Source organism: Protopterus annectens, chromosome 3.part1 (genome assembly GCF_019279795.1).
Source record: "Protopterus annectens isolate FY-2018-M chromosome 3.part1, PAN1.0, whole genome shotgun sequence".
Classification (NCBI taxonomy): domain Eukaryota; kingdom Metazoa; phylum Chordata; order Ceratodontiformes; family Protopteridae; genus Protopterus; species Protopterus annectens.
Window position 1 is genome coordinate 1,176,169,005 of NC_056732.1, and position 144,179 is coordinate 1,176,313,183.

Here is a 144,179-nt window from a genome sequence, read left to right on the forward strand (position 1 = left end):
GTTCCCGATGTAAGTGAAGAAGACTCTATATAGTTTACCAAATAGGTAATGGGACCTTATCCAGACAAAAGGTGGATATTACCTCTGAATAGTCCTTAGTCAGTACAACAATGCATTAGCAGCATGGCCGGTCTGCTATGCACCTATGCAGACATCTACAGTAACTGTAAAGGCTATGTTAACACCTACAAAGTTCAGCCATGGCCCTCAACACCTGTTCCATGCAGTCAGCCTGTAATCAGTACTGCCTCACTGGTTACCACTCAGGTTTTCCACAGGTGTCTGTGGCATGTCAAGATGGCAATGTTTTGCTCAGCCCTTCAACAGCTGCCCCATGTACGAGAGTATAACTCTGTGCACATTACCAACATGAGAGACCTAAACCTTGTCACCACAATAAACAGGACATGCTGATGGGATAGATTCCTGTCCCAGAGACTTCCTATATTCTGGAACAAGCTACCCATCTATGTCAAGCAAAATTCTTCATTAGCACTCTTCAAGGAAAATCTTGATGAGTGGATGGGAAATAGGAAATACACCCCGGGGATCACTTCTGTGTCTCTGCTGGACAGTGGCACAGGAAAATAACTTTCTTGGGTGGCTAAGCAATGGAAACTTGCTGGCTAGGCTTACATAGGCCCTTGGGTCAATAGCCTTGTACCTACTTATGAACCTATAAATAAATACAGAAACCATCAAAAGTGATCTTTACTATATTGCCATATATGTACACTAAATCACTTTTTCCTATTTCCTTACTATTAACAAAGCAAATACAGATGGGTGGATGTTGTCAGATACAAAGACGCACACGAACTGCAAAGCTCTTTCGCTGAGACATGTCTGGAGTTAATAATCAACATTACTGCTGGGTTAGCTTAGATTACATCACTCTTTGTCAGCTGCCTTCAGTTCCCAGGCTAACAGCAAGTAACATACATTTACACATCTCTGCATCAAAAGTACACATCTCTCATATGTTTGTGTAGAAGTGGAATTCATAACACAGTTGAACACTCTCACATTTTCAAAATAGTAATTATTTATGTTTCAATACAATACAAGAATCTGTAGCTGTAGATATTTATGTCTGCTTGCTGCAGTGAAACTAAAATAACACATTTGTAAAACAACTACAGCTTATTTTCTTGACATTTTGTAAGTTATCTCTGCATGTTAAAGAATTCCACCTTCTACTATTAATACATACATTTGCACAAGTAATACATTTCTGTTTTTCACAAGTACAGTACACTGTGGTTACATTCTTGAAGCTCAGTCATACCTCTCAACCTCTTAGAGCAAGTCATGTGGACAAAGGCACAAATAAAGGTGTGGCAAAGGACCAGAAGCAAGGGCGCCGGAACCATAGAGTGAGGGGGAGGGAGCACCCCTCCACTTTTACAAGACCATCTTGTCTTGTCTCCGTGGCAGCTTCTGAGCTTCAACAGTTAAAGTTTTAAAGCATGTGTTTACAGTAATACTTTCGCCAGGCTTGTGGACTAATTTTAATTGCGGCATTTAAATTGTACCTTATTTGCTTGAAAAACTCAATGGTGGTGGTGGCAGCGTCTTCCGTCTTCTTTAAGGACCCATGCATGCGTGCATCGGGTATTTAAACACAGTATGCACCAGATTTAAACTTCAAAGTTCCATTGAGGGAGCTAAGCACCTATGGTACAGATCTTAAGGAGAGTGTTTCAGCCCAACATACTTCCAGGTATGGAGAATTTTCTTACATATGTAGAAGTTTTATCACATATGCTGGGTTCGTGTTCATGTTTTGTTTCTGTTATGGGTCCGTCTTTTCTGATATGCTGCTGTTTTTTTGCAGTTCTTAAGAAGCACCCCTTTCACCTTAAAGTAAGTTATCAGATTAATTCCATTGTCTGCATTTTGCATTTTGCTGCATTACAGCGTTTTGTTACCTGGTGTGATCTGCTAGCTGATGATGCATTTATTAATGGTTTTGGAGTAGAACAGCAATTGTTCTAATGCGGTGTTACATTTTTATAATGGAAGAGATTCTTCATACTTTTAACACGTATCTCTTGTATGACTTGTTAGTATGTGATAAAGTCCTGACAGTGGTACATGCAGTATTTTTGAAACTGTACTGTTTAGAACTCTTCCTACTAGTACAAATAAACATGCATAATTCTGTGGCTGATCTTATTACCAAGTGCAGGCAAATATGGAAGTCAGTGTAAGCAGATTTACTATGTAAGCATTAGTCATTCAGTACTTCTGGCATCTGCCTAGTTTTTATTATTTCACAATGCCAGTTTTTTGCTAATGTTTGGAGCAGAAAAAGTGGTCTCTAAATGAGACATGTTCTGGCAGTTAATTTGTCATGGCACTAGGGGAGGATGGAGCTAATGTGCACATCAAAGCAAATATTCTATCATCTTCAACTGTTTAGATTTCTAACTTAGCTGATGTCTGTCACTCTGCTGCTTGCCCCAGAGCTGAATTTACTCCAAGCTACGAATCTGAAGAAACCGTACCTGCCAACTGTTTAACTGCTTAACAGAAAAAAGACTACAGTTCATACAAAACATGTTTCTTATCATTCTGCTTTTCTCCATGTTCACTCTATATACAAACTCTTAATAGCTGGCGTCCGCAAAATTCAATTCATCAAGTTATCAAAACAAAAATGCCTCAAACTAAACACAGTTAGCATTTTCAAAACTAAATGCTATGTGATGTGTGTGTGTGTGTGTGTGTGTGTGTGTGTGTGTGTGTGTGTGTGTGTGTGTGTGTGTGTGTGTGTGTGTGTGTGTGTGTGTGTGTGTGTGTGTGTGTGTGTGTGTGTGTGTGTGTGTGTGTGTGTGTGTGTGTGTGTGTGTGTGTGTGTGTCTGTGGGTTCTACTTCCACAGTATGCAGTTGGATCACTGATACTGTACTGTGTTGTACTTTAAAAGGAGTGGATGCTGCAGTCCTGTGTATGTCCTCCTTTGGATGAGTTACCTAGTAACTATGAACCTGTTATCAGTTTGCCATTCATTCCCTTTAATGTGGAATTATTTAGATGACTTTACTTCTGCAGAGATTTTGCATATTTACTGATATTGGTGGATTGTAATGACAGAGGTCTGAGTGGCCTTTTATTGTTGAAATTTTCTGCAGTGGGTAGTTTTGTTATTATTGGTTCAAATATTTTGTTTTGTTGCTTACTAGAAGACTGTCCAGACCCATGCAACAACTGGAATACCCACAGAATTACCTTACTACAAGGATAAAAGTTCATAGGCTCAGAGGTAGGTACTAGGCTATCGGCCCAAGGGCCTACATAAACCTAGCCAACTAGGTTCCCTGGCTTACGCCATCCAAGAAAGTTATTTTCCTGTGCCAGTGTCAAGCAGAGACACAGAAGTGATCCCCGGGGTGTATTTCCTATTTCCCATCCACTTATCAAGATTTTTCTTGAAGAGTGCTAATGAAGAACTTTGCTTGACATAGATGGGTAGCCTGTTCCAGATTATGGGAAGTCTTTGGGACAGGAATCTATACCTCCAGCATGTCCTTTTATTGTTGTGACAAGGTTTAGGTCCCTAGAGCATGTAGCTTGGAGGGATTGGGATTTCTTTAGGTGCAGCATGTCCAACAGCTCTGGATTTGACATAGCTTTATATGTTAGGCAGAGATCACCTCAGAGTAGGCGATATGCTATGGAGTAAAACTAGAGTTTTTTGAGACGGTCAGTGTAGGGCATTTGTTTGAGGCCAGTAATCCTCTTTGTGAGGTACTTTTGTGGCCTTTCCAGCTACTGCAGATGTCTTGTGAGGTACATTCCAAAAGGGGCATTGTACTCTATAATGGGTCTAATGAGTGTCGAGTAGAGGGGAACAATTACCTCTTTTTTCCCTGGATGAAAACCCTTTTATGATGAGGTGTGCCACGTAGAAGGACTTCCTGACTACTGTGGCGATGTGACTATCAAAGGAGAGACTACTGTCCACCTGGTTCCCAAAGTCTCTTATCACACATTCAGTGTTAAGTAGATTGCTGCCTATGTGGTAGTTCATGGGTACAGAGTTTTTACCAAAGGGAATGATACTGCTCTTTTTAGCATTGAGCTTGATGCCATGGCTCTGACACCAGGCATCTGTCTCAGCGAGGCCCTTCTGTAGGATGTCCACATCATTTGGGGACTTGACTATGGCTCCTAGTTTGCAGTCATCTGCGAACTTCATTAGCCAGAGGCCTTCTGTGTTAGCCTGTACTTCAGAGAAGTAGATACCAAACAGGAGAGGTCCCAGGACTGAACCCTGTGGTACTCCACTTGTCACTGCTTTAAGGTCAGATTTGGAGTCTGCAACTTTTACAGTGTGGGTTCTGTCAGTGAGCCATTTGGCAACCCATCTTGTGACGTAGGGAATTATACCTAGTTTAGTGAGTTTAGTTATAATTCCAGAATGGGGGAATGGTGTCAAAAGCCTTGGCGAGGTCCTAAAGAATATGTCTTGCATAGACCACCTCAAAGATTTATCACTATACTCAGTATCCTACAGAGTGCTTAGAGGTGGCATGTCTGGCATACAAGGCATCCTCTGATCTAATACAGATGGACCTACTGAACATCAGCAAGTCAAATGGCAACAGAAATACTCAGTCCAGGTATCTAAACTGAATGTTGTGGAGAGATGGATATATATCACAGAGGCTACCAATGTTCCAGAACAGACTATCTATACAAGTAAAACAAAGCTCATCCATGTCCATATTCAAATGCAACTTGGATCTTAGGATGGGCAATAGAAAACTTACTCCTGGATTGCCCCTCATGCCACTAATGGATACAGAGAGGTCCTAAATGTGCATCCCTTACATAGGTCTCTTTAAATTATCTATGGTATGATCACAGTTATTCTCACTAGAGCTAATGTACAATTATCATCCATGGGATAGGTAAGACCAATCAGGAAATGTTAATTCAAGCACCAAAAGGGAAATTAGCTAAGCTTAAAATGTCCTCCAAGTGAACCTAATGTTGTGGTAGTAAATAACTTTAAAAAATTGCCCTTTTTAGATCACTAAGTGCCCCTCTCACCCTCCACCTCCCAGCCTTCAACAGCTTCCGGCACCTCTGTCCAGAAGTAGTGACACTTTTAAATATTGCTCTTGCAAACTTAGACATCTGATAGAATAACAGGTTTTGTATTCGCATGACTTTCCTGAAGGATATGACCTCTGACTTTCAAGTGTGTGCTATTATTTTATGACTTCAGTCTTTAAATATTTGCCAATGATTTGCCAGGAAAAAGACAAATGTCTGAGAAACTGACTAAAGATATGAGGCAAACATGTGTACATTCTGCAAAAATCTGGACAGTTGATAGGTATGAGCTCAGTACATAACATACTGTTCAACACACACTTCTGCACCAGTAGTTTTATATCCAGATAACATATATTCTTTTAGATTTGTAAGACAAGCATATGAGTCACAGTCATTTTCACCAGTGACATATGATTATTTAGAAAATACCAGTTAGCTGGGCTGCCAGTATCACTACTATTTAAATTCCTATTTCCCACGACTGCAGCCCCCATCTTCATGCCATTACATGCTTAATTGTATGACATACCTGGTATAGTGTTGTAGTCCTTTGTCAGAAGAAATCACAATATGGTAGTTTAGTAAAAAATTGCAGTCTGTCTTCATGAAGAAGGTATCAGACCTGTTTACCATAGGTAGCAGCTTGCCTTTTGTAGGTAATGCTCATGAACAGGTGATGGCCTATGCACCAATCTGTTGCCCCCATTTGCTAATTGTATCCAGAACAGCTGGGTTGCCTTTCCCTTAGCCAACGGCATGGCAATACAGTGCTATAATTAAGGCCTTCATGTGGGGCTTGGCCCTCTTCCTGGCTTGTGTGGAGGACATTATCGAGGTGTGAGAGCTTCAGCTTCACAGAGGGTCAGTGGACATGCTGTCCACTGTTTGGATGGATGTGTTATATCCACAGTTTTGCATGCTATGTCTGGCCATTGTTAACAGACATTCACATTCTGTAGCAGTGTGCTGTGTAAATGTGTGTTGGGGTGAGTGAGGAGAAAGGCAGATGTGAGTGTCATACATCCTTTTCTATCTGACTGTGCATGTTGCTACAGTTGATGCTGGTCTATCAGCTGGATATGTTTGTAGGGAGAGACTGTAACACATGTCCCTTAAAACATCAACATTCCACCACCCCCAAACCTTTATGTTTGGCTGTTGTGTGGATGCCCTGCTCCAGGTGTTTGTGAGCAAAGTCAGGTCTGTAGCAGGTAGCTGGACATACTGCTGCATATGCAGCAGGCCACAGCTGCTGCATTCTGGACAGGAGTCAGACTAAGGATTGTGAAGACATTGGAGGGAGAGCAAGCTGTTACTGTCAGTGAGGGTGCAGTGTCAGCTGTTGGGTCTCAGCATGGCCTGGTTGAGGGTACCCACAACAGTCTAGGTGAGGATGAGCCTGTGGTGCATATGTTACATAATAGTGCCATCTGGAGAGTGGTAGTCAACATTTACTACACATATTCAGAACTGGGAGATGTGTCCCATCCTGCTGGCCTTTAAAGTGCTACTGTGGGTGGCAGTGACTGTGGCAGGAGCAACCAGTTTTGCAGTACATTGCAGGGCTCAATTATTCCTATTTAGTATTGACATACCTGTAGTAATCATGCCACAGACTGGGCTGTGTGCCAGGACTGTGGGTGTCTAGATGTGAAAGATGCTAGAAATGTTACAGTTATAGCTAGCAAGCCATTAATCTGGCATGTGTATTTGTAAGACATATGTGCATGCATAAGCACATGACACAGGATTTGCATGGACATGTGTTCCGATGGGTATGACGTTGACACAGAGCTGTCTGTCATGGTTTTGTAACCCCAATCTGCACTGCCTTGCCAGAATGTGGGCACACAGGTTAGGCTTTATGTCAACCCTGCCATAAATAGGGGGCACAACTGTGGATATTCAGCAACATTTTGTGCAGTTGTCAGCTCTACCTGATATTGTAGCCCTCCCATACATCCAGCAGCATTTATTTGTCTGTGTACTGATTCTGTGTCTGCGTCAGAGGTCCAAGTAGAGTGTGATTTGAGCCACTATATATGTGAGTACTGTGCAGCTGGCAATTAGGATATGTTTGTAAAAGCTGTTGCTGTACTACAGAGGTCAGTTGGTGTACTGGTATGTTCCTCTGACTGTAGTTCAAAGGGTTCTGGGCCCAAACATTGGCAGTGAGGTCTTTTTTTCCCCTAAAGTCACATCCCTATAGTGCCTGATATCTTGGTAAAAGCATCAATAATTCCCTAAAGCTATTTGGTGTAGTGGTGTGTTGCTGTGATTCTAGGTCAGCATGTTTGACTTTTTTTCCTGTTACATGACTGTAATGCATGATATCTTTACAAAAGCATTACAAGCTCTTCAGAGCGGGTTTGGCTTGCTGATGCATTCCTCTGACTGTAGTGTCTAAGGTCCTGAGTTCAAGAATTGACTGTGATATGTTCAATGATTCTAAGGTGTAATATCTTTGAAAAAGCATTGCTAGCTTGCACAGTTGAATTGGGGTAGTGGTACATTGCTGTGGCTCAGGTCCTGAGCTCATGAGTTGTCTGTGATTTTTTTTTCCCTAATATTCAATGACTCTAATGCATGATATCGTTAAAAAAGCATTACTAATTCATACAGTTGAGTTTTCATAGTATTGCATTTCTCTAGCTGCAGTACACAGGGGCCTGGGTTCAAAACTTGGCAGTGATTACTTTTTTTTTTTTTCCAGTATTGTTAAATGACTGTAATGCATGATATATTTACAAAAGCATTAGTGATTGTCACAGCTCATTTAGTGCAGTGGTACATTGCTTTGACCGTAGTGTACGAACCTGGCAGGGATGGTTATTTTGTTGCTGGGCAGAACAGTGGCTGAATAAAACAGAGTGATTAAAGCAGTTTTAAGTGGGTTTGCATGGATATGTGTGAAGCTAAGTGGGGCCAAGTGATGCTTAAGTTCCCTTAGCTTTACTTAGCGGCCCTTACTCCTGCATAAACCCATGCTAATTCCAAAAAAAGAAAAGAAAAAAGAGGTGATAGGAAAGTGGTAAAAGGGGGGCAAGCAGGGGGAAAAACATTATGAAAGGCTGCTAGGGATGTGCAGGACAGGTGTAGGAAAGGTCTATAGATCTCCATTTCTTCTGCAGCAACAGCTGTGACTGATATGGACAATTTGGAATTTAGAGCCTCACACCCCACACCCCTTTTTGTTTTTTTTAAGGTGAAAGTGGGATGTTTAGGAAATGTTGTAGGTAGGTTTGGGGAGGTAAGTTGGGTAAGAAAGGTTGATTTTGCTGACAGACAACACAGAAGACATGGGTGATGTATGACACATGAGGGGGGTAAAAACCTTTGACAGGGAGGGTAGTTGGGAATATGAGGCCCACGTGCCCCCAGATGGAAACAGTCGGACTGAGGTCCCCATTCATGGACAGTCACCACTGCCCCATTCACAGTCCCGAAGGTGGCTGTGCTGGGTGCTGAATGACAGGGCCAGCCTGCCCCTTTAGGTGCACCAGTCTGCCCTAAGTCTGGCACAAACAGTCATCCAAATCATGCTGGATGTCCCTCCGCATCCTACCTCAGACCTGATGTCAGGTGACAGGGTCCTCTCCATGCCCATGCCCAAGGGGGGGGTGAGCTCCATCCCCGAGGTGGTTTCACCCGAGGGTGGTGCAGGACCAGTGGATGAGGTAGCCAGAGGTTGGGTCCCAGATGTGCTGGGGCTCAGTGCCATGGTCAGATGAGGTGGAACAGGCGAATCCACGGTTACCTATTACAACCGTGAAACCACAATTGCACGAATATGGGAACGTCGACACATATTGAGTGAACCGCAAAAACACCTAACGTCCTGAAGCATGAAATTTAAAATGTCGAATCGTCATAGTTGGCCCTTCTCCGGTATAGCTGCTTAAGGTAAGTGTGCAATAGTTATGGATCTTAGGGTTAGGGTGCGGGTTAAGGTAAGTACATACATGGTAATATATGTAAGCTTTAGTTTAGGGTTAGAAGTAGGGTTTTGTTAAATGTATGTATGTGGATTATTTATTTTGCTTGGGTAGGAAGTACGTAGCAGGCGGTGGGATTGGCCAAATATGCTGATTCAACATTTTGAATTTCACGGTCCAGGACATTCGGTGTTTTCGTGGTACGCTTAATATGTGTCGATGTTTCCGTGTTCGCATATGTGAGGTTTTGCGGTTTTGATATAGACCTGGATCCACTGGGATCTGCTTTCCCAATCATGCTATGGTGTTTGAGGTTTGACAAAATGTTTTGGTTAGTCATGAACAAAACATTTCAACATTAGTTATAACAGCATGCATGGGTGTTCCAATTAACCCAGAACAATAGAATTGAAAAAATTGCATGGCAAACTGAACACATGCACAAATGGAATAACAGTCAATATTGTAACAGCATGCCAGTTCCATTTATGGCAACAGCCCACCAGCAATGGAATTTGAACAAGGTATGTTAGCACGCAACCATTTAAATATATGAACAATAATAGAACACAAGTCCCAACATTAGGTTTTGAGAACAACATACCCATAGTATATGAATAATTGTTGATGCAGATAAGGGGTGGAGGGAGAGAAAAACAGTCCATTACCAACTGTATAGGCTTATATTTTTCACAACAGTACTGCTCAATACCATGCAGGTCTGCCATCACTTTACATCAACCTGAGGCCTATAGCTATTGTAGCACATACAGACCTGTTAATCTGTCAATCAGGAATGCTATGGGGCAAGCTGTGACAACTCTAGGTACATGAGCAGAGGGGAATCTTACATGTCATGGTTACATATATGACTAACAAGGTGTACCCTGCACTGATTGTAATGGTATACTTCTACTGGATTTTTATCTGTGTGCAAGGTTATTGGCAACATTGATCACTAGCTGTGACAGTGTGTCACTTGAGAGACATGTATTGGGATGAGTGCATAGTGTATGTAGCTATCCTGCTGTCATTTGTTGGCATGGGGCTGGGCACTGGAATATTTGCACACAGTTTATTACTATACTCTTCATACAGCTGATACAAACATTTCTTTACCTGGCAGCACTGTGGAGAAAATATCTGTTAACACTACCTGAATGTTTCTACAAATAGGATTACATGTGTGTAACTATAAACACATTAGTACCAGACCCTGGATTCAAACCATCACCTATGTGTGCAAAACTAAACAGCATATCTACTTCTTATCACACTGAGCTACTGGGTCACTGCTGTCTGCTGTTTGACTGATTTATGCCTAAAACTCACTTGATTACACACTCTGACCTTGTAATATACATGTAGTGTCACAGAAGACTGTAGTGACAGTTGAACATACATGCCTAGGATTAATGCATGATAGTGATAGATAGTGTACTGTGTATTAATAGTTTGCAGATAAACACATTTAAACCCTAGTGGATGTGATTATGCATGATCTGTACAGACCACAACAGGCTGCTGGGTTGCATACCTGACCCATACACATTTGCACATCATTATATATTTGCAGTCTCCACCTATTACGGTCTCATAATTGCCTGAAAGTAACTAGAGCCTCTGCAAGTATGGCAGCTGCAAGGACTCAAACAGAACCAATGTCAAAGGAAATAATGATAAGAGCAGCAGTTGTAGCATCAAGGTAATATTTAATCCGTTGGTAGTACAAACTACATATCAGACAGAAAAAGTGAGTGGACATAGAACAACAAACCGGTTTCGGCAAAAAATAAGAGTGCCTTCCTCAGTGTAAAGATCATGATATGTAGTACACTCCTTATATAATATAATGTTAATACAATCAATCAATCAGGAACATTAATTATAAATGCTCGTTAAGTCCAGGAGGGAATAATCCCCCAAGTTTAATAATCCATTTCTTCTCTTTTTTGTTCAAGATGTCATGCCAGCCCAATTTATTGGGTCTAGGAGCTCTGATTTTATCAATAATAATAAAATTAACAGAGGCACTTGGATGTAAAAGAGTATGTTTATACAGTGCATTGGTCATTTTGTCATTTCTGATTTCACTAAGATGTTCCCCCACCCTAAATGTTACAGGACATGAGGTTTGGCCGACATAAAATGCTGAACAATGGCATGTGGCCAAATATATATCCCAGTCAGATTGGCAATTAGCATAAAATGATAAATCAAAATCCTGACTGGTGTTCTGACTGGAGAATGATTTAGATCTGACAAACTTGGAACAATAAGAACAGTGACCGCAGGGGAAACAGCCTACTAATCTGTCCCCTAAGAGAGTTGTTTGTGACAATGGCATATCAGGCAGAGAATGCTTGTAGTGATTAAAAAATGAGGCTAAATGTTTGTCTTTCCTGAAAGTGAATGAACATCTGGTTGGTAAAATATCAGAAAGCATTTGGTCAGCCAACAACATATTCTAGTGGTGATTGACACTGAATTAATGAATCAGTACTTTTGCCATATGTAGTAATAAAACGAATGGCAGAACCATTATTATTGTGTTTGTCTTTATATTGGAGAAGTTCATCCCTGGCCAAGCCATCAACCGTGTGGGACACCCGGTGTACATAACCAGCCCCATAGCCCCTGTCCTTGAATCTCATAATCAGATCATGTTTATAAGTATTGTAAGTCTCTGTATCAGAGCAGATACTTTTACCTCAAATGAACTGAGATTTCGGGATATTTTGACAAACATGAGGAGGATGAAAGCTGGTGGCGTGGAGGAGGTAATTGTATTGGGGGAATTTACGGTGAACCTGAGTGGAAAGAGTATTGTCAATGTTTCTGCTTATATTGACATCCAAAAAATGATGTTATTTAGATCATAATTGACCATAAATTCAATACCTCATCTATTTTCGTTAAGATAATCCACAAACTCATGTAGATATTCAGCATCAGACCTCCACACCAACCAGCAATCATCCAAATACCTCCTCCAAATGTCAATTTCATCAAGGTAGAGATTATGTAACGGATCATAAATAATCTGCTCTTCCACATAAGCCATGAATAAATCAGCATAAATTGGTGCAAAAGAAGCACCCATGGCTGTGCTCTTACTCTGAAGAAAACATTCGCCTTGACAGAAAAAGACGTTTTTGGTAAGAACATGTTCACAAAGAATAATGAAAAAAGTGTTGAAACCAGGTTGATAAAGTTCGGATTTGTATAACCAATGTTCAAATGTATCTATATCAGCCCAATATGGTATATTGGTATATAATGCTTTTACATCTAATGTGCAAAGCAACCAACCTGGTTCCAACTGTGTGTCCGAAATTAATCTCAGGAACTGTGTGGTGTCCTGTATTCGAGCGTCTTGACAGAAAAAGACGTTTTTGGTAAGAACATGTTCACAAAGAATAATGAAAAAAGTGTTGAAACCAGGTTGATAAAGTTCGGATTTGTATAACCAATGTTCAAATGTATCTATATCAGCCCAATATGGTATATTGGTATATAATGCTTTTACATCTAATGTGCAAAGCAACCAACCTGGTTCCAACTGTGTGTCCGAAATTAATCACAGGAACTGTGTGGTGTCCTGTATTCGAGCACGTACCCATTTGAGAAGGGGCCTGAGGTATCTGGTTAGGAAAATGGAAAGTGGTTCCATTAACGAGTTTCTGCCTGATACATTGAGTCTACCTAGGGGATTGGTTGCATCTTTGTGTATTTTAGGCAAACAATATATATACTGATGTGACGGTTCATTCACAGTAAGATGTTATAAAGTAGTTTGTGAATTTATCTCCTCATTTTTAGTTGAAAGTAAAAATTCATCAATTTGTTTCTTAAAAAGTGGAGTAGGATCAATAGTCAAATGTGAATAATACCTGCCATCCAAAAGTTGTTTATTTGCCTCATTGTGGTATTGGGACCAATCTTGGACCACAACAGCACCTCATTTATCAGACATTAATATAACTAGCTGATGGTTATTGGCCAACCGTGAAATCACCTCAGTGTCTGCCCTGGATATGTTGTTTGATTTCACCCTGGTTTCCTTGGCATGAAAATGTAGATCTTTGAGTATAGATTTCTGAAATAGAGAGACAGTATGATGCACAGGTGGCATGAAAGCTGAGCTATGATATCTGAATTCCTGTTCAACATTAGTGGTTTCTTTATCCTGAAAAAATATTTTTAAATTAAAATTTCTACAAAATCTCAACACACTGTCCACAAAACTGTCCTCAGACACAAAGAAACCAGGGATGAATGAAATACCTTAATTGGGTATATTAATCTCAGCTTCAGTAAGGGTATAAGAAGAAATGTTACATACATTTATTGTTTCATGGTAATCATTCTCAACAATGTCTGCATGTCGTCTACCCTGTTGGTGTTTCCTCCCTCCCCTTCTACATTTGGTCCTAAAGGGGCACTAGTGTTAGTACATTTGTGAGCTGGTGAGCCTGTAGGACCAGAGATATCTGGTTCTTAACTGGAGGAAGAATCTTCCGCAGTAGTATCCGGACCAGAACTTGATGATTTTTTAAGGATGGAGTGTGGCCGTATTCTCTTGGCCATGTTTTTAGGTTACTGTACAAAACAAACTCTCTTTGTATTATCCCTACTGAAAGGGTCACCCCTTTCATAGTCAGAGATATCTCTGAGGAATTTATTCCTCTTCCTTTCCTTTAACTGTTCCTCAAGCTTCAATAAGTCAGTACTTAATGCTTTAAAGCAAGTCAAATATTCAGGTTTGCCCTCGAATCTAATAAGTTCTTCCCCTAATTTCGTTACATTGGTAATTTCAGAATCAATAGTCCATTCAAAATCTGCAGTTAAAATCTGAACAAATTCCATGGTGGCTTTATGTTGGGCATTGCCCATGCTTTGAGTACAATGTCATCAGGGTTGCTGACTAAGGGTTGTGTATGAATCCTAAGGCCTCTGGGGGTGATATTCTTAGCCATATAGGCCTTAAAAAGTTTGTAATGCCAAACATTGCTAAGCAATATCTGCATCCCTTGATTTAATTTAGAAAATAATATCCCACAGCTGTTCTCAAGGGGTAAAGAGGATGATCCTAAATCCCCTAGATTACCTGGACCGAGGCAAAATATGGCCAGGTAATCCCGGTCAGAGGCAAGGCCTCTTAAAAGTTGAGTGATTTCCATTTTCGCTGAAAGCAACAAGAATATAAAGGCACATAAGGTAAAAATAAAAAAATAGAAAATTAGAAATGTGTCCAATACTGAGATTTGACACCGAAATGGCCATCACAATGACCAGAACAAATTTGCAAAGTCTAGTAAATACTCAAGAATGAATGAATGACAATAAGGATGGACATCAAATCACAGTGGAAAAGACAATATCAGCCGGAAATCAAAATAGTACCACTTGCATGGATCAAGATGTCATGGTGCTATTTGTACAATGATCAATATTTGATTTAAAAGCAATTTGCAAGACAATGGGGTGAAAAAGGTTAGACAATAACAGCCTATAGTGGAACAGAACCCTTAGTCAGCAACCCTGATGACATTTTACTCAAAGCATGGGCCGATGCCCAACAATAATGATGGTTCTGTCATTCGTTTTATTACTACATATGGCAGAAATACTGCTTCATTAATTCATAGTGTCAGTTGCCACTGGAATATGTTGTTGGCTGACCAAATGCTTTCTGATATTTTACCAACCAAATGTTCTTTCACTTTCAAGAAAGGCAAAAATTTAGGCTCATGTTTTAATCACTACAAGCATTCGCTGCCCGATATGCCATTGTCACAAGCAACTATCTTAGGGGACAGATTAGTAGGCTGTTTCCCCTGCGGTCACTGTTCTTATTGTTCCAAGTTTGTCAAATCTAAATTATTCTCCAGTCAGAACACCAATCAGGTTTTTGATTTATCATTTTATGCTAATTGCCAATCTGACTGGGTTATATATTTGGCCACATACCACTGTTCGGCATTTTATGTCGGACAAACCTCATGTCCTGTAAAATTTAGGGTGGGGGAACATCTTAGTGAAATCAGAAATGGCAAAATGACCAATGCACTGTATAAACATACTCTTTTATATCCAAGTGCCTCTTTTAATTTTATTATTATTGATAAAATCAGAGCTCCTATACCCAACAAATTGGGCTGGCATGACATCTTGAACAAAAAAGAGAAGAAATGGATTATTAAACTTGGGGGATTATTCCCTCCTGGACTTGACGAGCATTTATAATTAATGTTACTGATTGACTGATTGTATTAACATTATATTAAATAAGGAGTGTACTACATCTCATGATCTTTACACTGAGGAAGGCACTCTTATTTTTTGCCGAAACTGGTTTGTTGTTGTGTGTCCACTCACTTTTTCTGTCTATATAGTTTGTACTACCAGTGGATTAAATATTACCTTGATGCTACAGCTGCTAGTCTTATCATTTCTCCTCATACTTGCCTGCATCAACATACCTACATTTAAAAAATACATGTAGCTGAAATGCAAAAGTTAACACAAGACAATGCTGCACGGAAAGCACTATAATACATTAAACATTACTACTCAAGGTTCAGATCTTAGTGCAGAACATATATCACTTTTCATTGTATCTTGTTTTACAGCTCCACATCTACAGTTTTCCATAAATGTTGTGTAGCGGACACACCACACCACACTGGATTCATGCTTTCATAGCCATATTTGCTGTGTAGCACCTGTACACTTGTATTTCTTCAACAACAGACCAGATTAAACACAACAGTTTTTTGGAATAAGCTTTATTGTGTGTAACATGACACAGCGGTTTATTATATTCTATCTTCTACATTCAGTTGTACTGCATATTCTGTAAATGAAGAATGTATGTCAGTTATTACTTTCACAGTAGCAAGCACAGTATAGCTTATTAACAGATTCATTCCTACATAGTATTACAGTAGCTTGTTTACTGCCTCCATCTGTATTACACAGTACCTGGCATTAGTTACTTATATGAATGTTGATCTAAAAACACATTTATTCAGTAGTCTCAGAACACACTATACCTGATGGCCATAAACAATTACACTTTCTTATATATTGGACTATATATATATATATATATATATATATATATATATATATATATATATATTGTAAGATGTATCTGTACTCACAACACTGTTAGTGCGGCCTCGCCAGTCATCCTCCATGGGCCTCCATGTTATGAACTCTCTTCTCTGCAGCTGTGATAAGAAAACACACCATTATGCATACCTGTCTTTCAGATATTCATGCTGTAATTTGATAATCTCCAGTTGCTATGCTTACAAACTTCTGTAGCATTCCAGTCCCAAGCATCTTAGATCCATTGGGCCAAGAGTCCTCCCTTCCTCCATTTCAGGCCATCATAATGATGATGGACCTGCTCACCACTGCGGGGCATGCCAGTGGCATTGGTGAGCTCAAATGCCAGATGGTCCCAGGTCCCATATTTTTATTCTGAGCCCTGGTACTGGCCCTGAAGCAGTCTGATGTCATGGTTCTTTACAAGGAGCCCAGCCATGACCCTGGACTCCAACATGCCCTAGCACGGCACCAGAAAGCATGCTCCTTCACCAGCACCTGACATAGCTCCTACAGGGATCAAACTCTACTTGCCATAGCTCCTACAGGGATAAACTCTAACAGGTTCTGCCTGTATTCCCATCTGTGTGGTTTAAGTAAGGCCATATTCCCACCCTTTGCCATCACTGGACCATTTTTACAAATGCTGAGCAAAGCTCAGTAGTGTGCAAACTAAATAAGCTGAAATGAGCCGTGCTTAAAGTGTCAAATGCTGAGCAGTGCTCAGCAGTGCACAAATCTTAGTTGAGCTGAATACCACTTAGAATGAGACTTCTTAGCAATGCTCAAACTCGTTAAGCAGAGCTAAGCATTGCTAAGTATTGCTCAGACAGGTCTTCTTTAAGCATTGCTTAGTTTGGCTTACCAGTGCTTAGCAAAACTGCGCTAAGGGCTAACAAAAGTTTTCATTTAAAAAAAAAGTCAGAATTGCATATTAATTACTCATTACTGATACATTATTTCGTAAGTGCTTATATTTTACTTTACATGACCTCCTCCTATGTGCTTTCATTACATTACCTTGAGGTGTGACTGTACCGTATGGGACACTTGTGTTTAAATGGGATTTTTCACCTCATATCTCCACTGACACAGAGATTTTGGACCACCTACACTATTCAGGTTAACAAATATTAATTACTATGATTAAATAAAATAAAAAAATATATAAAGTTGAATTGTCTGTCTTGGTATTTGAGCCATGCACCTACTGCACGCAAAGCTGTGACGCTAACCACTCAGCTAACTCAGCTGTGAAAATTTTAGTTATACATTTCTATATAGCTCTCCATTGCATTTAAGCACTGTTGAGCAAAGCGCTGCACTGCACAATCCCGCTCAGCTACATTTAAACATTACATAAAAAGAAATAAAAAAACCCTATTACTTTTAACTGAAACATCACATTTCAATTATGAAATAAGTGTCCAAGGACACGTTCTTTATTGTTTTACTGCCGTACAGCACCTTCACAATCCAGAAGGTGAGTTATAGCTACTGTAACACACCCCCTACATGACATTACTTAATTTTCAGACTGCAGCTAGAAAATAATGCCAGGCATTTAATTTTCAGTGACATACAGGAAATCCATGCTAATGCAAAACCTGTCATTCTATCAACTTTCTAAGTTTGTAAGAGCAATATTTAAAACTCTCCCTATTTTTGGCCTTTTGTCCCACTTTTAATAATGCCTTTGTCCAGACTTCTTGTTCTAAGAGGTTGAGAGATTTGTGTCCAAGGTCTCTTTTTTTATTGTACAATGCTGTACGCCACTTTCACAATGCAGGGGGTGTGTTACAGTATCTGTAATACACCCCCTGCATGACATTTTCTTGCCATTCATCTTTTAAGTGTCCGAGAACACTTTCTTTATTTTTATTTACTGTAAAGTGCCGTTCGGAACTTTCACAATGCAAGGGGTGTGTTACAGTACCTGTCAGACACCCCTTGCATTACATTCGCTTCCCATTCATCATTTTAGTGTCTGTGGACACTGTTTTCTATTGTAAAGTGCCGTATGACACTTTGACAGTGCAGGGGGTGAGTTACAGATCTGGGAGCACTACTGTAACATGCTCCCTGCACTGATTCAGTATCTGTGTACACGGCTTCGTCTCAGTAGCACACCTTTATTAATATGCAAGGCACTCTGCCAAGAGGGAGATGCGGACATGGATACCATTCACTCTGTGTAGGAATAATGGTATTTCTACATGGAGTTTATTAAATCCGGGGGAAGGTGTTTAATGATTTAATGCTTTATTGTTTTGTTTAATAAAAAGTTTTCTATTAAATTACTCTTGTGGCTTCTGGTTCTCGGCATTGCCTTTTATTTGTTGGTTACTAGTTTCAGCAGTTTCTGCTGGTGTTGGGCGCTATATTTCTTCCATTTTTTATGGTTATTTTTTTTCATTTTATAAGTGACCTTATCAAAGAGTGTCAAACTACTACAGCATATCAGAACACTTCTTAAACAGCCTTTGCATCTGTTTGTGCAGCATTATCTAAAGGCCATATAACATTTTTAACTTGGACATAGATTTTCAAAACAACTTTTTCCGTCTTTCTTTTGCATGCTTTTATTGCCTGTCTTGATCTTTTGTATCATCTGTTTTTTTCTGTTTCTGATTATGTATGCATTTATTTGTATTTATACTTGTTTGCTCACCTGTTCACGTTAAACATAGTCTGGATTTGCTATAAACAATTTTCATATAATTTAAAGCAGCAGTCATCTAATACATTATGGTTCTCAGTTATCTGCTCATCTTAAGACATCAAAACCAAGGAGTAAAAACTCCTGAAGTGAAGTCCAATGGAATATATACAAATGACCGCTTAAAAACATATTAATTTTTCATCTACATGGCTTCTGAATTATCATGAACTTTTTTTGTTACATTTTTAACTCTTTACTGGTGCACTCAGAACAATAAAGGCAAATCCCACTAGCTGTAGATATGCTGTAGTTTAAATTTTATTTTCTGAGATCATCTGTACAATATAAGTGGATTGCCTGGATGTGCTACACAAACAGAAAGTTTATGAATAAGCTTGACTTCTGTAAACAGTAAAGTGATTGCAAACTATCCCAAATAACATCCAAACCAAAGAGTAAGAAAAAAGGTCACAGAAAAACTAGTTAGTAGAAAACACAAGAAAGACCCAGCAAAGCTAGAGCCTTCACTTTTTATAACTTAAACTTACTGCAGAGGAGGCCCATGGGTTTTGTGCAAATGACACCTTAAGGACATACCAGTGTTTCATCTACATGCTTCTGAATGCTTATGACTATTTTATTTTTTAAGTCTTTTTTGGGTCATTTGGCCAATTTGCATATATCCCACAGGCCTCCCATGATAGCAGTTTAAGATATTGCACCAGGAAGACACTAGCTTTGCTGGGTCTCTCTTGTAACACTTGTCAAAACATAAGTGATCGACCCAACATGCTTAGAATTTATTTTTAGTGAACTGCATCTAAGGCACCTTGAACCTTGTCAGCTAGATGTGTTCATGTCAGCAAACACCGATAAGCCTTTTTAAATTACTTCCTTAACTCAAAATTACTTTATATACCTGGCTCATCACTCAGGAAGGATAAAGTCATGAGATTTAGCTGGAATGATTAGTGACCAAGACTTTGAAAGACCTTGTGGAGAACATTCAGAATGATTGCCAATGGTCAGGTCCAAAGACATAGCTAGGCTCGGGCAAAGGGTGCTGCCACCATAGGAGCAAGATGTTTGGTTACATGATCGTCAGATTGTCAGATGCTGATCAGTCAGTAGTGCAATACCAGCATTCATTTTTCATTTTTAGTCTGGAATGTATTTGCATTACTGCTTTTCTTTTGTTGCTGCTGCTGGGACTGTGTTATGATTTGCTATAGCTTTTAAAACTAGAAGGTTTTTTGTTTTTTTTGTGCTCTTCAACTTATAGGTGAGGGGAGCCAGACCAGGAAAGTTGCATGTCCTACTAATGATTACCTACTAAGCAAATTGTAGTAGGCACTGGGCAAGGATAGAAGATCACATAATGATAGGGACCTGCACTTTAGGTTTGGGGCTTGCTTAGACTAGTATCAAAAAGATTTGTAGGTATGGCATACACTGAATGCTGCCTGGATTACATCTTCTCATGTAAGGCTATCATCCATTGGGTATGAACGTGAGTTTAGGGAAGGGTGGTAGGGATTATGCAATGTAAAAAAACTGAAATGGAAACAATAGTGCAATATTCACAAGCTATTTGACTTTTTTAAAGGTTAATTATCCAACTAAGTATGAATAGCATGAGCTAACTGATTGCCTATATCACAGAAGGCCAGAGCTTTATGCAACATCAATTTATAAATTTTGAATGAAAACATCATCAAAGTAAGCAAAACAGTTTAACTTAACACCCAACATTTTTTCTTTATCTTTTAAAATTTAAATGACCAGCATTGAATACTTAGTATACCTTAACTTACTAGTTGTCTGTCCAGCTGACATACCTCTCAACCTGGTAGCTCAATGCATTTGGACAAAGCTAAAAATAATGGGAGGGACAAAAATGAAAAATCAAGGGCAGATTTTTAATTATTGCTCTTATCAACTTATATAGTTGCTGAAATAACAGATGTTGCATTAGCATGCATTTTCTGGAGTAAATAAAGTCTAAATGTAAATGTGTGTCATTATTTATGCCAGAAAACCAAATATATGGGGCAAAAATCTGGACATGTTGAAAAATCTTGAAGGTTGAGAGATTTGCCTGCTGCTGTCCAGTATGGATTATGCACAGAAACACCACCATAATACTCTAACAGAATGTCATAACACTTTTGTATTTAATATTTAAGGCTAGGATGATCAATCCTAGTGCACCCAGAAATCCCTCATTAGTTACAATGCAGGCCTTTCTTTCCATGTGGTTTGAGCTAAAACATCACTAGCTTCACTAAACAATGTTCAATTATACCAGTCTTCATTTAATGCACAGAGAACAGTATGTTAATCATGTATTTTATCTCTGAATACAAAACAGCTAAGTACAATATGTCTAGCATTACTTTAGTACTTACCTGCATCTTAGTCTACGTGGACCTTCTTCTGAACGTGTTTAGAATTAGAAAATACATTTTAGTTAATACTTTCTTATGTCAAAATACTTCTCAGCCAAAATGGATTTGATCTACCGCATCTGTATAAATGAATAAATAAAATGAAATAACAAAATAAAATAACTAGGGTTACTAGTTCAATAAAGCAAAGCTATACCAATGATTTTGAACCTAGGCCTGATTTCCTAAGTTGAAGGTCTTCCCTTCTTTGTTGCTTGTTTTAATTGGCCACATATAGTTGGAATGTTCTCAGAAGCAAAATATTTCTAAGAAGCATCCAACTTTTTCTGTAGAATGAGTCAGAATATTGTGTTGTACGTACTATTGAACTCACTGGGGCCAGTTATTTTTTTATCACTCACTAGTCCTCATACCTACTCTGAAACTGTTCTCTGACCCATCTGGTCATAATCTATTACCTCCACTTTACAGTTTTAGACTAGTTAATCCTGCCTGCCTGCCTGTCTCAGATGACATCATCACTCTCACCACTCCTTGCTTGCCTCCTATCTGTCTTTTAACTTTCAGTTATCCATCCAGTCTCTTCCTACAGTCCTGCCCCTGCTGTTGCTACATTACCTGCCTGCTGTTGGCAAACATAACAATAGAGATATGGTGTCATTAATTGCAGCTACCTAGTTTCAAAAGATACATCTATCTCTTTCTATAGCCATTAACATAAACATATATCATTCTGAAATCTCTTCACTCTCAAAAGCAACCAATGCTTCAGTTAACAGTAACTCTCACTAACCTAAACACATAGTAAATATCATTCAAGATTAGTAGCTCAAACATTAAACCTGCTGTCAAAATATTTTAAAAGTATGGCTGATATTTATTTCAAAAATGCTTTTCTGTAATACATGTTCATCAAAAACATAAGCACTTGCTTTATTGCTTTATTGCCACAACACTACAGCTAAAATAGGATTTCTGATGTAAAATGCTTGCAACTAGGATTTTGTCAGTGTGGTTTACTTTCATTTGTATAAATGCATGACTGCCTATGTAGTAAGTTATGGTTTAATGAAGATGTTTCATGTTTTAAAAAAAGCCAGGAATTGAATACGTTATGTAATGTTGCTTAGGTTATATGATATATAGCAATACGTGTGAAGTAAAATGTTTGTTATGCTAATTATAGTGTGATTATTTTTATATTAATGTAAATTTGCCTCTGTCACAAGTGATAATTCAATAAAGGTGTTTGAAAAAATGTTGGCCAAAATTATAATGACAAATTAAATGGGAATAAACAAACAGTCTAGCAAACTAATTTAGATATTATTTATCTAATGCATTTCTGGTTTTGTCTCATGTTTTCCAGAACTACTAAACACACATTAATCTCCTTAAAGTCAAGTTACCAACCAAATGGTTGCATCATAAATGTTTACTTAGAACTTTCTTAGTGTATATGTTAATATAACTGCAATATCATTATTATGCATTACCAGGGCATTCGAGATGCATGCGTTGAATGGGCGTGCCTTCGTTGAAGGTTGGGCGTCGGGCTGGCAACTCGACACCATAAAAACCAACTGCCAATCATTAGCGGACTGGAGTTCCGCTGTGGCGACCCCTATCTGGGAAAAGCCGAAAGACAAACAACCAGATTTATCCTGTTAAGACAATGTATTTGTCCCTTCTTCAGCTCAGGCAACAAAAAGGAATGTCTGTCATGCCAAGCTTAACCCACAATTACATATCACACTGCAAGGCTATAACGATATTGGATCAGTTATCAGTTTAGTCTAGTATGATGCAAATGCTTAATCATTTGTTTTCACATATTACTGTATGTGAATTGAACTATCACCTTTTATCTGTATTTAGTTGTTACTGGAAATGTATTATTGTACCTGGGTTTAATTTCATTAAACCAATCTACCCCACCAGTTATCTAGAAAGAAATAAGTAAATAAATAAACTAATCCAAGTGAGCCAAGGTAGAGAGAGAACAGCATGACAACCGTCATGAGAAGTATAAAGACTGTTTTGATTGTTTAGCTGATGAGTAGCCATCAAAAAAAAGGGATTCTGCATTTTCCTAATACTGATGTGAAGGAGTCTAGGAGAGAAAACTTGAACAGAATATTATTTAGATGTTTAAGTGAATGTTAAATGACAATTAAAATAATGCTCTGCAGAGAACTGCATCTCCAAAAGTATTAAATGCTCAGAAATGCAAAAATTAGAGTTAATGTACAGAAAAACAATTTACATCATATTTGTGCGCTTCCTTAATGGTGTTCCTTCCCAAGCTAAGCACAAAAACCTGAAAAAAACACAGCTGCTTTAAAAAGATGGATATGTCCTTTTCTTGCACAAAATGTTCCCTGACTTTGTGAACTCTCAGGAAACACATGTGTAGGAGGACATTTCATAAATAAGAGAATATGCTTGTCAGTAAACCATATGTTACTAACCTTTCATCCAAACATACTAATATTCAAGCAATGCATAATACAATAAAATGTCTCCCACTCACAAATATTATTATTCAGTAAGCTGACATTCAGCAGAGATGGTGGACTTTTATGAATACATAGCCTGGAAAGAAATATGCCTCTCAGCACATAGGGAGTAGCCATAGATATAGGTAATACAGTGTGTCAATCACCTTCTACTCTAATTATATATTTGCTCAGTGAATCTAGGCAGTACTCAGTGAAGCATTGCTGGGTACATAATGTTATAGAGGCAAAAGATAAAAGATCTCAGTCTATCAAAGTTAAGAGTGTGTCTTTAATATGCAGGCACACAAACGTACCCAGGCTGATCTTAATCTTTACCAAAAATATGCTTACTGCAATGCATGATGGAACATAATGTTCAGGTCTTCATGTGGAATGCTTTGAGAAACACCTCAATCATGGCCTACACTGACTTTTTGTAGAATTCTGTAGCTGGAGGTGTTGGTGAGATAGATTAGCGGAACATGTTGACCACTGCAGATTAATTTATCTACAGAAAAAATGTGACAACTTTTCTTCTACAAAGTCATGTTGAATATTTAATGCAGTTATAATGCTGTAATTATAAACAGTAAGTGAAAATAATATTGCAGACGTACATGTCAACATCTGTATATATGCTAACAATACTTTTCCCTGGAATTAATACTGTCAACATACCAGGTCAGACTCCATTAAAACCTGTGACAAACATGTGCTACCAAATTTAGCATGACTCTTGCTACTTAGTGCTTGAGTAAGTATATGTATGGCAGTTAGGCTTCAGAAGCTATTCCTTATATGACACATTGGGGTAATCCTCTGATGCATCATGCACTAATTTTGCAACAAGTGTAGTTTCACAGTACACTGTTATGACTCATTCCATAACACCTTCATGGGAGATTACTGCACCCCATTTTCTTTAGCACCATATATCATTCTAAGACATACAAAAGCAAAATGAATTCTAGAGGAAGGGAACTTTCTCAAAATATATTCATCAGCAATTATTAGGTATGCAGACTAGGAGACCAATGAGGATCCTAAAGCAGTTTCCTAGCTGTCATAGTGCCCTACTTGCTTCAATGACTTACTAAAAATCAAACGTTAAGCACAAAGAATGTGAGGGAATCAAACCTCAGACAACAGGAAGCAGCCTATTGTTAGTTCATAACCCTCAACCTCTGATAGACAAAAAACGCGGACTTTTCTGTTGACCATAGTTAGACTGGAACAAATACTTGTTTGTTCTAAAGTCAGATATCTTATCTATTAGACCGTCTGACAGTCTCCATCCATCTTCAACCCTTTTTCATATTTTGTACATGGTGTCAGTGTGTCACATCCACAGTAACAATCATCTCAAGGCCAAGGTTTACACCACCAGGTGGCTAGCCCTGCTATGGTAGTTCATTCATACTACTCACATGCTCTCACTTACAGCCAGTTTAGAGTGTCCAATCCACCTATTGCATGTCTTTGGAATGTGGGAAGAAACTGGAGCACCTGGAGGAAAACCACTTAACTGTAGGGAAGACATGCAGACTTCACACAGAAGGCATCTCAGTTGAGAATCAAACCAGAGAACCTCTTGTTGTGAGATGAAAATTCTAACAGCTGTACCACCACAGCCACCTTCTGACAATTTCCCCCATCAAAATTATTTATCATAAAGCAAATAATATTTGCATTGCCTGGTCATTATACTCACTAATCATACAATGCATGAGGCAATGACAAGGCAGAAGACATTAAAACAACTTTCTTACTGCTTTTTGTCCAATTTCAAGAACAAAAACAGACTACTCAATATTTCATTATTCAAACATACAAAAATTTAGAATCTAATTTATTCTTAGCTAATGGAGTTTGTAAACCCACATTTATTTATCTATTTACTTGGTTTGCTTTCTGGTAGGTTTGTCCTGATATGCATTTTTGCCATGGGTCAACAGGCAAATGCAAATGCAAAAAATGTTTAATGTTTTCAGAATAAAAAATGCTGTAACCATAGAGATAATGATGCAAAGCAAAACATGTTGCAATCACATTGAAATAACACAACATATATGTGGTAGTAACAGACTTATAGTGGTAACATATGACTACTGAAAAGGTCACATTTGAACAGCATCTAAACAGTATATATTTTTAATAAATTGCTAAGTTTGTTGTGACTGAACATGTTACACTTAAAATTTAACAGAGCATTAATAGTAGGCATTTGATCCTATATATCTATAAACACACAGAAGTATATATATATATATATATGGCCCCCCGGTAGTGGTGCTGCAGTACGTTGTCCCGTTCGATTCACACCTAGAGCGTCTTCTGTGTGGAGGCATGCATGAATGGGTGTGCCTTCGTTGAAGGTTGTGCATCAGGGCTTGTAACTCGGCCCGTAAAAATCCACTACCAAACATTAGCGGACCGGAGTTCTGCTGTGGCGACCCCTAACTGGGATAAGCAGAACGACACAACAATATATATATATATATATATATATATATATATATATATATATATATTTTATTTTATTTTATTTATTTTTATTTAACATTTGTTGACCGGGAATGTCCAACTAGGTTCCACAGATCCTGTTTTCAGCGGAGGCCCGGGGAGAAATGCTCCAGATGCATGTCTTTGGAATGTGGGAGGAAACCAGAGTACCCGGAGGAAACCCTCGCGAGCACAGGGAGAACATGCAAACTCCACACAGAAGGCACCCCAGCCGAGAATCGAACCAGAGAACCTCTTGCTGTGAGGCGACAACGTTAACCGTTGCACCACTGCGCCGCCGAATCTATATATATATATAGATTCATTTCATAACACTGAAAGCTCAAAACACTGAAACTTAAAACACTGAAACCAAAACACTGAAAAGAGCTTAAACAACATAAATCATAGCACTTTCCACCAAGCGTAAGCAGGGTGGCAAGCCCCCCTGCACCCCCCACACCCCCTGCCACTTATATATATCAACGCCAAGATTGTACTTTACTACACTAAGTGCAATCTTGGAGTTGATATATTTAAGTAGCAGGGGGTGTGGGGGGCACAGGTCCCCACATGGGGGAGCAGGGGAGCTTGCCCCCCTTATTTCACTTGATGGAAAGTGCTATGATTTATGTTGTTTAAATTCAGTAATGTATGATATGTGTTTTCAGTGTTTTGAGTTTCAGTGTTTTGAGTTTTCAGTGTTTTGGTCTTCTATATTATGAAGTTTTGAGTTTTCAGTGTTTTGAGTTTTCAGTGAAGTGAATCTATATATATATATATATATATATATATATATATATATATATATATATATATATATATATGGGTCCCCTTCAGAAGCTTGAGTTTTCAGAAACTCAAAATTCACATTGTTGCAATAATATGATTGAGTTTCAGAAAACACAAAGCTTTGAATGGAGATTGTAGTACAGTGAGGATTGAGGAATGTACCCTTTCCCTCACTGTAGTGCGATTGCTAAGTTGATTTATATATAATATGCAGGGATTGTGGGGGCTGAAAATGCTGCAGGTTGATACTCCAGTAATGTGAAATTTAACTGCTGTTTATTTGACAGGCAGATTTACTGCAGTGCTATGATATCTGGGGATTTTCACATAAGAAGCTTTGCAAAAACATAATGCAGAAATAAATGTCATTCATGTTTACATTATGCAACTTTACCTTAGATGTGTATATGTGTGGTGATACCAGCACTGGTAGCTACCAGGTAGTAGCCAATAAATGAGTCACCACTACTCATCATTTTTGGCAAACATAACTTTTCTTTTCACTAAATACTGCTAGATTAGTTACCATGTAACCTAACTTCAGAGTACACTTTTAGTTTTCATCCATAAATCTTCAACATCTCCTTCAGCAGTATCCCTCCAGCCCCTGAGTAGAATGACCAGCCAAAGTGCACAACCCTGTTGCTTCATGGCTTGACAGTCTGCTCCCATACCATCTGCTGCTATTCTGGTCACATTAGGTGTTCAAAAGCATGTATTATGCTTGCTAACTGTTCAGCCTGTATTAGGTATTGGACCTTCACAGTACCACATCAATCACAATACACAGTTAAGTCCATGACTTATTTTGAAATTCTAAAGAAAAAAATTGACAAGGCCTGCTAGAAAACACTCAAAATGATCCCAGTTTTGAGCACATAAGACAATACTTACTCCTCCTCCACTCAGAAATACCGCAAATCGATATAGCTCACCTTAAATTCACAAATAAAGTACATAAAAGGGTATAAGACCTATGAACTCTACTTCAACACAGAGAAATGTTTAGTCATATGTGATACTATAGTTACATTGATGCCACACTCAACAGACTGCAAAACAATAAGGTTACTGTCAGTTGTTTCTCCAGTGTCAGGATCTACAATGTCACAAGAGCCCAAATATCCCTTTAGTTAGACAAATATGAGTATGACCTCATGGTGACCCATATGGAATCAAGGTGCTACATCCAGAGGGACATGCAGAGAGACATGATGGAACTTATTAGGTCTGTGTTAGAGTCAGAAAGGCCACTGGAATTCAATAGTATCTTGTCTTCACTCAGGATGATGTCTAGATAGCAAAATAAGATAATTGGCTTTAATAACAGGCTAATTAGTTTGTGTCATTCTAAGAGCATTGAGTATGTATATGCCTGGGATGACTTGGCAGATAATACTTCCTGAGTCAGCGGATATGGCTTACACCTCTTATACTAGGGCTTCTGCATATTGGAAAAAGCTGCTACTGGCACCATAGTGCCTTTCTTTACAGATTCCCCCACTGGATATTCATAGTCCTCAAACTCAGAGTTTGGCAGCATCATAGTGGGAGTACTCAGTGCTAGGAGTCAATATAGAATCTGAGGCCATCCTACAATTTGAACCAATTCAAATTTGTGGAGTTGCTGAGATTTGGTTTCAGTGCAATGGCAGCACTCTGTCTGTACCAGGATTTAAGTCTGTCAGGTCTTCAGGCCTGTGGGCAACCATCAAGGAGTATCTACATTTGTCAGAAACGTCATCACCTCATGTCAAATTACCCCAACCCTAACCTGGAACTACTAGAGATCCAAATCACCCTTAAAAATCAAACTATTTCTTCATTGCTAGCTATGGATCCCCATCGATGATTGAGAAAGATCATGGGAATTATCTTAACACCATTCAGAGGTTAATTATCAAACAAAATACTTTCTTACTGTGGACTTGAGTTACCCAAGCATTGATAGTCACAGTTACACTTTTAAAATTGAGATGCCTAACATTTCCTAGACTTTGTTAATAACAATGCACTGGGGCAAACTGTAAAGCTACCCAGTTGAGTTCTTAATATATTTCACCTCATCCTTACTAGTCTAGCCCCACCTTAAACCACTCAGATCTGCTCATCCTTTAAATCTAACCACAAATTAGTAACTTTCTGAGTTAGCCCTAGTAGTGTCACACAACTACCAGACGAGACTAGCCTTCTTCCATGGCAAACTTACATTAGCTTGTTGAAGACCAACACACAATTCGCAAAAATCTCCCAGAAAAGCATTCAACTGAGAGGGCACCTGCAATGACCTCAGGCTTTCACTAATACATAAACAGTTACACTGATAAGTCAATACCCATTCACCCTAAATAAAATGGTGAATTTAGAAATAAACCTCTCTGACAGAATTCCCATACTAATAACCTCTATAACGAAAGAAGGAAAATAATGAAAGGCTGTAAGAAATCTCCATCACCCAATTTCAGATTTCAATGAGACATGCCACTAAGGATCTTAAAATCATTATTAGAAAATGTGAAGCATGAGTTTCAGGTTGATACAGATACCAAAGAAAACTACAAACCTTTCTTCAGTTAGGCAGGCAACTTGAGGAATAATGTCCAACAATGTACTGAGTTCATCCATAGTAGTATCACACTTAATGATTCCAAGGATATAGGCAAAAATATTATCAGCAAATTCAATGCAAACTTTACCCCATCTACCTGCATTATTGCTACTGGTGTACACAAAAATGTAGTTTCCATTGATGTCACATTGGTACAAGTTTTAGAAGTTTTGTAAAGTGCTAAGAATAATACTTCTATGGGACCAGACAACATGCCAAACTACACTCTAATCAGTGAAAAGTATTCATTGAAAAAGCCTCTTTTTAAACTATTAATGCAAATCATTATATTGTCTTCTGGATTATGAACTGACTGTCCAACAGATCCAAAAAGGCAACAATCAACTGAGTGACAACATTCTTTCTCTCCATTCCTCAACACAACCACAGGTGTTCCCCAAGGATCCATACTAGCACCCCTTCTCTTCATTATTTTTATCAACAACTTCCACACCACACTTAGTCAAGGTGCTGTCATCCAATGCACAGATGACTCAACCATCATCTGCTCTGCCAGATCCACATCTGAACTACAGCAACTCAACTAAAGTGCCCTCACTTCTACCTAAATATGGATGACCAAAAATCATCTAGCCCTAAACCCCAACAAAACTAAGCATGTGCTATTTACCCCTAAAACACTTCCCTAAACAAGGATAAATTCACTATTTATTCTCAAAATAACACTATCATTGAGCTTGTACCAAATACAAAAGTACTAGGTGACATCGTAGATGAAAACCTAACATTTGACCTGTGTATTCACAGCAATATCAAAAAAAAAAAAAAGATAAAAAATTGGACATCCTATATAGACACAAATACTTCCTCAACCATTCCGCAAAACTACCCCTAGCCTCTTCCATTCTGCTACCATCTCTTCTATATGGAGCCCCTCCTCTTACCAATATCCAGTAGTCTCTGAAATCCAAACTTGATTTGTGCTGCAATAAAATTGCTAAATTTGTAACCGATGCAAAATATTCATCTCACCATTGATTCTCATTGCACCTACTAAACTGGCTAGGACTCCCACATTATCTTACATACTTACAATTAACAATTGCACATAAATTCATATCCAAACCATCAAACTGCCCCGCCCTTACTTCTTTACTTACTCAGTACCATCCAAATAGACCTCTCTGATCTGAAAACCAACTGCTCCAGAATGTAGAAAAAACAAACCTTTCAGCCATTCAGATGTCTACTTCTACTCCTTTACTATTACAAAACTATGGAACACCTTCCCACCATCAATCAGGACTACCAGCAATGCAGCTCTCTTTAAGACATCCCTGAGAAAACACCTTTCCTGTCTGTGGTAGTGCACATGTGCCAAACTGCACTTCCCAAAACCTGACTCCCTCTTCTAATACTACACTACACCTTTATTAATTACTACTCTGGCACTCTTTCTATCTCAAATCACTTAGTTAACTACAGTGCTGGTACTATCTGCTATATTTGCACACCTATATTTAAACCTAAGACATCATAAGTGTTAATTTATTCATACTATATTTCTAGAACCTAAGCTACTCACAGGAGTAACTTAATTATCCTAATTTGTTATATCCTAACCTGTGATATTCTAATTGTGTAAACCACATTATCCTTGATATTGTAATCTAATATTGTACTCAGAATTTTACCTTGCTCATTCAATTGTCATTCAAATCCTATGGTACTCAACTGTGACTCTATGTACTGATCATATTGATCTATTGTATTGTATGTATTGTGGATATTTTATTGTGGAGCTTTTCTCCTTGGGTATCCACTGAAAATGGGCTCACTATGGTCCAGTGGACCATCCCATAAAAAATACAAATACATAAATAAATAAATAAATAAATAAGTATTCTACCTCTACCTATCCAGATGGTTTATGTCTGATGCCCAGACAATAGGTAATGTGACTGTCCTACACAAGAATGTCTTCTCTACAGGTCCATGTAATTATAATCTAATCAGCCTCACCAGACTTCTATGCAAAGTCATAGAATATCTTATTTCAGAACTTATTTCTGCAGATATACTAAACAACTGATCTAGATCCCATTCAGTCTGGTTTTGTGAAGGGTAGGTCCTGTATCCTGAATGTAGCAAACTACTTTGAAAAGGTTACAGAGACTCTGGAAAGTGGTGCCTGTGCACTCCTCTTATTTTCACCCAGCCAAAGGCATTCTTACAGCCCCCATGCTGCTATTATTGAAAAATGTAATAAGATTAATGTAAATCATTATATTGTCTTCTGGATTATGTTTTGACTATCCAACAGATCCAAAGCTGGGAAAGCTGTTGGTTCCCTCTCTGAATGTAAAATCCTTACTACTTGGGTGCCACTGGGATCATTGTCAGGCCATCTCCTGCCATTTGTTTTACAGACAGCAAAATAAATATCCCAGAAGTGTGAGTGACCAAGTTTGATAATGACTGTAAATGGGGCAGTGCCATGCACTCATCTATGATATTAAACTGCTCCAAATAAGTCTGGAATATGCACATCAATGGTGTAACCAAAAGAGCCTGATGCTTAAGGCAAAAGCTTCAGCACAGTATCAGTCAGAAATAAAAACTTGCTGCTCCTACATTATAAATTACAAGTGGTACTCCTCTTCAGACAGATATGGTCATAAGAGACTCGTGGGCTTAGTGGAAACTTTCTCTTATTTGATCATCATGCTCCCACCATTTGATCATCATGTTCCCACCATTGTTAGGAAACTCTTCTATCTGGTCCAAATAATTTCCAAGGAAGGATTTTCAAGATCTGAAGAAGTCATCTTACCACTGTATTTCTCTCTTATTAGACTAAGTATCGAATATAATGCCCTCTTTGTTATGTACAAATCCAAGCTTATCCCTCAACTGGAAAGGCTCCACTGACTTTAACCAAGAAAATGAAAGGCTTTAAATTCTTCTACTATGCCAATAGATTAGCACATTTCTTCTTATTCTCTGCAGCCTACTGGTTGCTCTGAGGTGACATTTACCTTACTTTTTCAGCCATGAGATACCCAATCCTTTTTGACCTCTTATTTCTTTGCAAAACCATTGTCTCTACTAGCTACCTTTCCAGAGACCAAACTCTACACCCACAGAAAAACAAGACTCAATGGATTCTTCCAATGAAAACTCAAAGTATTCCTAGCCTATGAAACAGGTTACCACTACACAAAAAGCAAACAACTAGTTAGTCTGCCTTTAAAGATAGTCTTGACAATTAGATAGATAGACAAAAATTTACACCAAGGTTATCGTGTCTACCCCTGCTTGATTTAGAGTTGAGTACTATTAAGTAATTGTAAAAGGTTGCAAAAAGTTGTGGCTTCTTAAAGGTGGATGTGGCTATGCATCTTATGGTTGCTGTGATCACCTGCCTAGTATTGTTCCTATGCTTCTATCAAGGTTTAAAAATTATGGAGCATCCACCTTCTGTAGAAGCATGCAGTGTAGTGCCATCTACTTGACATGTATTCGATATGTTCATTAATGTCTTGCTTCCACATGTTGCTGAACATATATTGTTTTGCAGGACTGCAGATGAAATCACCTCCACAACCATAGGTGGATTGTATAAAATTGCTCACTTTATTGAGGTACTGGATGCCATTGCTTGTCCTAGTGTAACAATAAGGAGTTTATCTGGTCCATAGTCACACAGATGTGTAAAAAAGAAGTGCAAACGTTCCTTGTGTTTCCAGATAGTATGCAATGCATAGGATATAATCAAAGACTAGACTGTGCAGCACCACAGCAGTTCACATGATCCCCACATGCAGCACATATCTCACCGGTATGAATGGTTTCCGCAATGTGAATTTCCTCAGAGACATTGGGTTGGTATGGGTTTTTTAAATGTATGCTGCTCTTATAGAAGTAAAATTTACTTAAACATAAGCAGTGCATGTAACCACTGCATGTCTAGAAATATCATCTGGTCTTGCAGGTGATGCTGGTTTCTCACAGTCCCTGGTTCGTGAGCCCTATGTGCCATACAGACATCACTGCAGACATAGCATACAACACCAGCTATGAAGACGGACTCGTCATTGACTATGCATTCAGTCTCCTGAAGGGACATTTTTCTTGCCTTCATATATCTGGAAGGGTAAAGGTGTGCATCCCTAAGACCACTAGCAAGCTTGTTGTGGTATGTGTCATGTTACACAATATGATAATACAGAAAAAGGAGAGATGCTAATTATTGGGGAACCAATTATAATTTTATATTACTGTATAATGTGCATCTATATCTCTAAAATGAAACTTTATATGCATTTTTATATGCTGCGAGTTATGAGCCAGGCTAAATAGTAGACATCCTTGAATCTGTAATGGAAATAGCTATAAATACTAAGGACTATGAAAGACTGCAGCTCAAGCTGATATGACCAAGGATAGTTTCTAGGACTGGGCTGAGTACAATGTGTTCGAAATGAACATTATGTTTCTATGCTGAGATATGAAAAGTAGGGAAGAGAAGACAGAGAAACATTACAATCTCATCTGCATGGCAACTGACAGAGCACCTGACAAGAACCTTTGGACATTCCTTTATGGAAATTTGCTGACATGGGCTAGCCATCTCATTACATATATTTTCTTTTAGATCATAAAGTTGGCTTTGTTTAGACTGTATTTTATAGGCCTTGTCTAGGGTTCTAGAAACAGTGCTTCATTGTGTCCTTTTTAAGCTAGTTAGAAGGAAAGTTATTGAAACTGCCTAACAAAATAAAAGTCTAGATTTGGGTTCACCAAAAAAAGTGTAAAAGATTCAGAAGTATTTATTTCAAGAGGCAGTCATCAGGTGCAATACATGTGTGCACTGACAAAGGAGCATTGTCTGTTCAACCACTATGAGTCATAACAATCATGATGCAATATTAGAATAAACATAACTGCAGTAGTATTTTCAGGCTATGTTGTTCAGTGAATGATCTTAATAACAATGTACCACAAGCAACACATAATTATAATAGAACAAGGGGGGGGTCTTGGTTCACTGTCATCATTATTTGCATCAGTAAAATGCGAGGATGCAGAAACATTACACTGCATTAATACCTGGATCAGGTAGACATGCCACTGGAGTTAAGGACAGCAGCCTTGTAATCTTGGTGATTGAGGGTGGCATGGACAACCTTCTCCAGTGACATGCTTGGGTTGCCAATACTATGCATTGATGTGTTGTCACTTTGTTGAGTTGCGGGCAACATTGAGACCTCCAGTGGCAGGGATGATGTTCTAATATGCGACCATATGAACTTTTGCTGCTTTAAGAGTCCTAAGGCTAGATCCAATAGTTGTCACCATCAACAGAGAGTGTATAACAGTTTGTGAAATCCTGTTGAACTGTTGTGTTCATGCATTCAGCACAGTACCTTGTCCATGTACACCCCGCCCATGCCCATTATGTACTTAGATCCTATCTTGTCCATGGACTGCATTGCCAGAGATGGTGTACGACATGACAGTGGCAATCCTTCTTATGGAGGTTTTAATGGAAGAGGTGTGTGCAACCATAGATTCCTGTTGATCATTTATTTACTTTTATCTATTCCACAGGTCTGAAAAGTCTGAAAAAGCTGATAGATTGCACACTAGTGTTGAGCAGCATCACTTGTCTCACCTCCACAGCAGATTAAATGGGAGGTTGTAAATGGACAACAAAACCTGCACATCTGCTAATTGATTTCAATTGCCGTTGACATGTCTGGGGCAATATCGGAGGTATAATAAAATTGGTAACCCATTTTCATGGCCTATAATGGGTATTCCCACATTTGGAGACCTGTGTGTGTTGGAAGCCACTGCTTAAGCAGACACAAGGGGGCTAATGTCTAGGGATCTTATCTAAGGAAGGTCTCTTACCTTCTGAGGGTGATTTGTTCTTAGCCTATACAGCAGCAGGTTCCTCTTTAGCTCTGACTTCCATCACACCTCAGTGGCTACATGACCTTGCATAAAAATGTGACACAGGCAGTGCTGTAGTGTACTTTGAGTGCAATTCATATTTGCCAGCATATTTGTCAAATATTCCTACTGTGCTGACATCAGCTTCATCATCCATCTGTTGCCCATCACCTCTGTACCTGAAGCAGTATAATAGATGCAATACAATACAATAGCAAACTGAATGAATATCTTGAGAATGGTAGACAAAATATGGATAGGTACAAGATGTGTTTTCTCACCTATACTTTCATGAGCAACAGGTTCCCTTTCTAGACAAGAGGTGCTTATGATTAGATATATGCAGATTGACAACTTGCTTGACCTACACTTAATAAAACAGTAAATGACAACCTGAGCTAGACATTCCTAACCTGCTGTGTCATCCATGACAATATCTGAGATAAGATAGGCCTCCATCAAGAATGAGCCATGGTCCGTCATCCCCACCAAGGAGATTAGGAGCATCTCAACCTCCTGAACCACCCATCTAAATGCCTAGAAGAAGGTGTGCCACCTCCCGTTCTTCTTCTTTTTGTTTTTTTTTGCTGAGATTTTCCACAAGTCCTGGCTTTGGTACAGTAAATTATATCAGTTATCTTCTGTCTGACTTGGGCTGGAGTCCTGTTGTGCCCACCCACAGGACTAATATTATAAAGAAGAGCTTGCCAGATATGATCCTTTATCTATTGATTTGTGCTACTGCTCCTTGCATGTGAGTCCTATCTAATAAGTTCACATATAAGCACATTATTCCCAGCCTAGCTGAGTGTTTGCATCCTCATCAGGAGGGTATTGGGCTCTGAATGGTGTCATAAGTCACAGATCCAGTAGAAACCATCTTCAGCCCCCCCCCCCCCCACAGGTGGCACAATTGTACCTGTGAATATAAAAAACATATACTACGTATATGTATGTGCTTTGGGCTTTATGGGTACAGCTACTCTGAGTGTAACTATTAATTCTACCAAGACCACACCTGTTACTTTGCACAGTGGGGAAGCCCACAAATGACAAATCCATTATTAAGCACAGCATTCTCTACATGCAACTGTATAGGTAAGCATAGACCTTTATATAACAGTGAATATTAATTTTTGCTTAATTATGAACTTTAGTTTGATAACAGGGTGTGTTAAATGGTTGCTATACCCTTTTCAGCCATGACACAGGCACCATGATGCAAAACACAAACAAAAAATTATGCACAGAATTAAGAATACACAGAGCTGTGCACACATAATACATTAATAGTGTAGAGGCAATACATGTGTATGTTATTTACTATTTTAAATGGAAGTGATAGCAGACATTCATCCAGTAGTCATTTATTAGAAGTATATAATTGCAAGAAATATGTGACAACCATGTAAACTACAAAGTCTACCCATTTTCACGGAAACCATTGTATTCATGTGCTAACCCTAACCCTACCTTTATCCCTGCCTCTAACCTTAATACTGTACAATTTGTTACTAAAACCCTTTTCTCTAACAGTACCACAAATAAAGACAAAAATAACACATAACACCCACAATGCCAATCAGATAGAACACTAAATATATCCCTTTACCGAACTCTAACCTTAACAGTTCACTACTCAAATGAATAGATAAATAGCTTACTTAATAAATCTAACCAGGAAAGATACTACACATCACAAAGCTAACCACCTTACGTCCACTCAACACATAACTTTAAATACCCAAAATAAATTCTTGACTCTTGTTGACAACATCACTGACAGATTGTCACCAAATAATCTAGTCCACAATGATAGCATCCTCACATTCTCTTCACCTCTTATTCAAAATGATTTTTTGACAGAATTCTCTACTTTTCCAAACATTAACCCTCACTTAAATAATAATATATAACTTAAAAATGAAACCACAGCAACAACCATGTTTTATTTCAAAGCCATTACCAAGAAATACATTTCCAAAATCTTTAATGACATCCCTTCATATGCTCCACCAGGATGTAATAACACCCATCCCAAGTTTACCTACCTTTGTAAAGATTACAGTCTCTTCCCATTTTAATATCCCTAGAACACATAGCTCATCAAAAGCATTTTGCCTCATTAATGAAAAATAGCCAAGACAGACATATTCCTAAAATCCTCATTTCCTCCACAGACAACTCATTTAGACCCATTTCAATCCTGCCAGCTTTGAGTAAAATACTAGAAAACTTGTTTATGACAACTAACTCCAAAAACAAATCCTTATCCTTGCACAGGCACAGATTCTGGTCTGAATGAAGCACAATGATCACAATCTACATAAACTGATGATATTCTTCAAATAGTAAAAAAGAAGCCACACATGGAACATTTGCAATGACCCGACCAAGGCAGTCTATTCACCCTGCTAAAAGAGTCCCTACAAACAACTGGAATTAACCGATAACTACTCAATGGTTTTCCAACTTCCTTTCCAACAGATCTTTTTTTTCATACAACTTGGATACACTATCTCTGCCACTGCCACTCCCAAAACAAAGGAGTCCCACATGGGTTGATACTATCCCCATCACATCATCATTATACTTTAACCCATTCCCATCCATCCTTCCTAACTTAACTGCTCTACTTTATGCAAATGATATGGTAGAGAACAGATCTCATGCCTCATAGAGTCAGAGGTAAGCATAAGGCTAACTGCCCCTGTGAGACATTTTAAGCCTAGCCAGTTTTCCCTTTGGTGCTTGAAATTAGATTGGCCTTAGCCATCCCACGGTCAATAATTATATATTACCCTAAGTGAAAATAACTGGAATCATATCATCCATAATTTGAGGGGACCTATGTGAGAGATGAAGCATTTAAGAACTGCCTCTATGCATTAGTAATACAGGGGTAGTCCTATGGTAAATTTTCTATTACTCATCCAGAGATCCAAGTTGAGCTTGAATATGGACAGGGATGAACTTTGTTTTACATGGATGGGGAGCCTGATCCAGAACAGTGGCATATTGTGTGAAATATTCTTGTCCAGCCAAACTGTTCTCTTGATGTCGCAATGTTACAGAAGAGGGTTAGATCTCTTAACTGAGTATTGTTAATGCCATTTGACTTGTTGATGAGCAGTAAGACCATTAGTACTGAGTCAGGGGTTGCCTTCAATGCCAAACACAGGTCAACTCTTAACAGTCTGAGTATAGTGACAGAGCATTGAGTCAGTGCATGTATGATATATTATTTAGGTCTTCTGTCTTTTTAAAGAGTTCTGTGGGCATTCTCTTTGCTGCATGTGTCTGGATAGATACACACCAGTAGGGTGAATGTACTCAGTGACTGGCTTAATTAGAGCTGAGTAAAAGGGGACAATGACATCTCTGGATCCAAGCACAATCCCTTTGTTTATAACTACACAATCAACAGTGCACACATGTTGGTCAAAAGTTAAGTCACTGTCCACATAATCCCCAAATCCTGAACAGCTGGATCGACTTTTAGGGATATAGTTTCAATGCAGTAGTTCCCAGGGGGTAGATGACTTTCAACATATATAATAATGCATTCTTTGGAATTTAATTTCAATCAATGATTTCTTCACCAGTTATGTGTTTGGGAAAAAAATAATTTACTCCAATTCCAATATCTGTGACCTTCTTCAGGATGCTCTCTTACATCTTAGTAACTGGATCAATGAAAACAGACTGCTTCTAAACCTGAAAGGAAACACAAAAATAAAATTGTATGGTTTAGAACACCTCAAAGACTTAAAAAGTCAAACTAATTGGGAAATCACTCTAGACAATAAATATCCAGTCAAACTATGCCAATCTAGAAATATGTATCTGTATAATTAGACTACTGTGGCAACTTTCAAAACCACATCTACATAAACAAAACCAACATAAACAAACTGGTGTTTTGGGTAGGGAAACATTCTTGCATTTCAGCACCATAACTACTTAAAAATATGCCTTCTCCTTAACTGCTTCCACCCCAGAAAAGAAATTATCTAAAGTCCTAACCATCTCAAACAGCACTTGTTTATAACCCTGTCCCCTATAAGGGAACACCACTGCAACACCCTCAAAAAAGCCAAATAGCTAGTCACTCTCCTCCCTGGATTCATGATTTTCAATCATATCAATATTTAGTACTTCCTTTTCTTCACCAGCAGACTGAAAGAGAAGCACCCATCATTCTGCTTCACACTGCCATATTCCCTACCCCAATCTTCTCACCCCACATATAAACTAAAACTCACACAACATGCTTTCTCCATCTTGGGCCACAAAATATGGTAATCACAGACACACTCCACAGGATTCAATAAAGTCCGTGTAGGCTCCATATAGAGCCTACATGGAATTTGTCAATGTACAAGGCCACAGTTCCCCCTTGGCAGCATGCCATACATATTAATTATGGTGCACACCTAAGGGAGGTCATAGCAACATGAATACTGAATCCCTGTAAGACTGATGGTGCAACCACATAACTTTTGGCCCATCAACCTTGGCCAAAAGGTGTACGAAACATTTTATTTCCTTAAATTGCATTATTATTATTTTTTTACATTTATGTACTTGTTTATGTGGTGTGGCACATTGCTTAGCTATGCTTAGCCTTGTGCACATATACAAAAGACATCCACTCGACATCTAAAAATAGAAACTGGATGCATTCAGTGTTAATAGCTTTTTTTCATGTGCTTGTTTGCAGAATGTGGCATGCTGCTTAGCTAGGTGTAGCGAGGCACACTTAAGCATTATACCTCTGCTAGACAGTTAAAAATTTAAACCAGATATATTGAATTGTTGTAGGTCTGCAGTGCTTAGCCACGTGCAGACCCATGCAATGAAGTGTAGCTACACTCACAGGCATCTCCTCAGTATATCTGAAGATATTGCAGTTCCCTTCACTGTCTCAGTGACCAGATAGGTTGAGTCATGCTCTACAGTGTAGTAGGTCCTAGGTTCGAGTCCTGGCCAGTAATGCTTTTTATATATAGTGCTGTGAAACTGAGTCAGGTGGCTGAAACATCGGTTGACTTTAAATTAAATAATTGTTACATTTGGAAAAGCTGCACGATACTAAGCAGTGCTTAAACATGGTCAATGATCGTTTCCAGTTTGCACGTTGCTAAGCTTTGCTTAAACATGGTTTGTGTGAGTTTGCGCGATACTAAGTGATGGGGTGCATTTTTGAAAGTTACAGTATGATGTGCAAGGGCGGGATTGCAGCTTATTTAAAGGCCAATAGGTGGGAATTTCACATCATTCCTTGGAGCTTGACCTTGACTGTGGGTATGACTGCTGGTATTGGTGAGGGAGTGCTCTTTAGGGCCCAAACGTTGGGTGTGCAGGAGTCCAGGGTTTTCATTGGACACCTTGTATGACATCACAAATGCTGGCTGTTACAGGGTGACTACCAGGGCTCAGAGTGTAAGTCTGAGGCCTGGGATACTTTAACCAGGGACCTAACCAGTGCAACTGGTATCCCCCGCACTGGTGAGCAGTATTGTCACCACTATGACAACCTGTATCATAGGAAGATGTGAACCTTGGACACCTGGATCCAAGAGGCTGGGGATGGGTATATCCCACAGGTATGTAAGTATGTTTTCCAGTAATTTATAAATATGCAAGCTGAATCTGTGCAAAACTGGTATGCATAATGGTTTCCTTCTCTTACCACAGCTGCAGAAGAGAGGGCTCACAATGTACAGTCCCATGCAAGGCATTTGGCCAGGATGAGGCAAGTGCATTGTATTTAAGAAAATCAATCAAGTAATAACTTAGTGCATAACTTAGCAATGCAATAAATTAAATACAGATATTGCAGTCTTAACAGACAGGTATAACATACTGGGACTGCATACATTTTTATTAAAGTGTCGGTGCAGATCTGAAATGGTAAAGCAAGTTAAAGCAAGTAAGCATGCAGTACTGTGTAGTATAACTTCTAAACATCAGTTAATGTCATGGTCTGCCCAGATTAAGAGTCACTGTTGTGGTCTGCTCATTGTCTGAAATATGCTGTAAATTGCAATCAATAAATGAACAGGTTAAATGGGTAAGGTAATGGAACTCCTACCCAGCTATGTGTGAGTGTAAATCAAAATTTGAAGCAACATAAATCAATAAAGTGTAAAAGGAGATGTTTGCAATGATAATTTAAGGTTTTCAAATAAAATGTTCAGTATTCCTGTAGTCACTGCTTACAGGGTTCTAATCTGACACCAGAGAACTGATAAATGTGAAGTAGTAAATAATGTTTCAACATATGTCATAAATAAATGCAGTACAGTACTCAGATTAAGGGTCAAGCCTGTGATTTGCTCATTTTGTATGACATATGCTGTAGGTTGCAGTCAATAAATAAATAGGGTAACGGTGTAAGGTAATGGAACTCCTGCAGCGATACATGTGTGTAAATGCATGATTTGACACAACATGAATCAATAAAAGTTTTAAAGGTGATGGTGGTCTGATAATTTATTTTTTTTAATAAAATATTCAGTATTCTTGTAGTCACTGCTTATGGGTTCTAATCCCACACCAGCTGACTGAGAAATGTCCAGCTGTCTAGTGTAATCAGTATACATGAACATACCTCTCAACTGCCATAATTTTTGCAGAATGTAATGAATATTGCCCCATATATTTGGTCCTTTGATTTGCAGACATGTGACATTACTTGAAATGCAATTTAATGACAAATCTGTTATCAGAACATCTTGCTACTATTGTATGAGCACACTATGTAAAAATCTCCCTTGTCATTGTACCTTTGTACCACCATTATGTGTGGCTTGGCCCATAATGTGTTGTGCTAAGAGCATGATAGCTATATACATGGAAAATCATATATACAACATACGAGTCAGTGTTCTCACAAGTGAAATCTAACATAGCTAGAAGTATGTAGTTGCAATCTGTGTAGTTATATTATCTGTGAATGTACTAATGTTCTTCTTTTTCTCTCACTCCACCTCTTTGCTTTTTTTATTTATTAATTATATTTATTATTATCATTTGATATTATCATATTAAATGTAATTACCTCTTATGTTGGCCTTATGTATACTTTAATATTGCTTTGCTGTTAATAAACTTTCATTTACATTATTTATTGTTGTGTTCCTCATTATATTATTTTCAGTATATATCCATTACTCGTTTTTATTTTCTCTTATGTTATTAATTACATTTCTTTTGGTTATATTTATTTTCCCTTATGTTTATATTTCATTTACTACAGTACAACAAAGTAGGTCAGTTCCTGGTGGTCCACCTACTTGGCTCCCCCAGCTGAGGGTCTGGAGCCCAGCACATCTGGGCTACAGCCTGGTGGTGCCACATCTGCTGCCCCTGAATTACCTTTCCTAAGGGTAGATCTGCCCCACAGACTGGGGATGGCCCACCCTCTGGGAGTGGAGATGGAAGGGGTGATTATATCACGCAAGTCCAACTAAGCATGATGCATATGAATGTGCGCCAAAGTGTTGGTGCCCACCTACGCTGGATGGAGATCATGCTGTCCAACATGATGGGACAATTTCACCCCAGGAGCCAGCATTAACCACTGCCTCCACAGGAGCAGTGAAGGCGCAGTGCTGACAGCCCAGTGGGTGAGGACTTGGCTCACACTGCAACAGTGTCTGATGTCCATAGGACTGGGATTCCACAACACCCTGCACAACCAAGGGGTTCACCCCCTCTTGTGTCATACACCAACCCTGCCTGATGACTTGTCTGTTTGCAAAACCTTTCTAACATTCCCAACTTACACATACCTATGTCTCTTCCCCAACATTCCACTCTCTCCTTAAAAAAAAAAAAAAAAAAAGGGCACCTGTCCCAAAAAAAAAAAAAAAATCTTTCCATACAAAGCTTTCCATTTTGCACACATGTCCAACGGACACACTTTATTTGGTCCAAATGGCTTGATAACACACACATATTGTCATTACCCCTGTCTCTGGTAGATAACTGGCCAAATTCATCTAAAAACATGTTAAAGTGCACAGCTGGTGCTGTTGAAGAAATAGATAGCTATGGTTCTTTCCTACACCGTTCCTGCACATACCTACCTGTGTTTCCCTATGTTTGTCCCCCTGCTTGCACCCCATATCACCACTGTCCTATCTCCCCAATTTTTCTTTTCTTTAAAGAATATTTGCCCGATGCTGTGCATAGCTAAGCAATGCTAAAGGGAGGAATATTAATAGATGTATTTGAAAACACAGTAATCATGTTCAAAAATTACACCCATACCACATTTTGAACAAAGTACCATTGTACCTGAAGGGCAGTGCATAAACCCACCAACCACACAGCCAGTTAATTAACGTGTTTTAAGCAAAATATAGCAATTGGCATTTTCTCATCATTAACCATGTTTAAGCAATGCTGAGAATTGTGCCACATCATGCAAACCTACTAAAAAATTAATGGAAAAATATGGGTATAACTGGGACTCTGGTAGAGAAATACATCACTATAAGTCATATATATAGCAATAGATGTAAGTGAGGTATGCAGCAGCAGGTAAGTGTTCAATTATATCTACAACATGTAAAAATACAACTGCTAAAAGATTAATGGAAAAATATGAGTCTAACTGGGACTATGGTAGAGAATTACATCACTGTAAAGCGTTACAGATAATAATACATGTTTGTGAGGTATGTAACAACAGGTAAGTTTGCATTTGTATTTACAACATGTACAAATACACCTCCTATAACAGTGACTCAGTAGCTCAATCTGTTAAATACTTGTAAAACATTATTTTTTGGTCCACATGGTCCTGGGTTCAAATACAGCTGTGTCTGGCATTTAAAATACATGTATGGGTACATCACCAGTATACATTCAGATATGTATGACTGTCTCAGCACCTATTTATCAATCCAAAGCAGTAGAACTTGAATGACTGTTTCTAAATAATGGAAGTCAAAGGCCTACAGATAGGATCACATTTAAACTATTCCTATTACAACAATAGAATATGGATAGAATGCCAGGTCATGCATTAGTATGAATTCCCAGAGGATTTTGAAGTGTGTAATTCAAATGAGGCCTAGTCATATCAGACTAACTCCCACAATGATAGAGAAAAATCATGCTAGAAGCAAGGGTTGGCAGCACACCAGCACACACATTCCAGATGACTACCATGGCATAAAACATGACTTGGCAGTTATCCATCTGGTTGACATAATGGTTAAAATACCCCCTGCCTTGTTCTAGGACACACCACGCATGCTGCCTTACACTCTCTTAATGATACCTTTTGTTAACATACTTACCTTAAACACATACCTTAATTTCCAGTGGGATGGGTTCCTTCAATCAGGCTCTGGCTGTACACCAAGGCTGCCACGGGTCCCACAGTTACTCTAAAGTGTTGTTGTCCTGCACATTTTGTAGCCTCTCTGACTATGCCTATTGTCTGCAGCAACAGCAACAGCAGTTTCAGCCTGTAGCACACACATCTATATGCAGAAAGTAGCTGTTACAAACACTTTCTGAGCTTAGCAGTATCTTTACCCCAGTAATTTCCACTCCAACTTATGAGAAAGTGGATGCAATCTACATTGAGGCCTTATATCTTGCTGAGTAGTTTCATGGGATTGGCTGATTATACTGCAAACCAGCTGCATATGCTGCATGTAGTATCTCTGAACCACAGATTGGTTCAGAGGCAATCACCTGCTAATGAGAACCATCTTAAAAAGGCAAACACATAGCTCGGGGAACCATTGTGTATGAGAGTTAGTCTGTATGGTTAACCCACTGACATAGTACTACTATAGCTGTATCTTTCAACAGAGGAGTATTGTACTCCATCACATATGTAACCATTTTGTTTCCAACATGATTCATATGTTTGAATCTACTTGGGGGGGGGATGGGGATTACATCAGTGAACCTTTCTTAGAACTGTACTTATGACATGCCATTGATCTCCAGCTGTGTTACACCTACAGAGGATATAGAGTACAGCAAGGGGATAATGCTGTGTGTTAAGGTACACAGGTCTCCTGGATACTTCCTTTGTTAGCAGTTGTAATAGTACACTGCTATTTGGTTGGCACTGTTGTTTATACATATGTTATGGGGCACACTACAATGGACTCCTGTGCTGACTGTGTCATCATACATGAATTTCTGGCATAGTACAAATAGGAGTAAGTCACCACTCAGACTCTGATGGTGATGGTGGCCAAAGTGAGGAACAGCTGGGGGTTGCAGGGTCTGAATCTGACACAGAGGTTGACAGCCCTCATCTGCCCTCATTATCACCATACACAGCCTGGATGCCTACACATACCCTGCCCCCTGTGGCCACAGATATTGGACAGCTGAAGGGTGGGGACTTTGAACAGGGAAGTGTGGCTACTGTGGCTGCAGTGACTGCCAACACTGGCCATAGTGTGGTGACGTTCGACACAGCTGGATTGATAGGGATCCTTGTAGGAGGCCTGCTGTCCCTCCCCCACCTGTTGCAGGTGTCTCATCACGTCACTCTGCATATGTTTAGGTCCATCATGGAGGCACAGGCATGTTCAGAAAGGAACGCCTGACAAATGCTCAAGGTTATGGATGCAGTACAGTCTGGCATCCGTGACTGATTCCACCATGTTGCTGATAACCTGGAACAGTTGATTGACACAGTGGAAAGACATTGGTCTGAGACAGATTGCACACTATTTGCCTTGGAACGCACGTTGTCTCTGATGGAATGTCTGGTTGTAGTTGAGCATTGGCCTCATGGATGTAGGTCCGCAACAACATCTGCAGAGTCAATGTGGCCATGCACAATCATGCTCCTCTAGTGGCGGTGCATCCAGCACTCCAGAGGGGACTGTGCTGTCCACACCCAGATGTGGCAGGCCATGGGCTCATGGTCCTAGGTGTTCCTGTGGAGGACACATTCTCAGCAGACAGCAGTCACCCTCAAGTAGTAGCACAGCATCTCACATCAGGCATGGAGGTGACAGTGCAACTCCTGGCTGAGCCACTTCACATGTTCAGGGGCAGAGACGATGAACTTTCAGTTCTATCATGCATGGCTCACAGCTGTCCAACATACAGACATGTAGGGCTAGCACTGAGCTTGGTTGGGTTCATGCAGATACTCACACATGACTGTCACATTCAGGTCACTTACAGACACACACACACCACAATTCCAGGATCCATATTGCCTGCTTCCCTTCCTGACTCACACACACACGCTTGCCAACCTATTGGGCCAGCCTAGGCTTCCTGCACCCCTACACAATGCCCTGTGCAAGTGATGATACCTATACCACATCCCTATCATCTTTCTCTTGGATGCAAGGAAATAAAGGTATGTGTCTGATGCACAGGGTGACTATCTATATTAATATAAATTTATCTCATCCATTGTTGCTTTTGACATGCTACTTTTATTGATCATTTACAGATAGTGTACTTTCCATTTATAATGAGTATACTATAATAATGTGTGCACTTTACTATGGATGCTGTTGTAATAGCTGTGTAGTCACACAGGTGTCTCATGGAAATGTGTATGTTTCACTGTCAGGATTGTGGAGGACACACCTAGCGTAAACATATATAATCAATCCATCAGCGTCCAAGCACAGGATTGAATGTTAGCACAGTAGAAAAATGTCATCAGAAAGGTAAAACAGTATAGGTTCATGGGATCATAGGTTAGTATGTGTATGTTAATATGTGTTTAATAGACTAATGAACACAAGCGCTTTTTTAAGTCTAGCCATGTATGCCTAAACTCTGTTAAAGTTTGATACCATTGATAAGTGTAAGCAGGGTTTTTGGAACTGAAACATCTACAAGCCAAGGTATGGGAGATGAACCATCTACAGTTTCTTTCTATCCATTAGAAACATTGGTCCTAAACCATGGATGATTATCCTGTTCCCCATTCAATTGTGTAACTTGCACTTGATTTGCATTAGGGAGAACTCTGCTTCACATGCATGGGGAGCATGTTCCATATAGAGTGTAGTTTTTGGGTTACATACCTGTCTCTCCAGCATGTCCTACTTATACCACAGGCAAGGTGTAGGTCTGTAGAACAGGTAATTCTGGTGCTAGTTGTTATGTGGATATGCAGGATGTCCACAGTGGGGTCTGACACTGCCCTGTATGCAGGTATACACCTTCCCTCCAAATCATGTAGGAGACAGAATACATGGAGAGGGCCTTGACTGGTCTGCATAGGACATGTTAAGTACACTGTGTAGTGGTTTATTGAGGAACCTCTGTGGATGTGACAGTTGTCAGATAGGCCTGGTTAGTGACATGCCAAAGGTGGCATTGCTCTCAATGATAGGCCTGATGAATGCCAAATACAGTGGAACAATGGCTTCTTTGGATTTACATGCCATACTTTTGTTTTAGGTTGTGCAACATAGAATGATTTCCCCAATATTACAGACAAGTGACAGTCAAAGGCTAGATCACTGTCTATGTGTCCATAAGTTCCTGACTACTGGGTCAACTGTTGGAGTTGTGCTGTCAATGCAATAGTTACCAGGGGTGGATGACTTTCCCAAAGAATAGTAGTGTGTATGTCTTGGCATTCAGTGATAGTCCATGGCTCTGACAATAACTGTACATCTGTGTCAGCCTCTCCTAGATAACATTTGTGTAAGTGTGGGATGCAATGACAACTCCTAATTTGCAATCATCAGCAAATTTTGTCAGCCAGAGACCACTGACAGTGGCTGTGACTACAGAGAACTAAAGACCAAAAAGGAGCAGTCTGAGGAATGATTTGTGAGGGAGTCCACCGCTGACTGGTCTCATTATAGAGGTGGACTCCCCAATGTTAACTTCCTGGATCCTTTCTGTCAGCCACTTGGCTATCCACCAGCTGACATACTAGTTTGTACCTAACCTCTTGAGTTTGTCAACAATGCCTGATGGGATTATAGTGTCAAATGCCTTGTCAGGTCATGGTAGGTGGAGTAAATCATTTTTCCCTCATCCATTGCTTTAATTACCACTCACTGAGGTCCACCAGATAGGGTAGGTATGACTTGCCTTTGACAAAACCAAACTTGGTTTGGTCCAGTGTCTGTAGGTGTACTACATCTCTATTGATCATTTTCAGGATAATATTTTTAGTGGCTGAGACTTCTGGGTCTTTATTGTCCAGGGTTTGTACATGGCCAACCTTTGTGCAGAGGGATGACTGTTTTTTTTTCTCCATCCATGAAGCACAATGCCTGTTTGGTGGCTACAGGGAAATAATAATTCCAGAGGCCCTGAACGGTTATGTTATATGCTACTGTATATAGAAGTCATAATGGAGAACTGCAAAAAGGGGTAGAATCTAAGTATGGCATGGATTGACTACAAAAAAAGCATTTGACAGTATCCCACATTCATGGATAAAAAATTAGAAATGTATAAGATACAGTCTACAATGATCAATTACATCATAGTGGCCATGAAACAGTGGCAGACCACTTTGTAATTAAGCCATGGTAAAGGGAAAATTATTATTCCAGGGATAAAAATTCAAAAGGGGATATTCCAGGGTGACTTCCTATAACTGCTGCTATTCTGTCTTGCCCTTAACTCTTTAAGATGTTTTCTTAACAGATTAGGCCATGGCTATAATCTGGTTCCTAGAAAACCACAAAGTGTAAAGACTTCACATCTTCTCTTTATTGATGACTTAAAACTGTATAGCTCATCAGATGAGGAACTGAAAGCACAACTGCTAGTAATCAGAACTATTTCAGATGATATAAGAATGCCATTTGGTCTTGATAAATGTGCAAAAGCAACCTTTAAAGCAGGAAAGCTGCAGCACCAAGAAAACATCAGTTTTGGACAGTGATATAAAAGAACTTGAGCAAGAGGGAGTATATAAGAATTTGGAAATCAATGAAGGATCAACAATAAAACATGAACAAATATGAATAAAACTTAGGAATATTTTAGAACATTTAAATTAATTAGGAAAACAGCATTGACATCTAGGAATAAAATTCAAGCTATAAACCAATTTACTCTTCCTGTCCTAACTTACAGTTTTGTAGTGATTGACTGGCCCCAAAACATGTTGGATCGATTAGACAGGAAAACAAGAAGGATGCTTCATGCTCACCAAATGATTTATTAAAAAATCAATGCATACCAAAATTATATATTCCCTGTTCCGAAGGAGGTATGGGTCTCCTTGAAACTGATTACATGTACAGATCTGCAATTGAGGAACTGCACACATATTTGTTGACCTCACAAGACCCAAATATAATGAAAGTTTTGAAACATGAGGAGAATAAATCTAAGATAACTAGTCTAGCAGAAGCATATCGGCATCAAGCAGGAATGGAAACTGGAAGTAGATAAAAATCAGGCAGCAACTGAATGTACCAAAAAACAAAAGAAAGAATATAAGGTGAAGGACCAGATGAGAAGGCAAGAAATGTGGAAAAAGCATAAATATAGTTGCAAGTATAGAAAACTTCTGGAAGAATGTCACGTTGATCAGGAATTAATGCAGGAATGGTTAAGGAGAGGTGAATTCAGACCAAAAGATGAAAGGATAATATTGGTGGACAAAGACACTAGGCTACGCACACGTTGATTTACAAAGTCCATTAAACATGTGGGAGAAACAGATAAATGCAGGATTTGTAAAGCAGAATTGCAAACAGTTGCACATCTTGTTGCTGGGTATGACATGCTAATAGCCGAAGGATTGTATACTGAAATGCACAATAATGTGGCACGGCTATTGCACTGGGGATTATGTAAACATTATGATATAGAAGTAGCTGAAAAAATACTGTGAACATGAACCACAAAGCATCATAGAAAATGATTAAGTCTACATCACCTGGGATCAACCATTACCACCAGTTCAAAAGACAGATGTGAGAAAACCAGATATTGCGGTCCATGAAAAAGAAGACAAAAGTAGCACTGGCCATTGAAATCTCTACACCCACTGACTACAGTGTCTTGCATACATACAGATACAAAGTCATAAAATATCAAGATTTGTAGGCAGAAATGAGACTAATGTGGAAGAAAGACACGCAGATGGTTCCAATAGTAGTAGGAGTAATGGGTCTTATAAAAAGAATCTACAATCGTGTTTAGATATGCAATCAGTACAAGTAACTCCATACGAATTGCAGAAGGAGTCATTACTGGGCACATTGGGGGCTCTGCAAAGAGCACTTTTGGCTGACATCAAAGATTGAAACAATACTAAATTCATGAACTTTAATCATACTTTGCCTTTGGAATGGGGTCCATTCCCATCATGGTATTAGAAACCCAAATGATTGTATTCTTCCCTTATCAGACCCATTATTGAGTACAATGCCCTCTTCAGCATGTACCTTGCCAAGCACATGCAACAGCTGGAGACACCACAAAGGTTCCTGACCAGGAAAATCCAGGGTCTCAAACAACTGCCTATACTAATAGGCTAAAAGCCCTGTCCCTCTACTCAGTCTCTTACAGACTGCTCAGAGTTGACCTGTGTCTGGCATACCAGGCCATCTCAGACCCAGCCTCGATGGAGTTGCTGCATATCTGTAAGTCAAACTCCATTCGTGCAACCCACAAGCAAGGCCTCAACCTGGTCTGTGACATTAATAGAGCTTGTTGTCAGGATAGATTTCTGTCCCAAAGACTCCCCCATCTATGAAATATACTCCCTCTCCATATCTAGCATAGTACCTACCTAGCCCTCTTTAAGAGGAACCTGGACAACTGAATGGGAAACATAAAATACACCCCTGGGATCCCACCTGTGTCCCTGCTGGACGGGGCAGACAGGTGCTGACTTTCTGGAAACATGGGCAAAATTCTTGGCTAGGCTTATAAGGGCCTCTAGGGCAATAGCCTAGTATCATCCTATGAATCTATGAAGCTATGAAATATTCCCAGGGAATCCTACTGTGTAACCAATCTGTATGCGTATTCATCTGTAATTACTATGGAAACACCGCATCCTGAAATTTATACATCTTCAGTTTGTGGTCTGAACATTTGGAAGGAGGTGTTGGCCGATATGATTGTGGTGCTTCCCATAGCCATGAACCAGGTCACTGTGACTACACAAATGTGTAAGTCTTCCAAAGTAAGGACTGCTTCCAGTGAGTGCAGTTTCATGTTAAGACACCTAGCATTTAGCAGCATAAGCTTGAGGTTGTTGTAATATACAGTTTTCATGCAGTGATTTTGTCCTTGAGATACTCCCTAAAAAGGTCACTATTGTGAATGGCATGAACCTTGGCCAGTAACTGAAATCCCAGAGGTGACAGATGAAGACCATGTCTGGCAAAACATCAGGGTCTGCTGATCATGTCATCCCAGGCTGACAGATACTGTTTCACCTTAGAATGACACCAAAAACTGAGGTAATTATTTAGGCCAATCATTTGCCTTTTGTATTAAGGCATTATCCTAAGTGAAGGTAAAATGCAGCCTAAGGCTAGAGGCATACCTGCCTGAGACACATAGTCTGAGAGTTCAGTCATCTACCTCTACATATAGTCCAGAGGGTACATCTCAAGTCATTCACACCAGCATGGGCTATGACAGAGACACAACGGTACCTGTTTTGGGATACACAAGTGCATGTATGATATGGCAGATCATGTCACATGACAGACAGCTGAAAATGACTTCCTCCTTATCCAGCCTGATTAGAGGGACATCAGTGTGTATCACAATGGAATCCCATATGACTAATTTGTTTGTTTTACTATTATGTCTTAAGAGCGTGACAGGTGAGAGACTGGAGCGAGAACTATCATGTGTGGTGTGTTCTGCAGTGGACGTATTATGTGTAGCATGCTCATGTTTGTGTTTGGGAGGTCCCTGGTGTTTATGTATGTCTGTCTTGAGGATCTCTGCATACGTAGGTATGTGTGATGTGGGTCTGGGTGAAGTGTGCATGGTGCCTACCTGCTCATTGTCAAATATACTGACTGGTGTGTGAGAGAGCATGTATTTCAAACTGTTAACATAGTTCATAGGTTCATAGATTAGTACTAAGCTAACTGCCCTTGCGAGCCATTTTAAGCCTAGCCAATTATCCCTTGTGAGACTCAAACCCTGCACCTTGTGTTTGTAAGGTGAACACCTTAACCCTTAGGCCACCCTGTTGAGTTTGTGTTACTTGTTGTCCAATGACATAAGCACGTACATAATGTGGTGGATCAGAGCCCCTGATAAGTAAGTGTCTGTGTATTTCTCCTTATTCATATTGGTGAGAGGGACATCAGTGTGTCTCACAATGAAGTATGTGATGGCTAGAATGTTGGAGTATGTGTCAGCTTGCCTTAAGGGCTTATAGGTTGGTCCTTCATGAGATATATCTTTATGTGTTGATATGTGTGTTGTTTTTTGCAGAGTGCATATTGGGCTGCTGAATGTATTTGTTATCTAGACTTTTTCTATGATGTCTTTGTGATTTATGAAGATTACATGTTAGCGTTTCAGCTCATGTTTGCTTTGAGTTTTGTGTGATGGGTGCAGCGTGTGTACCACTGATACCTTTTTGAAATTAGGAGTACTTTTATGTGACAGCTTTACATCCATTGACATTGTGTATATACATCTTTCACATATCATATCAGTTTGTTTGAGAATTAAGTAGTTGTCGGTAAACATGAGGTGATTTCTACATTGCCTCAGGACACCCATATCTACCAAGGTGGTAAAGGTCACAGTAGGAAACCTCATATCCATAGCAACAGATCCTTTTTTATTGATTAAATTGTTGTATTGAGAATATCAGTCAATGTCATGAGTATCTGTTCTGCAACTATGGGCACAGTGCTTATCACTGCATGTTGGTTGTCCTGTGTGCAACTCAGTATTAGAGTTAATTCCATCATGGTTTCCAAGCAAAATGTCACACAAGGTGTCTATGTCTGTACAGAACACTACCAAAACACTGGAGGGATAACTAATACGTACACCCTATGAAGTTAAGGATGGAGTATTTGAAGTTAGACACTAAGCAAGGCTTACTGAAAACAAGCAATTACCTTGTGAGGACTGCTGAAAAGAGGGAAGTCACCTGAGTTGCTTCTGCCTGGCTACTACTACTGCTGCTCTCACCACAGCTTCGCTCTACTGGGATACAAAGCTCCTATTCTTTTTCTCTCACCAGAAGCAAAGTGTTAGCACCAAGCACAAGATAAGAAGCATGCCACAGCCTGTTTGTTGATCCATACACTTGTCCCAGATGATGCAAGACTCTGTAGTCTTGTTGTAGACTTTTCCAGGTAGATGCCTGGATTAGCAACCAGACCAATCATTTGACTTTTGCATGTATTATGCCTTGGTTTCCGAAGCTCATAGCACTTGTCTAGGGTACTGACCTGATGGAGATTAGGGGCACAGCTGCTGCGTTTCAAAATTTTGTTCAATGACAGGAGACATAGATGCCCGTGGTTGCTCTAGCAAATTCCACAGCAGCAGTGATCCATGTTTGGTAACAGTTTTACAGTAATTCATGCAACCTGACCTTCAACAATGTAATGGTGGTGATCTGCATGACATGGATGTGAGGCCTACTGCAGAGGTGGGCCACCTTTGGACAATGTTTGTGTCCCTGCCACATGTCCTAGGTATGTCATAATATACATTTATGTTCCTGGAATACAAAACTGTGTTCCCACTTCATTTCACACAACATCCATTTGCTGTCTTGTTGTTTGACAGGCATTGTAGACTTGCAAGGGCAAAGCAATTATTGCAAAGTTGGACATGTTTTCTGTGCATGCATGGACATCCACATCTTCACTTCAAAGAGTGCCTGCAAAGAGTGTGTTTGAGGCTGTGCACCCCAAGGGTGTAGCAGCATGACTCTTACTTAGCTGGAGTTGTACATTGTCACATTTGTAAGCATGCTATTGCAACCTAGCCCAATAACAGTAGTATGGTCCCTGCAAGTGTCACAAACCCGGCAAAGCAGCATAACCAATCTACTGTTTTATCCCACACTGTCATGTACTGTTTAACTTAGTGTGACATCATAAATTTAATAACATGTTACATTTAAGCATATGTCAGGCCATTACCTACCTGTGACCTGCTGTGACATATACACAAGCAATATTGCTAATGGCATTATCAATGACTGTTGAAAAGATGTGGACAGCATCCCCAACCCTGAACTCCTACTCCACACAAACATAATGTATGAGAGATGCAACTATATTAAAAACCTTGAATCCATGTCCTCTCACAAACCAGTCATTACATATGACAATGAGTGGGTTGCCAACATGTACACCTCTCCTTCTATTCCACCCAAACCCAAATCACACATAACCACATATGTGGAGGTCCTTACCAGAACTAAACACCAGACACCTCAGAAACACAAACACAGGCAAACTACACATAGTACTACCTCTGCAGAAAACAGTACACGTAATAGCTCACACACCACTGTTTCACTGGTCAAACAATTAAGGCAAAACACAAAAGTAAACATATTAGTCATATGTGATTATATCATGAGGATCACTGATGTCTCTTCCACCAGGCTACATAAGGGAAAGGTCACAATCAGCTCTCTGTGAGGTGCCAGGATATGCCATATCACACATGCACTCAAGTCTGTCAACAACATGTACTGTTATGACTACATCAAAGTTCCTGTTGGTATGTACGACTTGAGACACACCTCTTTGGACTGTATGAAAAGAGACATGACTGAGCTCTTTGACTATGTGTTTCAGGCAGGTATGCCCTTGGCCTTCAGCTGCATTTAACCTTCACCTGGCATGATGCCTCAATACAAACAGAAAATGATTGACTTCAATAATGGGCTTAGTTTCTGGTGTCATTCTAAGGGGATAGACTGTCCATCAGCCTAGGATGGCATGTTTTGCAGACCTTGATGCTTTTCCAAAGATGGTCTTCATCTGTCACCCCTGGGGTTTCAACTAATGGCCAAGGCTCTTGTCAGCCCCATAGTGCTCATTTCAGGTGGTGTACCAAGGACAAAATTTCCAATGTAAAACCCCATGTACAAATAACATCAATGTTATGCTGCTAAACACTAGGAGGGTCAACATGAAATTGCACTCACTGGAAGCTGTCCTCACCTTGGAAGTTGCAGACATTTGTGCAGTCACAGAGATCTGTGGAGAGCACCTCAGCCATATGAGGCTACACTTCCTTCCACATTTTCAGACCTCAAACAGAAGGTAGACATACTAATGGAGGTGGTGTATAAATATTTATTAAGGATACATACACATCAATATTGCTTAAACAGTATGATTCCCTGGATACAATTCAGGTGCTATTGACTGTATGGCACCTATTCAAGTCATTGCCAGCTACAGGATTCCTTTCATGAATCAGGACACCCACTCTGCTTATTTGGATCTACTTCAGTCTATCAATATACATCTGAGCATCATGGTTTTGTGTGACTTTAACTACCCACCAACTGGGTAGATTACTCATGGTCAAAAATCACTTGCCCAAAGGTTACTTGAGTTCATTAATTCCAATGCCCTGGACCAGCTGGTTGACACCTCCACAAGGAAAGCCAACATACTAGAATGGGTGCTTACCAATATGGGCAACCACTGTAGCACCTTCACTGTGAGGTCCTCCTTGTTGATATCTAACCACAAATAAGTCTCACTCAAAGGAAGTATCACACCTGACACCCTCTCCCTTGTAGCAAATAAACTAAAACACTTCACCAAAGTAGATTGTAACCTCCTACAGGATGGTATAAATAGCTTCACTGCACCTCCCCCATCAGATGGAACTGGCAACTGTGCCAGCTCTACACCAATGCTTTATACTAACAACTGTATTACTGCATTGATCCAGCTGCACCTGATAGCAGCAAAACAAAATCCTCATGGAAGAGAAAACCTGCCTGGTGGACAACTGCCTTTAACAGCTTTGCAATAAGTGGAAGACACTGTCGTGTAAGCATAGGCGTGCAGGAGCCTCTAAACTGGAAACACTCCCTCCTCAGCTTAAACAAGTAAATAGGAGTTGTGAAGTCCTCCAAAACAAAGTATGGGTCCAAATTAGCCTCCTCCAAAAAAATGCAAACACAAGGCACTCTATAGTTACATCTGTAATCTAAAAGGGAAGACTCAGATTTGTGCTGACCTCTTAGTTAATGATACAGCATGTACTGAGCCTGTAGCCATAGCTAACCTGTTGGCTGACAGGTTTTGTTAAAACTTCACTTCCCTGTTCTGAGCATACATACCTCATTACATCCCTACCACCTGTCTCCAACCTTGTATCTCTAAAGAGCAGGTTGAAAATGGCCTCACTAAGGACAAAAACACAGCATCTATGGGACCTGATAACATTCCAAGCTGCCTTCTACATGGACTCCAACATGGATTAGTAACACCACTGGGAACTCTTTGCAATAATAGTGTTACCACCAGCTTCACCCCAGCTGACTAGAAAACAGCTTCCATTATTCCCCTGCACAGATGTGGAACACTCCCTGACCCGGGGAACTATAGACCTATTAGCCTGGCTAGCCATATCTGCAAGGTGATGGGGTGAATCATCATGGACCTTATCAACACAGATACTGGTAATTTCCAAACACTTGACCCTACACAGTTTGAATTTGTCAAAGGGAGATCATGCCTGTTAAACCCAGTGGAATTCTTGAGATAGTCACCAAGGACCTGGATTATGGGAAATCTGTGGATACAGCCTACCTGAACTTAACCAAGGTATTTGACAGTATCCCCCACTCAGACATCATTGACAAGCTCAGCCAACTAGACATCCACCCTTACATCATTAGAGGAGTCATTAACTGTCTCACTGATTGAACTCATATAGTCAAAATAGGGGAATCCACCTCCAATAGCAGAGCTGTAACAAGTGGTGTTCCACAGGGAATATTCCTGTGTCCTCTACTGTTTGGAATCCATTTATCTGAAGTACAAGCACAGAGTAAATGTCTGTGACTGATAGAGTTTGCTGATGCCTGCTGGGAGTGATCATAGAATCTCCACATTATGTTAACATCCTATAAGAGGGTCTTACATGAACATATGATTGTTGCCAAAGCCATGGCCTTAAACTCAATGCAGATAAATGTATTATCATTCCTTTCAGTAACAACAATGTTCATGCTAAGTACCACATCAATATAACACCTTATGTACATACTCTGGGGTGGGAGACCTGAGCACTCAGGTTGACAGCTACCTTACCTTAGATCACCATGTCTCCACAATGGTAAGAAAAGCATTCTATATTGCTCATTTCATATGTGGGGACATTGTCTCCAGAAAAAGAAGAACTTATAACCTCCATGTACTCTTCCCACATCAGAGAAATATTTGGGTGCAATGGCCCTTTTTGTATGTACTTTACCAAGCACGTGCGGCAATTGGAGAGACCACAAAAGTTCCTCACAAGGAAATCTGAAATCACTGTCACTTTAGTGTGTGTCATGCAGTCTACTCAGAGGTGATCTCTGCCTTGTATACGAGGCAATCTGTGACCCTAATTTAATGGAAATGCTGCATATCTATAAGTCAAACGGCACACGGGTTACTCGCTGTAAAGACCTTAACCTGGTATATGAAATTAATAAAACCTGATGGAGGCACAAATTTGTCTACCAGAGTTTAACACACATTTGGAAGAGACTCTCACTTCATAGCAACACAGAGCACCACATTAGCCCTCTTCAGATGCAATCTGCATGATTGGAAGGTTGACCATAATTTAACCACAGGTTGTTCCATCTGTGTCCCTCTTGGACAGGATCAATAGGTGCTGATTGTGTAAGTAAGGGCAAGAACTTGACTAGGAATGTAAGGGCCCTAGGGCCATTAGCCTAGTAACTAGCAATTATCCTATGATCCCATACGCTGATGTAAAATGCTCTGACTAACATTCACACAAACCAACTTGAATGCAGTGAAAATACTACCAATGCCTATTTATGTTTACAGGTCACTGCACAGCATACACAGTTGGCTGGAGTGAGATTAAAACCCCTACCTATCTAGTCTTGCACACTACAGATGACAGTAATTAATGCATGTGCCCCAGCTGAAGTCTGCTTTGTAAATGACTGCAGGTAAAGTATTCTTAGAGAACATAAACAAGCCCTGTGCTGAACAACTTGTGAGGCCGGCAGAGTTACTTTGCTTCTTTCTGTCATCTTCAGCTAGTAGCCTAACTGTCAGAAAACTGTTTTGTAGCCTTGCTATGTGACAGCAGTACCTCTATTGGGTATATGTGTCAGTTTGCATTTTAATGGACAAGCCTGTGACAAAACTAAATTAGCCCTGTCAATGAGTGTGCACACAACAGAATACATTACAGAACTTGTTCAGTTTATGTAGGTGTGGTGAAATCCAGTAGACACAGGGGGCTGTAGTGAAGGTGGATGTTTTGCTCCCATAGATACAAACATATGGCTTGACAACATATGTACTTTTTCATATACGATGCTATACATTTTCAAGGTTTCCACATGCCATCTTAGGAAGAAGTGGTATGAATCACCACTATCCATGTTTGCGTGTTTCACACAAAATTGTGGGTTGCTGTCAAATGTGATATAATTTACACATGACACGATTGAAGACTGCCAAAACTCTGAAATTCAGATATACCAATAGTGCTCCAATTGCAACACATGCTATTCTACCCAATTCCACTTTTTTGTAAGTGCATTATCTAATGTTGAGCCCATCCTTTTGGTCTTTCACTCAACATTATAAGTGTCATAGTGCAGCTTTACTCTCCATGATCTGGGTATGTAGGGCAATACAGACATACACACACATATATGTACCTAAATGTGTATATAAATATAATAACATATACACACGCACGCACACACACACACACACACACATATATATATATATATATATATATATATATATATATATATATATATACATTTTTAAACAAAATTGCTTGAAGAGCAACAGATTCGCACTCTGCTTAACTAAGTGTATGGGCATGCATAGTGGCATTTTTGGCTTGTTTGCATGTTGTTAAGCAGTGCACAAATGACAGGTACATTGCTTACATCAGAGACTTACTGTTCCATAACTGACTCCAGTCCACACCTAGCTGTACTCCAGGCCAGGATTATGATATGATTAGAAAAACTCAAAGTTGGATCAACCTATGTACTCCGGTCCATAAATTAATCTACAGTTTCAACCACTATGTGCTGTATTTAATATTCACCTTTCTGTCAAACTTCTTCCAAATCTGATATGTACGTGTCATGAAATCAAGCAGACACAGGTGGCTGTAATGGAGGTGGGTGTTGTTGCTGCTACAGATACAAATATATGGCTTGACAATATATGCATGTATTCATATATGATGCTATTTTTTATGTATTTATCAGCATATTATGCTCCTGTACCCAAATGGTCAATTTAATCAAGTTAGTTAGCAGACATGCCCCATCTGTGACACATATAATCAATATACCCAATTTCAAGTCAACTGCATACAGAAAGATCAGATGAAAAAAATAGGTGTAAAGACAAATCTAAACAAGCCCTGTGGGACACCCTGACTGTAACCAAGAATTTCACTTGTCCAATTGCTGTATGATATTTGTCATATCCTATATGTAAGCTACGCAGCTATCCATCTTATTAAGAGTGCATCAGTGCCAGAGCTGTTCTAATTTATTGGTCAGTGTTTTTGGTATGGTCCTGTCAAATATATATAAATTACATCACAGCACAATTTTACATTGATAGCTTTTATTATATTGTCATAGTACATCATGTTGCAGGTGGAACTTAGATGTACTTTCAACATATGCATGCTTAAATATGGTTTCAAGTCCCAACCTTTACAGTTCTGATACTGAGTAATCCAATATTTCCTATTACTTTTTAATTTAGTCTGGAATATGCGGTGAAGATGCAAATGAGTAATTCATATGTGAAATAGGTTAATACTAGTATAGCACATACAGAGATACAGTCTGTAAAACAATAGTTATTACACCTTAACATACAGAATATCTGGGTATTGCAGGATTAGAACCCTGCACATTATCACAAAAGCTACATGCCTTAGTCCTTTGAACCACAGAGCCTGCTTGACAGACAAGGAATCATCAACTGCATAAATATGTTCTTTGCTATTCTCAGTTAACTAACACATAAAATGTAAGTTCAAATTGTACATTATTGTCCTGATGCTGTGTGGCATGGATGATTTAGTATTATGGCAGTTACAAGAGGATACTGTTGTTTTGAGGGGTGGAGGAACAAAAGCCCATGTTCTTCTAGAGCACACACTAGTCTGACTATCAATTAACCTCTCTTTCTAACATGTCTCTTGAATGATACACCAGTTGGATTGCATGACTATTCCATGCATGAGGCCTACCAAATACCAATGGTGACATGTTAGTGGAATGGGCATCTGTAGTCCCATGTGGATGTAATTTCTGTCCAAATAGCCCAGTATATTTGCCTGCATAATGTACCCAGTCCAGAGATACAATGACATAACATAACAATCCATTATACTACTGTGTAGGTTATGGACTTACCTTGCAAGTGCAGCAGTTGACACAACTGTAGTTCAGGACTGACTCTGTCTGATTCAAGCAGTACACAGTCAATACATGTATAGGTACAGGATGTGTGATTTGTCTGGCATCAATTTTAATACCTGTATGTGAGCAGGAGTAAGGTGTTAGTCCCTAGTTCCCTAGGTTGTCAGCGAATATGCTGTGCATTGTCTCTTAGCCAAAGCCAGAGTGTACTGAGCATGCCTATATCTGCCTACAGGGACATCAGCAAGGGGTTCCTCTTCCAAGTCCTCCTGTGGCTGTAGCTGTAGTAAACTAGGCACTGGTGGGGGGCTGTGTAACCCTTCCCTTGCTGATCCTTCTGCAGATGTTTCCACAGGATCAGATTGTGTAGCTTAGCACATACTGTGAATATCTGTGCACATGTGGCTAAAGTATACTGCAAGGCTCAACCAGATATCTCAATGCAGCAGACCATGACTTTAGAAGTCCAAACACACACTCTATGATGTTTCTAGTTTGTGCAAGTGCCTCATTATAGCATTTTTCTGTAGGTTTGTGTGCATTTATGATGGATGTCATCATCCATGGTTCCAGGGCATAGCCAGCATCCCCCAGTAAATGGTCCTGTGGGATATCCCCCCTAGCAAACATCCAGTACAGCTGTGATGTGTGCCAGATATGGGAGATGTGATAACTGCCAGGGTTTCCAGCCCACACATTCATAATAATCCTCTGAACATCGCATTGCATGCAGCGTGGCAGTTGATGGAGTGGTATTCATTGTGGTTAACATAGATTCTACCCTGTTCACCAGGTGTTTACTTGATGTGTACATGAGTGCAATCTTTGGCACCCGGTACTTCAGGGTAGTGTGCTACATGGTAGAAGTGATGCTTATTGCTGGCCCTCACCTCAGGGTCAAAGGGAAAAGACATGTCCTCACTGGCTTGTAGGAGCATAGCATCCAGAAACTGGTGGTTACCTGGATGCAGATGCCTGTGACACCCCCATCATGTCCCCAGTTGGTCTTTGAAAAGTACCTGTAGCTAGTATCCTAAGGGCTACACATACCACTGAGGTGGGTTCCCCTCTGTTAGCTCTGGCTCTGAGTTGAGGGCAGCAGTGCTCACTGAGCTCTTGTAATATGCCCCTGTCCACCATGTACCACTCTATAATCTCTAGCTCATGTAGCTCCTGGAAGGTTACCCTGGGCCTGAACACTCTTCTCCTTTTCGGCCTAGACCTATTGTCAGCAGCACCAGCAGCACTGACGTCAGCATCTAACACATACAGATGTAGAATAGCTGCAGCAGCCCCTAACATTATCTCAATTAAAATTTCCAAGTTTCTACTCCAATGGTTCAGAGTATTGATTGGAAATCAGAATGTACGGTGTATGCATACTTTACTCAGTTCTGGTGTAGGTCCACCATGTGGGTTTGGCTAATTGGGATGCAGTTCATCTGCCTAGGATGTAATTGCCATGATTTAAAGGACCTACTTTACTGCACGACATAGTGTTATGCACTACATCACGTGCCATAGCTTATACAAATGTATATATTATTAATTGAATATATCTGTTTTTAATTTATAGATACCCACATCCTCACTATCACATGGGTACTCAATTTGTGCGAACACACTAAGCTGTGCAGTGTGCCATGCAAACACGCATGCTGAACACTAAAAAGTCATAAAGGTAACAGGCCACACCCCCCCTGATGTCATGCATATCCATTGGGAATATCAACACTGTGTAGGAGCCTTCATGAAGTGGATATGTCAACATGGTTGCTTCTTTTAGCAATTCAACAAATGCACTTCATTTGCATGCATATTTGTGCTGGCAGCCCAGAAACTACATGATTCTTAGCTGGGTAAAACTGCACAAATGCACCATTGTACAGACACGACACAAGGTCCTACAGTACATTTGTGTAAACTACATTATAGATGTTATTTTACAATTTAGTTTTTCTGTTAAGCATGTTTGTGCGCAATACGGCACATAGCTCATACAAAAACACTTAACAAAAATATTATTAATTTTACATATTGCCTTCCTTTTCAGACATCCATGATGTATGTTTAGCACATTTATGTATGTGATCTAACATTTTCTGCAGAGTTATGTCCATATTTGTGAACTTTTACATCCCCGTCTGTCTGTATAGACCCCTGTACATGGAAATTTTTTGCATACACTATGAATATGGACACAGAGTCTACACATATGCCTTTAGGCTTGTTGGATTGCTCCACCTGGTTAATTTGCATAGGATTCACCTGCTTATGCAGAAACTTGCACATGTTTACATGCTGCTAAGTGATGTTTACTGAATCTAAAAATGTTCACGCTCACACGATGTACACATGAAAAAAATCATGTAGGCTTTACTGAACTCCCCTACTGCCTTTCCCTAATTTTAAGAAACTAAATGACTACCTCTTTAAGAAAGCACAATGTAAGTGCTAAAACAAATGTAACATCATGTAGCCACAACACTCCTTCCACTTTAATAAATGGTCAAACTATATTAACTGGAAACTGAGGAACTTCACATGGTATGATTCCCTTCTCAAAAAGGTGATAATCCTCAAACAAATATGTTCAGCCTCTCAATTATCTGTAACACTGTTATTATGTTAAACTTCCATTAACTTTAACTGCTGTATCACTCTGTATTTAATCGTTATCTCTTTGAATGTATTCATCATTATATTTCTTTGTTTTATGCACTAATGTACACTCATTCTGCACTTAAAGACAACCCTTGTAGAACAGTGTTCTACCTGGGTCAACAAATTCTTAAGTAAATAAATAAAAAATAAATAAATACATACATGCATACTTAAACAAATGTTTCTATATCTAGACACAACTGTTTACATAAAGTAATGTTAAAAGCAGAAATCTGACACAGCTAATACAATAGTGGAGAGGTGATCAATACATTTTACTTAATTTTCTTTCAAAATGAAGTACCTGTATAAGACACATAGTTCGTAATTAGAAATTATACTAAGATAAAGAAATAAAGAATAACAAATACTAATGAGATAGCCCAGGGGACAGGAGCTTGTATAAAGTGCAACATGATGTAGCAGATAGATGCAGCTATGTACATACATGTAGTATTGCTTACTTTACAATGTTATGGATGCCACTGAAAGCTAACACCTGTGTGTAGTACAGGACTTGGTAGAGATGGCTAATAAAGCTAGATTACAGCTCCAAACTACTTGCTTTTGCTTTATTATTGCAGTTATGATCTGAGCTGATTAAGGAAGGTACATATTCCTAATATGGCTACCTGTCAAACTGCAACCCTAATATGGATACTCTTCAGATTCTTAACTAAAGACACCACCCCACAGCTATGGAATATTGTTCATATTACCCCTGTTTCTAATGACAGGCAAAAGTATTTTATTAGCAATATGTCTTCAATTTGTACACTGAACAAGTTGTAAAACTGATTGAAAACTTACACCCTTCTACTAAAGTAATAACGTACTAAATGATTCTCCAAATTCATTAACGCTAAGTTCTGACTGCCATGAACACAGGCCATAATATCTCCTGAGATTTTAGTGAGGGAATTTTTACTATACTTTCATGCAGTATTGCTTAATTTATGAGCCCAGTCTGGATTAATAGCTCAGGATGTCACTTGATTCAACAGTTACTTTGCATAGAAACATTTACAGAGAAGCTGTTGAACAATCTTTCCTCTGAGGGGACAGCGACATCTGGTATATTCAATGATTCTGCAATTAGCCTCCTGTTGTTTTGCCTGTTTGTAAATGGTTTATAGTGGTACCTCAATGGGTTTTTCGTTAAATATGCAGAGACTGTTGTTTTGCTATTCCCTGGCTGTTCCTCCACTCTAGTAGATGATGCACTGTAAACTACCTTTCACACATTATTAAAATAGACCTCAGACAGCCACCGCCTCCTTAGTAATGCAAGACCACAGCAGTACTGAATGGTAGCAAGATGTTTCAGAGCCCTAATGTGCCCCACTGATTATCAAGCCCACATCTGGTGCTCCCATTATGCAGACAAAGTCTTTTGAATACATGAGCTATTTTATGAAGCAATGTTAATCTCTGAATAGAATTCATTCTCTGTGAAAAACACTAATTCAAAGTTGTTGTTACCATACTGTCTTGGATGGTTCCTTATGCCAGTTCTAAAAATGTACTTGTTGGTGCACATATTTTCACAGTGATCCTGTACAGTAATTGCATCTTGCTTGATCCTAATCAGACAAACATCAACAGACACAACTCACTTTCTAAGAAGACTGCAGTATTCATCCTGGGGAATCCCATAACACCCAATCGCTGTACCATTTTTTACAGCTTGACTGTCTGACCAAAGATGATAGGCTGTCCTTAAGCAGCTCTCTCATGACAATATCCTGCAATAACTATGTGTTACTTGTACATTGGCCTCCTCAAGTAGTCTCACTGTAGTACATTATGTACATTTAATGCCCCTATGATGCCTGCAATGTTAGAGACTGCAGTTTCTTGTCTGTCATACCTACTTTGGCAATAGGAATTTCAAAATTGAGTGTCACTCAATTTTTTTCAATGCTTCATCACAAGCTCAACTCCCATACACAGATTGCCAACCAGTATAGTGTGTCCATGGAACTTCACATCATTTGATAACTATTTCATGACTTTTGTAACCATTTGTCTAAGTGTGTGATGACCTAAATTCTTTATTATTAATATAGCTTTCTATTTATGTTTCAGTTATATCAGATATTGTCCTACAGATGTTTATAATTTTGTATTTGTACTTGTTCTGTATGGTGACATTAACTCTTTGGCTCAGCCATAAAAATGATTAATTGCCTCAGTGGGACTGACTGTTAACACATTTCAAATAATAAATAAATAAATACATACATGCATGCATACATACATAACAGTTCAGTATTATAGTACTGCATTAGTAACTGCTGTGTTTGTGATCACTACTTTTACTGCATGTGGCATGAGCATTTAGGAATGTTTGAGTCCAACATATTTCATGAACATGTAAGCATTTAGTGTACCTGTCTAATAAATAGAATTTTATTCAAATAAAACAGAAAAAAACAGCTTTAAGTAATAACAGTACTTAGCACTCATTGTTTGACAGACATTGCATTGCTTTACTGTACCAGTATCATTTCTTTGTAAAAGTCTGCTATAAGTTATCACTTATAAAAATGATTAGCCTATCCTAGGGTAACTTAATAACAACATAAACACAGAACTGTAATGTCTCATACTTTGAACATTGTTATCTATCTTTTATAAAAGGTATGAAATCCAAGAAACTTTCAGAGACTGATGTTTATCATGCTGTATGAAGGCATCATATATTATCTGAGAGCTTAAGACCCTAAAGTGATTTCATGAGAACAGAGACTCTGAAATTCAAAGTAATGAATCACTTTAATCAGTGGTATTTTCATCAAAAACTCCATAATTCATCAGGAACTCCTACAACAGCTGCAATGAAGTTTTCTTATCTCACTCATTCTTACTGCCTCTGGGATTATGCAAATGAATCACTCAAGTAGATTTGCTCGGTAATTAAAAATTGTGCTCTTTTTAATTAAACATTCTCTTTGGACTTTTTTTTTCCCTCTGAGGACTGGTAAAGGCTAATTGGTGCTAGTTGTTTTCTATGAAAAGTTAGGCCAATAGTAATTGCATGTTTGTAGCATTTACATATATTAAAAAATAGCTTCAGGAAATTAAATGCAATATCAAAATCAAGAATTTTACAAGGAAAGAATGATCTAGAAGAGTGATTAATGACAAAAAAATTCTTGACAGAGTTAATTTTACTGATCCAGTAACTAACATGAAACCATGAAGTGGGCTTTTAACATCAAAGCAAAAGCACTCTGATACAAAAAGTGCTAAAAGTAAATAGGAACTCACAAATGTATAGTCATAACATTTATTTTACAGCACAAATTGAGTTTATGTACTGTATTCTTATGGGACTTAAGCGTATGTTGTTAATTTAATGATAAAATACCAGCTTCTAAAGCTGCTTCATTAAATATGATCATTTGATTTCAAAACATGTTGATTTTGTATTATTTGTCTTTGACTACTACAGTATCCCTAATAAATGCATATGTCTTATCTATGTATTTTATCCAATTGAGGCTTTCAATAAAGTATATTTATATTTACTGATGTTAGGTTCCTATAGTCCTTGGTTAGGGCCAACAATGGCAGTGTTGATCTATGTCTTGTAATAATGCTGAAATAAAATTTATAATTATTTTAAATGGATGCTGGTGTATGTTTTAATAAATAGGTATATTTATCAACGAAGTAAATTTCAGACAGAAAATCTTAACTCAGTTCCATCATCAGCTGTAACATGTATATCAAGCTGCTGTATAGCTTCTGGATTTATGGAAATCACACTACAAAACAAGTACTAGAGCTAAGACCTTTTTCGGACATCAGAACAAATTTCTGGAAAATACTGTGGCAAATATAATGAAGAATAGATGAATTTCGGCACACTTTGGATACTATTGACAGGTTCCTTTGGAAATCATTTGCTTTCATTAGATTTTATCAAGAGCAAATATCAAGCTCTCTGCCTCACGACTTCCATTGTAAGCACATCCTTTTTAATAATTTGTGCATATTGTCTTGGTTTTGCATGTTTGATATACCCTTCTGGATTTATGAATGGACTAGTAAAATTAATTATAATCAAACCACTGACTTCTCAAGAATAATGTTATAGGAGAGACTGTGAAATAGTATTGGTAAGTCTTAACAGGAATGTTGCTTATCAAAATATAAACAAAAATAATAATAAGTTCTGATTACTGGAGAAACCATTGTACAATTCCAATTACTTTAACTATGCACTTGACTGACTTTATAACTAAATAATCTGAATAATCAAAGCATAAGGGTACTGTTTTAGCTGCTGTATGCAATATAGCCTTGTCTATGTGCTGTCACCTTTCACTAAACAAAATTACAGACAGCACTGAACTCTGTCATTTTGTCTGCAGTATTTTTGTCCATTGAACAAAAAGGAACAGTGTAGAGGAGACTGTTTGTTGACACTGAGGATGATGTGTTAAAAGGGCATTTCCTCCATTTTGTAAACCTTTTTATATTTTTTTCTTACATCTCTCATTCTTGAGAGCAGACTAACTATAGCAGGTGACTAGCGAGATTGTATCAGAAAGTGAGACTTATTCAGTGGTTAAAAGAAAACTGAGGAGGAAGTGGATTCAAAAATGAATACTAGCTGAGATAGCGCATTATATATTAAGCACACTGATAAATGTGCTGTCAGTTCAGCTTAAACCAAATGCTCTTAAACCTGCCAGAGAAAAAGCCAAGCAAATTAATGTCCATAATCAGACATAAGAGTACAAATCTTTGCTGCTTATCACAAAATGATGTGTTTCAATGACTGTGGTATGCAAACTGTACTGATAGATAGTGATTGCTACAGAGTCATGGATGTAATGATCCTGGAAATATGACATGCTGACAAGTAACATTATTTACAAAAGGATAAATGGTAGGTTCAGCAGAATGTGTGATGCACTACAGCTGTGGATGATTACATTATATCCACTGTACGTTGAGTCCTCATCACTTTTCCTACAGTGTGTACAGCACTTCTTGACATTTAGTTTATTGTCAGAATGCAGTTGCCATTCAAAAGGTAGTCACATCTGTATTATCACTTCCCATATCTATTGTTTAGATTTCTATAAGCTGAACACATGTGTTGTTATGTGCACAACTGTATTACAAATAGAAACAATCGGGTAATGTATTGCTTCTCTGTATCCCTACTACTCACTCTGTATTCTTATTATTATCTGGATACCTACTATTAATTTGTTGGGTGAAACAACATTCAGTGACAAACAGGCTATCAATGATAAGTCCATAACCACTCCATGGGGTATCACAACACAAAGGAATTTCAAAATAGTGTTTGATACCCTAAGTTTAATGGCAACATTACTCTTGAGGCCGTATATCAAGTAAAAGAGCTGATAAAGCATAGTGCATTCTTAATTTAGCTTGTATTAAAGCATTGGATGAGCTACAAGATCAAACATCATAACACATTTTTCATATAACAGGCCCCCAGCAAATGTCAAATCAGGTGCACCATGCACACAAGCAGGACACTGAGAATGACTTAGTTGATTTACCTCTTTGAAACACATAATGAATCATGTATCTGATGACATTTACTTGTAGACTATGATTCACCATTCTGCATACACAGGATTCAAGAATTATGTTTGCTGAAATTAGTAGTATAGCTTTTGATTGGAAATCAGTACTTAAGTCCATATCCCTAGCTTTTCTGTAGAAGCATTATTTTTATGGGTTCTGGCATCATGCTTACCCTTCATTGCTAGTGCATATTCTTATTTAGAGGTCCCAGTGTTAGACTGGTTAACTCTTTAATATCACTGTATATTCCACCAAGAACAAGAAATTATATTATGATAAATGAAAAAAAAAATGTATTGCATTCATTTTTCTAGCTACAATTCAAAATTGCATTGACTATGAGAATATATAGTTTCCTTTGGATGTGTTTGTAATTTTCTATACTGCTTACTGTATGGCCTAATCAATGTGTTCTGTGAAGCTTAGTCATTCTATTCCTCAGCTTCCCCACATTATAAGTGAATCATGGTCACTCTATAGTAGAAGTTAACATCTTTTGGCCAACAAGTTATCATATGACAAAGACCATTTAAGTTTTTTTTTTCTCTCACTGTGAAGCAGCACATTTCTAAATATTATCAAATAGTGAGGGATTTAAAATCAGAATGATTATGTTTGAAAGCTAAGATCAAGGAAAAGTTTCACAAACTGCATACTCTCTAGTTTGATGTCTCTTACAGGAGTGATAATGGGCAAATTGAATAAAACATGGTTAACATTATTCTTGAAGTGTAAGAAGTTAACATCTAACAAATAAAGAGGGTTTCACAGAGGAACATGTCTCATTTAAATGTTTATTCATCTCACTTCAGCAGAACATGAAAGAACATGAAATGGTTAAAAACACTTTAACTTCTAGAAACTTAGATGTGAGACTGGAAAGAGCTAGGAACAAGAACTACATTATGTTATTTCTGTTACAAATTCTCTCTCATTTCCAAACTGAAATTTTAGTGAGTACAAAGTGTCGGTTATACAATATGTGTGTATTAGAAACTACTTGTAAAATACTGATGGTTAAAAAAGTAATCTGAAATGGTCTATTTTTATATACTTGAGAGCTCCAATAAATAAAGGAGCAAAATTGTGGCATGTAACCTGAAAAGAAGGGAAAACATGATAACAGCTCACTTTAAAAGGGGCAAACATGACACAATTCATTCTTATGAACAAGTGCAGTAGTAATTACATATAGTATGTTCCTTATGCTGGTTGGCAGAAGTAATTCCAAACAAATGAAATCTGCTTCTTGTGTTAGATTCAGTTGTTAAAAAACAGTATTTCTTTGATATGCATCAAACCTTAAAGGCAATACAGCTGTTTTGATTGGTTATATTTCTTGTAAAAGCACTGGGAAACAAGCGATTTGATGCTTGCTTTTATATTGTTAAACCCCTACAAATACCTTTGTTTTATTATGAAATACCTCTTGATACAATATGTTCTGTTGCATCTAAAAGCAGATTGTTATGGACAGTCTTCCTAGACACCTGGGGTACTTAAATGGTCAGACAATAGTGGAACATAAAACAGCAAAGTACTGAAATCTTGCAAAATGGATATAGTATATGATTGTTGTTCCAAGTAGCGTTCAAGAATTACCAATGGTTATATGTTAACTATCTTATATGAGAAGTATGGGCTGTTATCACTGTGACTACTGTTTCTTGGTGTACTAAATCACATGAAAAATGCAAGTCAAGAAACAATATATTGCAAAGACTTAGCTCAGTGAAAAATGAAGAAATACAAAAGTATGAAAACAGGATAAACTATTAAATAAGGTCAATCAAAGTTATGTACAGTTTAAAATGAAGGTTATATAATTTGGGTGATACTTTTAAATACAGAGTTTTAGACCAGGAAAGGTGAGACGGGTAGGATATGCTAATCTTAGTGTTCCTTGTTATTGTTTTTTTTAATATATAGGTTATGGAAATATTATTAAATAGAAGTATTATAAAATGTCAAATTCTAACTTGCAAAAAACAATCATACCTCTTCCTTGTAAATTGTTAATCTCTTCTGGATATTGTGTTTTGTGGGTAGGCACAGGGATAGAGCTGGAAGAGTTAAGTGCCACATGAATCAAGAAATACATACTCACACTATAAAAACATTATTCATATGAACACAAAAGGAAGACATCAAAACAAATTAACATTAAGGAAAAACAGTAAGAAAAAGGAATGCAGATAATTGATTTGTGGAATGTGGAAGGGATATGAGATAAAAAAAAAGAAAATTATTTATGCACTTGGCTTTTAAATCAGATGCAAATGTTATATTTATACAAAAAAGAAATATGTTAAAGGAAAATGATGAAAGAAAGTGAAAAAATGTAAGGGGTTGCAATTTTAATTAAAAATTCATTCAAAGAAACAATTATACATCATGGTTCAGATATAAATGGAAGATGGTTCTATTTTTAAATTAAAAGCTCTAGTCTACAGAAACTGCTTCTTTTCTTGAGCCTGTATATTCCGTGTGTGAAACAACAAGATTTTATCATGGAAATATACAACATCCTAACTCGATTTCCAAACTACTACTATATAATAGGAGGTGACTGGAATGCAATAATTGAGCCCATAACAGATCGAACAAGTAAAAGGAAAACTTATAACACCCAGGCCTCCATAGCAACAAACAATCTAAAAACAGATTTTAACTTATTGAACCTGCATTTCTACCAGAGCAAAAACCCATCTACAATAAAATTCACATACTACTCCCAATATTATAAATCATGGTCTAGATTAGACTTCTTTCTGATATCAGAAATATTCCTAAAGTTGGAAATAAACTATTGTACAGAACCTAGTTTTTTCTTGGACCACTCAAAAATTGCAATTAAAATAAGGTGACTTAGTGATCTACGCTGAAAACAAGGGGTATAAACTGGTCCCTAAATCCAAACTTACTACTGAAAAAGGATATAATACAGGAAATTAACACCATATTAGATGAACTCAACCATGACCTAACACAGACAGATACTCCCTATGCAATTCAATGGGGAGCAAGTAAAGCATGGATAATGGGAATTTTGCTTAAAAAGGTGTCATACGATAAAAAATATATATAAAGAGAAACATACAAAACTAAAAAAAAATAACCAAAATAGAAGAATCAATCTAAAAAACCCAAACCTAGTACTGGAAGAACAGATGAATAACTTACAAACAGAATTATATATAAAGTATGCAGAACAATTCTCTTTCATAAAACTGAAAATATTAGTAAGGTACTCATAATAGGCACACATTCCTTCAAGATTACTGGTGAGGATAATAAATGTTAACAATAGTGCCCCTATGATAACAGAAATTGAATACCAAGGGAACTCGTATAATACTATTCAAGAAATTATCAAAACTTTTGAAGATTTATATACTAAGCTATATGGCCCACAAAAAATAAAAAGTACAGAATTAGAGAGCTAAAAATACTTTTCTAAAGGATCTAAACTTCCCAAAATTAAATGAAACACAGAAGGCACTTTTCATGCAACAAGAAATCCTCTTAGCAATAAATAGTCTGAAAACAAGCAAAGCTCCTGGACCTGATGGTTATACTGTTGAGTTTTATAAATCATTTGGACAAAACAGTTTCAAAACTTTTACTGAAAATATATAGCTATATAAGAGAATATGGCATTGCAGATCTATATTTAATTAATTCAAAGACAATCTTTATACCTAAAGGAAAATCTGATAACAAAAACACAGGAAACTACAGATCAATTTCCCTCATAAATCTAGACATCAAATTTTTTGCTGCATTACTTGCAAACAGACTGAAAAAAGTATTACCAAACATAATATCACCCAGACAGTTGGGATTCATGATTGGTTGGCAGACGTGTGTTAACACATTAACCTTAGATAAAATGATCTCATACCTCTCAGCTGTACAGATCTTTGCAGAATGTTCATATTTTGCCTCAGATTGTATGTCTATTTTTCATAACGCTGTGATTTTATGGCAAATTAGTGGCAAGTCATTTAAGATCCAAGTTAGAAAATAATAAAAGGCATTTGAGTTTCAGAATTAATATCCATCAGAAAATGCATGCTAATGCAAAACCTGTTATTCTATCAACCTTCTAAGTTTGTTAGAGCAATATTTAAAAATTGTCCCTACTTTTGGGCCTTTGCCCCACTTTTATTAATGGCTTTGTCCAGATTTCTTGCTCTAAGTTAGGATGAGAGATATGAATGATCTTGCTATCTAAACAAAATAAAAACCATATCTATACCCTTGCTTTAGATGTGTGTAAAGCCTTTGATGAAGTAAACCTAAACTTTTTATTTTCTATACTACCCTATTTTGATATACCACAGGAATTTACAAATATAATAAAAATGTATATGAAAGCACTTACACAATTCTATACATTAATAAAACACAATTCAAATCCAATAAAAATTTTAAATGGGACCAGACAAGGATGGCCACTATCTCTGTACCTCTTTAACTTATATAGAGCCTCTATTTTTACTCATAACTCAAAAGAATGCACCATCATATTCCAGAAATTTTTAATAATAAAATTGCACTAACAGCCTTTGCTGATGATTTCAACTTATATTTCACACTCCCTACCACTGACTTGGGTAAAATCCTAGACTTAGTTAACAGCTTCTCAAAAGTTTCAAACTATGACATTAATCCCACAAAATCCCTAATTTTCCCCCTCAATCCATTAGGTTACATGGATCATATTTTCCTGTTTCAGAAATAAAATTAAAATAATCCCCATAAAATGTAGGGATATGCTTTGAACATAACCCAAAGATATTCATGCATAATAACTTACTAAATATATGGGCAGACATTGAATGTGACATCTAGAGATGGGGAAAAAATGAAGCTAGCCTTTCTTTCCAAAACAGCACTTATAAAAACAAATATTCTCCCAAGGTTATTATTTCAACTCAATGCAACAAATGCAACAATTCACAAAAACTTCTTTAAGAAACTAAATGTGGCATTAACTAAGCTCATCTGGTACCCTAAGTCTGTTAGAATCAGCTATCACAAGTTAATGTGTCCTAAGGAAAAGGGAGGACTGGGACTATCTGACTTTAACTTATATTATGATATAATATGTTCAAACAGGGTCATTCAAGTTGCTGAATATAATCCCAAGGGTAAATAATGGGGTCTATATTATAACATCGAAGTCTAACAACTTCAAATGTTATAATATCGAACCCAGTAGAGCGAACGCTGGAAATAGCGAAGCTGCAGAACACTGAATACTTTCCTAGGGAAAGTATTCAGTGGGCCATTTTTGCAGATTCACTATTTCCTCAACTGTGGAGTGAAGGTTACGGACTGGGTTAAGGTAATTGCGCGAACGAAGGTAAGTGTGTGATTGGATATGGGATAGGTGAGTTAGGGGTTAGGGCGCGGGTCAGGTAAGTGTGCGATTGTGTGGACGTAAGGGTTAGGCTGGGGTAGTTGAGTTAGGGTTAGGGAGCAGGTAAGGTGAGTGTGTGATAGTGATGGACCTTAGGGTTAGGATTGGGTTAAGGTAAGTGGATAGCTAGTGGTGTATGTATGATTTAGTGTAGGGTTTTGTGAAGTGTGTGTGTGTGTGTGTGTGTGTGGATTATTTATTTTGGTGTGCTTGTGTTGTGTGTATGTTTGTCGGAACAGCAAATGTTTTCCCTGGGAAAAAAATTGCTGTTCTGACTGTTAGGCATTCTGGTGTTTCGCTTTACTGGGGTCGATATTATAATATTCAAAGTTATAAGACTTCAATGTTATGATACAGACCCAAATAATGGTATCCCCTATGGATTAAATTATGGTATGACTATGTCAAAATGTCAAAAACAGTAAAATCTGTGCCAAAGTCCTTCCATTTATAAATCAGAAAAATCTAAAGGATAGCAGACTTCATATCTCATTAAAACATAGAATAATTAGATTTCAAAAAATTATGGAAGCACTAAACTTAACAACTGCTTATATCTTGTTACAACCAATACATCTGAATCCAAACCTCAGCTTAAATAATGAGATGATAAACGTGGACAACTATCCACTCATTAAGAAATGCAATTTTTTTGGGTATTTACAGACATATGAATAAATCTTTAGAGGACACAAGGAATGTCCTTAACATTCCAAAAAGACACATCATAATGTGAAGGAAAATTAGAGAACTGTGCACTTCAATAATAGGAGATTTTTTTTTACTCAATGAAATTTTTATTAAAATTTTTCCATATCTTCAAATAGATTGAACCATAAATAGTGAAATATAAAAATAATAGGGGATTTTAAAGTAAATGATAATGACATAAATACATACAATACTTTGTGGAACTTACTAACCTTAAGGAAAAATGCTATCATACATATAGACTAATGGTATCACTCAGATATCAAACATCTGTTTTGTATTCAAAACACTGAAAAGCAAAAATCTAAATCCATCAAATCAATATTAAAATTAATCCCTTTTAAGAAGCTCATATATACTCAACTAATGATAACTCACAATGCTTACGTTACCCTAGAAATACTCAACAATTTCAACTCAGAAGTTTCACCAAACTGTCCGTGCTGCTATTCACAAATAGCAGACCTATGCCATATCTTCTGGAGCTGTAAATGCATTTATAAATTATGGTGCTCACTGAGAGTCAGACGAGCGAAGATGGGATATCAAAAATCCACATTATCATGAGAATTTGCAATTTTGCATATCACCTCTCAAAAATTATCCTAATTTAATGTGTGTATTCTAATTACCCTCTCATCTTTAACAAAAGTGTACATTACTCAGAACTGGTTAGATTGAACCAAATTGTCATGGGAGGGCTTCAGAAGTATGGCAATGAAGTATATATCAGCATATAATCTGATAACAAATAACCAAAGTAAGCATTTCTATTATTTAAAATGCTGGAGTCTTCTCCTGGATCATATCTTAAAAGAACAGTTAGACAAGAAAAACAAATTAATGTGAATATAAACTGAAAAGGGCATTAGACATTCTTTCATGACTGTGTGTCTAATCTAAACTTTGTATGTAGCAGTTATAAATAATATGTAAACTGTGAAACAAATAATAAAAATTGACATGCATGTTACACTTGTATATATTGTATATAAAGTGTTATCTATTTTGTGCATTTTGTTGTAACACTGACAATTCTCTTGCAGCAAGATCCATCTAAATATGACTGTAACTCTTCTACAATGTAACTGAATTGTGGTTTGTAAACTGCCTGGAATTGAAATATGCAAAGAAAATAAGAAAAGAAGAAAAATAAATATTTGAAAAAAAGAGCTGGGAATGATATTGCCATATAATTGAACATAAAATGAAACATCATTGTAAGTGGGTATCATGGGGTATGATGTTTTTCCATTATTTTCTTTTCATTTTGCACTATATTTAAAAGTGTATTGAAGAAATGGAAATTTTATTTTTATCATGATACACACGAACTAACAAGAACTTTAAAGATGTTGAACTAAATGGTTATTTCTTTACTTACTTATTTACTTATTTGTTAATCAGGTAGTTGGTCTATTGCAGCAATTATTTTTCATTTATAACCTGGTCTATACATGTATATATTTGCATATTTTTAAAATTATTCCAGCTTTTATTTAAATTATTTTTTCATGCAAGCACAAGAAATAACCCTGAAGAACATATATGTATATGTTAGTAGGATACTAGTTATGAGATAAAATGAAACACATGCACACACGCATGCGTGCGCACACACACACATGCGCACACACACACACACACACACACACACACACACACACACACACACACACACACACACACACACACACACACACACACACACACACACACACAAACACACACAAAACTAATATTAGTTCTTACTGGAGTGATAGTTTCACTTAAAGCACAAGAAAAATATTTTCAAAATTATGCTTTTTAATACCAAAACTCTGGTGGGCAATGGATATTTAGGAAAAGAAGAAAAGTTATAGCCAAGGAATTTAGATAATTGTACTCATATTGTTGTACTCTGCATCTTCTACCTTTAAGAGCCATTCTACTGGCCGTATAAGTACTGCTTGCAGCCTCTGAGAAGTAATAACAAGCAAACATTGTTCTCCTTCCTGCACCATGTGGATGCACTTATTAAACAATTGATGAAGAATCCATGATCGCTTAGTTTCAGGTGAAGACTAGTATGGTGATCGCATTCACATCGGCATATTCATGTATCAAATGACATGCACTATAGTTCTGCACACACAGAGTAGAGCATGCATATATGAATGGCTGTTCCCTGCACAGAATCTGCAATTTTTAAATAATTTTATTTTTTTATTTTGACTAAAATTATTGAAACCTGTTTACATAGTCTACTAGATCTAATGAAGGATGGAAATTATTTAACAAAACATTGTGATTTATGACAAAGAAAGCTACTGAAATAATTTTCAGGCATTGTGATTTATATTAATCCTGGTTTAATAAGTCTTGGCTATATGTAAGAGTTCTTAATCACATGCATCTGAAGCTAACCACAAGAAAAATTATGTAACAGGTGTGTGAAGTGAGAAATTGTCTCCATTCATCTTGGTCAAATAGAAAACACTTTTTTCTGCTTGTCAAAGAAAATTTCTCTACTATGAGTTCTTCATCCTAAATTTCAGTTAAAAAGTATCAAAAGTTTCAATGACTTTCCTGATAATAAAATGTAAATATGCTCAAAAGTGTTGAATTTTATCACTTGATGTAAGCTTAAGTGATCTAGCAGTGTGCTTTTAAACCATGCAAAAGCACACAAAATACTATATTAGTAATGACCATTCTCTTCACGGTTGTGCCTTTATCACTGATTTAGACAATTTATCTTCATCACATGTAAACGCTTTTGGAATTATATTTTACTGTTAAATATATTGTGTGGGACAACAGTTCAATAACTGATTTATAAATTAATTTCTCAGCTAACAGACACAGCCAATTATTTGGATTTGAAAATGATGTGTTAAAATTGAGTATCTAAATGAATTTTTAAGTGAATGTCTTACACTCTTTGTGGTGTTTAGAGACTTAAAACATGTAAAATGCTAAGATTTCCCTGTAGTGCATTTAAAAAAAAACTCAAATTATTAGAAGGTAGTAGGAATGTGTACTGAATCCTGCAATACAGCTGTAATGCCTGCAAATATTTCATACTTTTTCATAAAATCTTTGATAATTTTCCAGTGGTCCTGGTTTAAACTAACTGCTGAGGTAAAGGTTACTGATTTTGTTTGCTGCTATTCCCACTGTCATTCAATAAGTAAAGGAAATGTGATGACTGATTGTAAAACAAGATGTCAACTGAACAAGTTTAAATTCTACAGTTCTGGTCCCATTCTTTGAGTGACCCAAAGATGGATTATTGTATGTAGTTCTGAAGCCTTAATGTCACTGTGGGTATCAGTGCAAAGCAATGAGGAAAACAAAGCAAACAAATAAGGCACAGATGACTTTGTGGGGCAGATATGAAGACACACTTCAATGACTAAGGCATTTTAGTGTAAAAGAAAGAAGAAACTAAGAAATGTTTGTATTTCTAGGGTACTAAGATGAATGGTAAAAAAGATTAAATTGGACAGACGTAAGAGTGAAATTAGACAAAGCAGTATTCAGGAAAAAAGATGGTGGTAATGTCACATAAATTGCTTGAAAATGTTTCTTACTGATAAAGTAAACAAATAAATCACAAAGAGGTTTTATATTTTTAGTCTTGAGTCAAGAATAATGCTTCAAGATGTGTAAAGTACTGGTTTATTCCATAAACAGCCCTGGGAGACTGCCTTCACAAAATTTTAGACCAGTCTCCCATAACAAAGAAAATCTTCCTATTTCATGCATTTTCTTATCAATTTCATGCATGCAGAATTCTGATGTAACATCGCTTTTAAAAAATTATACAATTTTAAAATAATTTGTGCCCTCATGCTTTTCGCTGAGAGCTTCACATGAACACTTGAGAAATATGTATTTTTAAAACACAGACCACCAGGCGTTTGACCTTGTATCATTCAGTACCACTACACTATCCTTACAGACATCTTTACGTCTCATCCCTGACACATTGTTTTTCTTTCTTTTCTTCATTAACATTCTGAAGACTGTTAAACATAGAAACATAGCGACATATTCCACAAACAACAGCAAACCAATGAACCAAATGAACAAAAGGCCACCAACCGGAGAAAAATATATATTATTTATTGAACGAATCGTAGACCCACATTTATAGTTAAAATAATTTAACAAACTGCACAAAACAAATAAATATGTAAGCGCTTTCATTTAAAAGTTTTAAACTTCCTCAGACAATTATATTCCATGACATCACTTCCTTATATAACCTTCTTCTAATTCAAAAAAAGCGCGCCCAAAAACTAAAAAGAGATCGGGCATGCTCAGTTGTCAGCAAATGGTTGTTTGAAATATGTGAGCTGCAAAAACCATAAATTACATGAAATATATATAAAATATATATAAATATTTATCTCATGAACATAATAATATTTACCTATTAAAGACTAACTAATGTACCTTTAAGTGAATTAATAACTAACAACATCAAATGGAATTAATTTATTTATAAAAAAATATTTATAAAAAATTAAGCTAAAACTTTACATATAAATAATTAAAAATTTATTATTATATTAATCCTCTTAAAATTAACTTACCATCCTCTAATCAAAAGTTTTTTTTAAATTAGATTTATAATTAAAATCATCATATGAATTTATTGTAATAAATAAAACAATTTTTTATTAATATAAAAATAACTTAAAATAAAATAAATAACATAAATAGACTAATGGCTTCCTTTATTTGAATACATAAACTGAATTCAAATATTTATATATTAATCCTTGATTTTATTCTGATCTAATGCTTTTAATTTTAGAATTGGTACTATAGAACTTCTCTCATTTAGACCTGGCCAAGAATCAACTTGTAATTTTATTTGCCATAACAATTCTTTTTCTTCTAAGATTATATTCCACGGAGTTTTATCTTTAATTTCTACCTGGTCCAAAACCAAACAAAGAAATTTATGATTATTATATTCACAAATGTGCTTTGCTAACGCATTATTCATCTTTATTTTCTTTATTGCATATTCGTGCTCATAGATTCTTTGTGATAATGCTCTTTCTGTTTTACCTATATAAAAGGAAATACAGGAACCACACAAAGCTAGATATACAACTCCTTTTGATTTACAATTAAATTTCTTTTTTATATAATATTTCTTATGAATAAATTTTCCCCTTCTTGAATTTTATGACACCATTTACATGCACCGCACTTATAAGTTCCAGTTTTATTCATTTCTTTTTTCTTTTGATTATTATTTACTCTAAGAAGTTCTTTAAAACATTTACCTTTTCTATATACTGTTTTCAGGAATTGATTAATATATTTTTTACATTGTGGATCATCCATTATGATTTCCCAATTCTTTATAAATACATATTTTACCAATTGATAATCTTGTGTAAAAGTAATTACTAAGGCTTTGGAAAATTCATTATATGAACCATTTTCCCAGTTTATATTATTACTAACACTAAAATTATCCAAATTATTCTTTTCTCTAGTAGAGTTTACACTTTCAGCACATCCTTCCCCATCTTTATCAATAACTAATTCAGTTTTTATTTTTAAAATTGGCATAAAATACCCATTTTTTCTTTTTTGTATTACTTCAGAAATCAATTTATCCACTAAACTTATAGGATATTATTTATTAATAAACATCATCCTTAAATGATCACATTCTATTATAAAGTCTGAAAGTCTAGTTATCATTCGGGCTGCTCTTACGAGCTGTCCCTTAATTACAGATTTTTTCTGATGATCTGGATGTGCAGTAGTGTAATGAAGGAAGCCATTAGAATACATTTTTTTCCTATAAATAGATGAAATGTAAGTTTTAAGTTCATAGTCTTTAATTAAATTAATATCTAAATAATTTATGCTGTCGCTCTCAATGCTCCATGTAAATTTAAAAAAAGTTGTAGTTTTATTAATGTAAGTTAAAAATTCATCTAAACTATTAGAATTTTCTTTCCAGATTAAACAAATATCATCTTGGAACCGATGGTACGATTTAATATATGAATAATATTTACTATTAAATATAAATTTTCGCTCCCATACCATCATAACCAAATTTGTGTAAGTGCCTCCACAAGGCGACCCCATTGCTATCCCTTTCTTTTGAATATAATATTTATTATTGAAGCTTATATAATTATTATTTAATATAATTTCTATAAGTTCTACTAAAAGATTATTAAGCTCTTGCTTTATAGAATATTCAAACAGAATTTCACTTATCCATTGAAGTCCTATATTTTGAGGGATTACAGTGTAAAGGTCGCATACATCTATAGTAACTAAAATATCCTGTTTATCAAATTGAATTTCATTCATATGTTCTAAAAATGTCCAGGAATCCTTACAAATATATTTTTCTTTCATAACTACCTTCTTTAACTCATAATCAACATATTTAGCACATGCTGATGTTATGGAATTCCTTCCATCTACTAAAGGACACATGGGAGGCTCTTCTACACATTTATGCATTTTTTCTTATCAATTTCATGCATGCAGAATTCTGATGTAACATCGCTTTTAACAAATTATACAATTTTAAAATAATTTATGCCCTCATGCTTTTCGCTGAGAGCTTCACATGAGCACTTGAGAAATATGTAATTTTAAAACACAGACCACCAGGCGTTTGATCTTGTATCATTCAGTACCACTACACTATCCCTGCAGACATCTTTACGTCTCATCCCTGACACATTGTTTTTCTTTCTTTTCTTCATTAACATTCTGAAGACTGTTAAACATAGAAAGATGCCTTAACTACTTCAGGACTTATAAAAATCATCCCAAAATATGTGAGCAGGTCCCCAATAATTATTTGAAAAAAATCAAAGCGATAGAGGCAATTTATCGAATAAAAGTTCCAAGAGTTTATTGTGTTATCGCTTTCGTAAACCATTTACTTCATCAGACACATAAAATAACAACTCATCCTTCTAGTATATATACTATAGCAATCAATCAATTAAAACAACTTTAAATTTCCCTCCAAAATTTCTTAAAGAGATATACAACAAATAAAAATGAGCAACAGATAAAAAGAAAGACATTAAAAATTTTACATTACATTAAAAATTCTTTAGCCACAAATTTAAACCTATTCAAGAGCACCTATAAGGGGAAAATATATGTCATATTTCTTTTATTTTATTTCCTAATGCCCTTCCTTTTTAGCACTGGTTTCAGGGGTACCATATCATTTAGACCTAAACCTCTATGTGCTCCCAGCCTTAGACTCCACTTCGGTTCTGTGGATTCTGTATCAATAACTATATCCCCTAGTCTTTCACTAATTTGTTATACCTGCAGGACTTGGAACATAAAAATGTGGTTCTCACCCATGAGCAAAGTGTGTTTTGCCGGGGCACTATGGTCATCCCCCTTCCTAGCACAGTAGAGGTGGTCTCTTATATGCTCTTTAAGTTGATGACTCGTCTTACCCACATAAAATCTAAAGCAGACTGTGCAATAAGCCAGGTATATCAGGCTCTTACTGTTACAGCTCACTTGTGCTCTGATCTCTCACAAAAAAACTGTTCCTGGGTGCCTATAAAATCTAGACGTATCTATATACCAGTAGTAATTACAATTACCACACTTCTTTGTTCCCCTATCTATGGTCTCTAATCATTTAAATATCTTAGGGTAACATAATTGTTGTTTAAGACTCATCATTTTCTTATGGGTAACATGGGATATTGGGATCCTTCAGCACTTACACTACACGTACCCTATAATTTGCTAATAAAGAGAATGCAGTTGTAAGGCACTTAAAATATAATGCTACAGCTTATGTGATACAATACTTTGCATAATCATCCATCCATTTGACATTATGTTTTTAACATAAACATATTATAAACATTTTATTTGTGAAGAAACAGCAAGTTAATATGAATTTTGTGAAGATCAGGAGACAATATATTTTTATTTTTCTGTAATAGCCCTTCCCCATTTGACACTATCAGTGTCACCCAACACACAATTATACTTTAATTGTTTTAAACTTGATAAAATATGCTTCAGCATCATGGCATTTATTATCTATAGTGATTGAGTTTTCATTATCAGATACTTTTATAAACGGCATTTTACGTGCAGGTGAGGCTAAGCATTTTATAATTGCTGCTTTTAAAACAGAAAATATTAAAACAACTAAAAGAATAATACCAGTTACTGCAATGGTACCTTGTAATATACTAGTTCCCAGGTTACCAAATGCACTGCCCAACAAACCAAAAAGTATCCACTGTTTAGATGTCCTGTCCAGTTTCTTGGCCCTCTGTTACATGAAATTGGCCAACCTTTCTTGTTCATCATGATAGTCACTAATTTAAGAACAACAATGACTTCCTATAAGGGCACATGACCCCCATTGGCAGCAAACATTATGTCAAGTGCCAGTCGATTTTTTAATACTACAGTTCGAATTTCAGTAATTTCCCAATTTGCCATCCTGATGTGATGTGAAGTATGATTTGCTACCTCTTGAAGAGTTTGAGCAAGCATGGTGATTTCAAGCATTGTTCTTTGAAGTCCATACCCAGGAGCAAAGACTGAAAACACTTGTTCTGCCCGGTGAATTGCCCATTTATTTTCAGTCAGATTGCTGCTGGGTTCTCAAAATGTTGAATAGCAGAAGTAATATAGCCCACAAAACAACATCCAGACCAGGTTGTAGGTAACCAGCAGTAGACACAATCACCACAAATGTAATAAAGATCTTCTGTCATGCCCATGCCATGCCCACAGTTGTAGCTTTTTAAGTAAAAGAGTTCAACACACTTTCATGTCTAGTGTCATTGAATTTGCTGGTTCCCACTGGTATAGTTTTATTTCTGGCATAATATGTGTCTCCACGATTTGCGGTTGCAACTGAAGAGATGCAACCTTTGAAAAGTCAGTCACATTATGCAGGGAATGGAATCATGGGGTTATCCACCTTAGAACAATGACATATTTGTGAACACACCCAACAGTTTCTCACATTTAAATCCACAGCATATTGTCAAAGAACCAGCCGGAAACTATTTTCTCTTAACCAGGTTATAAGAGGAAAGAGCAACAAAAACAAAGGAAAAGTACTTGTTGTCACTGGATTAATGATGGACTGCTCTCTGAATTGATTTTCTCTTAATCCTTGATTGGGGCAGATGATTCATCTCTCGCAGCTCGATCATCCTTTGCTGACAAAGATGATTTGTCTTGGGGACACACATGACACATTTTTTTTCCTGCAATGTGATAAATACATTTAAGATGGCAGCCCTGCACAGCAGATAGAAGTAAAGTTAGTAATCAGGACCTTTTCACTTTAGACTCAAACAGTTTGTATTTTTTTTAAAGTTTTAACATAAACCCAATCACTGTGCTGCATTTGTTGACAGGACTAGTCAGGAGGTTGAGGAAGAGCTTAGTTAGAGTTGATTCTTCATTTCACAAAGAGAGAGTAGCTGGAATGGCCATAGGGTCTCCCCATTAATATCTCATAGGGACTCAATCTCCTTGTTGTATTTAATGTACTTCTCATAATCATTAAAGCTAAATAAAGTGCCTCTGACCATTTAAGGTTCATTTCAGCACAACAATTTGAAATCTTATTTTTAAAGGTCTTATTAACCCTCTCTACTAATCTAGATGACTATGGATGGTTGGTACAGTGTAAGACTTAATTTAGTATTAAAAAGATCTTGCATAGCTCTATAGTCAGGATTTAAAATGAGTTCCTTGGTCACTATTGATAATACAAGGTACATGGAATGAAGGTATACATTTAAATACATTTTTTTAACAACTGTTACAGAATCTGCTTTTTGACATGGGCAAGCTTCCACCCATGCAGAAACATAGAGACCACTACTGACATATACTGTAAATTGCAAACGTTTGGCATCTAGACAAAATCAAGCTGAACATTAACAAAAGGTCCCCAAGTTTGTGGTAAGCAAGTAGCCCTAATGTTTGCATTTTTTTCTAGCATTATGCTCTAAACATATTACACAGTTATTAACATACTGAAGTATCAAAGAGGAGAAATGAGTGTCATACCAACTTTGGGTAATTTGATTAAATAAAATTGCCTTACCTGCATGGGCTGATAAATAATATGTCCTTACCAGGTAAGGTAGCAAGGAAGCAGATGCCACCAGTCAGCCATCTGGATGTCGCCATAACCCATCAGTGGACTTACAGCATCTGTCCTTAAGCCACCTGTGAACATATCTCTGTGATGCTTCATTTTGGAAAGCTGATAGTCTTTTAAAATCAAACACATCATCACTGAGAGTCTTGCAATAACATCACATGAAAATTTGCACAAAGTCCTTTTACAACTTGCTTAGCAGTTTTATCTGACAAACTATATTTCTTTGAAACAGTATATATACTTCTTTGATGGGCACTACATTTAACTACTACTAATTAATAGTTTTTGTTTAGGTAACAAAAGATACTCTAATTTTTCTTAAAGCAAAATATTGTTACTGGTGCAGACAGATATTCTTGTGACCATATTTTCTTTTCAGTCTCTTCCACAGGCACCATCCACAAATAGATCCCGTTCAGTGTTGGGTTAGTTAATTTATTTCTAGGAGAAAGCAGATAATTAGTCACACACACACACACACACACACACACACACACACACACACACACACACACACACACACACACACACACACACACACACGCACACACACACACACTCACAATCATGCTTGTCAACATTTTTATCAGTAGGTAACAAAGATTCAGAATTTTACAACAAGACAGCATATAATAGAAATAGATGGATCAGAAAGAAGTATAAGTTTATATTTAGTTAGATGTGCAGTCAAGAGTGGTTGAGTTCTCATTTGAAGTAAGAGAAATGATATAAAATGAGGGACAGCTACTGTAAGATCAGGCCCGATCACCAGTGATTATGCAACTGGAATGGTGGCAGCATCCACTACCCTGAAACATGGTGGAAATCCCTTTGCAACAGAATCAAGTGTTGTACTATAATAAGCTAATGGACTGAAATTGTCCCCATGTTTCTATGCAAGCTCTCCCTGAGCAAATCAATTTCTTTCATGTCAAAATAAAATACAAGTCTTTCTATAAAGCTGGAGGAGTAGCTAAAGCGTTCTTTAAATTAGGAAATTAATTTTCCTGTTCACTATTCCAAGGGAGGGGGTCTGGCATAGCTTGTTTTAAAAAAAAATTGTCAAAGGTTTAGCAATTTCTGCATAGTAAGAAATCCACTGTCTACAATATCCTGTCATACCTAAAAAAATCTAAGCTGACGCTGAGTAGCTGGACATGGGGCTTTATCTATTGCCTTAATACGAGATGGTAACATCTGCCTGCTACTTTAATATATCAACTGATCAAGATAACGTACCTGAGGTGATCATAGTTATAATTTCTCTCTTGACAACTTGTGTCCTTTTTCTGCAAGAATAGTTAAAAGGGTAAAGGGTATCCTGTTGACACTGATGAAAAGAATTAGATGCTATAGTAATGCATTTACATATTGCACTAACACAGACCCCCACCTGGAAATATCACATCTTCCAAATATTTTTTTTTTTTTTTTTTTTTTAAAGTTTAGAAACTAATTACGGTTATTCAGTGTATCCTTGTGGCAACCACATCCAGGTATACTGTGGTTATTCAGTGTATCCTTGTGGCAACCACATCCAGGTATACTGCTATCACAAATGTAGAAAAGAATGCTGAACATGGATCTACCACAAAAACAATATTTTGCTGTAGGCACTATGGACCTCAGTATTATTGCTGGATTTTGAACCTCAGGAAATGTTGGTAATACTGCATTTTTTGCAGCCATCCAGGCTTGCACAAAGCTATAAGTATCGTTTTTGGCTTTTTCACAGGGACAATAGGAGTATCACAGGGACTTTTAGCTGGCACTATTATATTTTGTTGTATCAAAGACTGAATTACAGGTTTGATTTCCTGCTCTGCTTCTGGTTTAAGTGGATACTGTGGAATTCTAGTGAGAGGTTTAGATGGATTTAATTTTATTTTTACTGGCTTTAGTTAACATGCACCTACTGCAGCAGTTTTTCTGCTGTCTTTTTGCCTTCAAAAGGCCATTCCTCAGCTTCTCCTAAGACTGCTAATGCTTACCTCTTTGATTTTGTTGGGATATCCAACTACACCCCCTTCTGGTATGCAATAAATTGTTCAACCAATTTTGCATAACAGGTCTCACCATAGCAAATTTTCAGGTGCAGTAGTACTCAAGAGAAAATATTTTTTACTTAGTTTTAAAGAAATGGGAATAGGTTTTGAAACAGGATATGTAACAGTAGCATTTGTTACTGCAACTGCCTTTACTTTATGTTTTGATACTGGTATTTGACTATGTGAGGTAACTTTTAATACAGACCTAGTGAACAGGGGAAACTAGGTTGAGATGTGTGTCCAATGGACAGTTGTCCAATATGCAGGGGTCTCAGAAACAGAAGAATCATGTACAGGGGCCACTCGTACCAGTACATAAGGGGGTGGGGGTGCAGTACCTCCTGGAGGATTATCATCCTCTTTAGAAGTCTCTGCTTTTTGACCATCCCCAGTTTCTTTCAAACCTGCCAAAACAAGATAAAAGGATCCCTTTTATTGGTCTGCACTATCTTTCAACCTCTTTCACCTGTGGTAGCAACATTTTATTAGTATTTTTTAATCTCCTTAATGCTGATCCCTTTTTCCTTTTTAAGAAATTTAGTATACCAAAAATAAAATATTGTTCATTGTTCACCACTTACCTTGTTTTTCTTTTTTTTTTTTTCAAAATACCCTTCAACTTTTCTAATTTATTCTTATCATAAGTTTTATTTAATGGAAATACTTTACCAGAGACATTTTTAATAAACTCAAACCACTCATTTAAATACTTATAACTTTTTTTCATAATTATGATACATAACATCAGGTGTTTTCTTTACAGGAATTTGATCCTGCCTCCTTAAATTTGCTCCCAATTTTCCTATTAAGACTTTCCTTATAGGCCCTGGATCCTGGTAATTCAGAAAAAAATGACTACATCAATTCACACACAATTCAGTGAGGGAAAGGAAAAGATTCTGTCATCACAAAGTCACACCTACATCCCAACATGGTATGAGCTCATAAACTTGATTTACCAGAACACACACGTGTCACAACATGCTATAGGCTCATGAACTTGATTTAACAACACACACACACGCACACACACACACACACACACACACACACACACACACACGCACACACACATGCATGCGCACATACACACACAGACACACACACACACACACACACACACACACACACACACACACACACACACACACACACACACACACGCACACATACATCTATGTACCAACATGCTATAGGCTCATGAAATTGATTTAACAACAAACACCTATGTCCCAACATGTAGGCTCATGAATTTGATTGAAGAACACACACACACACACACCTATGCCCCAACATGCTATAGGCTCATGAACTTGATTTAACTTTAACTTTTTCTCTATCCCTTTTTTAGTCATACATTAAAGAATGCAAAACATCTCTCATTCCTCCTACCTTTAGTCCTGAGGATACCACCCTTAACACAAGATGCTGCCTTGTGTTAAATTTCCTTTTTGTTGCATGCACACACACAGTTTCTTATTTTCTGCGGGGTCCTCCCACTATTAAGCAACTTCTGTGGGGTCCTTCTGCTATTACTTTGCATATACCTAACAAGCAAACTCAGTCATTCAACAAAACAGTTATTTATTCATTACACTTTTTTTACTACAAGTATGTAAAAGAGCAACAAAACACTTTTCACAAATCCATTTTCTCCATTTTTTTAGTCTAGAAGGTTTGAACACCCTGAATAGTTAGGTATCTGAATCTCTGGCTACTCCATATAAAACAGTCTGGAATTCAAGGAAGAACTTTCTGTGCTAAGCCATTGTAATTTATTCCTCCCATGCTCTGCAGTAATACCAAAGTTCAAATCCCGAGCACGGCACCAAGTGATAAAGTAAACAAATAAATAACAAAGAAGTTTTACCTTTTTAGTCTTGAGTCCAAAATAACACTTCAAGGTTGTGGAAAGTATTGGTTTAGTCCATAAACAGCGCTGGAAGACTGCCTTCGCAAACTTTTAGATTAGTGTCCCAGAACAAAGAAAATCTTCATATTTTAGGCATTTTCTTATCAATTTCATGCATGCAAAACTTTGACATAACATAGCTTTCAACAAATCATACAATTTTAAAATAATCTGTGCCCTCATGCTTCTTGCTTAAAGCTTCACATAAACACTTGCCAAATATGTTTTTTAAAACACAGACCACCTGGCCTAACACTCTATCTTTTGACCTTTTGTCATTCAGTACAAGTACACTATATTTGCAGACATCCTTATGACTCATCCCCCTTCCTGAGAAGGCCAGAGTGGATAGAGCTTAAAAAAGATTTCTGACACATTGCTTGTCTTTCTTTAGTCCATTAACTTTCTGAAACCAGACTCTTAAACATAGTAACATCCTTTAACTTCTTCAGCATTTACTTAGCCTTCAATTATTTATCCATGCACTATAGTTTGCTAATAAAGAGAATGCAGGTGTAAGGCACTTGAAATATAAAGCTACAACTTATGTGAAATTATATTTTGTATAATCATGCATCCATGTGACATAAGTTTTTAACATAAACATATTATTAACATTTTATTTGCCTCATTTGTGAAGAAACAGATAATATGCATTTTGTAAATAATAATCATGAAACAATATATTTTTCTGTAACATTACTATGAGGAAACAAATTAATAGGCTTCTTCACTATGTCATGACTTGTAAAACAATAAAGAACTCCAAATGATCTTATAACAGCCGAGTAAAAAAAGTAGGAGTTAAATTTTAAGGGGGGTTAGGGGGCAGGTATAATGGTTAAGCTGCATAGACACAAGGTAGAGAATTTGATACTCACCTTTGGAAGGAAAATTGGATAAGCTTAAAATGGCAGACAAGAGCAACTAGCCTAGTACTATCCTATGAACCCTATGAGCGTATAGTTGAATAATGAAACAGATAGCTAAGAAAACCTTTGGTGTTTAGTGCATTCATAAGTTTGTATGCTGAGACTGTTCAAGTAGGCTGCAGTTTAAAATATATGTTATGTGCCACATTGGTCCCATAGTGAAAAAATTAAGAGAAAGTGTGACATCTTGATTCAGAAACAGCTGCACAATGTTTTACATTGTTATATAAACCAAATGACAGTACAAACACAATTCAAGGACAGCTATACTGCATGCCATAGCTGTTTGCATTACATTTTAGTTAAGAATATACACTAACATAAGTGAAGTAACTGAAGTCCTATGAAAGAAGAACTCATTATCTCAATATCCATTGCATGAAAGGCAAAAGCAACATAAAATAAAATAAGTAAAAATGATATGGAGCAGTGTCACAGTATCAGCTACCTAATGCAAAGTTCATGAGATCTATGGCAACAGAAATATGTAAGAATGGGTAATTATTATCATAAAATTTAGAAAGTTTTTTAATGGCATTACCATCTCCTGTGCACCACCTTAGATCCCATGTTCCAGACAACATACTGCAGAGTTATTGGATCCTGCATTTTGTAGTTATGCTTCAATACAGCAGCTAAAGGGTGCATACCGTACAAACTCTCCCATACGTATTATATGCATGCAAGGTACATTGTGTTCCTTTGCTAGATATCTATAAAATATGTAACTGCTATGTATTTTGAACTTTTTGGACCTGAATAGTTTACAGTACTGCACTGTTTGCTCTGAAGCATGGTTCAGATTTTCCATCTAAGTACCTATTGTGTATACACTGGGGCACACTCAGTTGTATAGTTGGAACTCTTTTGAACAGACTGTCCATCCTCCTTGAAGTCAAGACTGAAAACAGTGGATGTTGTTAATGTTGTGTCACTGTGTAATATCATAAAAATAATGACCTTTGCTTGACCATGTAGTGCACCTTTGTACAGTAGGACACAGTTCTGCACTGATTTTCACCCCCCCCTCCAATAATGTTCCACTCAGGTATAACCAGAGGTGTCTCATGCTATAGGACTGCAGCCCCCCCATCTGTAGAAAGAAAAAAAAAAAAGAATAAAAATTAAAAAGCATTCTCCCACCTGTAGAAAGAAAAAAGAAAAACAAAATTGCGAGTCTCAGAACTTCACACATGCGTGCTTGGAGCTCCTGGTACTCAGAACTTCAGACTGCTGTGTTAGGCAGTCCAGATAGGGAAGAAAGGGATCTCCCACCTGTCAGCCCAGAAGTCTGTGCGGTGATGACCGCACAGACCGGAAGGACACCGGACCGTATCGCCTGCAGGCTGGAGTCTCCAGCCTACTCTCGTGATGTCTCGCAGGGAAACAGCTTGCATGGGCTGCTACAGAGGTTGATCTGTCTAGAGTGGGCTGCTACAGAAAAACCAGAACAGCGGGTTGCTATGGGAATGGATTTTGATCTGCTGCTAGCTATGGAGGACGAATGGAGTTGCTGCTATGGAGGTAGGGTGCTATGGACGGAAGGAGTGTTTGATGTGTGTGTGTTACAGGGACGGAGTTTGATCTGCTGCTAGCTATGGAGGCAGGGTGTGTGTGTGTGTGTGTGTGTGTGTGTGTGTGTGTGTGTGTGTGTGTGTGTATGTGTGTATGTGTGTATGTGAAATGCCCCAGTTCATACATACTGGTGGCTAGAGTGGACACATGGTGGTGGGTAGAGAATACTCAGGCTTGAACCCTGTACCTTGGGTGCAAGTAGTAAGGGCGTGAATGCCCTACCCACCACCATTTGTAAATAATCTGCAGATGTTTTTCATCATATTTATTCTGTTCCTCATAAATTCTGTGGTTTCTGTATGTTTGTTGCTCCTGGCAAAGTCAGTGGTGCACTGGCAGCATTGTTGCCTGCCAGCTACAAGCTCTCAGGTTTGATTCTTGGCTGGGGTGCTATCTGTGTGGAGTCTGCATGTCAGTGTTTCTCCCTGCTCTGCTGAAAATTGGCTTTTGTTCCAAGTCAGACTTTCCTGGTTAACAAATGTTAAATAAAAATAACAGGCATTTGAATTTCAGACTTCATATTCTTCAGAAAGTACATGACCTTTTATTTTAGCAATTCTCTAAGTTTGTAACATGGATATTTGAAATTTGTCCTTATTTTCTGGGACTGTATTCCCCCATTATTGGCTTCATCCAGGTTTCTTGTGCTAAGGTTGAGAGCTATGGTGAGAACTAAAGTCACTGAATATGTTCAGGGGCTGAATTCCCCCATTACTGGCTTTGTCCATATGTTTTTTGCTAAGAGGTTGAAAGGTATGGTGAGAACTGAATTCACTGAATATGTTTGGGGGCTGTATTCCTCCATTACTAGTTTGTTCAGGTGTTTTGTGCTAAGAGGTTGACAGCTATGGTGAGAACTGAATTCACTAAATGGTAGTCATTAAAGTTTCAGTCTTCTTCTCTTTCACAAAACAGCCGATTTGGCATAGTGGTATGTTGCTCTGACTGTTTTGCACAGTGTTCCCCTGGGTTCAAGACTTGGTAGTGAAATGTATGGAGGTAACACAGCATTTTATTGTAGCAACTTTCCAACATTATACAAGCAATGTTTAAAATGTGTCCCTGTGTTTTGGGCTTTTGTCCTCCCCAATACAATTTGGCTTTTTTCCAGATTTCTTGTGCTGCAAAGTTCAGAGATACAGCGGAGTCTCAAGTATATTTTACAAGGAGCTGAGAGCTGCAGGGGAACAAAAGTTTAGTACTGCTTATGGTGGGTCTACTTGCATTGTTAATAGCACAACAGGTAGTATACTTGCTTTTGATGCAGAAGGCTGTGGGTTCTACTCCCACAATAAGTAGATGCATTGCTGATACTGCACTGTGTTGTAAATGGGGTGGATGCTGCAGTCCTTTTTGGTGAAGATACTTAGTAGCTATGAACCTGTTATCAGTTTGCCATCTATTCCCTACTGCGATATTACTAGCTTATCATTTTTTTAATGCAACATGGGCAATTTATTCCTCAAGGGCAACAACCACTTTATTTGTAGATGAAACAATGACATATAAAGTTGTTTGCTAGCAGCAACTTCTTCATTAGTTACAGATTTCTTTAATGTGGAATTTAGATGACTTTTAATTCTTCAGAGATTGTGCATATTTACTGATACTGGTGGACTGTAGACGTTTGAGTAGACTTTTATGATGGAAATGTTATGAAATGGGCAGTTTTGTCATTATTGGTGCATGCATTTTGTTTCATTGTTTACTGGAAAAATGTTCAAAACAATAAATTTAAAATTCCCTCTAACAACTGTACTGTATTGTAGAAGGAATCTAATTTAATACAATCAGGAAGGTGTATCAAAGAGCATGTGTGTGTTTTGTGTTCAAGGGGCCTATGATTTGAAAACAGCACAAAGTTAATCTTTATCTGCCACTGGCAACATTTATTTTCTTTCAATGTGGGTTTCTATGCTGTTTCAATGAATGTGAGTTTCAAGGGCAGAGAAGTTGTAATGCTAAGTCTGTTTTCATTGTGAGACTGCATTGTTTTGTTTAGCAGATATCTAATAGGGTTTGTGGTGTAAAATGCAAAATAAAACTTTCAAATGAAATCCAAATCATCGCAGTAGTAAAGTAGTATGCACATTACAGTGTTTATGGTAAATGGGGTGAAATAACAAGGAATGGGACATTGGAATGGCTGCAGGGGGGAGGCTCCATTTGACCATGATTGTGTGAGGGGGGAGGGCAGCAAACTCAGACAGCCCCAGCTGAACTATACCTCTCAACTATCCAGATTTTTGCAGAATTAATAGATTTTTGCTTCTTATTTTTGGTTTGTTCCTCATAAAATTTGTGGTTTTCTGGCAAATCATTTAGGAATGAAGTCACTAAATAATGACAGACCATTGAGTTTCAGATGTTATAACCTTCAGAAAAATGCATGCTAAAGCAAGACTTGTTATTCTATCAACTGTCTTAAGTTTATTTAAGAGCAATTTTAAGTACTGTTTTTATGTTCCCCCAATATATTTATTTGGCCTTGTCCAGATTTCCTGCATTAAGAGGTTGAGAGGTACGTGCAAATAAATCGCTTTATAGAATTAGGAATATCCAAACCTCTCAACTGTCCCCAATTTTGGCTCAAAATGTTGCTCTCCCCCTAATAACCCCTCTGCAAAATGGCAATTTTGGAAGAAAACGTGGAGGGTTTACAATTATAAATAAATGTAATGATCAGAGTTATAGATTACTTTTATTTCAGAAATGTATGTAGATGGTCTTATTCTGTCAGCTGCTCAAGTTAACAGTACTAATATTAAAAAGGTGTCCCTTCTTTGACAGGTTCCCAGCTGTATTGTGAGGCAATTTTATATTTTTGCATCACATTTTTGGTCTGTTTTTCATAAATATTGTGGTTTTCTGCCAAATTAGTGGCAAATCATTACAAAGATTGAAGTTAGAAAGTAATGGCAGACATTTGAGTTTCAGATTTCATACCCTTCGGAAATTTCATACTAATGCAAGACTTACTATGATTCTATTATCTTTCTAAGTTTATAAGAGCAATATTTAGAAATTGTCCTTATTTTTGGGCCTGTGTCCCACTTCTATGTATGGCTTTGTCCAGATTTCTTGCTCTGAGGTAGAGAGGTATGAGTGTCAGAGCATTCACCATCAGCCAGAGACATTTCAAATTGTGACATACTTGTTGCGTCCCACTCCCCCATGTAGTGACTCTGGATGTGTCCAAGCAAGGCAAGGAGCAGTTATGCAGTGTAGGTGTGCAGAGTATTCCCCCATACAAGGGAGACACAAGTACGACAGTGGCTTTTCATCTGTTCTTGATTTTGCAGAATGTTCTGGCTTTCTGTCATATTTTTATACTGTTGATTTATGCTTCTTATTATTCAGAAAATGCATGCTGTCGCAGTTCCCTGTTGCTTTGTATTTAAGTATCAATGCTTTAATGACCATCAGGAAAGCTTGTCTGAGATTGTAAGATGCAAGTAACCTTTAATAAGCATACTGTTAAATAATTACCAACACTGAAAGCCTTTTGTTGTTGCCATGCAGAGAATATTTACATAACTAGATAAAGTACAAGCCTTAAGTATTGAAATGCATATGACAGTATTTGTAATAAAGGACAGGATTACTGTATTTTCAGAAGCTCCTTACATTTGTTGGAGATTTGCAGTCATCTTTGCAGGCTTTATCCGTAAACTAAACAAAATGCCAATCTATCATGTGTGATCCATAACCTGTGCAGTAATCCTTTAAGCAATTTATCTTGAGCTTGATTCTTGTTTGCTGTTCATTTTTTACTTTGATCATTGTTTCCCCATGAAACAAGTAGTTATCAGGCAGCAGGTCTTTTTTGGATAAGAAACATTTTTACAAGTGGGGTATTACAGAGATTTCTACTTTCAGCATGTTACTTGGTACTTTCATAAAGCTGAATATAAGTTATAATTAGAACTACAGTGCAAGGAGAAGCTTGTTTTTTATACTTGATTTTGACTAGTATTCCATTAATGTATTTAAAAAGTAATTTATTTTGTCATGCCTCACAACCTTTTTGTTTCCATCTAGATATTAAGTAAGCTGTTATGTAACCAATGCATTGAAATATTTTTTTTTCTACACTTCATTTTGTCTTCATTAGACTCTTGTAATGACAGTTTGGCAGTCAAGGCAGCATATTTAATTAAAGTTCCAGTTGCTGTGTTTTTGAGCATAGCTCCACCCCTTTCTAGTTGGCCACACCTCTTCCCATTGGCCCCACCCATTCAGCGGTCTCCTGTAGACCCCCTTTAATTTGAAGTCACCAGCCATCACTGGGTATAACTACAAATAACATGTACAGCATGCATTTTTGTACTCCTTCATGCCTTAAAAAGTGCGCACATACATGAGTATGCTACATGGTTGTGTAATGAATGACATATAGTGATGCTACACTGTGTACTCATCTGGCATTTCTCAAGCCTAACACGTAAGTATGACTTCCCACATTTTTGTGTATTACTCATCTCTGCTTTGAAATTAACAGCATATAATACTGATAGTATATGCACTGTTCACTCTTTTGTGATGCTTGGTGTTGGCTAAGAAGTGACTGATTCTTTCCATCTCTCTTTCTCTCTCTCTCTCTCTTTCTCTCCCTGGAATGTGTACTTATCAGCTTTACAGCGACGATAATATCCAGACTATGACTTCTCTTAATGAAATCACATAATTCCACACTGAATTTCTTAGCCAGTCAACTAATCTTAAAGAATCTGCTTGATACCAATTTACATGATGTTTTGTGTTGTGTCTGGAATGTTTATTTTCTCTTCCTAAACAGACATTTATATCAAAATAAATTAATTCAAAATATCTTTTCTTCATTCATGACAATAACATATAGAGATATAATCATGTATAACCACAGAGATCATTTAAGCATAGCTAAAATATTTTAAAAAGAATTGGCATTATTCTCTAGGCCTTCAGATAATCCAAAACAATGGCATACTGCTATTTAGACTGTCTGTTCCATTGAAATATATTGACTAGATGTGTTATTCTTGGTAATAACTCCTAGCAATGTTACTTCCATATTAGGTATCATAATGTTTTTGAAAATACATGTATGATTTACTGACTAGTTGCCTGACAGTTGATCAAGCAAAACTAGAAGATGTGTGTGAAGATTGGGGAAAGATGGGTGAAGGTTGCCAGACTAGTCAATAAAATTTGATACATAATTCGATAATTTGTATATATAAATGTAAAATACAGGCTTGTGTACTTAAATGAAAGAAAACACTGTAAAATATGAACTTCAAGATTGCTGTAACATTGCCATCTGCTGTAATGAAAACTAAGCCAAGCATTTCAAATGTTCTTTGAAGTTACACTTATCTAAATAGTGGTGCCGAAGTGGCTGGCTGAACACATTCTATCTATTGTCTTAACTTAAGGAATAACTGCTAGAGTGTACATGTGAAATGTCTTTTATTGTTGTAGTTTCCTGAGCAGGTGTTAGATTGCTAAATAATGCAGTTTGTTGGCCTAGGAACTCCAGACTAAGTGTCAAAATGATGTAATATGCATACTGGAAAAATCTAAGTGTCAAAATGATGGAATCTGGGAGGGCCATGGCAAAGATGTTTGTTAGTGAGTTTAAAAACTATTGTTCAGAGAGAGACTGTGAGCATTTTGAGCTTGATATCCCACTTATCAGCACTCTGCCTGTTGTGTTATGTAAGTAGTGTCTTAGAAATATGTTTTCTTGTAGTAATAGCAAGGAACAAAGAAGAAAGTTAGACAAGTGTTTTTCTGTTATACCAGAACTTTCCTACTGTATTGTTTTACGTTTCTGTGTGATCTCTGAACTCTTAGATATCACTGTGGTGTAGTAGAATTGTCTGTGTTTTAATTATTTATTATTAAACATTTTAAAACCTTTACCTGTGGCTGGTTTGGTAGTGATAAGTAAGCTCTAGAGTACATTGCATATTTATAGAGTTTATTGTAATAAGCCACTCTGATAAGACTTAGACTGGATAGTCACGTTACCAATTGGATAATAATATTGCACAGTAATAATTGGACACCCTTTTAAGGGCCTACGGGTAGCTGATAAGTATTAGCTGGTGGTGGCAGAAATTACTACCATATAGTCTGGGTAAAGGGGCACAGTTGGAGAATCTGTGTCAGCCATTCCCAGGAGTGTCTGTGAAGTTGTTCATAGGTTCATAGGTTCATACTAGGCTATCTGCCCTGGGGCAATTATAAGCCTAGCCCGATTCTGTATGGCTTACACCACCCCTTGATTTGAGTATACTGTGCCCTTTTTAAGGTTTAGTTTAATGTGCCTCTGTCTAATAGTGACATGGGAGTAATCCCTGGGACAAACCTATGATCCCCCATCCACCTATCGAGATTCTTCTTGAAGAGATTCAGTGAGATGCTCTGCCTCACTTGAACTGGAATTCTATTCCAGAGCATAGGGAGTCTCTGTGTTATGAACCTGTCCCTCCAGCAAGTTCTATTTATTTCTATGCTGAGGTTCAAGTCCCTCGAGCATGTGGCTCTAAGGGATTTAGATTTACTGAGGTGGAGCAGTTCATTAATTCTGGATTTGACATAGCTTTGTATGTCAGGCATAGATCGCCTCGAAGTAGGTGGTATGCAACTGAGTAGAGCTGGAGTTTTTTTAACCGAGCAACATATGGCATCTGTTTGAGACCCTTGATCCTCTTGGTGAGATACTTTTGGGGTCTTTCTAATTGCTGCAGGTGTCGGGTAAGGTACATCCCAAAAGGGGCATTGTATTCTATGATAGGCCTGATGAGGGATGAATAAAGGGGCATGATTACCTCTCTTGATCTAGATGTGAAACCCTTCATGATGAGGTGGGCTATGTAGAAGGTCTTTCTAACCACTTTGGCAATGTGGTTTTCAAAGGAGAGATTGCTATCAACTTGGGTCCCCAGGTCCCTAATAACTTTCTCTGTACTTAATGGGTTTCTGCCTATGTGGTAATTTGTGGGCACATTGTTTTTGCCAAATGGTATGACTATACATTTTTTGGCATTTAGCTTTAAACCATGGCACTGGCACCAGTTATCTGTCTCTGTGAGACCTTTTTGAAGGATGTTTGTGTCAACTGGAGAGTCGATTATGGCACCCAGTTTGCAGTCGTCTGCAAACTTGGTGAGCCATAGTCCTCCCACGTTTGCCTGTACCTCGGAAAAGTATATACCAAACAAGAGTGGTCCCAGGACAGAACCCTGTGGGACACCACTTGTGACCGGTTTCGAGTCTGACATGGCTCCAGCAACTCTCACTCTGTGGGTTCTGTCTTTGAGCCAGTTTGCGATCCATCTTGTGACATAGGGGTTTATATTTAAGCTGGATAGCTTATCTATGATGCCCGAGTGGGGTATTGTGTCAAATGCCTTTGCAAGGTCCAAATAGGCTGTGTGGACTACCTTCCCTTCATCTATGGCTTTGGTGACTGTTTCGAAGAAGTCAACCAGGTTCAAAAGGCAGGATATGCCCTTGACAAAGCCGAACTGGGTAGGATCTAGTGTCTGTAGGTCCCTAATGTCTTTGTTTATGAGCTCCATGATGATCCTCTCCATAGCCTTGCAGACTAAGCTAGTCAGGCTTATGGGGTGATAGTTTCCAGGGTCCATAGAGGCTCCACCTTTGTGGAGTGGGACCACTGCTGCTGAACGACATTCTGTGGGCACATATCCTGTAGTGAGGCTGAGATTGTATAGCTGTTTTATTTGAGGGATTAGTTCCTCTTGGAGTTCATGTAGGATGCAACCTGGGATGCCATCTGGTCCCATGGAAGCAGTGTTTTTTGCTTTGGGAGAGGGCAGCCTTCACCTGAGCATCAGAGATGTTTGGGAGGCAGCCCTCTGCCGGGGTGGATACTTGCTCTTTTGGGGGGGAGGGGGTGGAGAAGTTTGCACTGAACCTGTCTGCCAGGATATTGGCAATGTCTGTGGGTTCAGTGTATTTTTTGTCATTTAGAATCAACTCAGAACAAGTCTGGGAGATGCATCCCAGGTTCCTAACATAACTGAAAAAAGCCTTATGATTGTCTTTGGTGTCCTGTGCAATTTTTCTTTCGAAGCTGGCCTTGGAGGATTTTATGAGGGATCATAATTTTTTGCTAGTACTGATCAGAGATGCCTTCCCTATTAGGGATTTTGCTCTATCATGTAGAAGCTTCCTCCTTCTGTTGTACAGTTTATTTATGGCAGGGGTCCAACAGACTGGACGCCTGCCTTTGGATGATTGGGTCTTGGTTTTGTTTGGGATAGCATGATCCATGCATTCCTGGAGATGTCCGTAGAATGCGTTTATATAGGATTCTGCAGTTTGGGCCGTAGTTTCCACTGGCCCTTGGGCCTTGAAGGATTCCACTTTGGTTTTGAGAAGTGAGAAGTTCGCTTTTGAGAAGTTTTTCACTGTAGTTTTCTGGGCTGGGGGTGGGGTCGGGATGTGGACATCCAGTGAAATTAATTTATGGTCTGATCTTACCAATGAGGGATATACTTCTGGTGTGGAGCATAGAGTCCCCATGTTGGTAATGATCAGGTCTAGTATGTTGTCCCCTCTTGTGGGAGTGGTGACTAGTTGTTCCATAGCATTTGAGTTTGTAATTTCCAGGAACCTTTGGGCTAAGGTGCTGGGGCTTGAGTAGTGTTCCCAGTCAATGTTTGGGTAGTTGAAGTCACCCAATATAATGGTGTTCGGAGAGATCTTCATGTTCTCCAATGTTTTCAGGAAAGCCGAGTGGGATTCCTGACTTTGAGAAGGTGGTCTGTAGGATGCTATAAACTGAAAAGCAGTCTTGCCCACTGTTAGTTGCACATGGATGGTCTCCGATACTTCGTGCAATACCACTAACCTGGAGGTGTGGATATCCTTGATAAATATGGAAACTCCCCCTCCTTTTGTGGTTCGGTCCGGGTTTTGGGGCCGAAAAGCATGATATGAGGTATAGCCTGGTAGTGCTGGGGTGCTCTCTGGAGCCTTGAACCAGGTTTCTGTCACTGCACAGATATCGATGTTCTCCATACTGAGGAGAGCTTCGAGTGCGTGCATCTTGAGGATAAGACTTCTGGCGTTAAGCAGCATTACCCTTAGTTTCTTGTTCTTTGTGCTGTCTATGGGGATGGGTTTGACTTTTGAGCCTTGCCTAAAAAAGGCACTATGGGGGTGGCAAGAGCCTTTGCCAATATCCGAAAGCCCAGTGGTGACAGGTGCAAGCCGTCTCTAGCGAAGCAACGTGGCTTGTCGAGCATGTCATCCCAGGCTGACAGACACTGGATCCCCTTTGAATGACACCAAAATTTTAGCCAATTGTTAAAATCGATCATTTTGTCTTTGTACTGTGGCATCATTCTAGGTGAGGGTAAGATGCTGCTCAAGGTCAGGGTCATACCAGCCTGGGCTACATGATCAGAGAGCTCCTCTATGTCTCTTTTCATGTAGTCTGTGTGCACTTAAGGGAAGTTGTATAAATACTTATCTCAAAGTGTGTGTGGTGTGTCAGCTACCTGGGCAGGGAGACGAAGCACTGGTGGGACAGAGTGGGTACTGGAGGTTTGCTTGCCAGCTAGGCTGAGATCTGCACACTATAGTTGTGCCAGTGGGGAATCTTACTGGGGACCTGGGAAGCAAGGGAGCAACCAGCACCAGACTGACTGTGATCTCTGTGTGCAATTAAGGGAAATTGTACTTTACTGTGTGTATTTGTTATCCATTCCTCTTATATGAGACAGCCTCCCTGGTGTTAGTGGTGAGGATTGAGGCTCCTTGATTGCTGGGTCAGGGCACAGTCATCACAATGTGTTTAAATAAACAGAAAGTTGAAGACTACCTCCTCTGCTCCTTTGTAATGCAGCTAATGTGTTTGTTTCATCCATAAACTTTTTGAAGCACATCATACAGAACTGGCAAAGAAAAAAATGTGTCTACACTTTAAATGTCAGCCATAACCTAGACTGAGTAGTGAATCAGAATGTATACCATATATACCACAGTGTACCATATAGTGTACACTGTATGCCTGTTTAATGTCAACTGAAGTGAGATAATGCAATACAAGTTGTTTCTGAAGGCTCTTTATTAACTGAGCTCATTGCTGTGGACCTCATAACCTATGTATAGCATCTCCCAGCATCAGGATTTTGCTTTTTAATGTTTTAGAGTAGAGTGGATTATATTGTTTATAGGGTATGTATTGTCTGGATGTGAAACAGTTCCAAGATTTACATCATTATTGTTTCATGATCATTTCAATACTTCCATTGTTTTTAGAAGTTAATAGTTGTCTTAAATAAATGCATATACATTATTTCTTGCTTTAAAACTCTCTTAACTTTGTGGGGGGTCAGCCTTTAATTCTTCAAACACGCCTTGTTTATTTTCTAGACTTCTCTGCCATTAGGTATAACAATGGAAAATGGCTGTCTGTAGAGGCATAAGACATGGTTAAGGAAAGGAGAGGAAATGTCAAGAGAGGTAGGGAAAATATGTAAAGCTGAATGCAGAGTTTCAGACTACAGAAAGAAATAATGAATAAAGGAGCAGAGAAAAGAACTGGAAGAAGATAAGTTAAGAAAGACAAGACTTTCCTACTAGAAGTTTAGTGATAATGAAACATTCAGCTTAAAATGTGCATGATAAAAATTAAAGCTAAGGATATAGCAGAACCAAAATTTACCAAAGAGTGGCAGCAAGAATATGCAAAAGAACTATTTAAGAATATTCCTTGCATCACTGATACAATGACTGTATTCTCTGAACTAGAACCTTACATAATGGAGAGTAAAGTGAAATGGACTTTAGAAATTCTTGCTGGAAGTAACTCAATTTCAACTGCATAATTTAAAATCCTGAAAAAAAAGATGTTGTTACATTGTAGCTTGGAATTTGCCAATAAACTTTGAAAACTCATCAGTGGCTATTGAACTAGAAACAGCCAGCTGCCAGCTTATATTCCAGTTCCAGAAAACTGCAGTGCTAAGTTGACCTAATCAACCATCAACTTCTACTTTTCTCTCTTCAGAACATTGGCATTGGTAACTAGTTCAATGATTTCCTGTCAGAGCGATTCTTCAGTATTAAATTAGGCTCTTCTTTCTCTAAGAGCACACCACTTTCAATTGGAGCACCCCAAGGTTCTATCCTAGTTCCTCTTCTTTTCTTTTATTTCTTTCATAAGCTACCTTATATCCTTTCTACTCAACAATTCTTATTCTATGTTGATGGCACAGTCATTTTTGGGACCAGCCAGAGCCACTCTATAATCAAAATACAACTGCAAAAGACCTCTGCTCCACCAATCCAGGAATCCTTAACCACAAACTAATACTTTACTCTACAAAGCAAAAAGCATGCTGTATGACACCATTCACAAAACTTAAAAATCACCAAAGTGTCTCAATATCGCTACTTTTTGTGTCACAAGAAAATAAATAGTCACCTGCTTCAAATACCTCATATTGTACCTAGACCAGGCACTAACATTTGATATCCATAATAAGAAATCAAGGGCAAAAGTTATTTTCTTCTGGGCTAGGAAAATCTCATCCTACCTATCCAATGCAGCTAAAGCAGCTATAATCAATGGAGTTCTTCTGGCATAACTCAGATATGGAGTACCTATAATAACCACAGCCTCCAAGAGAAATTCCTCCATAATGCAGACTATTGAAAACAAAAGATGTCACTTCATCACTAATACATCCTCTGTTTTGTCCCACTATCTCCTCCAAGAACAGAAAAATGGCTTTCAGTGCATCACAGAGTAAACCTGCTGCTAGGCTTTCTCTTATCCTCAAGTTTCTCCAGCCTAACTCACCCTTATTAGCAACTGACAAACTTTATACCAAATACACCTACACTAGAACCTTGGTTGCTTCTCCCAAACAGCCCCGACATATCACCCCCAAAAACTAGACTACACTGAACCCACAACTCATTCTCCATCCTTGTTTCCTATATTCCCCCCACATACATACTCACATTTAATGGATCTTGGTTTTCCAACTGAACATAAAAATTCTTCAAAACAAAATCAAACTGGACTTAGGTTCATAGGTGTTTACTAGGTTAATGACCACAAGAGTCTTTTTAATCCTAGGCATGCATCCCAAATCTCTGACAAGTTCTGGTACCCTTGATAAGTGTAAACAGGGGTTTGGGACATGAAAGATTTACAAGCAGGGAACTGGAAGATGAACCATTTACAGGCTGTCTGTGTCCATTAGTGACATACGTGCCAAACCAGGGATGAATTTCCTGTTCTCCATGCAATTGTCCAAGTTGCACATTAATTAGGTAAGGGAGGAGCTCTGCTTCACATGGATGGGGAGCTTGTTCTAGAGAAGTGGTAGTCTGCAGGATGCATACTTGTCTCTCCAGCAGATACTATTTATATCACAGGCAAGGTATAAATCTTTAGAATGGGTAATTCTGGTGCTGTTTGTTTTGTGGATATGCAGGAGTCCTATCAGAGTGGGGTCTGACAATGCCTTGTATGCCAGGCATAGATATCCCCTCAATAGCCTGTAGGAGACATAATACAGGGATAGGGCCTTGAGTCGGTTGGCATAGGGCATTTTATTTATGCCCTGTATTCTTTTAGTGAGAAAACTCTGTGGACATTCCATGTGTTGGATATATCTCGTTAGATACATACAAAGGGGATATTATACTCAATGATAGGACTGATAAATGCCGAATACAGTGTAAAAATGACTTCCATGGACTTACATGCAATATCTTTGTCTGTAAGTCACAAAACAGAATGATTTCATCATTACTGTAGACACATGATCATTAAAGACTAGATTATTATCTATTTGTGTCCTCAAGCTCCTGAATACTCGGTCAGTTCTTAAAGGTGTTTTGTAAATATGATATTTACCTGGAGTGGATGACTTTGCAAAGGATATTATTATGCATTTCTTGGCATTTAGTTTTAGTCCATGGCTCTAACACTAGTTGTTTGTTTTTGTCAGCCCTTCCTGAAGAACATTTGTGTTGGTGGGGTATTCAATGACAGCTCCTAATTTGCAATCCTCCATAAATTTAATCAACCATAGGCCATTGACATTGGCCTTATCATTAGAGAATTAAATCCAAAAAGGAGCTGTCCTAGGATTGATCACTGAGGGACTACACTTGAGAATGACCTCTTTGTAGAGGTGGACTCCCCAAATCTAACTTTCAAGGTCCTATTTGTGAGCCAGATGGCTATCCACCAGCTGACTTAAGGATTTATACCTAACCTCTTATTCTTGTCAACAATGCCCAAGTAATGTATTGTGTCAAATGCCTTGGCAAGGTCAAGGTAGGCAGTATGAACCATTTTGTACTCATCGTTTGCTTTGGTGACCTTCTCAAAAAAGTCTACTATATTGAGTAGGCATGACCTGCCCTTGGTGAAACCAAATTGTGTTGGGTCCAGTATCTGGAGGTTTCTTATTCCATTAGTGGTCATTTCCATGGTAATTCTTTCCATGGCTTTGCATATGTAGCTAGAGATACTTATAGGTCTCTAGTTACCAGTTAAAAAGCAATTCCAGAGGACCTAAGAGTTCATGTTTCATGCTATTTAGAAGGATCCTGGGATATTGTCTGGGCCCATTGATACAGTATTCTTGGATTTAGAGACAGACCATTAATGACCTGTTCCCTAGTGATAGCAGGAGTAGTTATACTTGATAGTATTTCCTAATGAAAGGTTGAGGGGGACAGAAGAGTAAAGTTGGAGATGAATTTGATGGCCAGTAGGTTTGCTATATCTTCTGGCTCTGTATAGTTGGCTCCATTTTCAAGAAGTCTGCACACAATTGTGTATTGCCTTTGAGGCTGTGAACATAGCTAAAAATGCCTTGTGGTTGTCCGTGGTCTGTGAGGCCAAATTTACTTCAAATTTGGGTTTGGTAGACTTTGTTTACACTGTGTATTTCTGTCAACAGTCCCTTTGTTCCAAAAATGTAGCTTAGGAAAATTTATGGATAATTTAACAATTGCAAGATTTGCAACTTCACTCTGTGGTCAGAACATCTTATAAGATATTTTGGACAAATTGTATGACTGACAAATATTAACTGCAGAAAATGTAAAATATTGTTCTTAGTAAAGGAAAAGTCTGCATACCCATACAGACTTGAGTTTTCATGGCATAGAGTAATGTGTTGAATTTGATGATTTAGGAATAAAGATTAATGATAAAGAATTTTTTGAAGAACGTGTTAATAATGTAATTAGAGAATGTTATTTGCTATTAAGAATAATAAAGAATAATTGCATCTAGAGTCTACAAAGTAATGAGAGCACTGTACAAAACCATAATAAGACCCATCATAGGATATAAAGCTGAATTGTATGTATTCGTGTGCCAAAATTGAAATGCTGGAAGTAATTCAAAAATGATTTACAAGGCGTATAGATAGGGTAGCTAAGCAGAGAATGAGGCATCTTGATTTATTTATTTGTTTGCTATAGAATTATAAGAATAGTTTTAATCTGTATCTTCAAATATTTTAGGAAGCAAGAGAAGGAAACAAGCTTGCGAGGAATAATTACTGGATGCATCAACAATACAAGGAATAATTTATTAGTTGATTTGAAAAAACAGAAATCTAAGCTAGGGATAGAGTATTTCCATTAAAGAGTAGATAGGACATGGAATGTTTTACATAGAAATTTGTGGTGTGGTGAAAATCTAGGACTTTTTAAAAGATAGTTAAATCAATGGATTAGGCCCAGAGTATAATCTACCCATTCTACCTGTAGTATGGCTAGTAGGGAACACTTATGAGATCATATAGCCAACTTTAACATTGTAACACTGCCAAAATATGGTCTCATCTACTAGTCTTTCTACCACTTACTGGTGATAACACTGAACTTTTTATGCTTGACTTTTACAACATTCCTCAGATACTTTCCTTTATTTTTAGACCTGATATACTGAGGTAAATAAATAGTGGCATGTATGGTGTGAGGCAGAACAGCCCCACCAACTGGATCATTATGCTGGAAGTGTAAATTCTAAATTTAAAGTTAAACAATATAAAATCCAAAACATATTGCTGAAGGAGTCCACTGGTGACTCCTGACAACTTCTTGTAGTGTCCATAAACTTTAATTCAGTAGTATTTATAACTTAGCCATAGCTTATGCCATTCAATAATAGATGGATTAATCACTACTTTAATCATTGAATGTATTATGGTATTGTGTGGAATACTATCAAAATTTTAGAAAGAGCTAGATATACCATTCTAGTAATAATACCTTTATCAAAGCTTTACTAAACAACCCATAAAACTTTGCGAAATTGGTGAGCATTGACCTATTTTATGGTTAATCCATGTTGGAATAGATCAGGAGATAACAATAATTCTACAATAAGTATCTAATACAGTCAGCAAGCTCCTCTCCAAACACTCACCCAAAAGGGAAGTCAGACTAACTGAAGGCTAATTATTGTCATAAGATCCATCACTTATGTATGGGGACAACACTAGCCAGTCTTCAAGTGCCAGTCACTACAGCATTACATAACAGAGTATAAAATAATGTTAATGGACTTGTTAAATATACTGGAAGGCTAGAAAAGAAGCATCCTGGAATTACATCAAGACCAATGCCACTATTAATCTTGACCTTGTGTAAAGCAGAAATAATCAGATCATTAGTAACTGATGGGCATGTAACATTTGTTTTAATCAGGAATTTGTCCTCCTCTATACCAATACTGTCACATAGAAGAATCCTTTCATCCAAGATTGGGGCAAGTCTATTACTAATGTTCTTAACACTGATGACATAATTATAACACTTTTGATATCTACAGTCTTAGTTAATGATAAATCATATGCAGATTTTGATTTCATAATAAGTATTTTAGTTGTTTACAAATTCAATTACAATCATTCTTTAAAGAGCTACAGTCATATTTCTTGAAGAGTTTGTACTTCTTTATCTTTTTCCTCAGTCATTTTCCAAATTTGGAGTATCTATGTCTTTTAACAATGCAGCATCTCAAAGCCATTTACACACATGTTGTAAGTACCAGTCCAGAGGTATTAACATAAAAATCAGTAGTGAATTCAAATATATAATGATCCAAGTTTCCAAACAAAACCAAACATTAGATGTGATAAATTTTATGACAAATATTACAGAGCAGTGAATGCAAAGTGCTAAATTTTCTCAAGGAAAAATAAAACATTGAATCCAGACCCTGTAAGGTCATTTAATTGTACAGTTTACAATCTACAGTGCTACAAATCGCAGCTGATCAAGTAATATTTTGGTAGCTAAAATCACCTAGAAGTATCAAATTTTCCATATGCCAACTGTCAACAATATAATTAGTAATGTATGTTGCTCAATATTCAGTTTAGCATTACCATAACTAGAGAAAAAAATGAAACATAACTTTCTAAAGAAGCCTGAAAGTGTAATAGCAAAAAATGCCATTGGATGATTAGCTCGTAATACTTTTGATTTAAGAGATTTATGCACAACACCTCCCCCTTCAAGAAGTCTCATTTCTCAAGTATTCAAGCTTATTTAATCTTGGGATAAAAATATCACCACAATGCCACACTTTTGTAATAACCATAATAGAAAACTGTGACTAATTAACTAGGTCAAACAGCTCATTAATTATATTACAAAGGCTGCATGTTTTAGCATAATAATTTTTTTTGTAATCTGCTCAGTTCTTCAGCCTGTCCAGATGTTCATATAAGATTAGACTGTAGTCTAGAAAAAGTTTTACCATCTTGGAATTTTTTTCTTTAACTGTTTATCTACAAGAAAAGTAAAGTAAATGTTCTCCCTGTCAAGTAACTCAGCATTGCCCAGAAAATTCAATTCATGATCTAATCTAAACAATATCCTTATTCTGACAAAACTCCCTTAACTATTTGTTGAAAAGTAATGCTGTGTCGAAAATGTTGAAAAATCACTTAATCTAGGAGAAGATGACATTTCACAACAGCAATGATCTATACTTGAAAAGTATTGCAAAAAGGAAAACATATTCTCAATTGCTAATATAAATTATACAAAGAAGTTGAGTATAAATTATTTGTAACAACATGGAAAACAATTGATCTGACTGACCACTTATTCTTCAGTGTTTCCTTAATGAGGCATACATTGCATACACCTAGGATCCACTAGCACTAAACATAGTTTCTTTTTCCCTACTTAAGTTGGAAAAATGTCAAATTGTTTGTCTCAACAAGGAATCAGGCACATACCTTGAGCGAACCATTCTTGTGATCTAGTTATGGTTTTGGGTGTAAGTGTCCTCAATTATATCAAACTCAGCATGTAATATTATACAATTACTGCTAGTAGCTGTTTTCATTAATATATGTCTTTTACAAAAACATCTGGATTGCTTCTTGACTGCCTGTTTTTATTAGCATTCCTGATCACCTCAGCATACGTGCGCACAGGTTCTGACTAGAAAAAATAATAGATTGAAGACTATTTGTGCAATTACGAAAGCAATATTGGAATGGAAACATCTGTAAATGGACTCTAAGTCTGCTCTGCCTCATTGTACATCTGAATACTTTGCCTACAAAATGTGCAACAATAGTCCACAGTCTGAGGTGATCGTGACATCAGAAATTTACAATGAATTTCAATATATTTACTAATAGTGAGTACATTCTTGTCTGGGGGTTCAGCCATGTTCAATGTATCCTAGAACTTGCAACTTGTGATGTTAACTCTTCTAAAACAGTGCATTTATTATAACTGGCAATTTCAGTTTTAGCAAACGTCACCACAAAGGACAAACATACTACATTTACAGCACTGGAAAGTAGCACTGTCTCCAGTTAGAGAATGGACAAAAAAGGAAGTGCTTAGGAAATGTAATAAACAAAAAAATATATAAATTATGCACCATTTAAAAGCAAGCATTCACCTACTCCTACTATGCCTGGCATATAGAAAGAGAAACTAGCGCAATGTTTATTTTATTTGTTTTAACTATTAGAGTCTTGATTATGTATCTGACTCACTCTGTACTTTGGTTTCAGCAGGGAGAAGCTTAAGGACCCTGATCAGAGCAGCTCAACAGTCAGATACACCCCAGAAAAATTAATTCTCACAAAATATTCTACTCTCCTTTCACAGGTGGTGAAATTGCTCTGGTAATGTACATAAAGACAAGAATCTTTGTACTTTATAGTTTAAGAAAAATGAAAAATGTTTTCCTGCAGGTGAGCATCACTAATTTACTGTGTACAGTATAGAACACAAAACAACTTGAAAGCCAGTTTTACAAATTTCAATACTACTGGAACAAAATAAGATATGCTTCCCTACAGTATATCTTGCGAACAATTCTTCAAGTACTGACGGCATAACATTTCACAGTTCAGGTTACTGTTTTCCTGCATACTCTAATACCGTTTTTATAAATACAATCCAGCATATACAGAAACCACTCATTTTTGTCCCCTAAGCTTCAGAATTTCTCATACAGTCAATTCACTTTCCAAACCAAGGAGTACAGCTTCTCAAGCACAGGATAATAGTTCCTATGACACAGCTTGCAAAAATATCTTCTAGCTATTCCATGAAAACTGTTTCTCACAAATTCCCACTGGCATCTTTCTTGATCTAGAATACAAGGAGACAGGAAACAACACCCCCAACCCCTGATTTCTCTCTCTCTCTCTCTCTCTCTTTAAGACCTCAGCTTTCAGGGCACATCCTGCGATTAGCATTAGTATACAATCTGTCTGTCTGTAGCAAACCCCTGATTGCTTCTCTCTAGAACTCTTAGATTCCTCTTCCATCTCCTCTAAGATGAAGATCTCTCTTTGGCAGTTGTCTTACCTTTGCTCTCTGTGCTTGCAGGTCTGTCTTTCAAAGAGAGAGAATTATTCCTTCCACCTCAACTGCAGAATACTAGAATAACTCTTTCTTCAAGTTCCAATGCCCCTGCTAGTGTTTCTTAAATCTCCACACTAAGCCCCCCCCCCCCACCAACACTCAAGCTTAAATGTTACACAGCAATCTTTAAAATATTATGACTAGGCTGCAGCTAAACTGTTTGAAGAAGCTTTGACAAGATGGAGGCATAAAGACTTTGATTTTTTTCAATGAATCAACACAGGAGAAAAATAATGTTGATGTATATATAATTTCTATATCATGTTTAATTAGAAAAAAATGTCTGTGTGACTATAGTACCATTAACTGGTTTCTTTAAATAACTTTATAGCTTATTCTTTAAGTTATCTCTCTTACCTAGTGAAAAATAATAAAATAAAACTGTGTGAAATCATGTGTTCTGCATTCTGTTCTTTTTTCTGATATTATTGACAATTGGACACTTTATAGTTATGACTCCATTTATGAAATCAAACTCATCTGCGGACTTGCTGAAAAGTTTTATCATAAAAGAATATAGCTCATAAGTGCACCAGTCACTAGTGTGTGACATGCAATCCTGACACTCACATCCAGTAGTTAATTCCCTTTGAATGAACGCATGCTTCATAAAGCATCTTTGAAATCCAAAATGCTAACATTTTTCCTGTAATGTATTTTTACCAATTAATAAAGACAATTGGAAGCTGTCCTCATCCTACACAGTAGATTCTGTTTAATCGGGCTGCTGTCTTAAGACACATTTTAAAAATATTTTAAGTATATGAAAACTTTCATTAGTCTTTGTTTGCTATTGTTCATGAAGTCAAAACATTTTTTTTACACTGCAGTTATTTCATTTCTGGCAAAAAATTAATGGACAAGGTCTGTCTCATAACATTATTATAATATATAATGGGTTGTAAACTGTAGTGAATGTGTGCATCATGAAATGTTTTAGAGATCCAAAATCCCAAGGCGTTTTCTATAACACTGTACTGGTACTGAATAATAAAAACTATTTAAAAACGTTCTCAGCCTGTACTGGGGATAGTGTTTGATCAGGCTCCTGGTTGTAGTACATTTTATTTTAATATTTGTAAGTATGATGTAACTTTCCTTTATCATGGATGGCTGTTTTGACTTTGAATTAAAAAAAAAAAAACTTTAATAACGCAGTTGTCTTATTTAGGGGAAATAATGAAAGGACATCTTTCTCGTGACTTTATTAAAGTTATAGAAGTTACATACACTGGTTATCCTGTAGCTGTAGGTACAAACATCTTTACCATTGTCATTACCATTAGCATTGCTAAAAAGGTACAGTTTTTCATAGACCTAACTAAAGCTTTTGACTCAGTTTGACTCATACCTATTTAATTCTCTTATAAGCCCCTAAGTTGCCATTTGGTTTAAAGACTTCCTATCTGGAAGATACTTCAGATTACAAATTGGTACCTCTTCTCCTTACTAGGCCACTATTGCCATGGGAGTCCCACAAGGATCCATTATCTGCCCCATTCTATTCTCCCTCACTTATGACATTTACCCTCTCCCAACAATATAATATGCAGGTAACATGGATATCTGCAGATATGGCCCCTCTCTGTCTACCATAAAAACATCTGAAACAATACCTCACATCTCTCAACAATTGGATAGATTCCTGTAACCTAACTCTTAATGCCAAAAAGACCAATGGTGTAATTTTGTTACAGCACAAAAAGACCTCCAAATATTCCACTACCTGGTTCATATTCTATAATTAAAAAAAATATTGAAACAGTTCTGTGCTTTAGATAGCCTGACATTTGCCTGGATACCGCACTTAACTTCCAGCTGACACAATCTAAAGTTAATAAACTTCTCTTGTGGGTCAGAAAAAATATTTCACTAACTTAGTCCTGTAGTTAAGCAACTGATAAAGCAAACCTAACTCCCTACATGAAATATGGCCTCAGTCACACTTAAGCTACAGTTCAATAAATAAATAAATAAAATAAATGCAGATTTATATTTCCCTCATCTCTAGAAAGGGAAAACCACTGCCTAGCTAACAAAAGCAAAATGAGTATCATTACCCAAAAGAACTACCCCCCTGCTAGGTACTCTTATTTATTATTATGGAAGAGCAATTACTATTTTTTTCACAGAAAAAAAAAATCTAAACAGATTCTTGCTCCCATATAAACTTAGATCTGTGAGACCACACTCATTTGCTAATATAAAATGCAGTGAGCTTTCATTTTCCCTACTCCCACCTATATCTCAGCTGTAATCTTAGCCACTATTATTCAAGGGTAATAGCTGCTAGCTCAGCTATTAAAATACTTGCTAGTCTTTATGGCACCAATGATATAAGGGTGGCTCCTTTTAACTAAATATTTAATTTCATTTTGAACTATAACTGTTTACTACTATTGTTAAACAAAACCTAAGTATACTTCTTGTAACTTGTAATTAATTGTTTTTAAGTGTTGTTTTTATTATGGAGCTTTTCTCACCAAGCCTCCGCTGAAAAAGGACCTGTGTCCAGTCAGATTTTCCAGTCAACAAATGTAAATAAATATATAAATAATAATAATGTTTAATAAGCCAGCTTCAGTGAAGAATTACACACTAACATTGTTAGATATATTTAAATAAAAGGACTGCCTGAACTCTACTCTACAAGATTATAAATGTATTCACTGGGTGTTAAACAAATTCAGCTTTTGTTGCAGTATACCCATTTCTTCTTTCATTGCTTTTCATTCCTGTCTGTGCAGCCTGTTCATCCCTACATACATTGCAATTACATATCTTGCCTTTACCTTAAATACTGCCATTCCATCCACTGTAAGTTATTTTCAACAAGACTGCAGGATTACTGTGTTTGATTGCCAAAGTCTTTTACTGCTGTAAATATCAAATTGTGATGACTAAATACTTGCATAATTTTGTTCATTGTGCATACTTTTGCTGTCAATCCCAGAATGAGCCTGAAAATGCTCCACTGGGATCAGTGCACTTCTCAATTGAGTGAATGAATGAATGAATGAATGAATGAATGAATGAATGAATGAATGAATGATAAATTCCATCTTAAGTGAGGTAGAAGGCAAAGAAAGCTGCTTGACTAAAACAACAGCACACAAAACAAGAAGCTTTTTAACTGTCAAAGACACTGAAAAGTCAATGACAATCACTTAATGCCATGCATCCTTCTGCATGTAGGTTCATAGGTTCATAGGTTAGTACCAGGCTAGTCATTTTCCCCTTTTTGTGCTTGAACTAATCCATCCCATTTGGATAAACATTTATCTTGCCCATCCCATGGTCGATAATTATATATTACCCCTAATGAGAATAACTGGGATCATACTGTAAATAATTTTAGGGGACCGATACATGGAATAAAGCATTTAGGAATTGCCTCTGCCCATTAACACAGAGGACAGTCCTGCAGTATATTGTCTATTTCTCAACCATAGGTCCAAGTTGTGCTTGAATATGGACAGGGATGAACTTTGTTTATGGGGATGGGGAGTTTGCTACAGAGCAGCAGTATCCACTATGAGATATACCTGCCTCTCCAAACCATTCTGTTGCTGTTCCAGAACATCAGTGATAACTGCAATGAAAAACATAATACTGCAGCACTGCAGATCTCCAGTTGGCCAGGGATAGCCAGCCACAAGGTCAGTGAGCAGTGCTGCTCTTCACTGGGTCAGAGTGCAGATGGAAGGGAGCCGACTCTCTCTCCAGCAGTACATTGCACATTTGTTGGGAAACAGGTACTAAATCATTTATAGATGATCTGATTCTTTGTCAGAGTTTTGTACATAGCAGAGCAGCAAAAGTCTGCAATCTATTTAAAGCCAGCCTCCAAGCCAAGCTGTTGTCACAGGTGGAGGTATGGGGTCCATGCCATCTGGGGAGTGAGGACCCATCTTCAGGCCACCCACTTCACTGCTTCTACCTTGCCACTACCCACCTTTTCAGATTGCTGTCAACACTTTACCTGATGGTGACAGGAGATTGCGGGCAGGGGTGCAATACTGGTAGACTGGATGGGCATTCCTCTCCTTATGATTTTCTACATGGGCTAAAATCACCCTGGTTACTCCCTGTCACCTCTCTGGTATCTCTGTCCAAATGGCCCAAATCTGTGTAGGTGGGTATAGAGGCTGAGGATCATGGACCTGGGCTTAAGGGTCACTCCTAGCAATGCACAGGCAACCAGTGACTGTGGACAAAAAACTCAATCATGGGCACTGGGAGAGCTGGTCAGTGCTCTGGGAGCCAGGGAGGGGCCAGGTTTGTCAAGCCTGGCCTCTGAACATCTTGGACCTGGGGCTGGGTGTGGGGCATGGCTGGATTGGAGATCAAGCTCTTTGAACTGGCCCTCCCAGTCCCCAAGCAACAAGAAGATAAGTCCAGACTGTCTCAGAACCAGGGTCTGTTCTTAGGTTCATAGGTTCATAGGTTGGTACTAGGCTATCGGCCCTAGGGCCTATGTAAGCTTAGCCATAACAATTCCCTGGATATTTCTTTCCACGATATTTACTTCCCTGCACCCCTGTCTAGCAGGGCGACTGACATGATCCCCAGGGTGAATTTCCTATCTCCCATCCAATCATCAAGGTTCCTTTTGAAGTGGGCCAATGAGGCTCTCTGCTTGACATGTATGGGCAGTCTATTCCAGAGTATGGGGAGTCTCTGGGTCAGGAACCTATCCCTCCAGCATGTTTTGTTCATTGTGATGACAAGGTTTAGATCCCTGGAGCATGTGGCTCTGAGGGATTGGGATTTCTTTAAGTGGAGCATGTCCAACAGCTCAGGGTTTGACATGGCCTTGTATGTTAAGCAGAGATTGCCTCTGAGTAGACAATATGCCACAGAGTATAGCTGAAGTTTTTTTAGAATGTCAGCATATGGCATCTGCTTTAGGCCTGTGATTCTTTTAGTGAGGTATTTCTGTGGTCTTTCCAGCTGTTGCAGATGTCTTGTGAGGTACATACCAAGTGGGGCATTATACTCTATAATGGGTATAATGAGGGATGAGTACAGTGGGACAATGACCTCCTTTTTTCTGGATAAAAAGCCCTTAGTGATGAGGTGTGCCACATAGAAGGATTTTCTGACTGTTGTGGCGATGTGGTTATCGAAAATGAGACCACTGTCCACCTGTGTCCCTAAGTCTCTCATCACACTTTCGATGTTTAGTGTCCTGCCACCTATGTGGTAATTCATGGGTACATGTTTTTTTTCCAAAGTGGATAACTATACATTTCTTGGCATTAAGCTTGAGCCCATGGCTCTAGCACCAGGCATTTGTTTCTGTAAGGCCCTTTTGTAGAATATCCACATCATCTGGGGATTCAATAATGGCTCCCAGTTTGTAGTCATCTGCTAACTTTGTTAGCCAGAGTCCCTTAGTGTTGGCCTGTACTTCAGATAAGTAGATGCCAAACAAGAGTGGTCCCAGGACTGAACCCTGAGGTATTCCACTTGTCACTTGTCTGCAGCTGGATTTGGAGTTGGCTACTTTTACAGTCTGGGTTTTGTCAGTAAGCCAGTTGGCAACCCATCGAGTGACGTAGGGATTTATGCCCAGCTTAGTAAGTTTATCTATGATTCCAGAGTGGGGGATGGTGTCGAAGGCCTTGGCTAGGTCCAGATAGGCTGTGTGGACCACCTTACCCTCGTCCATAGCTCTGGAGACTGACTTGAAGAAGTCAATCAGATTCAGGAGACAAGATCGGCCCTTCACAAACCCAAACTGGGTGGGGTCCAGTGTTTGAAGGTTGCCAAGGTCTTTGTTTATAAGTTCCATGATAATGCATTTCATGCCCTTGCAGATCGGGCTTGTCAGACTGATGGGATAGTAGTTCCTGGGATCCAAGGTGGATCCTCCCTTGTGGAGCAGGATAACTGTAGCTGTGCACAACTCAGTGGGCACAAAGCCTGAGGTGAGGCTATGATTAAACATGATACTTAGGTGAGGTGCCTGTTAATTTTGTAGTTCATGTAGTACACAGCCTGGGATGTCATCTGGTCCCATGGATGCTGTATTCTTAGCTTTGGAGAGTGTGGTTTCTACCTGTGTGGCCATGATTATCGGAATTTGGCAATCTTTTGCTATTGAGATGGGCCCTTTAGGGGGTGAGAGGGGGTGAAGTTGGCACTAAATCGATCTGCCATGATATTGGCAATATCCTTGGATCAGTATATTTAATGCCATTCTGTTGTAGCTCAGAGCAGATCTGAGCATTGCCATTTAGATTCTTGACATAACTATAGAATGCCTTGTGGTTGTCTTTGGAATCTTGGGCAATTTTATTTTCGTAACTAGCTTATGAGGATTTTATGAGGGCTCTCAGCTTCTTACTGAGGCTGGTAAGGGAGTTTTTTGCATCCTGGGATTTCTCTCTTTTCTGTAACAGTTTCTTCCTTTTGTTGTATAGTTTGTTTATAGCAGGGGACCACCAGATTGGCTTCCTTTTTTTGGAGAAGAGCATCTTGGTTCTATTTGGGATGGCACAATTCATGCACGAGTGGATGTGGTCTTACAGTGCCTTAGTGTAGGATTTTGCAGTTGAACTACCAGATCCCGTCTGTGTGGGTGTTGTGAAGTTTGTCACTTCTGACTTCAGTAGCATGAAGTTGGCTTTGGAGAAGTTTTTTAAGGAGGTTTCCTTACTGGGGGGTGGGGGTGGGATGTGGATGCCAAAGGTGATTTGCTTATGGTCAGACCTGACCAATGAGGGGGTGACCACTGGTGTGGAGCATCTATCTCCCATGTTGGTAATGAGCAGGTCTAGGATATTGGAGCCCCTGGTGTGACAATGGATTAGTTGATCCAGGGCATTGGAATTTATGAATTCCAAGAACCATTGGGAAAAGGAGTTGGTACCCAAGTAGTTTTCCCAATTAATGGCAGGGTAGTTGAAATCACCCAGTATTAGGGTGTTTGGTTGTATCTTAATATTTTCCAGTATGTTTAGAAAGATGTAGTGAGAATCTTGGGGCATGGTGGGGGATCTGTAGCAAGCTACAATTTGGATTGCAGTCTTACCTAGTGTTAGTTGCACCTGGAGAATTTCAGATGCATTGTGTTGGGCAACTAGCCTGGAGGTGTGAATATCCTTGGTGATTATGGACACACTTTCACCTTTAGTGTTTCGGTCTTGGTTTTGTGGCTGCAAAGTGTGGTAAGAATTGTAGCCTGGTATTGCAGGGGTGCTCTCTGGAGCCTTGAACCAGGTCTCAGTTACTGCACAGATATTGATGTTCTCCATTTTTATGAGTGCCTCGAGAGAGTGCATTTTGAGGTTTAGACTTCTAGCATTGAGTAGCATTACCTTCAGATTTTGCATGCTTGTATCTGTTATGGTGGTGGTTTTATCCTTTGAACCTTGCCTAAAAAAGGCACTATAGGGGTGGCAAGAGCTTTATCCAGTAACCTAAATCCCAGGGGTGACAGGTGCAGACCATCTCTGGCAAAGCATTGTGGTTTGGCGATCATGTCTTCCCAGGCAGATAAATACTGGATCCCCTTTGAATGACTCCAGAAGCTTAGCCAATTGTTGAAGTTAATCATTTTGTCCTTATACTGTGGTATCATTCTGGGCGAAGGCAGGATGCTACTCAGTGCTAGGGTCATACCTGCCTGGGTCACATGATCCAAGAGCTCTTCCACGTCTCTTTTCATGTAGTCCAGGGAGGTACATCTCAAGTCATTCACTCCAGCATGGACAATGACAGAGTCGTATTTGTACTTGTTGTGGAGTGACTTGAGTGCATGCGTTATGTGGCAGATCCTGGCACCCGACAGGCAGCTAACTGTAATTTTCTCCTTGTTCAGCCTGGTGAGTGGGACATCAGTATGCCTGACTATAGAGTTACCGATGACTAAAATGTTGAGTACATTGTCTTGCCTTAGGGGCTGTTGTTAGGTGGCACATTGGTGTTGTGAGCTATGTGTCACTTTGGTTGTGACTGGTGTTTGTTTGCGTTTCGGCTTTGGAGGTCCTTTCTTGCTTGGGCAGGTTAATGTTAAGGGCCTCCGCATATGTGGGTTTAGTGTTGCTATGTGTGGGTATTGATGGTGTGGGTTTTGAAGGGCTATGAGTTGCTTGAGGTGTAATGTAGGTGTTAATATTCTCCTGTTGACTGTCTAGCAAAATCTTGGCCGGAGAGAGCTTTGCTTCCAGTTTGACTATGTAAGTGCATCTCTCAGAGGTTGTAGTGTTGGGTGGTAGGAGGAGAGGATTGTCTGTGTACATGAGGCAGTTGCCACACTGCCCCAGTATGCCCAGATTCACCAGGTGGACAGGAGAAATCACTGGAAGCTGACCCTTGGACATGCCTGTTTAGGTGCTTTTTTGTAAAGTTTAAGAGCTGTTTTCCCTTACCTTTGCAAGGTACTTTGCAATTATAGGCTGTTTAGTGCCTATGATTAATTTCTTCTTATTGACAAGGACAGCTGAGTGCTTGAATCAGTTTCAAGCTTCCTAGTGCTTTCCAGCAGGTTTTAGAGCAAGTGCTTGTCACAGAGGTTCAGATTGTAGTGCTACCACTGAGAAACCAGCTAGTTCTAAGGGAAAATTTGAAGAGCAAACTTTCTGGCACCTGGAATAGTTTAACTGTAGCCTCCCAGTGCTGCATGATTTGAAAAATGTGCAGACACATGCGTTGATGGGCTAGGCCATCTGCATGGATGAGCAGAGGTTGCCTTTACCAGAAAGGCTCATCCACACTCTGCTACACTTTGCTGTGAAGGAAAGGTTAGTTTGCTGTTATTTTTTGTATTTCTGTATTGCCTTTCTATATTTTGAATACTGTAGTTTGTTTTCTTTACCTTGTGTTTTGCTTGCATTCTGTTTTAACAGCATATTAAAACTTCAAAAGAGACCACAGCTCTCTCTGTTCTGAGTCAGGCAGAAATAAGAACTGATTAATTAAGGACTCATTCATAAGACAGAAGAGGTCACTTAAGGTTAATCACTTGTTAACAGAGGGGGTGGAGCTAGGAACTAAAATTTCTATTTAAGGAGTAAACTAAAACATTTCAGAGCTTTACCAGAAAGGCTCATCCAGACTCTGCTACACCTTGCTGTGAAGGAAAGGTTAGTTTGCTGTTATTTTTTGTATTTCTGTATTGCCTTTCTATATTTTGAATACTGTAGTTTGTTTTCTTTACCTTGTGTTTTGCTTGCATTCTGTTTTAACAGCATATTAAAACTTCAAAAGAGACCACAGCTCTCTCTGTTCTGAGTCAGGCAGAATTTTTTCCCTCCCTCCCTCTCACCCATTTAAGTTGTCTTGTTAAATACCACTGTCTTTCTAGTTGCCCGCCTCTTATGTTAATCTGACCATATATCTCATTTCTCTCTACTTTCACTGGCTTATGTGAGTAATCACAAAACCATCACTTTTGAAATCACACCCCTTCAATTATTTAAATTTATTGGCCATCCTACAGTATTTCATAGTACCAAAATACAAAAGTAACCACCCCTTTCAGTCCATCTTGCTGTTTTAAAAATAGTAACTCTCCACTAAACCTTAACTTTTTAAACAGGTAAAACTCAAGTTACCTACTTTCATATCTAACTTCTCTAGTGCACACTGCAGAGTGCATTCTTTTCAATCTTACCTTTAAGCATCCCTGTTACTAGCACTTTCTCTAATACCTAAAAAGATCATCTCTACTTGACTCCAAGTAGACTTTTCTCTATCTGTTAAACCAAGCACTTGCTCCTACAGTACTTATTACCTTGATATGGCACTCTTATAGATAGCACCCCAAAAAGGCAAACCCCCATTTCTCGGTCACCCACGTCCCAGAATCTCTTTTAAAGTTTTTTTGTCTAGTCCTTCTAGCATGTCGAGGGATCAGTTGCTAGTGTCCTCTCCTGCTCAGCTGGTGAACCTGGGAATATTGAGGCAATGTTACAATTGCCTCATGTACACAAACAACCCTCTCCTCCTCCCACAAAACACAAATACATGCGAGAGATGCAACTATACGGCCAAACTGGAGGCTGAGCTCTCTCAACATAGGACTGGCAAGACCAGTCAGGAGGAGAAGGTTACCACACACACTATAGACCCAGTCTCACATAGTACCATCACAACCTCAAATCATACACATAAACACACAAAGACATACTCGGCGGCTCTGATCAAAAATCTACCAAAACAGCAGAGGCCACCAAAGCAGACACCCAAACAACCACCACCTCAGAACACAACACCTGCAACACATAGACCTCACAGTCAGAGTGTCAAACAGTCACAGCCCTTAAGGCCAAACACAATGCCAGACACACTAGTCATTGGTGACTCCATAGTCAGACACACTGACGTCCCGCTCACCAGACTGAGTAAGGAGAAGGTCACAGTAAGCTACCTGTCGGGCGCTAGAATCCGCCACATAACGCAAGCACTCAGGTCTCTCAACAGCAGGTACAAATACGACTCAGTCATTGTCCACGCTGGTGTAAACGACCTGAGATGTACCTCCTTGGACTACATGAAAAGAGACATTGAGGAGCTCTCTGATTATGTAGCCCAGGCAGGTATGACCCTGACCTTGAGCAGTATCCTACCTTCACCAAGAATGATGCAGCAATACAGAGATAAGATGATCAGCTTTAACAATTGGCTTAAACTCTGGTGTCATTCAAAGGGGATCCAATGTCTGTCTGCCTGGGATGACATGCTGCACAAGCCACGCTGCTTCACAAGGGCGGCTTGCACCTGTCACCCCTGGGATTCCGGATATTGGCAAAGGCTCTTGCCACCCCATAGTGCCTTTTTAGGCAAGGCTCAAATTCTAAACCTACCACCCTAGAACACAAAAAGGAAAAACTAAGGGTAATGCTGCTCAATGCCAGAAGTCTAAATCTCAAAATGCACGCACTCGAGGCCCTTCTCAGTATGGAGAACATCGATGTCTGTGCAGTGACAGAAACCTGGTTCAAGGCTCCTGAGAGCACCCCAGCACTATCAGGTTTTACCTCTTATCATGCATTCCGGCCCCAAAATCCGGACAATACTAAGAAAGGAGGGGGGGTATCCATATTCATCAAGGACACCCACACCTCAAGACTGGTGGCAATGCACGATGCATCGGAGACCATCCAGGTGCAATTAACCATAGGCAAGACTGCTCTGCAAATTGTAGCATGTTACAGGCCACCCTCACAAACTCAGGAACCTCACATGGCCTTCCTGAAAACACTAGAGGGGATAAATGTATCACCAAACACCATCATACTAGGTGACTTCAATTACCCTAATATAGACTGGGAACACTACTCAAGCCCAAACACCCTAGCCCAAAAGTTCCTGGAATTCATAAACTCAAATGCCATGGAACAACTAGTCACCATCCCCACAAGAGGAGAAAACATACTTGATCTCATCATCACGAACATGGGAGCACAATGTTCAACACCGAAGTATACCCCTCACTGGTGAGATCAGATCACAAACTAATCTCGCTGGAGGTCCTCATCCCACCCCCACCTGAAATAAAAAGACCACAGTAAAGAACTTCTCGAAGCCGACTTCACACTTCTAAAGACTAGTGTGGTCTCCTTTAAGGCCCCGAGCCATGGAAAACAGTACTCAAGCCGCTGAATCACTTACAAATGCCTTCTACCAGCACCTGCAGGACTGCATGGATAAGGCAATCCCAAGCAAAACAAAGACTCTTTGTACCAAAGGCAAGCGTCCAGTCTGGTGGACCCCAGCCATAAACAAACTCTACAAAAGGAGGAAGCTACTACAAGATAGAGCAAAATCCTTAAAAGGTAAGACACCCTTGATCACTTTAAGTAAAAAACTAAGAGCTCTCATAAAATCATCCAAAGCAAATTTTGAGAGAAAAATAGCTAAAGACTCAAAAGACAATCATAAGGCCTTCTTTAGCTATGTTAGAAACCTGGGAGGAAACTCCCAGATATGCTCAGAACTAGTTCAAAATGATGTAAAGATTACTGATCCTACAGACATTGCCAACATACTGGCTGGCAGGTTCAGTGCAAACTTCTCCCCCCCAAAAGGAGAGATATCTATACCAAGCGATTGCAGCCCCTCAAACATCTCCAACGCCCAAGTGAGAACTGCTCTCTCCAAAGCAAAAAACACAGCATCCATGGGACCTGATGGTGTCCCCGGCTGTGTGCTCCACGAACTCAACGAGGAATTAAACCCACAGCTAGGACAGCTGTTTAATCATAGTCTTTCCTCAGGATACGTACCCAGGGAGTGGCGCACTGCAGCTGTGGTCCCACTTCACAAAGGTGGTGCCTCCACCGACCCTGGAAATTACCGGCCCATTAGCTTGACAAGCCTTATCTGCAAAGCCATGGAGAGGATCATAATGGACCTCATAAATAAAGACATAGGGAATTTGCAGACTTTGGATCCATCCCAGTTTGGCTTTGTCAAAGGCAGATCATGCCTTCTAAACTTGGTTGACTTTTTCGAAACAGTCACCAAAGCCATTGATGAGGGAAAGGCAGTCCATACAGCCTACCTCGATCTGGCAAAGGCCTTCGATACAATACCCCACTCGGGTATCATTGAAAAACTCATCAGCTTAAATGTTAACCCATACATCACAAGATGGGTTGCAAACTGGCTGAGTGACAGAACCCACAGGGTCAGAGTTGCTGGTGCCATGTCAGACTCAAAGCCTGTCACAAGTGGTGTACCACAGGGCTCAGTCCTGGGCCCACTCTTGTTTGGCATCTACTTTTCCAAGTACAAGCAAACACAGGAGGGTTATGGCTGACAAAGTTTGCAGATGACTGCAAACTGGGCCATAGTAGAAAACACATCTGACACAGATATCCTTCAGAAGGGTCTCACAGAAATGGATAACTGGTGCCAGAGCCATGGCCTAAAGTTAAATGCCAAAAAATGCATAGTCATACCCTTCGGGAAAAACAAGGTTACCCCTAGCTACCAAATAGGTGGCAATCCACTGAGCACAGAAGAAGTTATCAGGGACCTGGGGACCCAGGTTGATAGTAGTCTGTCATTCGACACCCATGTAGCTAAAGTAGTTAGGAAGACCTTCTACATTGCCCACCTTATCATGAAGGGATTCTCATCTAGATCAAGGGAGGTCATAGTCTCCCTATACTCATCACTCATCAGACCAATGATTGAGTACAATGCCCCATTCAGAATGTATCTGACCCGACACTTGCAGCAGCTGGAGAGGCCACAAAAGTTCCTCACCAAAAGGATAAAGGGTCTCAAACATCTGTCCTATGCTGCCCGACTGAAAGAACTCCAGCTCTATTCAGTCGCTTACCGCTTGCTCAGAGGTGACCTTTGCCTAACATACAAGGCCATGTCAAACCCAGATTTGATGAATATGCTTCACCTCAAAAAATCTAGATCCGTCAGAGCCACAAGGGCGGGAGACTTAAACCTCGACACGGCTATTAATAGGACCTGCTGGAGGGATAGATTCATCACCCAAAGACTCCCTATGCTGCGGAATAAAATCCCGGTATATGTAAGGCAGAGCACCTCGCTGGCTGAAATCTTGACCAATGGATGGGAGATCGCAGATATACCCCAGGGATTACCTCAGTGTCACTGCTCGACAGAGGCACAGCAAAATAATGGGTATAGTTCCCCATACTAAAGGGGTGGCGTAAGCCACAGAACTATGGGCTAGGCTTGTAAATGCCCTCGGGCAGATAGCCTAGTATGAACCTATGAACCTTGCAGATCCAGGTCTCAGATCTAATCCTGCTCTTCCCCAGTGCTACAGAGATAGTGTTGTTGGACCATCTCTATCCTGGGACTGGCCAGGAGTCTTGGACATTTGTGCATATGGGCAAAGGACCACTCCGGGGAGCTAGTTCTCAGATCTTCTCCTCCTGTACCACAGTGCTGCAAATATAACATTGAACCATCTCAAACATAGGGCTGGCAGGCGGCTCAGCCGTCCACATGGATAGGCCATAGGCAGCCCCAGAGATCCAGGTCTTGGTTCTGGTGCTCCTGCAACGTGGAGATAGTGGCACTGGACCATTTAGGGTGGATTTATTTTTTTGACTAACTGGTCTTCACCCTGTATGACAGGGATGCTGCCCTGCACATAGCACCACCCCAGAGTCCAAGGGGCACAAGGCAGAAAGCTTGATGCACCACATGTTTATCAGATCCTGACAAGAGACTGCAGCTGCAGAAGGAGAGCTCTCAGGTGGAATGAAATGGCAGCTCAGAGGGTTTCCTTCCCAAAGGAAGTCTGGAAGGGAGAATGGAAATGGCCCAGGAGAGCTCCTAACTGGGTGAGGAGTGTGTGGCTGTGCCCCCAAACAGAAGTCTAGAAGGGATTGTGAGGTACAAAGCAGTTGTTCCAGGAGATCTACTGCCCAGGTGAGGAGTATCCAGTTGTGTTCCCAGACAGAAGTCTGGAAGGGAACACAAGGCAGAAAGCAGACATCCCAAGAGTGCTCCAGCCTTGAAGAGGAGCCTTCAATGGTGGCCCCTTCTTCTCCTTCCCGGAAGTGCACTCCAAAGTTTCTGAGTACTCTCCTCAGACAACTGAATGAAGGTTGATCTACCTCATGGCAGCTGAGACGATTACCTCCAGGCCAGTCAGAATTGGAGGGAAAGTCCAGTGACAGGCATGAGGGTACAAGCTATCTGACAGCTGGAGATAACAGAACCATGAGGGACCTTCACAAGGGACCAGAACTGGAGAAGGAGAGCTCTCAGCTGCATTGAAATAGTGACTCACAAGGGTTTGCCCCAATGGAAATTTGGAAGGGAGCATGAGGCAGAAAGTGGCTGTCCCATGAGCACTCATTCACTGGGTGAGGAGGATCCAGCTGTGCCACCTGGATGGAAGCCTAAAAGGGAGCAAGAGGCTGAAAGACATCAGCCCAGAACAACTGCTACCCAGGTGAAGAGCATCCAGTGGTGGGATCTTCTCCACTTCTCCGGCAATCTTGGCTGCATTATGGCCCCTCCTTCTCCTACCCACCATGGTGCTCCTATTTGGTTGATCCTCCAAGAACCATATGTTTATCTGAAATATTAAGCCATACAAGTCTGAATGCAAATGCATGGTCATGTGAAACAGTGAATGGCTCATTAAATCATTTATGGTTCTTCTGATCACTCCACCATTACCTGGATAGCTGTAGTAATTCTAGAGCTAAATACATGCTGATGAGTGCTGACCTGTGGGGTTGCATGCATTTATCAGAACAATGCCAATCTGGGTCGTGGCCCTGCAGCTTTAGTGACTATAGATAAACTTGGGCTGATCGAGTGCCCCTGTAGCAGTGACATGACATTCAAATCTCTACCCTATCACCTTTCGATGGTACTATCTATGCCTACCATGGTGACCATGGGTAACATGGAATTAGGGTTCTGTTCCCGAGATGGAGCCTATGAAATGGCTACCACAACCATGGAAGACAGCTGGCTTGCAAATTTCTCACTTCTGAATCAGAAGGTAGTGAAAAAAATATAACAATACAGGACACTTTTGAGGCCCTGTAATTGCAATGAGTACACTTTAAATCCTTTAATGAAGGTCTGTTGGAAGGCAAGTCTGTTGACAGCAGCCACAGAAATTCCATCTCCAATAGTGTATATTAAAGTTTCTGTAATTATAAAGCTGGTAGTTGGATCTTGGGATTAAGATGGCTGTCTAAAGCAAGGTGAGCTACTGCCTGTCCTAGCCCCTTCCTCTCAGTGTTCTTTGGTGATCCTAAATGAGTGTTCTGGGGGACTGAAAGCATTTACCTTGAAAGAATTTGAGTGTTCAAAAGCAGGCTGGTCACTTGCATACTTCAGCTAGGAATAATGGAGTAGGACTCCATTTCTATTTTGCTTGTTTTCAGAACTGGGACAATGATTAAGCGTGATGGCTTCAGACATTAGTATTTTGCCACTATAGGTGAAATTCTTGGATTGGTGCAAGATGAACAACAATATTTGCCAAAAATGTTTTCATTAATCAAGAACAAAAGTTGCAGGTTGAAAGACTCTGTTGTAGTTCTGATCATAAACAATGCCAACTATCTATCTGGTGATATCAGTCCCATGACCCACCGGGGAGCTTCCAGGAAGCCAAAGTCTTTTCATTCTAGGGGGAGTATTCGTGCAAAGCTGAAAGTTAAAGGAACTGATGGAAGGGCATCACCAGGAGTAGAACTTGCAGCTTAATTTGACTCAACATAGGAAAGTTCACCTGGCTCAGACATGGAAAGAACTGACAAATTGATAGCTCGTTCTCAATCCAGTGGTTGATGGTGCATGGCTGTTCTTAGTTGGTAGAGTTATTTGACTGGCTAATTCCAATAACAAACAAGACTCTGCCATGCTAACTAGTTATGTGGGCCTGAGCTGTCATCTCTGATTTCTTAAAGGGAGAATGGCTTTTAGCCACATGAAAATGAGCAATAACAGGTCTGTGATGCCCTTAGAAGTCCAGGGATGCATGCATGCTACACTGAATGGATCAGAGTGTGTCTACCCTTGGCCATCAGGTCCAGGTAATCCACTGAATCCTATTCATGATAGGAATCAGAGACTGCAATTATTCCCCATAAATGAGTAATTCCCAGTAAGTGCAAGTCATAAGCTCTCATTGATTACGTCTCTGCCCTTTATACACACTGCTGATCACTACTACTGATTAGATGATGTACTAAGGTCCTTAAATTGGCCTTATTTGAGTTTGTCACAGCCCTGGTGGAGCTTTGATAATACGTTTAAACTTAGCTGTCTAGATGAACTAAAAGTCAGAACAAAGTTTCCGCAGGATAATCTGTGGAATGATCATTAACACAGAGGTTATGGGATGGAGCTTTCCCTGTGGACACATTTTGTCCTGGACTTACAGACGGAGGCCAGTGGTACTCAGCCCACAACTCCAGGGGTGAGCTTGGCGTAATCCCCCCTCCTGCTCTGGCCACAATGGTGGTTCCATCCATATGGCAGTCAGTGAGGTACCACCATGAGATTCCACCACAGTCGGCACACATCTGCAACCTTACTACAAGAAGACTGCATTTGGAGTACCCATGGTGCTGAACACTGTGCACCCCATGCTGACCAACATGGGGGAGAGGGTGGTGTCCTGGCAGGGGATATGCCTCCGCTCACCTCCCTGTGTGAGCATCCTTTCCCCTCAGTCCCAGTCTCTGGTACCTAGATGCTCCATTTCCACAGGGTGTAACTTTGAAGACCCAATGGTCAGCAAGGCCGCCCCTTCTGGCAGAAAAGGGCAACCCCAGTGGAATCCCGCAGGGTTATGTGCTGGGAACTCTCCTGTTTGGAATCTACATTTCTGAAGTAAAAGCCTATAACAAAGGGCTCTGGCTGAGTAAGTTTGCCATTAACTGCAAGCTTGGAGCAGTCACTGAATCCCCAGATGACATAGCCATCCTGCAGGAAGGGTTGTCTTAGATAAATAACTGGTGTCAAAATCATGGTTTGAAACTAAATGACAAAAAAACTAAATGACAAAAAACACATTGCTGTTTTCCTTGGAAAGTCATCTAACCCAGAAACTACAACACTGATAATACACTTCTAAGAGTTGACCCAGTTGTTCAGGATTAGGAACATATGTGGACAGTAACCTAACTTTTGACCAGCATGTGCCTGTCATTGTAAGAAAGTCCTTTTATATAACACAGAGTATAAACAAAGGGATTGTGTCTGGATCTAGGGATATCATTGTCCCTTTTTACTCAGCCCTCATTAGGCCAGCTATTGAATATAATGCTCCCTTTGTCATCTATCTGTCCAGACACAACAACTGGAATGCCCAAAGAGATACCTTACTAAAAGGATACAAGGTCTAAACAGCATATCCTACATGGACTGATTCAAAGCCCTGTCACTATACTCAGTACCCTACAGAGTACTAAGAGCTGACCTGTGCGTTGCATACAAGGCATCTCCCGACCCATTACTGCACATCAGCAGGTCAAATGGCATGAGAGATACTTGGTTTAGAGATCTAAACCTATTCTACAACATCAACAGAATAGTTTGCAGGGAACGGGTATATTTCACTGAAGATACCACTGCTGTGGAACAAAGTCCCCATCACATACAACAAAGTTCACCCTTGTCCATTTTCAAGCTAATCTTAGATCTACATGTAGAAAACATAAAATTTACCCCAGGACTGCCCTGTGTACTACTAATGGACAGCTGCACCTGGTAAGGCCAGTCTATAACCTAATGAGAAAAGCTATTTCAAACACCAAAAATGAAACTGGCTAGCTAGCCTACTACTTACATATGAACTAGCCTGATATACACTCGGTTCATAAGAATGAAACTGTGGTCAAATACCAATGGCTAGACCACATAAACAGCAAAATGCAGTGCAACTATGTACTGGAATCAATAATATACGTAGGCTTACATTCTTTAGCTAAAACAGATGCAGACTGCTACAAAGAGTTTAAAATCAGAACAATAAATCAAAATACTTATCTTTCTTTCTCTGTGTAATGCAAACTATATAAGAGGATTTATGTTTCTTTCTCTATGTAATGTAGGTACCTGACCAGACCAGGCACGTGAAACAGTGTGAGATACCAGAGAGGGTCCTCAGAATAAAGAATACAGGGAGTAGCATAAGAGAAACACTTGCCTATAGTGTAGAAGACTGTTGGTTCTATTTCCACGCCACGTAGATTGATAACTGACAGTGCAGTAGAGAATAAATGGTGTGCTGCACTTCTTAGTGCATCACCATTTGGATGAGATGTTAAACGGAGGCCCCATCTGCTTAATATGGTGGTAGCTCATGTACCTGTCAAAAAGAGGATGGGAAGTTCCCCGATGCCCTAGTCAATTTTTTCTTGTAATATAAATAATACCTCAGGTCTCCCATGATAACAGACCACCAGCCTAGTGAGAGTAACCTGGTCAAAAAGTGTAAATAAAATAAAATAAAATAAAAAGTCCTATGCTGTCTGACTCAAAGCACTGTCTTTGTATTCAGCCTCCTACAGACTGCTGTGCAGCATTATATGCCTAACCTACAAGGCATTCTCTGTTCCTACACCGATGGATTCATTATACATCAGTAAAACAAATTGCATGAGAAATATCCATTCTATGGATCAAAACCTCATCTGACATAAACATGACATGTTGGAGGGACAGTTAGATATTTCAAAGATTATCCCTTCTCTGGAAGAAAAACTCTTCACCAACCATATTTAATTGTAACTTGGAATAATGGATGGGAGATCGAAAATGTACCCCTAGTTTTGAATCTATGTACCTAATGGACAGGGGCAGCCTTTGAATGCCTAATGTATACAAGCCTATATTGTAATTGTAAAATTCCTTGCAGTATTGACACTTAACAGCTATATTTTGTTAATTCAGTGTAAGCTTGGTTAGGCTTAAAATGTGTTCTTGGACTGATAGCCTAGTAATCACCTATGAATCTATAAGAATAGTTATGTTCAAAAATCCTTTTTTATTTAATAAAGTTATTTTAATTACTAATTCATTAAGTTTTCATATAATTTTTATTGCATTTTAAATATATGTGTTCCCTGTGTGCTCTTAAGGAAAATTGTGCTTGATGCAGACAGCTGCATCTGGAAAGGGTCTATATCAGAACATCGAAGTGTCAGAACTTTGAATGTTCAAATATCAAACCCAATTCAGAGAACATGACAACATCGAACATTCAGAACAGCGATTTTTTTCCTAGAGAAAAAATTTGCTGTTTTAAAACACATACATACAACACAAGCACACCAAACAAACAGCAGTCCACACACATACACCTAAAATCTTACATCTAACTCTACACTAAACTGTACATACACCACTAACTATCCACTTACCTTAAATCAAACCCTAACCCTAAGGTCCGTCACACTCACCTCACCTGCGCCCTAACTCTCATGTCCACACAATCGCACACTTACCTGACCCGCGCCCTAACCCTAACTCACCTAACCTTCCCTAACCCTCACGTCCACACAATCGCACACTTACTTGAACCCGAACCGTAATGCTCCACCACAGAGGTGAAAATAGCGAAGCGACAGAAATGGACAACCATATTCTTTCCCAGGGAAAAAATTTGGTTTTCTGCAGCTTCGCTATTTTCATCGTTCGCTGAATAGGGTTCGATATTAGAACATTTGATGTTCTGAAACATCGATGTTCTAATATAGACCCTCTGGAAATACTGGGTTTATCCATTTTTTCAAGTGAACAACCCTCTCCAGTGTCAGTGGTGAGGATTCAGGCTCTTTGATTACTGGCCCAGAGTGGGGTTGTAACAGTGACATCTTTAGTGATAGGAGTCTTTGTTTAATTATATAACAAAATCACAGGAAATTAATGAATTAATATATAAGCAGAATATATAAGCAGAATTATCCTAGGATCTGTTAACTGATGACCATCATATTATGTTTGTTAACCCAAATATGAGTAATCATTGTTGCAACATGATGGTCAAATGTCAAGGGCTGCCTATTCATGTGCACAGGTCTCTCACTCCCTTTTCATTTTGAAGTGGTGTGTTATCAATGCTGAGGGCCAGAGCTTGAGTCCATTTTTAGTACCGCAGCTATTGGCAAGACTGAATCCATGCTGGAGTGCTGTATGTCTGAGGTGGACTTGATGACAACTCCCAGCTTACAGTCATCACCAATCTTTAACCAACGATCTGAGAAATAGATGCCAAACAGCAGAGGTTCTACCACAGATCCCTGCAGAACTCCACTGGTCACCCTCATGATCTCAGAAGATGCACTTCTAATACTCCTGTGTGGGTGTTGTCTCTAAGGCAGTTGGCTATCTGTCTAAACACATTTGGGTCACTTTTGAGTTCCATCAACTTGCTTATTATATTTCCATGTGGTGTGATATTGGATACCTTGGTTAATTCAAAGTCTACTGTGTGAACAGCTTGTCCATGGTCCACAGTCTGAGTATCTCTGTCAAAGAATTTTACCAGATATATTAGGCAGAATCTACCATTAATAAAGCTGAACTGCTTGGGACTGAGTCAGTTGAAATACAGTCCATGTTTTTGAAAATAAATCTTAGAATGACGGGTCTTTAACTTAAAAGGTGTGCTGAAGCCACCTTTGTGGAGTGTCATCAAAACTGATGTGTATCACTCCAATAGGACAAAGTCAGTTGCTAGGCCTAGGTTGAAGATCTTGAGGTGTGGGTCAGCCAATACATATTTTCTGCTAGCAATTGGACATCCTAGTACTTTTACAGGACCCATGCGTGAGGTATTCTTTTCTATAGAGGGCACCTTCATTACATGGTCTTTCATGATGGTTGGTGGATTTATTTTATCAGGGACAGGCATGTTTTGAATAGATGTTTCTGGCATGAAGATAGCACTGAATTTATTAGCCAGTTTGTTGGCAATAGCCACTGGATCAGAGTAGTTAGAATCATTATAAATAAGCTCAGAGCAATTGTTTTCCTGATATAACTAAAGAAGGATTTGTAGTTGCCTTGTAGTTGTATTTGAATTCTGGTAATTTGAATTTACTGCATGTCTTTGTTTTCTTATGTTGTTTTTTTTTTTTTTTTTTTTTTTTTTATCTAGCTGTTTGATGTTATCCTTAATTTGGGTTGAGTCTAGTAGCTCAACTAAACATACAGTAAATAAATACAATTTCTTACATATTGCAGCAGTTTATACACCACCAGGTAAGAAAACTGCCATAACTGAGTATATATTGAGCTGGTTTGATAGATATGTCTCACATGCAATTGTAGGTGACATTAACACAGATTTTTAACTTGTAATTCTAAACCATCATCCAACCCCATTAATCTTTATAGTTTTACCCATAGAATAAACACCTCCTCAAGAATTGTTAAAAATGGTGGAAAAAGCGTCATAGACCGGATATTAACTAACAAACAAAACAACATTATTGCATTTCATCCTTAGACATCATTAAAACCCCAACAAAACAACAGTCTACAACAAAAGTTAACATCCTTACCTCCTTCTCCAAAGACGCATTTAACAAAACATTGAAAAACTGTGACTTGTCCCTGCTAAAATCTCTTCCACTTAATGATGTAGTCAATTTTTTAACTCAGTATTTCTAACTATATTAGACCAGCAAGCCCCTATCAAGATAAAATGAACAGAAACTAACCCTGTGCCATGGCTTCAAAAGGAAACAACTAATCCTACAAAAAGATAGAGCATGGAAACTATGGACTCACAATAATAACCAAGCTGTGTATGATAAATTTAGAGAATGTAGAACTCTGACCAAGCACAAAAGAAAAAGTAGCAAATAAACCTACTGTCTCACCCTTTAAGAGTAACAACACAATAACAATAGCCTCTTTTGGAAATCTGTAAACAAACTTAAGTCTGGACAAACTACCATGCCTCTAACTTAAATCGGGGCAAACTACCATGCCTCTAACTATAAAAAAAAAAAAAAAAAAAAAAAAATATACAAACTTCAAAATCCATACCTACCAATCAGATTTAACTCCTCTTTTACCATGTCTATACTAAATGCACTTCAAGATAACCCCACTACTCTCCCTCTCTCTATAAATCCTAACAGCAACAACAACATTTTTTCATTCCAACTAACCCCACATCTACAATAAGAAAACTTATCCTACAGCTAAAACCTTCTACCCTAGTTGCTGGAAATCTACTTAAAGAATATCTCAGCATTGCATTACAATCAATATCATATCCCATAACATTACTTATTAACCACTCTATATCTGAAAGTCAACTACCTTCTCTCTGGAAAATATACATCATTCCCTAACATAAAGGAGGTGCATTCACAGAGTTCGAAAAACTTTTATCCCATAGCAATATTCTCTCCTCTAGCTAAGATCTTAGAAGTGTATCCACTCTCAATTAATGAAACACTTCATGGGTAATAATCTAATCACAAACACAGAACCTGGTTTCAAACCTAAACATTGTACCACTACTGCTCTTTTTAGTTTTACAAACAAGATCAATAGAGAAAGAAACAATGGAAATCTTGTCTTCTCCATGTATCTTGATCTATGAAAACATTTGACACAGTCCCACATTAAAAACTGCTAACTGAGCTTACTTCTGTGCATCTCTCTCAACCTGTTTTAGCACGGTTCCACAACTACCTCTAAAGCAGGCTTCAAGCTGTGAAATGGCAGCAAATTTACTTCTCCCTCCTCCCTGTTTCTACAAGAGTTATCAATGGTCCATCCGTGGTCCATTTCTCTTTAACATATACATAACTCACTTCATATGGCCTTTAAAGCTCCTTCTGTCATCCAATATGCAAATGATTCTACCCTTATAAGACTGTCCACCCACTCCCTCCCTATATTTCAAAAAAATCACTCAGGACTCCTTCTCATCTATTGAATCCTAGCTATCTGACAACTTCACACACACACAAACAGAGATAACACGTTATGCTAAAGACCTGTTGTACCAAACCAAGTGAATTCAAAAAACAAAGTACAGGTCACCGCTGAAATTGTTCTTGTTAAAACCACCTTTAATAAAAGTAAGCGCTTTCGGAATAATCCTTCATCAGACATATTTTAAAATAACAGAAGCAACCATATTTAAAATACAAGTCATCCAATCATTTGCTCATAAAAGCCCACCTTTTTTGTAACACAGGTTTAATGGGTAAGACATCATTAAGACCTGGGGGTCTATGAGCTCTTAAATCTACTATCCACTTAGATTCAGCTAGTGCTGTTCTGTGCTGAATGTCACCCCCCCTGTCATTAATTTAAATGTTAACAATGCATCTAAACTTGAAAGTGTGTGTGGGATGCTGATTGATGTGCCTATATAGAGCATTGCTCTCTTGACCTGTTCTGATATTACTGATGTGTTGTAATATCCGGACCTTCAGCATGTTGTTAGTCATACCCACATAAAAACTTTCACACTGTTCACAGTTGGCCATATATACTAGATGTTTTGTCCTGCAAGTTGCCCTCCCTTTAAATAGAAAGGTTTGTGTCATATTGGGATGTTTATATTCTATGTCACTATTGATATATTTACAGGCCTTGCAATTACCACAGGGGTATGTACCTATTCTAATATCAGGTATAAGTCTTCTGTCCAGATGTGCCTCTTTACATAATAAGTCCTTGAGGTTATTATTCCTCCTGTAGTTAAATATAGGACGTTCTGCCACTACGTCCTTAAGGCCAATATCACTTCTTAGTATATTCCAATTATTTTGAACTATCTTACATAAATCTTTAATGTTACTACCATATGTGAAAAGAAGTTTAGGTTGATCCTTCCTATTGCTATACGATACAGTATCTATCTGTCTATCCCTAGCAGAACCTTGCATCCATGGCCTATTCTTCGTCTTTCTGTGTAGTGTATTATTACTTACTGCATTACTAACCATGTCTCTCCCATAACCCCTATTTGTAAAGTGTCTGCTCAACCTGGATAGTTCCTCTTCACAGCAAGTATCTTCCGAACACACCCTAGATATCCTACCCACTTGGCTCTTGACAATGTTGGGAAAGATATATCTCGGGTGCATGCTGTCATAAGATAACAGTGTATTTTGCCAACACTGTTTCCTGTACAATTTTGAGGTGAAACCAAGATCTCTCTGTTCCACACAGACATCCAGAAACTCAATCTGGGTGAAAGAAGTTTTAGCACTAAAAGTCAAAAAAGTAGTGGTAGTATGAAGAAAAGCTAAAAATCTCTCAAAAGTGGATGTGTCCCCATCCCACAAAATAAAAACATCATCCACAAATCTGACATACAGGACTATATATTTATCCCATTCCTGATTATTTAGAACTTCCTTGGTTTCCCACTTGGACATAACCAAGTTTGCATAGGTGTTCGCACAGGGGGTGCCCATAGCCACCCCCTGTGCTTGTCTATAAATAGACCCTGGTCCTATGAAAACATTATTGTTCAAAACCAAGGATAATAGATTCTCCACTACCAGTCGCTTATGATCAGTTGCTCCCAGACTGCTTATAACTTCTCCCACCGCTGTTATCCCATATTGATGCTCAATGACAGTAAATAAACTGTTGACATCCAGTGTAGCCATCAAAAATCTCTCCCCCTTCCGTTTGGTAACTGCGGCTAATAGCCCCAAAAATTGCCCTGTATCTCTTAGTATATTATCTAACTTGTCTAGATAGGGTTTCAATGTGAATTCCAACCATATTGAAATATTTTCTGTGACCCACCCTCTCCCCGAGACAATGGGTCTGAGTGGTGGGTCTATCAATGATTTATGTATCTTAGGCATGGCCTTAAATATGGGCGTAACTGGTTTGTCTATCTTTAAAAACTCATAGACTTCTTGTTCTATCAAGCCCCTATCTAATAGGTTATTTAACTGACTATATACATTATCAATGATCATTCTAATTTGTAATGGGTTAATTGGTTCATATGCACCATCTAACGTCAATGTATCTTTCAGTTTCTTCTCATACCAATCCGTATCTAACACTACAATGGCTCCCCCCTTATCTGCCATCTTGATAGTTATTTCCTTTCTATCCATAAGTCCATGTAGAGCAGTCCTTTGTGATGGTGTAAGGTTATGATATCCATTGACACTTCTACCCTCAAAATATTTAAAAAGATCATTCTCACATCCATTCATGAACAGGTTAAGTGTGGGTGTGAAGTTGGGAGCAAAGGTACTGGGTTTCTTGGGGCCTAATACTCCACTAACTTGGTTATTAAAAATCAGTCTTAACATAACACTCCTACAAAACAGCATTAGATCAAATATAATGTCACTGTATTCACACTTTTTACTAGGAACAAAGGTCAAGCCTTTGTTTAAAACCTCTAACTCGTCTGTGCTCAACACAACTTGAGATAAATTATATACAATGCCATTAAACATACTGTTAGTCACTGTAAAGTCCTCCGACGCTTCTCTATGTTCCTGTCCTCGCTTAAGGACCTCTTCCCTGCTCCTTTCCTCCGCACTGGTGCCGGTAGGTTCCCCAAAAAATGTAAAGCCCCTGAATTGGTTTTCGGTCGGGCCCCTGTTTCAGCATGTTGAACGCTCTCCCTTACTGTTGCATTCATGGAGCTTAGAAGACCCCCTGGAGTTAAAGCATGTTCCGCTGGTTGCGGAATGTGTGTCTCGCTATTGGAAGTAAAGCTTTCTAAATGCGAGGCAAGTGTATTACTGCTGCTAAGGGTAGTATCTTCTGTCACGGCCCCTGTGTGTATAGTACTCATATCGACCCCCACGTTACTCCTGGAATGAGACGGACTGCCAGAAAAGCTCCTCACCTCAGATCCATGCTGTATTGATGTTCCAGACGTTTTCGGCTTTGTCACAACTATACAGGTTTCCGACGGTGTAATTCCCTCTATGGGTGCTACTGGATTTGTCTCTGTAGCACGTATAGCCTCTGAGCGTGTTGTCGTCATCGTTAAAGGACGTCTCGTCGTTTCAGTGGCGCGTTCCTTGAATCTGGGCCAGACAAAGATATTACCGTCCGTAAAATCGGAGTGGTCCCTCCTGATTTTACCTAACTTTGTATCTTTAAGTTTATCTGCTTCCTTCGATAGATGAAGCATGGCTATAGAAAGTCTTTCTTTACTTTTACTATCGGGAAAATCTGTCTGTAATCTCGAATATAGCGATGCTACTTCTTGCTTCAAAATGGCCAGTTCTGGTGCAAAAAACTTGATCAGCAATTTCATGTATTCCATACTTGTGTGCAGGTTAAGAGCCTGCCACTGATCTGCTAGCACAGTGGCAGGCTCTTAACCTGCACACGAGTATGGAATACATGAAATTGAAGCAAGAAGTAGCATCGCTATATTCGAGATTACAGACAGATTCCAAATTCAGGCCAATGAAAAGAGAAAAAAAAAACATAACCTAGGATCTTTTAGATATAGTCAATTAATCAAACAATATAAAGTTCCCTTTAACAAACATGGAGTGATATACACTGCTAATCTGATAGACCACAAATAATCTATCAGATTATCTCCCATACCTAACAACTAGAATACAAAAAAAAAATTCCCCTCCTAGAGCTTCATTTCAATATCATTGGAGATGTTTTGAGTTTATGTAAGGATATCAGTGTTAACTTAGATTAATTATCTGCTAAATCTATCTTTAACTGTAAATATTTTATGTGGCTTTGTTATAAATTTCAAATTGTAACATTTCACCTCTTGTGTTAGGCATAGTCCTTGTATGTGATATTCTAGAAAGTTGTTCTAATTTGCAACTGGCAAGAATGTGCGAGTTACCTTAATCACTAGATGGTGCAAAAGAGTACATCATGGTAAGACTCTAGTCCATGAATAACTCATACTTCTGCAACAACTAGTAATTTATGAATCATAGATGAATTTCAGTGTTATGTTGAGCTATGGTATAAAACCTCTAGCAATTTGTCTGCTGCTTTACTTTCTGTACTATTGTTTCCTTTTGTAAACAAGAAAGAATTAGTACAGTTGAGGTCTGTTAATAAAACAGTAATCAAAATTTCCTAAACAGTTTTGTATTATCTTTAAAATTTGCAAGCAGTGCAACAAAGTAACTAAACACCAAAAATAGCTTCAGATTTCCCATAAGGTTGTGCAGTTGCTTATAAGTGTGGATAGGTGCTTCACTTGTTTCAGTTTGTTATATATCAAAGTAACCAGTAATCTTCTGTTTATATTGTAATATTAATTCATCTTTCAAAGACAATTATCTACTAAGTATGTATATCTGTTAGATTTGTTGTTCATTTTAAATGAAAACATAACAAAGAATCTTTGAATCCTTTTTCATTTATTTTTATTACTTATGATGTGCTTTGCTCAATACTCTCTCAAGCTGCTAGAACAATGTATTGAATCCATACCGTTGACATGAGTTATGACTTCAGTAGTTAGGATTAAACACGTATCTGATTTTTAATTTAACAGTATTCATAAGCAACTGTATGGCACTAGCAAAGCTGCACAATATTCATCCAGTTCCACATTTCCCTTTGAGGTCAGTACTTCACTAGCGGAATTTACTGTATCTACAGGTTAAGTGTATATATTTCCTATTCACCTTTATATTTGACAGTGACATGCATCTATGTTACTCTTATCCTATGTCAAGAAATGAAAATGTACAGATTTGAAATGACAATAAGCACTGACATGTAATTTATCATCTTATAACTTTGCAAAACTGTTATCCACCTTTGCAATAATAAGTACTAATCACAGTATGGTGATTGTCATTTCACCCAGATGTATGAGATTGAGACGGAATTTTTAGTTTGATTTAAAATTACAATTGATGATATCACAGAGAATTTTATAGGTTTAGAATGACCTTTTATTCTCATTGGGAATTGTTTGTCATTACTACTGGTTCCCGCAATATGTCCCCCTCATCTTGTTATTACCCTTATTTCTCTTTGGTATGTGATTCCAGCATAATTTTCACACTGCAGAAATAATATATAATCTCTCTTAGATCTATTTGGGATATTCATGTAGATACCTGTTTGGGATTTTGTTTGTGATTTCTGAAAACATTGTGTTTTCCTGTTAGGGTTTATCAGGGTTATTTGTCTCTTTAATATGTTAAGAAGAAATGTGAAAACAAGTGGACATTTTCATTACATTTCTTATTATATGCAGATTCTTGTTCCTTACACCGGGGATAAGTTACAGTGAATTAAGGAAACAGGAAGCACTAACACACCAATAACGTGAGAGGACATATCCTTTTTTTTTTCCTCTTATTTTTCGGCAGGACTCAAAGTAATGTGCCAGTTATGCGCAAAAGGAAAGTCATCCAAGTCACATCTATTTTCATCAATAACCTTTACACTGCTATCCGTAAAGCTACCTGCATTCAATACACAGATGATTCCACTCTGATCTGCTCAGCCACCTCCCCATCCAAACTGCAAACCTTAACCCAGGATACTTTTAATAATATTGAAAACTGGCTTGCCAACCAACACCTGTTGCTGAACCCCAATAAAACCAAAATATACTTTTTACCCCGACTAGTAGATTTGCCACCTTCTCATTCTCTGTAACATCTAATAATGTTACCTCTGTTTCCCCAGATACCCTCACTAAGCTTGTAGGGGTTATCATAGATAATAATCTTAAATTTGACCTACAGGTCAACAAAACCATACAAACTATCAATAAGAAACTCAGATCACTGTATAGAAACATGAAAAAGATTTTTTTAACTTCATTGGCTAGAAATGCAACTGCCTGATCACACCTACTCTCTACACTTATGTATGCCTCCCCTGTACACTCAAACCTCAACAAATTGGAAATGACTAAGCAGTCCCATAACTACAACGACATTGCCAGATTCACCACTAGCTTCATCTATAGAACCCATCATTACCAGAACCTAAAACAACTAGAGTGGCTAGAACTGCCCAGCTTAATTCAATCCAATCAACTCCTAATAGCGCACAAAATACAATACCACCTTGAGGATACCCCCCTCACTTACAGATATTATTAAGCCATATAGCAACTTGAGATCCCTACGATCAACTAGCAAGCTAATGGTCCAAACCCACAAAGCTAATAACTATGCTGGTGAATTCCTGTTTGCCAACTTTTTTGGCAAAACCTGGAATTCATTGCCAAACCATATAACCATTCAATCCTCTATAAGTGTCTTCAAAAAAAACCCTCAAACAGCATCTCAAAGCAAACTGGCCTGATTGATGTTATAAACTGAAAGCATAAGCTGTAAATATCGTAACATGTAATTACTTAACCAAGCTTTGTTTCCTAACCAAGCTATGTTTCCATTTCTTGATGTCTTTTGGCTTAAAATTGTGTCAGACCATGAGAATTTGTGAGTCCCTATGTGGGAACATTACTAAACCTCAGTACAAAATACATTGTCCTACATTTTCTAGTGTTATATAATGTTTTATGAAACCTATGTGATATTGTCTATCTGGAGCTTTTCTCCCCGGGCCTCCGCTGAAAATGGACATGTATCCAGTTAGATTATCCCAGTAAACAAATGTAAAATAAAAATAAATAAAAAATAAAATAAAATGTATCCATCAATTTACATTTAATCTAACTTTATTCTTCTCATAAATTGACTTTATTATCTGTATTATTTTTTAACTTATAAGCCTCTAATATTCCTATAATGAGTCATATTGTATTATGTCAAATGCTTTACTTTAATCGCCTATCATGATCTTTGGTTCCACTTTCTTATTTATAATATCTATTACTTCTTTTATAATCCATAATAAATCTTGACTTCCTTTTCCCTTTCTGCCAAATATTATTTGATCTAGTAACTTAACTGTTTTACTAGTTAGCCTCTTTGAATCATTTCTTTCTTTATAAATAATTGCTTTATATGTTCTTTAATAATCTCACATATATCTTTTTGTGTTACTTTCTTTCCCTCTTTATTTTTTAAATCTCTTATTATTTTCTTATTTTTTCCTCAATTTACTTAAATATGGCACTGCATCTTCTTTTTTTCCTTGTAAAGAGTATTTTTTATAAGTCCTTTTTCTATTTTATATATTCTTCTTCTTCATCTATTTTTATCCAAATCACTATATGATCTGCAAAGCCTATGCATTTTATGCCTTTCTGTGTTATTCTTATACTAAGATAAAAAGTAATCAATTTTGTTTTTTATTTCACTTCTTCTATAAGCCTGATGCATATTGTCCCATATACACGTTACCACATTTCATAATTACTTTCATGCCTTTGACATCACTACTACTTCTCTTTTCTGTTCTTGAGTTGCAGTTAAACTCTCCTGCTATTTATACACATTTTAACACAGGTATAATGCAAAATCTTTTTTAAAATATTCTTTCTTTTTTTGTAATGTAAGCATATATAGCACTAATTCTATAAACCTTTATATTCTATCTTATATCTACTCCTGTAATATGTCCTAATTCACTAATGGTTACATGTGGTATCTTAATGATTTTTGACACAATATATGTATCCCTGAATAAACATATGTTCCCATATTCCAACTAACACAGCCATCCCATAATTTTTCAGTTTGCTTCCTTTATTTATCTGTTAATGATCTAACATCTTCTAATACAATTATATGAGCATTTACTAGTATAAACCATTCTAATATTCCTATTCTTGTCCTAACATTTTTCATGCTATTAACATTCAACACTACTAAAACAGAATATATGTGTGTAAATGAGAGGGAGGGTAGAGAAATGGTGAGGATGCAGGGAGTAGAGTTGGTAAAGGTAGATGAGTTTAAGTACTTGGGATCAGCAGTTTAGAGTAATGGTGAGTGTGGAAGAGAGGTGAAGAAGAGAGTACATGCAGGGTGGAATGGGTGGAGAAGAGTGTCAGGAGTGATTTGTGACAGATGGGTACCGATAAGAGTGAAAGGGAAGGTCTACAAGAGGGTAGTGAGACCAGCTATGTTATATGGGTTGGAGACGGTAGCATTGATGAAAAGGCAGAGCTGGACGTGGCAGAGTTAAAGATGTTAAGATTTGCACTGGGTGTGACTAGGATAGACAGGATTAGGAATCAGTATATTAGAGGGTCAGCTCAGGTTGGACAGTTTGGAGACAAAGCAAGAGAGGCGAGATTGCGTTGGTTTGGACATGTGCTGAGGAGGGATGCTGGGTATATTGGGAAAAGGATGCTAAGGATGGAGCTGCCAGGTAAGAGGAAAAGAGGAAGGCCTAAAATAAGGTTTATGGATGTGGTGAGAGAGGACATGCAGGTGGTTGGTGTGAAAGAGCATGATGCAGAGGACAGGAAGAAATGGAAACAGATGATCCGCTGTGGTGACCCCTAACGGGAACAGCCGAAAGAAGATGATGATGAACATTCAACACTACAATCTTCATCTTTTAAACTGAAATTAATGTAAAATGTTTGCCGTCTTTTACCGTTCTTATTTTATTTTGTAATAATACATTTAAACTTTTTTTTCCCCTTTTTTACTCTTTTCCCTATATAATTCCTCTTTCTCCTTACCATTTTCCAATTCATATATTCTTTTTTGCTTTTATTTACTGACCCCTCTTCTCTTTCTTTCTCTCCTTCTTTTATGTTTATTGCTACATTCTGTGTCCCATGTTGGCTTTCTTGTTCATTCCCTTTATTTTTATCATGTTCAACATTTTGTACAACTTCTTTATCCATGCTATACACATTTTCTTCACACTCTAACCATGCATATCCTGTATTACCACATTTCTTACATTTCACATCACAAGTTTTTGCATCATGACCAGATTTTCCACATATAAAACATTTTCTTTTATCACATTCACTAATAAAATGATCAGCTTTACCACATAAAAGATAGGTTTTAGGTTGTCAGATATATTTAAAAAACTTTACTACCATTAATATTGATTGCACTGAGAATATGTATTATATTGACATTTTCTGTCTTTAATATAACTCCACATTCCCATCCACTAGTCCATACACCTCTTTCATCATAGATTTTTGTAGTGTCCATGACTTCTTTACAAAAACACATTATTGTTCTTTTAGTTCTTTTCCTTCAACTTCTGTTCTGAATTGAACTATAACTCTTTTGTTTTGTCCCTCTGTGGAATGATTGTACTACAAATCCTGACCATGGATTTTCATTCTTTCTTTGATCATATTTTCTGATAAAATTTTCCCTGGCCCACCCAGTTTCAAGTATTATGTCACAAAATGTCTCTCTATCAATCAGAATAAATGCTCTTGTCTCTTTTGCAGTCCAATGGTACAATCACTGAGTCCTATATTTCATACCTTTTTAATACTACCTCTTTTTTGCTGCTCACTCCCAACTGTAATTTTTTTCTTTATCTCCTTCACTTTGTAAAATTATTTTTTCACCTTAAGTCATTGTTTGTGTATACAATAACTGCTTTTTCTCCACCTTCCTGCTGGATTTTCTCCATTATGTCTCCCTGCAAAGCTGCCACATCACTTTTCTGTTTCACTTTGATTAAGTCTTTGAAATAATCATCCCCAACCCTCCGGATTGAAGGGTTGCAACAATACATTCCTGCTGGCGTTCCCCTTCTCCTTCAAGCAGTCTCTGCTGAAATATATATTCTGAATCTGCCACTGCACCATCAAT